The sequence below is a fragment of the Microtus pennsylvanicus genome, chromosome 21, assembly GCF_037038515.1.
Source record: "Microtus pennsylvanicus isolate mMicPen1 chromosome 21, mMicPen1.hap1, whole genome shotgun sequence".
Taxonomy (NCBI): Eukaryota; Metazoa; Chordata; class Mammalia; order Rodentia; family Cricetidae; genus Microtus; species Microtus pennsylvanicus.
The window spans coordinates 14,919,563-15,063,741 of record NC_134599.1 but is presented as its reverse complement, the minus strand read 5'-3'; the positions used below and the strand labels follow the sequence as shown (position 1 = coordinate 15,063,741).

The window sequence follows — 144,179 nt, the reverse complement described above, 5'->3', positions numbered from 1 at the left end:
GCAGCAGAAATATCACAAGAATGCTCATGTGTAATACCACAAATTTTATTTAAAATATGAAAAATCTTGATTATCTACTTGAACTATTGCAGAGTTTAAGAAGAATATGTTTTTTAGGGAAAAATTAGTTGTGGCTGAATCAGAATGACATCGCACAAACATCTGTCTGTCAAGCTCAGGAGTGGGAGACAATGGCCTCTTCTGACATTGTGGGCACCAGGAATTAACAGATACATACAAGCTGACACAATACTCATGAATATAAAAACAATAAATAAATCATTTTATGAAAAATGAGAAAAATTATCTCTTTTTAAAAATCTGATGGCACATAGACTGCATGTGTTTCAGCATATTGATTATTCTGTTATCAGAACTGATTTGTACCAAAGGAGTAATTGTGGGATAGACATTCATAACAATCTTCTGAACACCCAGGATGACTGGGTTGTACATCCATAACAGAACTGAAATGGATGAGATGATGAAATTTATCCAGTACATGACCACAAAAGAGACCACCAGCAGCAAGATGGTCTGGGTGGCCCTTTTCTCAGGAGATGCTCTCAGGTGGCTGAGGCTGTGAAGATGCTTATGTTGCCTCTGATGTCTGAGCAAGATAATCACCATGTATGCACTACTGGCCAGCATAACTCCTACAAGAAATACATCTCTGCAGGTTGCCACTGTTAAAATCAGTGCCCTGATGATGTAGTTCATGGAGAAGAGTGAGCAGAATTTAGAGACCTTCATCTGCTTGGTCTCACTCACGTTAGTAAAAGCACCACCATAGAAGATTTGGTTGCTACTGAATAACAAGTTGAAAGACCAAATAAATAAAAAAGCATAAATCATATGGTTTTGTAGTTTATATTTAAATTTTGCCAACAAAGGGGAACTGGGACTGATAGTGACAGCCTGGAACACACTCAGGAGGCAGGTGACACAGATGGAGAGGCCTCTCATCACCCTGCTTATGTAAAAATTTGTTTTACATTTGAAGTCATTCTCAATGTTCAGTGACTCAAATATGTCCCAAAGCCAAATATCTGCTCCAGTGAGGAGCAGCACTATGTGGATGAAGGTCAGTTGACAGGAGATCATGTCCATGGGCTTAGGTCTGTGACACAGAATTATGAAAGTATAGAAAACAAGGAGAAACATATTGGCCAGGACTCCAAGTCCAGCTTGGAAATTAAGGACAATCCTTAATGAGGACATATGTAGAAATTCTATTCATCTTAAAAATATGGAAAGAAAGAATGAAATTTATGCCCTGGCAATGCTGAAGCGTGCATGAACTGCCCGTATGTGGTTGTTCTGTTGGCCTTGTCCATCTTGGGTTTCACAGTCTAAGCTGATGAGGACAACTGACCAGGTATCTTCCTCCAGAGGGCACCGGATCCCAACACAGATGGTTGTGGAAATCTATTTCAAATATCTGAAAAAAATAATAGAGTATTCACCAACCTTTTGATTCATTGGTCAGTATGTCTATATCGTCATTCTATTTTGCCTATTTATTCTTGATTAGCCCATATCTTTAATTTTAGAAGTTTCACATTAAATATGGCCTATGTTTCTAAATAACCTCAATATTTCTCCTGGACATACAACATATTGAGCATGATAAATGCATTCTTAGCTATATCCTATACAGAATGCACACTTTATGTGCTTGTATTGCACCTAGACCTCATGCCTTAGAAATTCAATCATACTGATTTGACTTACATCGCCTCATTTTACAGTTAACACTGAAAACAGCAGTGATGAGAATACAGGAGCATAATCATATTTGTACAACAGAATAAAAATTATGTTGATCTGGAGAAAAAATCACAAAAGATATCCAAAAGAGTGAGGTGAGTCAGTTTTATATTTTATAATTTTAATAACCTTTAATTTAAACTATCCATGTTTTCATTCATAATTCTGATGGAATCAGAGTTGATAATTCATTATAATCCCACTATTTTAATCAGTGGGATTTCTATCTCTATTTATTTATTTTTATTTTCAATGAACTCACCACCCCAGGATCTGGGATTAAAATCAATGATACAGTTGGAGGCCATTAGTGCACTTTCCACACCCTATTAATTTTATACTCATTATTGTTATAAATGCTCCTAGATGTCTCCCAGTTTATTTCCTATACCTTTAAAACTTGTGTAAACTCTACTTATGGTTTAAAGAACAAACACCCAGCTATCAAGACAAATGTTATTTTTGTTTATTTTTCACAGCAGTACTGTGGTGGGGATAAATCATTAAAAGTATGATTCCTTTGGGGTTTTTCATCCATCCTTTGTTACTTTATCCACTGATGCCCATTTTCTGTATTTATGTACTCCTCTTTAACTAAAAAAACCCCATTTTCTCAATTTCCTTTTCAAATCTATATGTATAATCAATCATTTTATTGACAACATCTCTATAATTTATTAATAAGGCAATGTATTATAAATAAATAAAAAAGATTATAATAGAAGTTAAAGATGGTAATCAAAAAATTTCTTATATGAAAGCTACGGACTTCAACATCTCTACTTCACACCCTTTGCTGAGTAAATATTTCTTAGAAAATGATGCTTCTTCTCATTCTTTTTGTGGCATATTTCTCTGGGGTACACTAGAGGGGAGACTAGACCAGAAAAACCACAGCTACCATGGCTATAAACTGAGTTGTCAACATATCCATAAACTGAGAAAAGTCATTCGTTTTATTTAAAAAAATGCAGTGCTTGGGTGTTCACATTCGTCTAAGTTGTAGTACTTAGTTGTAAGGATTAAACTCAAAATATATTCATAACATTCATAATAGTAAAGATGTGATCACAATCAAAGGGATCCAGATTAAAAGACTGGGCAGGCAGCACGCAGCTGTCTGAACGTGCAAAGAAAGAAACAACGATCTATTTCCTCATAGCTTCACATTCTTCTGAGAAAAATCACTCTCCCCCTTCATTATCACAGTATTTGATTTTAGAACAGTCTTGTTTTATGAACTTATGGTAGTCTTTGCATTCTTCTCTGAGGAGATAATAATATAATGAACATGCAAAGATATTAGATCAAAAGTATCATTTTCATTTTAAGTCTTACCATATCTAGTGAGTAATGATCTAAATGCAGAGTGACTCCTCAGAGAGAACATGGAGTGATTGTGTGACTTTCAGGTGAAAAGACACATGGTGTTGGCTGATGTACTGTCCACTGTCAGCAACATTAATAAGTCTTCAGGATCTCAGGAAGATGAGGACCTTAGACACTCATATTAGGTCCATGAGCAGATTTTAATGAAACGATATGCCAGTAGGAAGAGAGTGGTTAGGTGATTAAGGTAATTATTCATAGCACTTGCCTCAACTCTTACAATTTTAAAGTATCAGTTACTCTGTAGAAATTGAGTTTAACTCACCTGTTAAAGCTCACAGAAGCTCACAGATGTTCACTAGAACCTTACAGTCTCACACTTTCGAGCCAGTTCGCCTGTGATGAAGCAGCAGCAGAAACAGTGTCACTGCAGAGCCTGTGGGGAAGCGGTCAGACCCAGAGCCCAATCACAGGTCACTGTGAGACCCTCACCCCTTATTCTCAAAGGGACGAGAATTTCCTAGCAGAATGTTTTAAAATTAGAAACACAGACTAGCTTCACAGAAAGATAATGCTTTCCTTCCCCCTCCCACCTGAGAAATTCCAAAGCACAAAGACACTCAGCCAGCCACCTGGTGATAAAGAAAAACAAAGAACAAGCTATGGGAAAGAAAAAAGACCTTGCACCTGTGCCAAAGTGGATCTGAAAAGCCTCCTTGTAGTTTCACCTTAAAAAAAACTAACCCCACAGAGGAACCTTTCACTTCTCTCTCTACCTTGCTACCTTGCAGTTTTGGGGTTTAGGAGAAGTTCCTGGCCACCCTGTACAATAAAGGAGTTAACCTTGCATTTTGCATTCCGGTCTGCTCTGGTTTTTGGTGGTCTCCCTCTGTCGGTCATGATCTGAGCACAATAGTCACATGGTGTAAGTCTAAGAAAGACATAAAAATGTTCACTAGAAGTGTGTGTGTGTTTGTGTCTGTGTATGTGTGTCTGCGTGTGTGTCTATGTGTGTGTATCTGTCTATCTCTCTCTTTCTGTGTGTGTGTGTGTGTGTGTGTGTGTGTGTGTGTGTGTGTGTGTGTGTGTGTGTGTGAAATAACTCCCTGGAGTAAGAATACATCAATAGCATACTGTGTACTTGGACATCTGTCATGAGTAAATAAAACAGCATCGAGTGAAAACAGAGTTATATCAAATACATTTCTAAGATAAATCTCTATTTCCTGGATAACTTGATAAAATCCACAAAGGTTCTGCCTAGTGCATCAGCATCAGTGTAGATTCTTAAAGAGAATTGTACAAAACACACTAAAAATTTTGTGATGCTTGCAACCAAATTCATGCTTCCATCATTTGGTTTTTTGTGGCGTGGAAGCTCTGTGTCTAGTGACATTTAGTGTCATCCTTTCATTCCATTTTAAAAACAATGCTTTTATAATGCTATATTATCTATTTACGAATATGATTTTCTTGTATTTGTGTGTGGGAAAGACGGAGACAGAGGGAGGGGCTCTGCAGCGCACCGCGCCCCCCTGTTTGCGCTCTGTGTGCTGGCACCCAATTCGCAAGCTTCGGGCATGGGGGCTGGAGGTTAAAATACACAGACACACACAGACAGAGAGCGACAGGGGTCATCCTTGATTTTTCCAAGAATGCCCCCTTTATTGTGTTCAGGGGCAGATTATATAGAGATAGCCACACCCCAGCCAAACCACCAAAAACCACTCTCCTGCCATCAGGAACTCCTGAAGGTCTGCTGCTCAAAGCAGCTGTAGGTACTCAAATCCGGGGATTAAAAGAACAAGAGCAAAGAAGTCGGGACCACGAGGGGTGCACCCACCCACTGAGACAGTGGGGCTGATCTATTGGGAGCTCACCAAGGCCAGCTGGACTGTGACTGAAAAAGCATGGGATAAAACTGGACTCTCTGAACATGGCGAACAATGAGAGCTGATGAGACGCCAAGGACAATGGCAAGGGGTTTTGATCCTACTTAATGTGCTGGCTTTGTGGGAGCCTAGCCAGTTTGGATGTTCACCTTCCTAGATATGGATGGAGGGGGGAGGACCTAGGACTTACCACAGGGCAGGGAACCCTGACTGCTCTTTGGACTGGAGAGGGAGGGGGAAAAGAGTGGGGGGAGGGGGAGAAGGGTAGGAGGAGGGGGAGAAGGGTGGGAGGAGGGTGAGGGAAATGGGAGGCTGGGAGGAGGTGGAAACTTGTTTTTTCTTTCTCATTTTCTCAATAAAAAAAAGATTTAAAAAAAAAAGAAATTCAGGATCTGGGGTCTCATTGCTCTCAACAGGGCTCAACCTATAGCTCATACTGGTTTCAATAAAAGTCAGGTATCTCCTGTCTTAGCCTTCAAAGTGCTGGGTCCATAGGTGTTGCCACCACACCTGACTTCACTTTCCTTTGAGTCTCCTGTATGCATCAGTAAATGATATTCCAGAAATATTAACATGGACTTAAATATTAACATAACTTAAATTTACTTGACATATTTTCTGTACGCATATTTTAATGAACAATTATATTTTGCAACTCTTAAAAACTTTGGGTATTTTGACTAAATAATTTGATACTATTTAAGAACTGAAAATATTTCTCACTGCTAATGAAAAGCTTACTCGATATTATATAAATAGCAGTGTAATAATGTTCAACTTAGAAAACTTAAATATTGAAAATTAATTCATTATAATTAAAACACTGAAACTTCTACTGAAAATTACTCACTTTAAATGTTTGTAAAGATAACATTGAAATAATTTATATACTTTGTTTTCTTTTGTAAAAAAATAAAATGCAAAGAGAAAAAAGTACTTAATGAATAAGTGAAGTAGGATTCTAGATACTGTTGAGATGACCATAAGGATCTACTTAATTAGAAATAATTACAGTAGAATAACAAAATCAATGAAAAAATGTAATCTTATTAATACAATATTAAGACTATCTTAGATTTTACTAAGTCATGAAGTGAAACTTTACTAAGAATTCCTAAGTATACACAAACTTAACAGTACAGAAAAATACTGATAAACACTAAATTAGCTAATATTTGTTGCATAGTCCTGATGAGGTTTCATATAAATCAATGCATAGGCTTGAGAAAAGCATAAAATGAGAAAATAAAAGATATAATTTATATATTAATATTATAAATGTGTTTTTGCAGACCAATGAATGTGTGTTCTTTGGTTTTCACCCTCTAAGCCGTTTCAGGTATTTTGTGAGAGGGTTGGAAATTTAACACAGCTGCCATTAGCTAGGAGGAACCATGTTTATAGAATTATAAGAGTACACCCTCAGGAGAATCCATAGGCAGATATGATCATTAAAATACTCTATTTGGGGTCACTTTTTACAGAGATATGAATGTACATTTACTGTAAAAAGAGATATGTATCATATTTTCATTCAATACATAATATCCATTGAAAACATTCACCCTGTTGGCCTTCCCTGTGTCTCTGTCCGCAATTCTGCTAGGCGCTGTCACCTTGCCAATAGGATCATGTTCTACATCACATCCATTACAATCAGAGGTCATAGCAAGTGAAATCTATGTTCTTCTACAAATCATCACACTGATATTTTTGTCTATAGGAATTTGTTGTGTTTGCTCTTGATGCAATAAGGCTCAAAAATGAATTCTAAACAGAGAATTCTCTAATAATTTTATTACAGAAAACTCTGCTTCCTTCTACCACTTAATGCTCTCACTATTACTGAAGAGAAAAAGAAACACTCACCTGGCCGGTCTTTGGATAAACATCCATTTGGAATCAGACCCTAAGAAGTAGTTATAAGGAAGAAATGTCGTCAGCTCGTCTCTCTCTAGACCCATAATTATCATGTCACCTGGAAAGAGGGAAGTTCTGAACTTGACGTTGTTAGGAAGTGGCACCATTAGCTGGAAAAGTGAACTTCTCTAATTCCAGGACAACACTAGAGTGGGAGCAGCTGAGCTCTGGCTTTCCCACGTGTGATCTCTTCTCCCCAGACCCTATCTGTCTGTGTGGATTAGTGGATCGCTGTCCTTCTGGACAAAGCTAAAGTAAAAATAACATCACATCCATAAGAAGTAAGAAAACATTTAATTCCTCAAGGAATCTTTCCTTCTTCCAAAATATTCCTTAATGGCCTCCACACTTACTTGACAGTGGCTTCATGACCTCACCAAGAAATTAAAATCACTTTTACTAAAAATTAAGAAAATGTACATAAATACACTTGGGAAAAGTAATCCTTCTTGCAGGAGCCACAGACATGAGAAGATATAATCATCGGATAGTGAGCTGTGGGCCTGGGAATGTAACTTAGTTGGTAGAGTGCATGTGTAGACATTGTTGTGAATGTGGGATATCATGGAGAAATCAAACCTTGAAATTCTATGCACAGACTTGGAAGAATCCCAAGTCAATGGCAAACACAAGACCTTCAAGGAGACCTTATAAAAAAAACTGTATCATGCAAAGGAAAGACTAACCCACACACCTAAAAGAAGCACACACAATACATTAAAGACAAGACCCAAAAATGATCACATATTTACAACACTGAGGAGACAGAGCAATAAAGATATATTAAAATTTGCAAGGGAAAAAGTGCAAATCACAAGTAAAGAACACTTTTCAAAGAACAACTGATTGCTCAAGGAAAGCTTTCAAAGCCAGAAGATACTGGAATAATACCACCCAAGTACTAAATGAGAGCCAACTTAAAATAATATGGCCAGCAAAATTACTTCCATGGTTGAAGGAAAAGGAACAATTTTACAAACATTTTCAGCCTAAAAATAATTTACATTCAAAAACCAAATCTAAGGTGATACAGGAAGCTTTATTTGGTGGTAAATAGAGGGATAAGAACAACATAGAGACTTTGGAAGGAACATGAGCCATAATTATTTAACCATAAAGACCAATGAAAACACAACAACAAAAATCAACAACCTGATGACCACAACTAGCACAGGCATTTCTATAACAATTTAAGCATGAATGGCCTCCATTCTCCTCTGAAAAGACAGAGAATGAGTGAATGGATCAAGAAATAAAACCTATCTATTTGTTGCCTAAGAGAAACAGATTTCAGTTATGAACACAGGTACCACCTTAGAGTAAAAGGATAGACAAAAGTATTCCAATCGAAAGGAATCACGCAGAAAGAAGGTGTCGCCATCAGAACACCTAAGATAATAGACTTGGAACAGAAACTAATGAACAATAATAAAGGGGGAAACTGCATTTGGATCCAGGGAGCACTTAACCAAGAAGACATTAGTACCCTAAACATATGTGCAACAAAATGAGAGACACAAAATTTTAAAAAAAATCTATCACTGTCTTAAAAGACACAGATTACACTAATCCATTAATAATAGAAGAATTCAATACTCAACTTTCTCCAATAGACAAGATATCTCACAAAAAATATATACAGAGAAACAACAGAAATAATTGACCTCATACATCAAAGGGATTTAAAAATGCCTACAGAACAGTCCACCCAAATACAAAAGAATACATATTTTACTCTGCATTGTAAAGAAACTTTTCTAAAGTAGACCATATACTGAAATGCAAAAAAATCATTACAAATGAAAAAGATTGAATAAATGTCCTTGTAGCATGATTGAGCATCCTTTGGGTATATGCCCAGGAGTGGTATTGATGGGTCCTGAGGTAAGTTGATCCCAGATTTTCTGAGAAACCGCCATACTGATTTCCAGAGTTGTACAAGTTTGCTTTGTCCCAGGAATGAATGAGTATTCTACTTATGCCACATTCGTTCCAAGATAAGCTATCATTGGTGTTTTTCATCTTAGCCATTCTGAGTGGTGTAATATGGTATCTCAGAGTCGTTTTGATTGGCATTTCCCTGATAGATGTTGTCTTTCGACCATTTGAGATTCTTCTGTTGAGAATTTTCTGTTTTGTTCTGTACCACATTTTTAAATTGGGTTATCTGTAATTTTAATGTCTAATTTCTTGTGTTACTTATATATTTTGAAGATCAGTCCTCAGTCTCATATGTGTGGTCTTGTTGTCTGAAATTTTCTTTTCTATTCTTGTCTTTTATGTGTTCTGTGTTTCTGTTTATTTGTGGGTATGTGTTAGCAGCAGTTTTCTTTTATGATCTTATTGAAGGTCTTATCTTTGCCATTGACTTGGGGTTCTTGTCTCTCTTATGCCTATAATTTGAAAGTTTTATATTTTCCTAGTACTCCACATATAAAATTCTTTCCACGTGTGCACTCGACCAACTGAGCTACTGTGGTGGTATTTTATTATCTTTTAATAAATATGGCTTTCCTGAAGATCAGAGAGTAAGATAGTCCCACTGGACAGCCTTACACACCAGGAAGTGGTGACATTCACCTTTGATCCCACTAGCCAAACTGTTTACTACAGAAACCAGGTGGTAGTGGTACATGTCTTTAATCCCAGACGTACGAGGAATATAAGGTGAAAGGAAACAGCCTCACAGACACAGTCTTTTTTTTCCTTTTTTCTTTTTTATTGCGAAAAGGAAAAAAAAGTTTCTGCCTCCTCCTAGCCTCCCATTTCCCTCCCCCTCCTCCCACCCTTCTCCCCCTCCCCCCACTCCTCTCTCCCTCCCTCTCCAGTCCAAAGAGCAGTCAGGGTTCCCTGCCCTGTGGAAAGTCCAAGGTCCTCCCACCTCCGTCCATGTCTAGGAAGGTGAACATCCAAACTGGCTAGGCTCCCAGAACATGAAGTAGGATCAAAACCCCATGCCATTGTCCTTGGCTTCTCATCAGCCCTCATTGCACGCCATGTTCAGAGAGTCCTGTTTTATCCCATGCTTTTTCAGCCATAGTCCAGCTGGCCTTGGTGAGCTCCCAATAGATGAGCCCAACTGTCTCAGTGGGTGGGTGCAGCCCTCATGGTCCTGACTTCCTTGCTCATGTTCTCCCTCCTTCTGCTCCTCATTGGGACCTTGGGAGCTCAGTCCAGTGCTCCAGTGTGGGTCTTTGTCTCTATCTCCATCTATCACCAGATGAAAGTTCTATGGTGATATGCAAGATATTCGTCAGTATTGCTATAGGATAGGGTCATTTCAGGTTCCCTATCCTCAGCTGACCAAGGAACTAACTGGGGACATTGCCTTGGGCTCCTGGGAGCTACTCTAGGTTCAAGTCTCTTGCCAACCCTAAGGTGACTCCCTTAACTAAGAATTGTGCTTCCGTGCTCCCCTATACAACCTTCCTTTATCCCAATCATCCTGTTTCCCCAAGTTTCCCCCATCCTCCCCTTCTCACTTTTCTCTCCCTATCTCCCCTTACCCCCATCCCACACCACCCCAAGATCCCAATTTTCTCCCCAACAATTTTGTCTACTTCCCATAGCCAAGAGGATAACTATATGTTTTTCCTTGGGTTCATCTTCTTATTTAGCTTGTTTAGGTTCACCAATTGTAGACTCCGTGACCCTTTCTAGATTCCTGAATGCAAAATCATTTCACACTGAGGTAGAGGTAAGAGTCAGACGCTTGCTGTTTTGCTTTTCTGACCTTCAGGTTGAACTCCAATACCTGTTTCTGGGTTTTTATTAATCTTTCTACATTTGGCACCCAATGTTTGGTTTACGAATTCATGAAAAAAAGTTATTTTCCTGTGGCATTTTAGCCACTGGCATAGGCCAGCACTAGACCCAAACCTAATTACTTGGATTTGGAAGAAAAACTAGCATAGCACTGGCTTACATTTTCTCAAGACCTGCCTGTCCACCCATGACGTCTGGTGGCACACATGGCTTGCTGTCATCCTGCACAGCATCCACACAGCTTCCTGCAATCGAAAGTGGCCCAGTCATTCCCAGTTACTGTGGAGGACCTGCCTCCCCAGGAAAATTAGTAAATCCAGTGCCTGCTGTAAAAAGAATCATACTACTCTGAATGATGAAGTAGCAATGAAGGATGAATCAAAACTTCAGGAGAAAATAGACTATATATACTTTGATAGGCTTCTATAAAGGTTCAAAAACCAAATCTGATAGTACAAATAAATAACATTATAATTAAAGGATTATTAACACAGGTGTAGATGTGACTATTATTACTCCAGAAACGTGGCATCCAAATTGGCCTCTTTGGAAGGCAGATGTTCAATTCCTAGGAATTGGAACCCTATATCAGGAATACAAATCAAAAGATGGCTTGAATTCATAAAACCAGAAGAACCACAAGAAAGGCTGAAGTCACCTGTGGCTAATATAACAGTGACTCTATGGGGTGGTCATCTGTTACAACAATGGAATACCCATATTAACATTGTTGAAGTTTCAGAAATGGATCGTATCAACTCAAGTTTCTGGAAAGGCTATTATAAGGCAGTATTTAAAAACCCACCAACCATTGAGTCCATACAAAAACAGAACAACAACTAGCCTACTCTCAGGGGTACCAATGGTCCTAACTTTAAAATTGTTAACTAAGAAACATATAGGAGTTAAGCAATTGTCTGTAATAAAAGAGAAACTGAAGGTTTTAGAACAGCTGGTACAGGAGCAACTAGATGCTCAGCATCTTGAAGAATCAACCATCCTTGTAATTCTCCTGTATTTGTTGTTAAAAAATAATCTGGAAAATGGAGAACGGAAAGAGATCTGAGAGCTGTTAATAAGGTGATTCAGCCAATGGGCTCTCTATAGTCTGGCATTCCTTTACCTTCCTTATTGCCTAAAGAATGGCATCTCATAATTATTGATTTAAAAGATTATTTCTTCACTATACCTTTACTAGAAAAAGATAGAGAAAAAATTGATTTCACAGTGCCTACTTATAATAATTCTAAGCCCTTTAAGGGATATGAATGTAAGGTTCTCCAAAAGGGAATGTTAAATAGCCCCAGCTTGTGCCAATATTTTGTAAATCAATCATTGGAAATAATATGCAAGAAATTTCCTGAATCTATAGTTTATCATTACATGGATGACATTTTACTATCTGATTCAAATATAGATATTTTAGAATGTTAGAAGAAGTAAAGAAAAAAATAAAAAAGAGAAGTAAAGAAAAATTTTCTTTGTTGGGTATTAAATTTTTCTCATGAAAAATACAAAGAGGAGATTCTAATAATTATTTAGGCTATATAATATATTTATAAAAATGGACATTAACAGGTGTAAATTAGGAGAGGTCGATTGCAGACTCTTAATGACTTCCAGAGATTGCTATGAGACATTTTCCAGCTTTGGCCCACTACTGGGATAGAACATGATGATCGTATTAATTTAAACTAACCCATAGATGGTGACAAGGACTATAATAGCTCCAGGAAATTTTCAACTGAAGCTAAGAGGGAATTGAATTTGATTGAAGTGAAATTACAAGAGTCACATATGGATCCTATGGATTTGAATCTTAACTGAATTTGTGTTATATTACCCTACAAATGTTTTCCTACTGGAAGTGTAAAGCAGAGGGAAGACATTATCTTAGAATAGCTTCTTTTACTACATAAACTGAGAAAAAATTAAATACTTTTGTGGAAAAAGTTTCTGAGTTGAATATAAAAGAAACATTGAGACTTTGTCAATTAGGAGGAATAGACCCAGAAGAAATTCTGGTACAAATCACTAATGCTGAAATTAACAAATATGGGAAGAAATTCAATCCTGGCAAAGAGCTTGTAGTAATTTTTAGGAGAGATTAATAACAACTATCCCAAAAGTGAGAAAATCTGAGTTATAATGAGAACTAATTGGATCCTTCCTTGCATTGTATGGAACTCACCAATAGCTGGAGCCCCTACATTCTATGCTGATACAAATAATTCAGAAAGGGCAGGTTACAAATCTGAAACTTTTAAATAAAGTGGAACAAAGCCCTTATGATTCCATTCAAAAGACAAAATCATATGTTATTTTCATGGTACTAAGGGATTTTAAAGAACGTCTCAAATGTAGTTAACCTGTAGGTCAACTATGGATACCCCAACATTGCAGAGGAACTTAGGGTAACTGTCCAGGCAGCTAGCTGTTTCTGTCATTTCTCACAGTTTTGGGAATTGCTTGTTCACATTTCCTGCTCACTCGGTTAATATTATTTTCTTCTTGGTTTTAAAAAAGTTAAAAACTGGATAGTTTTAGTTATAGCTTTCACTGTTTACCTGAGGCAGAAATCACATTATGATAGAAAGTAAATTAGGTATAGAACATTGGATAGATATGGAGTATAGTCTCTGAGTTTGTCAAATGGACTAGACATTGTTGATGTATTTATTGCCTGCATATATTGTATATAGTCATTGTACTTAATTTATATAGTGTTTTATATATGTTATAGCCTTATATTTTATTTTAGACAAAAAAAGGAAAATATAGTGCTATTTCATTTGTATTTAATAAACAAGACTTGCTTGAAGATCAGAGAATAAAACAGCCCCACTGATCAGCCTTAAAGAACTGGAAGTGGTGATATTCACCTTTAATCCCACTAGCTAAACTGTTTGCAATAGAAACCAGGTGGCAGTTGTACATGCCCTTAATCCCAGCCCTTAAGAGGAATATAAGATGGGAAAAAACAGCTCTCAGACACAGACTTATTTTGAGATTCCTGGAGGCAGGATCATCATTTCAGACTGAGGTAGAGGTAAGAGCCAGTGTGTTCACAGAGATTTCTGTCCCACCCAGTCCCGCATTAATTCAGTTCCAATGAAACACACAAAGGCCTACATTAATTACAAACTGTTTGGCCTATTAGCTCAGGTTTCTTATTAATTAACTCTTACATCTTACAATAAGTCATGATTCTTGTCTGTGTTAGACATGTGACTTGGTACCTTGTGTTAGTGAGGCATTCTCATCTTATTTCTCTATGTCTGAGTGATGACTGCAGACTGACTTTTCTCTTCCCAGAATTCTCCTAGTCTTGTCATCTCACCTATACTTCCTGCCTGACTACTGGCCAATCAGCATTTTATTAAACCAATACAAGTGAAAATCTTTACAGGGTACACCAGTGGCTGGCTGTTTTGCTTTTCTGACCTTCAAGTTGAACACCAATATGTGTCTGAGTTTTTATTAATCATGCTACAAGCTGCATTACCAGTCCCCCCCCCCAAGCCTATCTGCTGACGATACAGCTACACCACCTCACATCTGTACGTTCTGTAAAATAGTCTCTAGTTCACCCTCACCCAAGCACATCTGACAGACAGAACAGGCTATAGATCAAAGGTTACATGGCTGGTTGAACATTTTGTTAATTTTAGCAAAAGTGTTGTTAATTTCTAAATGAGGTTCTGAAGGCACTGTCAAGTAAGTCTGAAGGCTACCAGGAATGTTTTGGAAGCAGGGAGGTTACCTTGGGGAAGTGAAATTGCTTTTCTACTTTTTTTTCTTCATTTTTTTGTTTATTTTTTTTAGTTGTTGAAAAAAAAATTCTGCCTCCTCCCCATTTCCCATTTCCCTCTCCCTCCTCCCACACATTGCCCCTCCCCTGACTCCCCTCCCCCTCTACCCCCCCCCCCCCCCGCACTACATTCCCTCTCCCTCTCAAGAATGAAGACCACTCCAGATTCCCTGCCTTGCGGGAAGTCCAAGGTCCTCCCACTTCTATCCAGGTCCAGGAAGGTGAGCATCCAAACAGGCTAGGCTCCCACAAAGCCAGTTAATGTACTAGGATCGAAACCCAGTGCCATTGTCCTTGGCTTATCATCAACTTCATTGTCCGCCATGTTCAGAAAGTTTGGTTTCATCCCATGCTTATTCAGTCCCAGTCCCGCTGGCCTTGGTGAGCTCTCAATAGATCAGTTCCACTGTCACAGTGGCTTTTCTACTTTTTTAAATGGCATATTTTTATATTACTTTTGTCTTCTTAACAAGGACTGGGATCAGCTAATGCACACAGACATGTAGGGCCTAGGGAGAACAACTCACACACGGGAAACCCAGAGCTCAGCTGTTCCTACTATACTGTTTTCCTGAAATTAGGAAAGTTCACTTTCCCATTTAGCGGTTGCACTTCCTAACAACTTCAGTGTCAAAACTTCCCCCTACTGATGACATGAAAATTATTTTTCTAGAGGGAGATAAGCTGATGACATTTCTTCCTTATAACTGCCCCTTAGAGCCTCATTCTACATGGTGTTTATCAAAGGCCCAGCCAGGTGAGTGAGTTTGTTTTTCTGTTTTTTAATAGTGAAAGTTGTAAGCGGCTGACGAGTGAATCCACATTTTCTGTAATAAAATGGTTAGAGAATGCTCTGCTTAAAATTTTACTTTTGAGCCACACTGTGTCATAGGTAAGCACAAGAGATCTTATCATCAGTGTGATGATTTGTAAAAGAACATAGATTGCACTTACTATGACCTCTGACTATAATATGTGTGACAGTAGAAGGTGGGGCTACTGGAGAGGACAGAGCCTAACAGAAGTGTGGAGAGAGAGACAGGAAAGACTAACAGAGTGAGGACAATCAATGGATGTTATATATTGAATGAAAATGTCATGAAATCCTTCAGTTTTACAATGAATGTACACTAGAACATATGTAAAAAGTGACCCCGAGTGGAAAATTTTAGTGATATCTGACTATCTATTTTCCTGCATGTTCTCTAATAATTCTGAGAACATGGTTCCAGCTAGTAATGCCCACTGTATTAGTTTTCCATTCTTGTCACAAAACACCTGAAATAACTTAGAAAGTGAAAATCAGAGAACACACATTTATTAGTTTGCAGGTGTACATTAATAATAATAAATTTCCTTTAAATTATACTTTGTTTCTGTCATTTTACTACTTTTCTCAAGCTAACTGACCATGCATTTATGTATATGAAACTTAAGACAGAAATAAAAAACAAACATTAACTAATTTACTGTTTATCAGTAAGTTTTTGTTAAGTTTTCATATACTTAGGTATTATGAGGAAAGTTTCAGCTTATGTCCTACTAAACCATAAAATGGTCTTCAACATTGTTTAAAGTTGGAAAAAATCAGTTGCATAGTGAGTGTTTTATGTAAAATAAGTTAAGTTTAATATATCAAGTCTTCTAAATTGAACTTTGTAACATTGAGACTGATACAATATTGAATAATATTTTCATTAGCAGTGAGAAAGTAATTTCAGTTAATGAATAGTATAAAATTACTTAAAGTCAAATCTCCAAGTTCATTAGAAAATACAATTGTTCATTAAAATACATGTTCATTAAAAATGCCAAGTAAATTTAAGTTTAACTGCTGAATGTCTCGAGTCCAGTTTTATATTGCTGCAAAATCACTACTAATGTATATGAGAGAATACATGGAAAGTGAAGGCAGGCACGGTGGCACACGGCTCTGATCTCAGCACTTTGAAGTCTAATTCACAAGCACTGTGCGTTTAATAAAGTCAGTCTGAACTACAGGTCGAGACAGCAACCCACAGACCCACACAAATACAACAATATTACAGTGGAAATCAGAAAATATACAATTATGAATTTGTTTAGTAAATGGAACAAGCTATGCAGGTAAATGTCATTTCATAACTGGACACAGATTATGAACAGCACAAAAACAGATGATGGAAGCACGAGTTTCTGTTTGCAAGCATTATAGAATTTTGATTTTTTTTTGCAGAATGCACATTAAAAGTCTGCACTGATGCACTAGACAGGACCCTCATTGATCTCATCAAGTCACACAGAAAACAAAGGACACCCTCTCCATTTTCCTTAAAGTTCATTATTTCACAAACATATTTGTGATAACACTCATTTTTTCACTCATGTACTGTACACACATTCATGAGATCAGCTCCAGCAAACAATATGCTATTGATCTATTCTTAGTCACATAGCCATTTCAAACACACACAGAGACACACACAAGCACACACAGACACACACACACAGAGAGAGAGAGAGAGAGAGAGAGAGAGAGAGAGAGAGAGAGAGAGAGAGAGAGAGAGAGAGACTCTTCCAGTGAACATTTTCATGTCTTTCCCAGACTTCCACCATGTGACCTGTGATCGAGCTCTGGGTCTGACTGCTTCCCCACAGGCTCTGCAGTGACACTGCTGCTGCTGCTTCATCGCAGGGGAACTGGCTCGAAAGTGGGAGACTGTAAAGTTCTAGTGAGCGTCTGTGTGCTTCCAGCTGCCAGTGAGCTAAATTTAATTTCATAAATGATAATTTATTCATTTTAATTATATAAGTGTATCAGGTAATAGCTATGAATAAATATATTCTTAAAAGGCAGTCACTATTTGTTCCTGCTGGCATTATGTATTTCATAAAGATCTGCTCATGGAACTCATTTGGGTGGCTAAGACCCTCATCTTCCTGAGATTCCTGAAGACTTATTAATATTGCTGACAGTGGACAAATACATCAGCCAACACCGTGTATCTTGTCATCTAAAAGTCACACAGTTGCTCTATGATCTCTCTGAGTAGTCACACTGCTTTTAGGTCATTACTCACTAAATATGGTAAAACTTAAAATGAAAATGATACATTTGATCCAGTATGTTTTATGTTCATTATGGTATTTATTCTCCACCAAGAAGAATACATAGATCACCATAAGTCTTAAAACAAGACTGTTCTAAAATCAAGTACTCTGATAATGAAGGGGTGAAGTGATTTTCTTGTAAGAATGCAGAGCTATATATCCACGCAGCAGCCCTAGGTTTTTATTGTTGCACATCTCTTCAGACAGCTGCCTGCAGACTGCTTGGTCTCTAGGTCTGGGACAATTTAATAGTGATGGCTTCTGCATATTGTGAATACTTATGGCCATACTTCGTGTTTTCTACTGATAAGTAAATGATGTAACTGAAACTGACCCGAAGCCCCCAGCACTGCAATTTATTTTTCAAGTAAAACAAATATCCTTTCTCATTGCATTTATATGGTAATAGTTCAGTTTGTATCAATAGTAGATATGGGTTTTTTTCTGGTTAAGTCTCAGCCAGAATGAGCTCCATAGAAAAATGACACATGATGATTTAGGAGATGCTTGATTTTATATAAGTCACAGATATTTACAAATCAATGCATATGAAATATACAGATTGTAGAACATATCTTTGTGCTAAGGAAAAAATTTTAAATTATTACCTTTTACTTAATATTATCATCTTTTGTATTACATATAATACATGCGCTATATTGCTATAATTATAGATATACAATTAATGAAAGTTATTTTACATAAAATGGTTTGTACAGTTGCAATTTGAAAAACAGAATTGAACTACCATTCTTTATTTTGGAGGTGAAGATTTGAATTAAATACTATCCTGGAGCTTTTATTTATGTATTTAATATTTATTTTTATGATTTATTTCTTTTATTTTGCATATATGAGTTTTGTCTGCATATTTGTCTATGTGCCTGAGTCAGAGAGGGGAATGGAACCTGCAGAAATGCAGTTAAAGATGGTTATGAGCCACCAAGTTATTGCTGAAAATCAAATCCAGGTACTTTGCAAGAGTAAAATATGCTTTCAACCACTGAACCATCTTCCAGGTTGTTTTCTGGAACTTTAAAAAAAAAAACAGAACACCACTGTGAAGCTACTGTATATGTACACTGGTGGGAGAATCACACACATTAACTTCTGCATTATGTCCACATATACATACGTGCATCCATCTATATGTGTGGAATACAAGTGATCTTGACAATTTAATTGAGCATTCTTTTGTCTCAGGAATCTGAGTAAATGTAGTGGTTTTCTATTTCTTTATCACAACGCTGTTTGAAAGTACTGAATTACAGTAATTTGACAAATTAAGGATATGGGTAACTGGGACAAATAACTAACATAAGAACCAAAGGTAAGACTGTTTATCAAAATTATAATTATAAGACTGTTGATTATGTGAGTTAACACTGGGACCCTTGATTTCCACTGCATGGGAAGGAATCGCTTTTAAAACAGAAATTGCAAACCAGGATCACTAGATGGTCATCTGTGGCAAGTTTATGTTTGTCACAATGTGTTGAAAATAGTGTTTGTCTTAGTGAGGCATGTTCGCTCTTCTTGGATGCTCCTAGCTCCACATTTAAGATGTGAGTGTATAGCCTGTAGTAACTTCAGAGACCAGAGCAAACCAGAACTATGGCCAGGACTGGGGTGGTGTGTGGAGCCTTAGAAAGGAGCCCAGCAGGGTACAAGTGATCTCAGGAGGGAAATGGAAAAGAAAAGATCCTTAGGCAGGGGGAGGACAGAAGTTAAATATAGCAGAAGGTGGGAGGAAGATGTAGGGGAGTAGCAGAGTACAACTGAGCTGATAGGGAAAATTTAATGGGAGTTCTTAGGTAGGGTGGAGGGAGATAAATATAATAGGAGGTAGGTAAAATAACAATATGGATGGCTGAAAAAGTCATAAAGCAAAAAGAGAAAATTTATAAGCCATCCTACTATGAATGATTTACTCACCCTCTCAAAAAAGAAAAACCAGTGCTTGTCTTGATAGCTCTGAGGTAGTTCTTTTTATTTTTAGTTAATGGGGAAACTTCTTTATTTGTTTTTAAATGTATCTCTATGGACATTCCTAGTAAATTTTCACAGAAACTGCAACACATAAGTCTTATGTCCAAATGTATTTTTTCTGGCCTCATTTAAACACATAGTATTTAAAGTAGTTAATATTATGTATCTTGCATGCTTACTCACATCTTATTTACCACCAAGAAAATAGTAAACAGGAAAAACTAAAGATTTAAAAATGTCAAAATACAACCACATACTTGAAACATTATAATTTCCTTGCATAGACAGTAGAGAGCAGTACAAAGCTGGTCCTGTGCAGACAAATTATATCTTCTTAGGTTTTTTTATTTTTTATTTTTTTTTATTTCTGCCTCCTCCCAGCCTCCCATTTCCCTCCCACTCCTCCCACTCCTCTCCCCCTCCCTCTCCAGTCTGAAGAGCAGTCAGGGTTCCCTGCCCTGTGGAAAGTCCAAAGTCCTCCCCCCTCCATCCTGGTCTAGAAAGTGAACATCCAAACTGGCTAGGCTCCCAAAAAGCCAGAACCTGAAGTAGGATCAAAACCCAGTGCCATTGTTCTTGTGAGGTAGTTCTTTAAACCTGAAGATGAGTGTTCCAAAAGCTGATGAAATAGGAATAATTTGAAGACATTAATGATCATTTATTATCATAATTAATTGCAATGCAATAAATAAGGTGTGGAAACTGCAATAATGGTCTCCAACTGTATGTATTTCTTTAATTCCAGATTGAGGTGATGTAAGATTTCATAGAAAAAGGGACAGTCAATAAAGAAAAATATGAACTAAGATAGACAGTTTGCTGATTAAAATGCAGAATTATCATGAATTATTTCTATGATTCTATTAGAATTAAGAGTTGAAAAGGTTGTAAAATAGAGCACATTAAAATTATGCAACATGAGACTGACTTACTTCATGCTTTTGGATTTCTTTCGTGAATATTTTCCAGATCAATGTAAGTTGTACTCAGTTGTAAAAATGTGAATAATATTCTATGTTTATCCCTACTGTTTAATGTATTAACTCTAAAACAAGGCAATGTAAATCAATAGGACTGGATTTCTAAGGCATGACCTATAAGTGAATAGCGGGCCCACAAACTGTGCATTCTGTGTAGGATGTGACTGTGAATGCCTTTATCATCTCTAGTATGCTACATACACAGGTAGATACATGGAGAAGTATATAGAAATGTGGGCTATGATATCCATTAAAGAACATCAAAAGTTAAAGAAACAAGTTAATCAAGAATAAGTAGGTAAAATAAAATGATGATATAGAAACACTGACCAGTGAATCACAAGTCTGATGTATACTCTATTATTTTTCAGATGTATGAAATATGCTTCTACTACAAGCTTAAGGTGAGTACACTTTCCACGTATGTCCTCATTAAAGATTGTGCTTAATTTCCAAGCTGGGCTTGGAGTCCTGGCCAATATGTTTCTCCTTGTTTTCTATACTTTCGTAGTCCTAAGCCACAGACCTAAGCCCACGGACATGATCTCCTGTCAACTGGCCTTTATCCACATAGTGCTAGTACTCACTAAAGGGGATATTTGGCTTAAAGAGATAGTTGAGTCACTGAACATTGACAATGACTTCAAATGTAAGACAACTTTTTACATAAGCAGGGTGATGAGAGGCCTCTCCATCTGCATCACCTGCCTCCTGAGTGTGTTCCAGGCTGTCACTATCAGTCCCAGTACCTCTTTGTTGAATAAATTTAAACATAAGCTAAAAAAATACATGATTTGTGCTTTCTTATTTATCTGGTTTTTCAACTTGACATTCAGTAGCAACCAGATTTTCTCTGCTGGTGCTTTTACCAATGTGAGTGAGGCCAAACAGATAAAGGTCAGTAAATCCTGTTCACTCTTCCTTTTGAACTACAACGCTGGGGCACTGATTTTAGCAGTGACAATCTCTATAGATGTGTTTCTTCTAGGAGTTATGCTGGGCGCTAGTGCATACATGGTGATTATCTTGTTCAGACATCAGAGACAACACAAGCATCTTCACAGCCTCAACCACCCTAAAGCATCTCCTGAGAAAAGGGCTACCCAGACCATCTTGCTGCTGGTGGTTTTCTTTGTGGTGATGTACTCGGTGGACTTCATCATCTCATCCACTGCAGTCCTGTTATGGATGTACGACCCAGTCATCCTGAGTGTTCAGAAGTTTGTGATGAATGTCTATCCCACAATTACTCCTTTGGTACAAATCAGTTCTGATAGCAGAATAATTGATATACTGAAAAGCTTGGAGTCAAAGTGCCACCAGATTTTTTGAAAAGGATAATTTTTCTCATTTTTAATAAAATGATTTATTTATTTTTATTTATGGGTATTGCATCAACATGTGTGTATGTGTGGATTCCTGATACCCACAGAGGTCAGAAGAAGCTATTGGCCCCACTTGACCTGGACATAGAGATGGTTGTAAGACATAATTCTGGTTCAGTTACAATTATATTTTTCCAAAATACGGATTTTTTTCTTAAACTTTTAAATAGTTAAAGTAACAAATCAAGATTTTTTATATATTTAAATAAAATTTGTGATATTACACAAGTACGTTATTGTGAGATTTCTGTTGCCAAATACTGTATAGTCCTTTAAGTTCACTGTACACCATAAGTTGAAATTTCCACAGGAAATCTTTTACTCTCTCCTTTTTACTTTATATCGTAAATGTTCCTTTAACACTGAAGTTATTTAAAGGAAGCTCCTAGCTGATATTGACATTTTACATTTTTTGTTTGAAGGGACTTTAATCTACTTCCAGTCGTTAAGAATAGTGTAAATATCCTATTGTAGCTTTAACTCTCTATCCTAAGTATAGTTTCTCTGCAGCACAAAAACAATGTGGATTGAATTTTCCATTTTTAATCAAGGTTAATTAATGAGTCTTAGTCGAAAAATTCATTTCTCTGTGTATTTGAACTTGATTTCATTCACACTTTTTGAAACATTGCTGGTAACTAAAAATTGTTATATACACATATATGATGTTCTGTGTGTTTTTTGTGAAGGTGTGTATGCATGTGCTTGTGCTCATATAAAGGATTTGTGTGCATGTGCACATGGAGGTCAGGAGAAAACAACCTTGCCTTTAATTCTTCCTGTGCCATTTACTTTCTATTTTGAGCATCTCTTACTGTAACACAAGATGGTAGCTCCAGTTATTCTCTTGTCTCTGTCACCCCCAGCTCTACCTTTAGATGTGTTCACCACCATAGCCCACCACTGAAATTTTGTGTTTCTCTTTTATGAAAAAAAATGATTTATTTCATATAATATATTATGGTTAGAGTTTCCTGTTCCCCTGATTCTCTTAGTTCCTCCTCTCCCTCATCGAGATACACCTTTCTGTCTCTCCTTAGAAAACAAGCAAGCATCTAAGCCCAATAATGAAATAAATATCAAGGTAAAACAAAATAAACAAATCAGAAAAAAAGAAAGCAAACAAGAAAAAATGAGATAATGAAAAAGAACAAAAAACACATACAGATAAAGAAAGGCAAGTTCATATCTAGGGATCTCATAAAAAACAGAACCCTGCCCCCATTCTATATGTTTTTCTTACCACCTGTATGAATGTCATCATTGTGGATGAGTTGTCAATTCTCCTTTCCAAGAGGTTTCTCCTCTTCAAATCGAAACTTTATTAATTTTGATGGTATCCACAATTTTTCTTCTCCTGTGGAAACAAGAGCAAAACCCCTTCCTCAACATAGCACATCTCCTGGCTTCCATTGAGAGGTCAGCACATCTTTGAAATAAATCGGTTGATTTAGTTCAGCAGACTTTTCCATTATCCAATGTCTTTCTGCTGCTGTCGTTCCTTTCTCATTAGCGTTTAGAAAATTCAAGGTTAATAAAGCATTATATAATCTATTTCTGGAGGTATTTTTGGTCCCTTTCTGTTTGTTCAGCATATCCTTTATAGTACGATTTGATCTTTCTATAACTGCCTAACCTGTAGGATTATTTGGTATACCTGTAATGTGTCTTATATTATAATAATCAAAAAAGTGTTTCATTTTCTTAGATACATATGCTGGACCATTATCTGTCTTTATTTGTGCAGGTATACCCATGATGGTCATAATTTCCAATAAATGTGTGTTTACTGAATCAGCCTTTTCTGAGCTCAGGGCAGTAGCCCATTGAAAACCTGAATACGTGTCTATGGTGTGGTGTACATATTTCAATTTACCAAATTCCATAAAGTGGAACACATCCATCTGCCAGATTTCATTTCTCTTAGTACCCTTTGGGTTACTCCCTGCAGGCAACGGTGTTTGATTATAGAAAGAACAAGTAGGACATCTCTTTATAATGTCCTTAGCTTGTTGCCATGTAATGGAAAATTCTTTCTTTAGGCCTTTACTATTGACATGATGCTTCTTATGAAATTCTGAGGCCTGCAACATACTTCCAATCAATAATTGATCAATCTCAAGGTTGCCTTGTGCTAGAGGACCAGGCAGACCTGTATGGGACCAGATGTGTGTTATGTACATCAGACAAAGCCTGTTCCTGATTATGTCTTGTACCTGGATAAACAATGAAGTCAACTCTGTGTAATCTGGTATAAATTCAGCACTTTCAATATGCAAGATAACTCTTTCTGCATATTGTGAATCTGTAACTATATTAAGAGGTTCTTTAAAATCCCTTAGCACCATAAGAATGGCATATAATTCTGCCTTCTGGACAGAATTATAAGGGCTTTGTTCCACCTTACTCAATTCATCTGACTTGTAACCTGCTTTCCCTGATTTGTTTGCATCAGTATAGAACGTACGGGCTCCAGTTATTGGAGCATCACGTACAATTCTAGGAAGAATCCGAGAAGTTCTCTTTATGAGGTTAAGTCTATCACTTTTGGGATAGTTGCTATTAATTTCTCCCAAAAAATTAGCACAAGCTCTTTGCCATGGTTCATTGTCTTCCCATAACCTTTTTATTTCTTCAGTAGTAAAAGGCACTATAATTTCTGCTGGGTCTATACCTGCTAGTTGACGAAGTCTCAGCTTACCTTTTATAATTAATTCAGAGACTTTATCCACATAAGTTTTTAATTTTTTACTTGGTTTATTAGGTATAAATATCCACTCTAAAATAATATCTTCACTCTGCATTAGAATCCCTGTAGGAGAAATTCTGGAAGGCAATGTGACTAGGATGCAGCTAAGATTTGGGTTCACCCTATCCACATGTGCCTCCTGTAATTTTTCCTCAATCATTGTCAGTTCCTTTTCTGCTTTGGCTGTCAGTTTTCTTGGACTATTCAAATCTTTATCATCATGTAAGGTTCTGTTTAAATGAACTATTAGATCAGGTGTTATCCCAACAGCTGGTCGTAGACTGGAAATGTCTCCTAACAATCTTTGGAAGTCATTAAGTGTCTTTAACCAGTCTCTCCTAATTTGTGCCTTTTGCGTTTTAATTTTCTCTAACCCTATTCTGTAACCTAGGTAATTAATAGAGTTTCCTCTTTGAATCTTTTCAGGGGCAATTTGTAATCCCCACCTAGGCAAGACTTTCTTTACTTCTTCAAACATCCTTTCTAAAGTATCTTTATTTGAATCAGATAACAAGATGTCATCCATGTAATGATAAATTATGGACTTGGGGAATTGTTTACAAATTATTTCCAATGGCTTACTTAACAAAATATTGGCACAATGTAGGACTATTGAGCATACCCTGTGGGAGGATAGTCCATTGATAGCTTCTATTAGGCTGAGAATTATTATAAGTAGGCACTGTGAAGGCAATTTTTTCTCTATTTTTCTTGTAACAGTATAGTGAAAAAACAGTCTTTCAAATCAACAACTATAAGAGGCCATCCTTTTGGTAATAGAGAAGGCAAAGGAATTCCAGATTGTAGTGGGCCCATAGGTTGAATTACATTGATGACAGCTCTTAAATCTGTCACCATTGTCCATTTACCAGATTTCTTTTTTACAACAAACACAGGAAAATTCCAAGGGCTGGTTGATTCTTCAATATGGTGAGCATCTAGTTGCTCTTGCACCAGCTGTTCCAATGCCTGTAATTTATCTTCAGCTAGAGGCCACTGTTTGATCCATATTGGCTTCTCAGTTAGCCATTTTAAAGGTAGGGCTGTTGGTACCTCTAAAGGTTTGGTATTTGCTGTACGTTCTTGTACAGCCTGAATGGCTGGTGACCTTTTTCCATAATACCTCATCATATCTTTCCCAGAATTATGAGTTCCTGGAACTACAGGAATGTTGATCTGGGTATTCCATTGCTGTAGCAAGTCATGGCCCCATAAATTTATTGCAATATTGGCTATATATGGCCTTAGTCTTCCTATTTGCCCTTTGAGCCCTATGCATTCAACCCATTTTGTGCTTTCTTTTACACGAGATTGGGTTCCAATTCCTAGGAACTGAACATCTACCTCTTGAAGAGGCCAATTCGGATGCCAAGATTCTGGAGTAATGATACTTATATCCGCACCTGTGTCTAATAAGCCTTCAATAAAAGTGCCATTTATACAGACTCTTAGCTTTTGTCTTTGATCATTAATAGAAGTCTGCCAAAATATACGTTTACTCTGTCCTACTGGGTTTTTTGACTCATCCTCCATGCGTAATTCATCATTTAGACCAGTATTACTTTTTACAGCAGAAATTGGAGCTTTTAATTTTCTTGGTGAGGCACGTTCTCCACTGTGACTGGGAATGACTGGGCCACTGTTGGCTTAGGGGCCTGCGAGAGGCCCCTCAAGGAGTTTCCCAATGATATCGGGTTGCCCTGTCTGTCTGTTGTTGACCTGCATTCGTTGGACCAATGCCGGCCTTTACCGCATCTCCTACATATACCTGAAGGCCAAGGTCTCCTATTTTTGTCATTCCCAGAAGAGATATTATTCCTAGAAATTCTTTACCTGCAATCCCTTTGCAAATGTCCACATTTACCACAATTAAAACACCTGGCAGTTTGATGTCTCCTCATTGCTTTGGAAATCACTTCTCCTACCCAAGATTCATCATTATAGCTAAACATCTCAACATTCATCGTATGCTGAATCCATTCATCCATAGGTGATGATCTAGACTTTAAAGGCCCAATTATCTTTTTGCATTCTATGTTTGCATTCTCAAAAGCTAGAGATTCAAGAAGTATTCGTCTAGCTTCTGGGTCTGTTACCCCTATGTCCAGAGCCTTAATTAATCTTTACAAAAAGTCAATAAAGGGTTCTCTCTGTCCCTGCCTAATCCTGGTATATGATTCAACTCTTTTTGCTGGATCTTGTATCCTATTCCAAGCATTTAAAGCTGCTTGGTGACATAGACACAGTACTTCTTCATAAAGAGCTTGGACCTGTGGATCAGCATATTCTCCTCCACCAAGAATTTGATCTTGGGAAACCTCAACACCTTTTGCTCTCCCTTGCTGTTCCATATGTTTGGATTCTTCTCTGAAATAGATTCCAAACATCAAGCAAGATCCATTATCTAAAACTGCAACACTAACTGATGGAAATCATGGGGGTAGCTCTAGCATTAGAAGCCCAAGTCCTTATCATTTCCTTAACATATGCAGAGTGCAAGCCAAAATTAACAACAGGTTACTTAATTTCTTTCAGATCATTCATTGCTATTGCTGTCCATCTAGCTTCTTTGACTCCTTTTGAGCCTTTAGAAGTTGATGCTTTGTCAGAATTAAGTATAGGGTATGTCGCTAAAACCCTGAGTAAGCCAGTTCTAATAGCTGGTGGCAGCATTGTATCCTGTCCTTGTGCCTTCTTACTCTGTTCACCAGCTCCAATAATTTCTTCAATCTTTTCAAATCTTTTTATCATTGTCTCTCTTAAATCCTGAATCTCCTGACCTGTATATGTTTCCAGTGATTTCACTGAGGTATCAATTTTTTGGTCCCCATTCTGCACCTGTGATTCCAAAGCTTTAATTTTTTCCTTCAAAGATAACATGTCCTCCTTAAACTTTTCTTGTATATTATGTAGATTTCCATCTTGGAGGTACATTCTGTCTGTTACCTTATCAAAACTTTGTGATAAAGTCTGAACGTCAAATTCAACAGCCTGAACCCTTTCAGGTAACTTTCTAGTACCCTTGGATATGGAGTCAATTTTGTCTATCATAGTATCCACTTGTTCAGATAACCTCTGATTTTCAATAATTTTAATCCTATCAATTAGTTGTTCATTATTAGTTTGTAAAGATTCTATCGTTCTTAGGAGTGCCATATTCTTCTGTTCATTATTACTTTGTAAAGATTCTATTGTTCTTATGAGTGCCATATTCTTCTTTAATGATAGAATATGGAAAAGAAAACCGAAACCTAGTAACAAGCAAATTAAGGTATCCCCATAATCATATAAACCTTGTATGATGTAATCCATTGTATTTACTAATCCATTGTATTAGTAAAAACAAAGCAGTAAAATTTGCGTTAGAAAGGAAAACTGCCATATTACCTATTATCCAGCAGGTGGCACTGTTGCCGAGTCACGACAAAAATGGGGTCCTGTTTCAGTGTCTGCCTTAGTAGATGTTAAAAACTGGAAAATGCGAGTTTCTCAAAAAAGTAAATGTAATTAAATCAATTCCATAGACGGAACCAGAAACCCAGAATCCAGGGGTAGAGAAGAGCAACCTGGAAGCCACTTATGCCTCCACGTGACAGAGTCGCCCCTAGGGGTTGCAGCTTTTAGCAACTGCTTGTGCTCTGGTTCATACCACTCAAGCGCTGCGCTTGCAAGGGAGATTTAAAAACAACTCAGAAAAGAGCAAACCACGTGAGCAGAGACTACAGCACAAGGCACAGGCCATGGCTGAGGGAGGGAGGGCTCGCGCCAAGCAGAACTGGCGGCAGGCAGCTGAGCGGGGGGAGGGAGGGGTCCTAAAACCAAACATTGGGCGCCAGATGAAGGCGAAGGTCTAAGTCACAACAATCCCACACCAGTTTGGAATTATGATTAATAGAATGGTTATTTATTTAAAGGGGAAAAAACTTACAGATCACCGTCCCAGACAACAGCCCTCTGCACAATCAGAAAGGGAGTCTAGTCACCGGAAGTGGAGCAGGAAGTAAGAGAGAGAGGAGAAGGAAGTAGCTGCTTTTTTAAAGGGAGAGAGACCACGTCCCAATGGGCTGGTATCTCAGCGGCTATTGGCTGGAGGAGCAGAAGGACCTCCCGCAACACCTAGCCATAAATAAAGGACATTGAGCCTATAATTCGGGATCCTAGAGAAGCTAAATAAGAAGGTGAACCCAAAGAAAAACATAGTTATCCTCCTGGATATTGGAAGTAGACAAGATTACCAGGCAAAAATTGGGAACTTGGCGGGGGTTGGCAGTAAGAGGAAATGGGGAGAGAAAAGTGAGAAGGGGAGGATGGGGAGAGTTTGGGGGAATGGGAAGTTGAGGATAAAGGAAGGGTGAATATGGGAGCAGGGAAGTATATATCTTAATTAAGGGAGCCATTTTAGGGTTGGCAAGAAACTTGACTCTAGAGGGGTTCCCAGGTGTCCAGGGAGATGTCCCCAGCTAGTTCCTTGGGCAGCTAAGGAGAGGGTGCCTGACATGGCCCGATCCTATAACCATACTGATGAATATCTTGCATATCACCATAGAACCTTCATCTGGTGATGGATGGAGATAGAGACAGAGACCCACACTGGAGCACTGGACTGAGCTCCCAAGGTCCAAATGAAGAGCAGAAGGAGGGAGAAGATGAGCAAGGAAGTCAGGACCAAGAGGGGTGCACCCACCCACTGAGACAGAGGGGCTGATCTATCGGGAGCTCACCAAGGCCAGCGGGACTGGGACTGATAAAGCATGGGATAAAACTGGACTCTCTGAACATGGCATACAATGAGAGCTGCTGAGAAGCCAAGGACAGTGACACTGGGTTTTGATCCTACTGCATGTACTGGCTTTTTGGGAGCCTAGGCTGTTTGGATGCTCACCTTCCTAGACCTGGATGGAGGGGGGAGGACTTTGGACTTCCCACAGGGCAGGGAATGCTGACTGCCCTTAGGGCTGGAGAGGGAGAGGGAGAGGAGTGATGGGATGGGGAAGAGAAATGGGAGGCAGGGAGGAGGCAGAAATTGTTAATAAAAAATAAATAAATAAATGACCAAAAAAAGAAATCTGTCTTGCTTTGAGTAAGTTATAGCTGTTTCACTTCAATAAAAATTAGTATTATTAACATGAAAAAAAAGAGAATGGATAGGAAAACAGGATCCAACACTCTGCTATTTACAAGAAACACACCTCAACCTCAAAGACACACACTATCTCAGAGTAAAGTGTTAAGGAAAGGTTTTCTAACCAAATGAACCTAAGAAACAAGCAGGTGTGGCTATCCTAATAACTAACAAAAATGATTTCAAACTAAAATAAATCAGAAGAGATGGAGAAGGACTCTTTATACTCATAGCAGAAGCAATTCATCAGGATGAAGTCTTAATCCTGAATATCTAATATAAAAGCACCCACATATGTAAAAGAAACATTACTAGAACTCAAAGCACACATCAAACCCCACACACTAATAGTAGGAGATTTCAACACTCCTCTCTCACCAATGGACAGGTCAACCAGACAGAAACTTAATAGAGAAATAAGAGAACCAACAGATGTAATGAAACAAATGGTCTTAACAGACATATATGGAGCATTCCACCCAAACAGTAAAAAATATACCTTCTTTTCAGCATCTCATCGAACCTTCTTGAAAACTGAACACATACTCAGCAACAAATCAAGCATCCACAGATATAAAAATTTGTAGTAACTACCTGTGTCTTATTGGATCATCATGGAATAAAGTTAAAATTTAACAACAATTCTACTCCAGAAAGACTACAAACTCATGGAAACTGAACAGTCAACTATTGAACAACCCCTGGGTCAAGGAAGAAAGAAAGAAAGAAAGAAAGAAAGAAAGAAAGAAAGAAAGAAAGAAAGAAAGAAAGAAAGAGAAAGAGAGAAAGAAAGAAAGAGAAAGAGAGAAAGAAAGAAAGAAAGAAAGAAAGAAAGAAAGAAAGAGAAAGAGAGAAAGAAAGAAAGAAAGAAAGAAAGAAAGAAAGAAAGAAAGGTCTTCCTTTAATTCAATGAAAATAAAGACACAACATACCCAAACCAATAAGACACTATGAAAGCAGTGCTAAGAGAAAAGTTCATAGCACTAAGTGCCCACTTAAAGAAAACGGAGAAAGCACACATTGGAGACTTAACATCACACCTGAAAACTCTAGAAAAAAAGAAGCAGACTCAACCAGGAGGAGTAGAAGACTGGAAATAATCAAATTGAGGCCTGAAATCAACAAAATAGAAACACAGAAAGCAATCCAAAGAATCAATGAAACAAAAAGCTGGTTGCTGGAGAAAATCAACAAGATTGACAAACCCCTATCCAAACTAATCAAAAGGCTGAGAAAGAACATGCAAATTAACAAGATCAGAAATTAAAAGGGGCCATAACAACATACACTGAGGAAATTCAGAGAATCATTAGGTCTCAGTACAAAAGCCACCAAATTTGGAAGTGAAAAATAAATAGACAATTTTTAAAGATAAGTACCATATACCAAATTAAATCAAGACCTGGAGAACAATTTAAATAGACCCATAAGTCATGAGAAATAGACACTATTATCAAAAATCTCCCAACCAAAAAAGCTCTGAACCAGATGATTTAATATACAGTATTCAACCATAACTTTCAGAAAGAGCTAATATTTATACTCCTTAATGTGTTTCATGTACTAGAAACAGAAGAGTCATTGCCAAACTCTTTTTATGAAGCTACTGTTACCCTAATGCCAAAACCACACAAAGACTCAACAAGGAAAGAGAATTACAGGCCAATCTCACTCATGAACATCAACGCAAAAATCCTCAACAAAATACTGGCAATCTGAATCCAAGAACACATCAAAAAAATTATCCATTATGACCAAGTAGGTTTCACCCAACAGATGCAAGGCGGGTTCAACATATGAAAATCTATCAATGTAATCCATCATATAAATAAACTGAAAGAAAAAAACCATATGATCGTTTCATTAGATGCTGAAAAGCATTAGACAAAATTCAACACCCCTTTATGATAAAGGTCTTGGAGAGGTTAGGGATACAAGGATCATATCTAAATATAATAAAAGCAATATACAGCAAACCAGCAGCTAACATAAAATTAAATGGAGAGAAACTCAAATCCATTCCACTAAAATTAGGAACAAGACAAGACTGTCCATTCTCTTCATATCTCTTCAATATAGTGCTTTAAGTGCAATCCCCATCAAAATAGCAAAAGAATCATACACAGACATTGATAGAACAATACTCAACTCCATATAGAAAATTAGAAAACACGGGATAGCCGGACAGTAATGGCACACACCTTTAATCCCAGCTCATGGGAGGCAGAGGCAGGTGGATCTCTGTGAGTTCAAGGCCAGCAGCCTGGTCAATAAGAGTTAGTTCCAGGACAGGCTCCAAAGCTACAGAGAAACCCTGTCTCAAAAAACAAAAAAAAAAAAACACAGGATAGCTAAAACAATCCTGTATTTCAGAAAGAAATTCTGAAGACATCACCATTCCTGACTTCAAGCTCTACTATAGAGCCATAGTCATAAAAAAAAAAACTTGGTATTGGCATAAAGAAAGACACATGAACCAATGGAATCAAATTGAAGACCCTGACATTAAAGCATACACCTGAACATTATGAACACCTGACTTTTGACAAAGAAGCTAAAACTGCACAATGGAAAAATGAAAGCATCTTCAACAAATGATGCTTACATAACTGGATGTCATCAAATAAAAGAATGAAAATAGACCCACATCTATCACCATGTGCAAAACTCAAGTCCAAGTGGATCAAAGACCTCAACATAAATCCAGGTACACTGAACCTGATAGAATAGCAAGTGAAGGAAGCCTTGAACACATTGATATAGGAGACCATTTCCTAAATACCAGCAGCATAGACACTAGGAGCAACAATCAATAAATGGGACCATCTGAAATTAAAAAGCTCCTGTAAGGCAAAGGACACCATAAATAAGACAAAATGACAACCTACAGAATGGAAGAAGATCTTCACCAACCCCAAATCTGTCAGAGGGCTGGTCTCCAAAATATGTAAAGAAATCAATGAACTAGACGTCAAAATACAAAATAATCCAATGAAAAGTGGGGTACAGTGCTAAGGACCAGCTCAGTTGGAGCACTGGGACCGACAGGACAGGGTCTCAGTAATAGGTGGGTAAGGAGATGGTGAATGACAAACAGACACAAGACTCAAAAGGAAATTGCATCTAAATGCAACTTTACTTGGCATGAGGTTCATTCTTTATAGAGAAAAGATTGCTTAACAGCATGTATTATTTTTTCATGTGGTACAGATTATTCTTAGAATCATTATATCAGATACATGAGAATAGAATTTCATCGGACAGATGTCCCCAGTGCAAGCCTGCGGCTGGTCATGCTAGATATGGCTTGGCATTAGTTTAGATATAAATCTTTCTCTAGGCTATGAGTTCATGGCAATTTGAGCTAAGGGCAAGCAGTTGTGGTTAACAGTCACACAGTCTACAGTCTTTTTATATTTCTGCAATCTGTGCAGAACTTCTTGTTCCTTCCCCTAACTCCTTTTCAAACCTTCTCCAAAACCAATCTTAAGAAGTTAGGGCATGTATCTCTCTCATCTACCCTTATCCCATTTTTGCTGCACCTGTCTTAATTGTTTAATTAAGTTTGCCTTTTGTTCTTCATTCAATAAGCACCAGACTAAACCTGGAAACCTTTTTCGCTTGAATGTTAACCCATCTTCCTCCATTAGCATCATATACTCCTGTATATGGTAATGGCTCATCAGTAGAAACTGAAAACTTAAACATACTATCTTCCCTTCCAGAAGAAACCAGACCTGATTCCTTAGAACATAAGCAGGTAATGCCAAAAGTGCAAGGGCTCCTATTCAGGAAGCACAGCACACACACACCTTCTCTGAAGGCACTCTTCCTTGGAGCTTGTGCCATTGTGAAAGATCACACAGACTCCGCAGGGGGTAGCATGACAGTGCAGATCTCAACAGAGAATTCTCAACAACAAAGTCTCAAAAAAAATGAAAGACATTTAAGAAATTGGTCAATCATCAGGGAAAGCAAATCAAAATGACTCTGAGCTACCATCTTGCACCAGAATAGTTAGAATGGCTAGGATCAAAAACACATCACACTTCTCTCACTTGGGCTGGTTCCACTCCCTGTTAGCAGCTTTCCTCAGCAGGTATCACATGGCTCTGGCATCTCCAACAGCCTGGGGTCTCTGAGGCAATCCCGGTTTGACTTTCACAGATACACACAATGGCCTCTCTAAGCCTCCAAGCAGTGACACCCCTGTGCCTGGCCTCAGCCAGCAGCTTTCCTCCGTCACAAAAAGAGATTCCATAGCCTCTTTCTTCTAACCTTCATCTTAAGTCAGAACCATGTGGCCGAAGAGGCCAAGATCTGCTGCTTTCTGGGGCTGTGATATAGCCCCTCATTCAATGACATCTTCACCAGCTCTCTGTTTACTATGGTTTCCTTCACTGCCTAAGCTCAGCTTTCCTGGAACTAAGTACAGGGAGGAGAAACTCTACTCAGAATATACTCTGTAAAACAGAACTATTATCAGTTCAGTAAAAGAAAAAAATTTAAGTGGAGTGTGGTGTTGCATATTTGGAATCCCAGGGTTGGAGAGGCAGACACAGGAAAATACCTGGGATATCATTTTGTCCTATTTGGCAATCCCCAGGTCACTGAGAGACATTATCAAAACCAAGGTGAGTGGATTGTGAAGAAAAATAGAAAATGTTGCCTCCTGGCCTGATGTACACATGCACACACATCCTTCATCTGTGCACACACACATGCAAGCATACACACATACACAAAAAACACACTGTATATCATGTATATATATATATATAATCAATTTTTATTTTATGACTAATACATCAGTAAGAATTGATGAAGAACAAATACACAAGCACATGGAATTTTCAAATAAAGCTCATTAAATAACTGTGGTAAAAAGAGAAATTTAAATTCACAAAATTTTCTGGATCCAGAGAAACTATACTTAAGAAAAAGAATTAAAGTTTAAATAGGATATTTAAACTAATTTTTGATGACTGAGAGTAGATTAAAATCCCTTCGAAAGAAAAATGTAAAAAGTCAGCATCAGCAAGAAGCTTCCTTTGAGTAACCTCAGCATCAAGGGAACATTTACGATATAAAGTAAAAAGGAAAGATAAGAGAATTCCTGTGGAAATTTCAACTTACCATATACAGTGAACTTAAAGGGCTCTAGAGCACTTGGCAGCAGAAACATCACAAGAATGTGCATGTGTAATAACACAAAATTTATTTAAATGTATGAAGAATCTGAATTTGCTACTTGAACTATTAAACAGTTTAAGAATATGTATTTTGAAAAAATATAATTGGAACTGCACCAATATGATACCTTACAACCATTTGTATGTCCAGTTCAGGGAGGGGGAATGACCTTTTCTCTGTGGATATCAGGAATTCACACATACATACATGTTGACAAAATACTCATAAATATAAATAAAAATAAATAAATTATTTTGTTAACAAATAAATTATCCTTTTCTAAAAATATGGTGGTACACAGACTGAGTGTTTTTGAGCATATTAGTTATTCTGTTATCAGAACTGATTTGTATCAGAGGAGTAATTGTGGGATAGACATTCATCACAAACTTCTGGACACTCGGGATGACTAGGTCATACATCCATAACAGGACTACAGTGGATGAGATGATAAAGTCCACCCAGTACATGATCACGAAGGAAACCACCAGCAGCAAGATGGTCTGGGTGGCCCTTTTCTCAGGAGATGCTCTCGGGTAGCTGAGGCTGTGAAGGTGTTGGCATTGCCTCTGATGTCTGACCAAGATAATCACCGTATATGCACTCGTGGTCAGCATAACTCCTATGAGAAATACATCCCTGGAGGTTGCCACTGTTAAAATGAATCCCTTGATGATGTAGTTCATGGGGAAGAGGGAGCAGGATTTAGTGATCTTCATCTGGCTGGTCTCACTCACATTGGTAAAAGCACCGATATAGAAGATATGATGGCTACTGAATAACAAGTTGAAAGACCAGATAAATAAGAAAGCATAGATCATGTATTTTTTTAGTTTATATTTAAATTTTGCCAACAAAGAGGAACTGGGACTGATAGTGACAGCCTGGAACACACTCAGGAGGCAGGTGATGCAGATGGAGAGGCTTCTCATCACTCTGTTTATGTAAAAATTTGTCTTACATTTGAAGTCATTCTCAAAATTCAGTGACTCAGATATGTCCCAAAGCCAAATATTGGTTCCAGTGAGGAGCAGCACTATGTGAATGAAGGTCAGTTGACAGGAGATCATGTCCGTGGGCTTAGGTCTGTGACCTAGAATTATGAAAGTGTAGAAAAAAAGGAGAAAAATGTTGGCTAGGACTCCAAGTGAAGCTTGGAAATTAAGGACATTCTTTAACGAGGACATACGTGGAAAGTATACTCATCTTAACACCATAGTAGAAGCATATTTTATATACCTGGGAAAAATAATAGAGGATACATCAGACTTGTGATTCACTGGTCAGTGTGTCTACGTCACTATTCAATTGTTCCTACTTATATTTGATTAACCTGTCTTTAACTTCTGATGTTCCAGTCTGGATATCACAGCCCACATTTCTATATACTTCTCCATGTATCTACCTGTGTATATAGCATAACAGAGATGGTAAAGACTTTTACAGTCATATACTATACAGAATGCACACTTTGTGGGCCTGCTACTCACCTAGGGGTCATGCCTTAGACATCCAATCCTATTGATTTACATTGCCTCGTTTTAGAGTTAACAACTAAAACAGTAGTGATGAACACAGAATATTAGTCACATGTTTACAACCGAGTAAAACTTACATTGACATGGAAAGTATTCACAAAAGAAATCCAAAACTGTGAGGTGAGTCAGTCTCATGTTACATTATTTTAATATGCTATATTTTGCAACTATCCATGTTTTGACCCATAATCCTAATAGAATCACAGTGATATTTCATGATAACCCCACTATTTTAATCAGTAAAAATGTCTATCTCAATTTATCTTTTTTCATGGAATCTTACTTCCTCGGAATCTGGTATTAAAGACAACAACAATACAAACTGAGGTCATTATTGCACTTTTCACACCCTATTAATTGAAAAACCATTAATTATGATTGTAAATGGTACTAAATGTCTCTAGGTTTAGTTCCTACTCCATCACTTTTATGAGACTGCATTTTAGGTTTAAAGAACTAACTCCCAGCTATGAAAACAAATGTTATTTTTCTTTTCTGTTTTGAAGAAAGATGTAAATAGTTAAAAGTATGATTACTTATGACTTTTCCAGTCACCTGCACTGCTATCTCACCTACCTCCCTCTTTCTTCTGTATTTACCTTCCACTTACTGAGCTTCACTTTCCCCACTTCCCTGATGCGACCATTGGTACCCTGCTAGTCTCCTCTATTGCTCCCCACCACCCCTACCCTGGCAATGACTGTTTCACTTTCCTCTCTTCTGCATTCAGAACCAAAGATGTGAAGCTAGGAGCCCTCAATGAGGGAGAACACGTGACACTAAGACAAACACTATTTTCAACACAGTGTGACAAGCATGAACTTGTAGAAAATGACCATATAGTGATCTTTCTGAAATTTCTGTATTTAAAAGAGATTCCGTCCCATGCAGTGGAAATCAAGGTCCCCAGTGTCAACATGGTCATCAGCACCCAGACAATTTTTATTATTTCACTCAACAGTCTGACCTTTAGGGCCTATGTTAGTTATTTGCTCTGATGACCAGGGTCATTATTTTATCAAATTAATCTAATTCGGTACTTTAAAATTGGCCTTGTGATAGAGAAATAGAAAACACTGACTCAGAAAAGAGTTCCTTTGTATTTTCAGGTTCACTAATATAAGTAAGTCCACATATACAAATGCATAGAAGCATGTATGTCTAGAAATTATGCAGAAGTTAGTGGCTGAGAGCTCTCTAAAATGGCACTATGAATGAGACCCATAAACCAAGCTTTATGTTTGTGTGAGTTCGGCTCTTAAATTGCTTGATCTAGTAAAGGAATAGAACCACCCTAATTGCCGGAGTCTGATTGCCTCACCAACATACATCCACAGTAGTGATGTTCTGGGATATTTTTTTTAAGCTCCAGGATCAAGGTAGAGATACTGTTCATTCAGTGTTAATGAGTACATCTTGCTCTTGAAAATACCTGGGTATGATTCCCAACAAATCCATGGTTGTTCATGGCCATCTGTAACTCTAGTTCAAGGGAATTCATTGCCCTCCTGTCCAGGCAAGAAAGTGGTGCACATAAATACATGTAGGCAAAACATATGTATATGCAAAATAAAATAAATCTTAAATAAATAAATATATAAAAGCTCCACAGTAATACCAATTCAAGGCTTGGTCTCCAAATTCTAAGAACTGTAGCCCAAATGATTTTTAAAATTGCAAATGGACAAACTATATGCATGTAACAATTTGTTATTAATTATACATCCATAATTATTAATATATAATATCCATAATAATATAAGGTTAAAAAGTAATCTGAGATGCTCATTTATTATCCCAAAGGTATGCACTTTAACCTCTCTACTTCATATCCATTGCTTTGTAAGTGTTTATTACATACAAAAATGACACATCTTTTGATTTATCAAGTGGCATTTTTCTCTGGAGCTCACTGTAGTTGAGACTTGGACAAAATGACCATAGCTACCATAGATACAAAATGAGTTGCTAACATATATATGAACTGAGAAAAAAATCATTTGTTTTATTTGAAAAGAAATTTCACTGTTGGAGGCTTTTACATTAGTTTAAGTTGTAATATTTAGTGTAAGTATTAAAATACAAAGTATGCCCAAAAACATTTATAATAGTAGAGAAGCAATGGCTGTTAAATTGACTAGATCCAAAGACTAAGTCATCTGCAGGTTTCTGTCTGGAAACTTATAGGATATTAAGAATGTCTTATGTTTCACTAGGCCGTAAGTTGAAACTTTCCTAAGAAAGTATACGCAAATTGAAGAGAACATATAAACACTGACTTAGTTCATATTTGTTGTGTATTTCTAACTTATATATGAATGCATAATCAGTTGACTTGAGAAAAGTAGTAAAATGAGAAAATATAAAATACAATTTAAATGTATCTTATAATTTAAATGTAACTTAATATTATAAATGTACTTCTGCAAACAAATAAATGTGTGTCCTTTGTTTTCACCCTCGAAGTCATTTCGGGAGTTTTATGACAGGGATGGAAAACTAACACGCTGTTAACTAACACATAATCTTTATGGAACCATGTTCTTAAAATTATTAAAGCACACACTCAGGAAAATCTATAGTCAGATACACTTGCTAAAATATTCCATTTGGGGCTACTTTTTACATATGTACTAGTGTACAATCATTGTAAAAAGGGATGAGTTTCATGACATTTATTTTCAATATATAATATTTATTGAATATCTTCACTCTACTAGCCTTTCCTGTTCTTGATTTCTGAACTTCTGCTAAACCCTGTCCTCTTTCCAGCAGCCCCACCTTCTACTGTCACATACTTTACAATCAGAGATCATAGTAAGCGGAATCTATGTTCTTTTACAAATCATTACACTGATATTTTATGTCTATAAGATTCTGTTGTGTTTGCTCTTGATACAGTAAGGCTCAAAAGTAAAAATTTAAGCAGAGAATTCTCTAGTATTTTATTACAGAAAATCTTAATTCATTCACCACCTACTTATAGCTTTCACTATTAATGAATAGAAAAACAAACCCCTCACCTGGCCGGGCCTTTGATAAGCATCCATGTAGAATGAGGCCCTACGAAGTAGTTATAAAGAAGAAAGTCGTCAGCTCATCTCCCTCTAGACCCATGATTATCATGTCATCTGTAAAGGGCAATCCTGTCCTTGAGGTTGTCAGAAAGTGCAACCATCAGATGGGAAAGTGAACTTCCCTAATTCTAGGAAAACATGCAGTAGGAACAGCTGAGCTCTGGGATTCCTGTGTGTGAGCTATTCTCCCCAGGCCCTACATGTCTGTGTGCATTAGCTGATCCCAGTCCTTGAGAACAAAACACAAGTAAAAATAATAATATACTATTTATAAAAGTAGGAAAAAAAACATTTCGATTCTCCAAGGTATCCTTTCTGCTTCCAAAATATTCCTGATAGCATCCATTCCTACTTGACAGTGGCTTTGGGACATCACCTAGAAATTAACAACACTTTGCTAAAATTAAGAAAATGTCACCACCTCCAAACACTCTTTAAGAAAACTAATCTTTCTTACAGAAGCACAGACTTGAGGTGATGTAATCAGCAGATAATGAGTTGTGGAGCTGTACATGCCTAGATAATATTGTTTATGTGGGACACCATGGAGAAATAAAACCTTCAAATTCTATGTGAAGGTGAGGGAGAAGAATCCCAAGTCAATGGCAAATGCAGGACCTTCAAGGAGATCATAGAGAGAACTGTCCCAAACTAAGAAAAGACTCATTCATACAATTACAAAAAGCACACAGAACACAGTAAAGACAAAACAGAGAAAAAAATAAGTGGTATCTCATAGTTAAAACACAAAGTAGACAGGACAGTAAAGGTGTAGTGCAAGTTTCAAGAGAAAAACTGCAATCCACAAATAAAGAAAACCCATCAAAATAATAGTTGATTTTTTAAGGAAAACTTTCAAACCCAGAAGGTGCATGCAAACTTCCAAAGGAGGCAAGCAACAGTCCCACCTACCAATGACACCTATGACCCACATCAACGACCAGCATGGAACTCTAACCTTACAGGTTCAGGAGTACTGATGCACATATCTTGGAGGCAAACAATGGCTCTCTGATTGTACTTCAGATCTGTTCAACAAGAGTCATAGCATGCCTGATACTAGAAACCTAGCTAACAACTCAGTGCTAGGGCAGTCATGGCTATTAGAGGAGAATCTACTACCACTAATTTGCTAGAAACAAAATAATCCCAACAATAGTCTATAAGAATTTGTCCTTATACCTGCAGACACGTGTAGTCTCTACCCCACATCAAGGAAACTTCTCTTTGCAACCAACCTCTACAAAACACCACAATCAATCAAAATGGAGAGATGTGAAGACCATCGGATACTCATGCAAAACATTCCTATACCTAAGGCTCTGGGGACATTGCAGAAGAGGGAATGGAAAGATAGTAAAAACCAAAGGACCCAAAAGTTTGTTGTGAGATTGTGTAGCCTACTAACATCAGAAGCTGTGCCCATAACGTTTCACCAACATTACCACCCAAATGTGGCCTGAACAAGGATGACGCCAATGAACTTGCCAAATGGGAGTGGAGAAAGCCAATGAGGCCTCAACTCTACACAGCTTTACCGAGTGAACCCTGAGAAGATTCTGCAGGAGAGAGACCTTGGAAGGTGAGGATCCATGCTATAGGTGAGAGACAGACGTGTCAGAAAGACAGAGCTTATGGTAGAAGTTTTATTAGAGAAAGGGAAGGGAAAAGGGGGTGAGAGAAGGAAAGAGACTTGCCTCTGAAGACTTGCCTCTGGAAGAGGAGAGAGAGAGAGAGAGAGAGAGAGAAGAAAGAAAAGGTAGAAGCAGATAGAGTATCACCTTTTAAAGTGACAGGATACTGTCTGCCCTGCACTCAGATATGACACAGGGGCAATGCACTCTCTCAGGTTCTCAAGGGGAGGGGCCAGGTGTACCAAGTTGCTCACAGTGGAGTTCAAGACAGAAGACATAAAGGCCAAGGAATTGGAGCCCAAAAGACTGGTAGGTCCGAGGAACGAAGGTGTGGGGCAAGGGCTCTGGGTCCAAAGGACTAGGCTGGCCAGGGTACATCCTGTCAGGTGACAGGCCAGTATAATGCCTGAATTCTAACAAACACTATACAACAATCGAGTAAACCTGTGGGTGGGAGGGTTAGTCCTCCCCAGAGAAGAGCACACCTTCAAATAGTCAACCTTGAAAACATATGTACAAGTAACTTTAAATGGACTCCGCAAGCTATATTTAGGAATATATATGTATAAGCAAATACATATATGTATGCAATAGCAATGAAGAAGAGACGATAAATTTAAATGATAATGGGAAGGGTATACTGAAAGGTTTGGTGGGAGAAAAGGGAAGAAAGAAATATAATTAAATTAAAATCTCAAAAACAAAATTTCTTTTAAAATGGATGAATTCCTAGACAAAATTAAACTCAATGAAGATAAACAGTTTAAACATATCTGTAATAAACAACCAGATGGAAGTAGAACTTTTAAAAATCTCTTAACTAATTTAAGCCCTGGCCCAGACAGATTTACTACTGAATTCTATCCAACTTTTAAATTTTACCAGACTTTCCAAAAAGAAGTATAATACCATTGAAAGAATTTGGGGAAAACTCTAGAAGAATTAATATCAATTATTTTTTATTTCTCTAGAGTGATTAAGAATACCAATAGGAGAGAAAAGGATACCAGAATATAAGTAAGGACAAAGAGTTAATATAATACACTCAACATATAATATATACATGTTAAAATATTGGGAAAAAACTAAAAAATTCTTTTAAAGAACATGGCTATACAGAAATTATAATGAGCATAGAAAACCTCAAAGCCCACCCCCACAGTGGCACACTTCCTCCAAGAAGGCCATACCCACTCCAACAAAGCCACACCTCCTAAAAGTGCCAGACCCTATAACATTATGAAGGCCAATTTTATTCAAACTACCATAAGATCTGTATTAGTCGGGGTTTTTTAGAGTCACAGAACTTATAAAATGAATATAGATTGCTCAGCAGTTAAGAAAACTGCCTACTCTTCCAAAAGTCCTGAGTTCAACTCCCAGCAACCACATTGTGGCTCACAATCATCTGTAATGAAATCTGGTGCCCTCTTGAGGAAGATACCTAGTCAGTCGTCCTCATCAACTTAGATCATGAAACTCAATATGGACAAGTGCAAAAGATTGCCATATATGGGCTGCCCATGCATGCTTCAACATTGCCAAGGCGTAAATAAAATAATAATAATAATAAATAATATATGTATATATGAATTTATTGAAATGACTTACAGTCTGCAGTCCAACAATGGTTAGCTGTGAATAAGAAGTCCAAGAATCTTGGACAAATTCTGTCAGTTGTAGCACATGTCACTGACAGAGGATGTTTAAGATACGCATGGCATTCATCAAGGTAGTTTGGAATTTCTTGTACCCTTTACTCAAACATGCTCATAGAATTTTACATAAGTTATGCTTATATTTCCTCAAAAAGCATTACATGACATCAGAGAAATATGGTCACAAACTGATGTGAGATTCCACTCTGTATGCTGTGAATATGTTTTATTACCATTGGTTAATAAAGAAGCTATTTCAGCCAATGGCTTAGTAGAGTAAAGCCAGGCAGAAAATCTGAATAGAGATATAGACAAAGAGTAGGCAGAATCAAAGAGATACCATGTAGTTGTCCAAGGAGACAGATGCCAGATGGAACCTTACTGGTAGGCCACAGCCTCATGGCAATACAAAATAATAGAAATGGGTTAAGATAAAAGAGGTAGCTAGCTAGGAATTTGTCTAAGCTGTCGGCCAAGAAGTGCTGTAATTAATATAGTTTCTGTGTGATTATTCAGGTCTGGGCCGCCAGAAGTGAAAGAGCAGTCTCCACCTACACAAGACAAATGTGGAAAGGGTATTATGGTGATTTGAAAGAGGTTGCTCCCATATATTTGCATATATTTGAATACTTGGTCCCTGGTTGGGGGAATTGTTTTGGAGGGATTAGGACATGGGGCCTGTTGGAAGAGGTGTGTCTCAAGGGGTGAGCTTTGAGGTATCAAAAGACTCATGTGATTCTGTGTGCTCTCTTGTTCTGCCTCTGGTTGTAGAGTAAGATGTGAGCTCTCAGCTGTTCCTTCACCTGCCATCAAGAACACTAATACCCTGAAACTGCAAACCAGATTAAATGCTTTCTTTAATAAATTGCCTTGGTTTCAGCCTTTTATCATAGTGATATAAAAGTAAGTAAAGCAGGCATCTGTGCAGTCAATGTTTAATTACAGACATGAATGATGTGGAATAATACTTCTGTATGCTGCATGAATATATGTCACTATGATTGGTTTAATAATCAAGCTGACTGGCCAATAGCTGAACAGGATAAAGTTGGGCAGGATAGTCAAACAGAATGATGGGATGAAGAAGGGCTGAGTAAGAGAAGTCTTCAGCAGATGCAGAGGGAGCCATGCTAATAAATGTTGACAGAAGTTTCTGTCCCACCCAGTTCTACAGTTGTTCAGTCCCAAAGAAACACTCAGAGGCCTACATTGATTATAAAATGGTTGGCCTACAAGCTCAGGCTTTCTTATTAACTAACTCTTACATTTCACATTAACCATTCTTGTCTGTGTTAACCACATAGCTTGGTACCTTCTATCAGTGGGGCATTCTCATCTTTCTTCCTCTGTGGCTGGGTAATGACTGCAGACTGAGCCTTTTCTCTTCCCAGAATTCTCCTATTCTGGCAGCCCCACTTATACTTCTTGCCTGGCTACTGATCAAACAGCATTTTATTAAACGTATACAAGTGACAAATCTTTACAGGGTACAAGACCATTGCCCCACAGCATTTCCCTTTTTTTTCCAAAACAAAAGCTCTAAATCTAATCTCCATTGTTTAGATTTCTTCCTGACCATTATCCATAACAACTTGTAACTAACACTCTAAACAAAGACAAACATCCACAACCCATTTTTGGGGAATGTGGGTATAGTTTTCAAGGCTACTTCCTGCTATTTGGAGGTGCTGATAATCTTATGGGAACCTAAAGAAAATTTAGGATTATGGTCAAGTCCTAACTGGAATATCACCTCAGCCAGCAGTCTTGAGGCTGTTCTGGATGTAGAACTCGGAGACTTCAACAGAGGTTCTCTGAAGCATTGGATCATATGGGCCATCTACTCCTAGCAGAGATTTTTCAGGGGTCTTTCCATGATCAAACCTGATTTTTCTTAACCCAGAATAAATTCAGAGCCTCTCATTTCCTGTAGAAACAAAAGCAAAACCTCTTCTCCAAAGTAACATATCTTTTGACCTAAATTTTGAAGCCAAGGCATTTTCAAATATATATGTGTGTGTGTGTGTGTGTGTGTGTGTGTGTGTGTGTGTGTGTTGGATTGATTCAGCAGCATTTAAAATCAAATGTCTTTTAGAGCTGTTACTCCTTCCTCAGCCATCAAACAATTCGAAGACAACACAATAACATACTGTATCCAGATTCTCTATATATTTTCCATCTTTAAAATACCACCACAAGGCACAGTGTAAATAAGGAATATGGGTTAAGTTAAAATGTAAGAGCTAGTTAGTAATAAGCCTGAATTATTGGCTGAGCATTTTGTAATTAATATAAGCTTCTGTGTGCTTATTTGGGACCAGGCAGTCAGGATAAAAAGTACCATTTACACAGGAGTTTTCATTAGATGTCAGGTCCTGAACCACCTTTCGGGATTATCTTTCTATGTATTTCCGTTTATGAATATTTTGCAGTGGCCCCAGGGATGGGACAGAGATGAACACATGACACAGAGAAAATGTAATCCTTAGCTTTAACTATGATGAGATTCAAGCCACCTCAAGATAGGGTTAAAGAAGATCAGATGATGCCATAAGAAAACATGCCACTTGTACTGGCTTTGTGGGAGCCTAGTCTGTTTGGATGCTCACCTTCCTAGACCTGGATGGAGGGGGGAGGACCTTGGACTTCCCACAGGGCAGGGAGCCCTGACTGCTCTTAGGACTGGAGAGGGATGGGAAGGGGAAGTGGGGGGATGGAGGAGGGAAATGGGAGGAGGGGAGGAGGTGGAAATTTTTAATAATAATAATAATAATAATAAAAAGAAAATTACAAAAGTGGGTACCTGTTTTTTTGAGTCATAATTTATTTGTATTATTCCTTTATATTGGAAATATTTAGTAAATCATTGAATAATAGGATACATAGAACTTGTATCCAAGTACATTTTAATTTCTTGGAAATATTCCAAAATGTTTCTAAATAAGAATAAAATTGTCGGGAGGGGGAGGGAAATGGGAGGCGGTGGCGGGGAAGAGACAGAAATCTTTAATAAATAAATAAATAAATAAAAATTTAAAAAAAAATAAAATTGTCATCATATAGCTTTACAACCTGTCATTTCTTTTACCATAAAATATGTTTATGCTAAATTTGTTTATAACTTATTTTTATACTAATATATTTACATAATATAAACATATAACTTATGGCTATAACATGTTGTATTTATAATAAATTTCTTTATAAAACTCAAAAAAAAACATGCCACTTTGGTACAATAATTATTTTGATGTGAAAGATACTGAGAGCTGGTCAAGTAGGAAAAGCCCTTTAATTTCCCTTAAATTCTGTAGTTATTCGAGTGAGAGTGATCCCCCTAGGCTCAGATGTTTGAACATGTGGTTCCCAGTTAGTGATGCTGGTTGGGGAGGTTTCGGGGATGCATCTTCATCGGAGGAAGCATGTCTCTGGAAGCGTGCTTTGAGAGTCTGGAGTCTCTGCACCACTTGTGGTGGCAACTCCTTTTGCTTCGAGCTTGGAATTGAGATGTGCGCTGTCAGCTTTCTCCTCCGGCAGCCACCTGCTGCCAGCTGCTGTCAGCACTGCTATGGACTCTAGTCCTCTGGAACCATATGCCAACTCTTTCTTCTTTAAGCTGCTTTGGTCACGCTGTGTTTTATCACAGCGACAGAAGAGCAATCAATACAAATTCTTTACAATTTTAAGCAATCTTTGTGCAGAAGAAATGTGTATGTGAAATATATACATTTGGAAATTTTCATTAGTGCATGTATCAGGATAAAAGCTATCCCAAACATAACTGCGAACTCAGGGCTTGATTTGCACCCTATCACTTAGGTCAGACCCATAGCCCCCTGGAAACTTTTTCATCTGCAGAAGGCAACCTTTAGTCACCGTGCACTTCCACCTCACTCTACAATTGTCAAATATAATACATATGTCTTTCATTATCCCAGGATGGTATATGTTAGCCTCAATCTTTTGGCTATTTGGAGATGTTTGTTGTTTGTTAGAGCCAGGGCCATGGTCCATGGCCATAGTTAGCTGGCCACTGTATTGGCAGCAATCATCCTGCCTTCATATGCTAGGTGCATATATTAGAAGCATGATGCGCCATAACCAGCTTGAGTCTCATAATTCTGTAGTACTGCCATTTGTACAATACATAAATTGTTTTACTCTGGTTAATATGTCTTATGTCGATTTGCTTTTAGACCAGCTGATAAACCCTAGAGGAAAAAAAAAAGAATTCTTTCTCCTCCACAGTTATTAATTCTTGACTTCCTTAGGTTGCACACATCAGGAGACAGCCTGGTCAAACAGCAGCAGCAATCTCAACAGAATTGGACCGACTAGCCTGAAAAATTTCTCTTGCACTCCCATAATACCCATTCCGAGAGAAGCAGAGGAAACGATATCAACCCCTTTAAAAACACTTGGCAAGTGAGAACAACTGCAAGTCTGGGCTGCCACACTGCTGGGTAGGATGGGACTGAGAAGGGAAAATTGTAGCACACAGAATACCGCAAAAACCTAACCCTGGCCTTCCAACCCAGGAAGCCAAGTAGCGCAAGCCGAAACGGCGCCGCAGAGGCTGCTGGGCGTTGTAGTCCGTGTTGGCAGAGTCCGGGCACAGTTTTTGAGTGGGCACTGGTTGAAGTCTCTTTCACTGGCGCAGGGCTCGCCTGTATTTCTTGGACGGTCTTACTGTGTATCAGAGGAACAACCTAGCGGCCGGAGCGCTGGGATTCTGGACTATATATACGTTACTTGTTTCAAAGCCGTGAATTACAGAGGTTTCCTTCCGGGTCTTCACCGGCGCAGCACTGGCGTCAGGGTCAGGGGAAGTCCCGCCCCTGAGGTAGGGGCGGGGTTCCGGGGACGGGGAACGTTGTCCCCGCCCCGCTGCCCCGCCCCACGCCTCTCCTGGGCGGGGCTTCCTCAGTCTCCACCGCGCGGGGCGGAGCTCCGGGTTGGTGTGCGGCGTGGTGCCGCGCCCCTGGGCTGGGAGCCGCCGGTCTTCGGGCTGTCGCGCCGGGCGCACGCGGGCCTGCCCATGGACCGCGCGGCCGTGGCGCGGGTGGGCGCGGTGGCGAGCGCCAGTGTGTGCGCGGTGGTGGCGGGCGTGGTGCTGGCCCAGTACATATTCACCTTGAAGAGAAAGACGGGCCGCAAGACCAAGATCATCGAGATGGTGAGTGCGGGTGCAGCGAGCGGCAAGCACGCGGGCAACCGCAGCGGCGTGGGCCGAGGGCGGCCCTGCGAGGGCGGGCTGCACGCGTGCTGATGCTTGACGGTGGCTGTCTGAGAGAATAGGACGCATAGATGCTCCGCGATAACAGCCTCTAGCCGCAAAACCCGTTTCTCCGGAGCTAGTCTTTAATCGGCCCCCGCCTCCAAGAGGTGCAGCTAATCCGATTCAGACTCCTGTCCAGGAGTCGTTTCTTCTTTCCTTCCTTTCCTTTCCTTTCCTTTTCTTTCCTTTCCTTTCCTTTCCTTTCCTTTTTTTAAATCTTTGCATCCGGGCTGCCTTTGAGTTATGTTGTGAATACAGCATCTTCGGTGTTTTTAGAAATGCCAGCCAACCAGTGAGATACTGGAATAGCTCGAGTATTTGGATGTTCTTCCTTGTCCAATGCTCCAAGAAGTGTTCTTGTATCCGTCCTCCAAAGCTCCTGCGTGACTCCTTTAAAATGTTCTTTCAAAAATTATTTACAGCTTCGTAAAAAAAAATGGTCTCAAGAATTCCATTTGAGGTACATTAAAAAGTGGTTTGTTGTTCTTAAGTTGGATATGTTTCGTTTGGGGTTTTTGGTTTGATGGTACTTGTTGACTTTAGCGTGATGAGTGTGATTTCTTTATTGGAGGACAAGTGAACATCCGGAACCAGAATATAAAGTTGACAATCTATTACTATTCTAAACAGTATTTTAGGCTACTCGTGTGTTATGAAAGCTTATTTTCTTTGTATATCGCTGGTTGCAAACATTTTGTGTCACAAGTTTTACTGCCTGCATAAAGAACTTAAATGGCTTTATTTTGCTCCGTTCTCAAAATTGATAATTTAAAATTTATAAGCGGATGTCCCAATCTTTCTGTATGTACTTAACCTATGGACTGGTTCTTCACAACTGTTGAGGAGTCCCTTCGGCTCCTTCAGCCAATAGCCGCTGAGATACCACAAGGAAGGGTTTGCAGTCATTGTGAAAATAATGAAGGCCCATCAAAAATGCCAACTTAGCTTATTTGTACTGTACAGATCGGTACATCTTTGCGTGTACATAGAGTGCATCGATTTAAATTAGCTGTAATGTGTGCCATTCTAGTAATATGCTGTAATAAGCCAAGCGAGTAGCATTTCAGTAGGAAATGTGAGAAGAAATTATTTTGCTTTTGCAAACTTAGGTGGGTATTTGAATGACCTGAAATATGGATTCCAGCTCTGGTTCTTTTTATAATAGCCATGGTTTAGGGGTCTGGTGTGCCTACCTCTATACCCTTCCTTCGTAGAATTTGTAGAAACTCAGGGATATCCATTGAATATCATTGTTCTGGTCACAGATAATATATAACTACCTAACCAAGATAGGCTAGGGGGGAAAAAATGACACCTGTTGTTATCTTCTGCACTCATGGTGATCCTCTTGCCTGAGCCTCCTGAGTACAGGATTACATACATGCATGAGCCACCCTGCTGGCCAGGGCATTTTTAATTGAAAGACATTAGGGAGTTGCTGGTGAGCTATGCATGCCGTGGTGGAAATGTCCAGTAACATAGCAACCTAGATATCTAGAGAAAACCAATTCGAAGGCACACTGGAAGTACTCAGAGATATAAGACAGCCATTTAGCAATGTTGGCTACTACTTTACAAATTTAATTATCCTTGTGTGTGCTCCCTGCATCTATATTAACATCTACCCCTACTCATTAATGGAGATTTCAACATATGTACACTCTATACAGGGTAGAAACTGCAGGGCTTTCCACCTGCTCAACAAGCATACCTACTTCGTTAGTACACCCCAAGCCCTCATCCGGGCTGCATCCTTCTGAGACAGGGTCTTTCTAAGTTGTTTAGCCTTGCCTTGAATTTGCAGTCCTGCCTCGGGTAGGATCACAGGTATGCACCACCGTGACCAGCTCCAGATTTCTCTTTTTCACACCTACAGTCTCTTAAGATTACTGATTAATTTGTCATTAGCAAACACTTCTCTGTGCATTTTATTTTAGAACAATATAGATTTACAATAGTATTCTCATTTACAAGTGCCCTCCTTTATCACATACCAGTTCTCCCCTGTTATTAATGGCTAGTATGATTCATTTAATACAGTTAGTGAACAAATATTGACACATTATTAAGTGCCCATGGTTGGTTTTTGTTTCGTTTTCTCAGATTTTCTTCACTTTTACTATAATGCCCTTTGTTCCAGGAGTCCCTCTTGAGTACCACAGCGCACTTAGTCATCGTGGCTCCTTATCTTACCCCCTCTGGTCCTGAGATTAAACTCAGGGCCTCTGCACACACACACCCCCAGCTACACCCTGAGTTCCTTATCTTTCTTGACTGGGGCACTTTCTCAGGCTTTACTTGTTTTTGTCCTGCACGGTTTCAGGTTGTTGTGGTTAGAAATTTTGTAGACCATTCTTAGTTAGATTTTATCAGGGGGTTTTCTCATGACTAGGGTTGTAAGTTTCTCAGTGGGTGACCTATGAAGTGTTACTGTTACCACGCAGCAAGGTTGCCTGCTGTCAGCCTAACTTGTAACTTGAAGCTGTCTCTGGTTGAGGTGTGCTTGTCAGTTTTCTCCACGGTCAGTTATTTTCCATCTCCTCCTGATGATGTGCCCTTGGGAAAGACATTAGTCTGAGAAGTGTGTGTTTGGAGTACAGAGTTACAGTTCCCATTCTTGGGAGTAAAATATCTGTGTTGATCCTGGGATGATTCCATACCAGAAATTCGTCTGTCCTCACTTATGTGTGCATCACACAGGCTCATAGGTAGCTATCTTATATTTGGAGTTAAAATTCAGTGCTGCTTTACTTGCTGCTGATATTCTTCCCGGTTGACCACTGAGAGCTCTGTGGGTCTTCTGTCTTTGTCACATTCCCGTCAAATCATAAGTGTTTTCCAGCTGAAAATGAAATAGTGGCTGTCCAGGGTCTTGCTATGTGGCTTAGACATGCCTGGAACACAGAATAGCCCTGCCTCAGCCTTCCAAGTGTGACACAGAGGCCATTTTTAAATTTATAATACTCATAATTACTATGCCCCAAACACTCTGATAAGATCAAGGAACCTGGAAGACTCGAAACAAGCAGATTGAGTGCTGGTCTTGGAGTTATGTTGTCATGGAGCCATGGGACTGCAGAAATTGACAATATGCATACTTTAGATTCAACACCTTTCTGCTCGAGATGTTGGCTAAAGCATCTAACAGACTGTGCCTAATGGGAGTAAATCTTTTATTTATTTTTTATTGTTGTATGTGTAGGTATGTCCATGCACACATGCCACAGCCCATGTGTGGAGGTCAGAGGACACCTCTGTAGAATCAGTTCCCTCCTAGCTTTACCTGGGACCCAGGAATGGAACTCAGGCAGCCAGGCTTCACGACACTAGCAATGTCATCAGTCCCCAACAGTAAGCCTTTCTTTCCAATTCAGACATCTTCCCAGAGCAGGGGCCTGTGTCTCCAGCTCTGGACGGCCATTCCTTGGTCAATGCTGCTCAGAATCAGCCGACAGAGAGACTGCTCCGGCAGAGAGAAGACCGAGTATGGTTGGCCAAAAGCATCCTGCTACCACATACACATTTGCTTGGTCTCCTGCGTTAGTTTTAATATTTGCTCAGAGTTACCAGACTGTGTTTGTCTCTATAGTTTTTAAGACTGAAAGAAAGAGAGAGAGAGAAAGAAAGAAAAAAGAAATAAAGATAGATTAGGAGCAAGGTGGTTTTGTAAGTGGGTATACAGTACCTTTTCCCTTGCTTGGGCACTACCCTGGATACCCTTGTGGAGCCCAGGAGCCTGGGAACATTGGTCCAACAGCTCAGGACTTTGTAAGTGGTGTGCCCTTACACAGGTTGCCTGTCCTCTCTACACCTGAGCAAACTGTAACTCGGAAAGTTCTCTCTCTAAGCTTGGGGTTGATTTCCACGTCAGGGAAAGAAGGGTACTGTTACAGGCTGAGGGGTCCCTTGTGGCTTTAGGATGGAAATCCAGTCAGACTAATGTTCTGTGTCTGAAGCAAAAGCAAGGTGACCAACTAGAGGAAGATACAAAGAGGCTGTTCTGTAGGCAAAGGAGGCCCAATAGAGGCAGATGCACCCGTCCTTCTGGGAGACTGTGACTAGCCATGCCTTTTCCAGACCTTCAGCTTCATCTGCACCAGTGTATACGTGCTTGGCTCAGGATGTGCCTGACCTGGGTTCCAGCCTCCTCTGCAGTTCCCCATGGACAGTTCTAGGTCAGACTTGTCATTTTCATGGTCCTTGATGGAACCTGCCAATCAGTGGCTCATTTTATCTGCCGGGAAAGACAACCAACTAAAATGCAGGAAAAGACTGAAATGTTGCCAAGAGAGCGAAAGAAAAAGCTTTATTGAGGCAGGCTACAGTTTCCTCAGGCTGCGAGTCTGCTGGCTAGCGGTGAGGTGGGAGAGGCCCCTAGGAGCTCCCAGTTCCTTATCGTCTTGCCCAAAGGTTTGTTTCTGAGCAGCCCTTCCTCACAGTTTTTCCCACAGAAAGGAAGTAGCCTCCTAGGAAGCCCACTTACTCTCTGTGTATACCCTTTTGACCTTCTCTCAGTATATCCTTTTGTAAATTGAATTATAAAGACATTAGCCTATTTTTCCCGATGAGTTTTTTGTTTATTTTATGCTTTTTTTCATGTTGAAGTGGTGTGTGTGTCTGTGTGTGTGTGTCTGTGTGGCTGTGTGGCTGTGTGTCTGTTCTCAGCACCGGTGATTTACTATGCTAGGAAAACATTCTACTTCTGAGCTGCACCCCCAGCCGAGTGTTGGCTGCCCTTAGAACAAAACCCTCACTTCATCTTTCCTCCACATTTATTTAGGAAGCTAGCCTTGTTTTTCTGTAATGAAATCCTGCATAGAAGGATTTCATTGGTTTGTTTGGTTTTGGTTTGGGGATTTAGGTGCTATTTTGTTTGGTACAGAGGATTGAGCCCAAGATCTTACACATGTCTAGGTACATACTCTGCTCCGAACTGTGTACCCCAACCTGGAAACCGACTCTTCTTCCCCATGTCTTCTGTGTGCATGACACACTTCCTTTGATACCTCACTTGCTCTTAGTCCTTAAGTTTTAATTGTTGTTTTTATGTGTGTGTGTGTGTGTGTGTGTGTGTGTGTTATTGATGCTGTTCTCAGCACTGGGGATTTAATATTTGAGGAAAGCATTCTATTTCTCAGCTGCACCCCAGGCCTAGTGTTGACCACCCTTAGAACAAAACCCTCCCCCCATTCCTCCACATTTAGGAAGTTCCCCTTCTCTGTGATACAAATGAAAGTTGTATAAAGTTGGCATTTTCTGACAGTTATCTACCTGTTAGTTTATTCGTATATGACTGCCCAGCAAATCTATTATTTATAGAGACATGCCTGACCTCTAGTCCCTTGTGGTGTCTGTAAGGCCTTGATTTGGTTTTATCTTGGAAAATAAACTGAGATCTAATAGTTCAGCAGAAGTAGGAATAGTGAGAAGGATCAAGTATTGTCCTAGTAATAACAGAGGTTTAGAGATCAGCGTTTTAAATAGATGTGTCTTCCAGGTAGATTGGCACATGATGAAAATTAAGAAGGATGTTTGTAACTGGATATACCAAACGTTGCCACCACGATCTCCTTTGCTTTCAGGTCCTTAGTTTTCCAAGCTACTTATGAAGCAAGAACTAAGAAAGGAAGGGCAAGAACCCCATTAGTAAGACAAGAGCCCAGATGGGCTACCAGAGTCACAAGGGACTACCAGGACCCCAGGGAAGCCTGAGGGACCACCAGGTAGGTGGCTTGCCATACAGTAGGGTAAAGACCCAGTCAGGAGTAGGAGGACTGAGTGGAAGAAGTCCATGCCAACTTGGTGGTTTGAATGAGCATGGCTCCCATAGGCTCATATCTTTGAATGTTTGGTCCCATTGGTGGAACTATTTGGGAAGAATTAGGAATGGCCATGTTGGAGAAAGTGTGTCACTTGGGATGGGCTTAGGAGTTTCAAAATCTGACATCATTTCCTGTCAGCTCTTTTTGTGCTTGTGGATCAGATGTAAGCTCGCAGTTATTGCTCCAGCCACACCTGCCTGCCTGCTCTTCTCTTGTGTTCCTTGGTGATGGCCATGGACTCTAACCCTTTCGAACCATGGCCTTTAAGTTAAATGCTTTCCTTCTGTAAGTTGCCTTGGTCATGGTGTTTTGTCACACCAGTGGGAAAGGTGACTAAGACAGCCTACTTCTCAGGTACCAGGATTTTACAGTTTATGTGTGTTTACTATGATTCATTTCAATCAGGTGGAGTGACTCAAGTGGTATTCATGTGAAGGCAGGTCCTACACCACAGAAAACAACTTCGGCGTGGATCAGCAGAAACTAGGAGTTGGGTTCCTTAAGAAAAAGGTATATGCTTTAGACTTCAGTAGGAGTAAAGGGAGGAGGGGAAAGAGAAAGAAACTGAGAGAGGTTTAAGTGTTTTAACGGTAGTGCTGTGTGTGTGTGTCTTATAATTTTGCTTTTCAGAGAATACAACCTCGAACCAAGTTTGAAGATGAAACACAGTTTGAAAATGAAGTAAGAACTTAAGAACCTTGTTTCCAATTGAAAATAAAGGTGGTTTATGAGGTACATTGTTCAAGTTTGAGAAGAGGGAAGTACTGATAAAATTAAACCCAAAGGTCACGGACTTTAAAAAGAATAAACAAATCTAATTTGTGAGAAATCATGTCTTCAAGGAAGTAGGAGATGACACTGAGGGCAGTATTTGAGGAGTAAAAGTCAGTTCATCAAATTTGAAGAAAACTTATTTCAAGATAAGAGATGTAAGTGCGCTCAACTCTTGACATTGACCTTATCTTTGTAGCCAACTCTCTTTTTCTCGAATTGTCTGAGCATAGGCAAGTACTCTACCACCCATCCATCTCCCTAGCCCCTGAGATAATCTTGAATTCCCAAATTAGCAACTCTTCCAGAAGTGTTTATGGCAGGCCACGTGACTGTCTTCTGAGTCACGCGTGACGTGTCGTGCTTCCTCCTCTTATCTTCATGTCAGTTGTCAACCCTCATGACGAGTCTGAAAGCCGAGCTAGTGAGCTTAGAGTTACTTCCTGAAACAGTTAGTGTTTTTTTCTTATTTCTTCTATTATGTGTTCATCTGTGTGACAGATGGACCAGTTTCGAACAAATGCCTCACATTTTTAGTCTGTTAAAACACTCTACTTCTGTCTACTTTCCGTATTTGAATTAGCAGCATAAGCATTGACTGGGGATTGAGAGGTAGACATGTTTTTCCTTAACAGAGCAGTGTGAGCCAAGGCTCCCCAAAGCAACCAGAGACTATAGAGCATTATTTTTAAACCCAGTTCTTCCACTTGCTAGTGATGTAAGGAAAGTAAATTATGTAGCCCTACCTCATATACACAGTCTGAACCAGAAATCTGCAGATAAGGACCAGCAATCTGAGGTTTTTGTTTGACTTTTGTTTGATTGTTTTGTAGAAAAGATTTTTTTTTTGGTTTTTTGAGACAGGGTTTCTCTGTGAAACAGTTCTATCGTGAAACTCACTCTGTAGACCAGGCTGGCCTCGAACTCACAGAGATCCGCCTTCCTCTGCCTCCCAAGTGCTGGGATTAAAGATGTGCACCACCATCACCACCTGGCCTTTTTTGAAAGGAATCTTATGACTGTTACCTAAATTGGGCTCAACTGATCCTCCTGCCTTCATCTCTCTTGGGTTCAAGACAGCTGTGCACTCAGGTCTAGCCAGCTCTCTGCTTAAACAGGGTGTTCTAAAATTGTACAGGACTTTTAAGTTCATTCTTTAGATTTATTATAAGATACTTTAAAAATATCTCATTTTTAATTCTGTGTGTGTGTGTGTGTGTGTGTGTGTGTGTGTGTGTGTGTGTGTGTGTGTGCAGGTACTTTCAGAGGCCAGAAAATGGTGTCAGATGCCGTGGAGCTGGAGTTCCAGGCAGTTGTTCCCAGGTCCTCTGGAAGAGCAACCAGTGCTCTTAACTGCTGAACCATCTCTTCAGCCGCCAGTATTTTACTTTTTGATACAATGTGAATGGGATTGCTTTCCTGGCTTCTCTCTTAGCATGTTTGTTATTGGTATGTAGAAAGCCTACAGATGTTTTGTGTTAATTTTGTATACCCGTATCTTACTAAAAGTGTTTATCAGTGCTAAGAGTCTTCTGATGAGGCACAGTCATGGTAGTCTTTTTCCATAGAGTCATAGCATCTTCAAGTAAGGGTACTTTGGCTTCCTTTCTTATTTGTGTCCCATTTATTTCCTTCTTTTGTCCAAGCTAAGACTTAAAGTGCTATATTTAGTGAGGGGAGAAAATGGACACCCTTGCCTTATTCCTAACTTCAGTGGAAATACTTTGAGTTTTCCTTCCTTTTGTATGAGGTTGGCTATAGATGTGTTGTATTTAGCCTCTATTACGCTGAGATGTTTGTTCTACTCCTAGTCTCTTCAGTGGAATAGGGTGATAAACATTTTGAGTTCCTTCTCGGGGGTTTCATCTCATTTATTCTTGTTAGAGGATGTTAATATGTGAGTAGTAATTTTTAAGAGTTCTGCTCCCTTAATGTATTTCATGCTTCATATGTTTTTGTATTGGGACTTAAACATCTGGGGTTCAGGCATTCGTTGGATTATTTTTTTTTAAAATATTTATTTATTTATTTATTATGTATACAATATTCTGTCTGTATGCCTGAAGGCCAGAAGAGGGCGCCAGACCTCTTTACAGATGGTTGTGAGCCACCATGTGGTTGCTGGGAATTGAACTCAGGACCTTTGGAAAAGCAGGCAATGCTCTTAACCACTGAGCCATCTCTCCAGCCCCGTCGTTGGATTATTTTTTAACCACCCGTATTCTTCACTGGAAGTATTTACAGTGTCCAAAAGGGACTAGGCCGTAATGGGGTTGAAGTGTTTGTTTGTTTGTTTGTTTGTTTGTTTAACTCTTCATAGTCTTTTCCACAGTGCTGGGCCAGGCTGCATTTCCAACAGAGGACGCAGCCTCGCTCGCATTTCTCATTTCCTAGTGACTGCCATTCTGACTGGGGTCAGGGGGCATCTCAGGGTAGTTTGATGTTGCATTTCTCTGATGCTGTTGGTAAGTGTCAGTGGCTAATTTGCTGAAGGTTCTTTGTGTGGTTTTAAAAAGCAGATAATGAGTAAAATCCAGAATGACTTTTGCATGGTTAAACTGATGTTTTTCTCTGAGCATACACTAAAATTGACCTTACTGCAATCTAAAACTAGAGAGAAGACATTAAAACAAGTTTGGTGGGGTCTGGCCCTGTAGCTCAGTTGGAGAGCTTTTGCCTGGTATGCAGGGAGGTCTGGAGTCAATCCCATCATCCCATAAACCGTGGGCACACGCCTGTCATCCCATTAGCACTCAAGAGTTTGAGGCAGTAGGATCAGAGGTTCAACACCATCACCAGGAGGGGGGGGGGAGAGAGGGGGGAGGGGGGAGAGGGAGAGAAAGAGTTGAGATGTTCCATCTATGATTCTATACAGAATCCTCATTTGCCTTGTCGTGCTTGAAGATAATGTAAGCATTGCAGTCATCTGGAGATAATTAGGGTACATTAAGAACATGTATTTAAATTGTGCTTCTGCTGGGGATGGAACTCAGGGCCTGACACATGCTCAGCAAGTACCCTACCATTGGGCATTTGTCCCCACAATTATCTGATTTTCATCCTTATTTGTGGATTGGTTATCTTATGTTGAGACAAGGTCTTGCTATATAACCACATACGACCTCAAATGCATGATCCTCTTGCCTTAGCCTCCTGGAGACTGGTCTCGTTGCCAGTTATGCAACTTTGAGGAACCCCTCAGAGCCTAAAGGGCCCCTGCTCATGCCCCAGCAGCCTCAGAAGTAGCTGTGATTTTTGGGGTGGAGAAACTTTTTTTTTAAACATAGGGTCTTGCTATGTACCCCCAACTGTTCTAGAAATCACTGTGTAGGCAGGGCTGGCCTCACACTTACAATCCTAGTAAACTTTCAAGTACTGGGACTGATTTGGGGCCTTCAGAGCTAGTTAGTCAGCAGCTAAATTTAGATTGGGTGTGTGTGTGTACTGTTCTAGTTATTTTTTTTAATTCAAAGAATTCTGTCCTTAAAACGGAGACTTAATGGGTACATTGTGCGAGCTTTCGGATAGATAAGGGACATTTATCAAGGCCAGGTTGGTGACTTATGCTTATAATCCTTCTTGGGAGACTGGAGCAGGGTGATTTCTACATTCCAGGTTACTCTGGGCTATCCCAGGCTAGCATCAGCTACTGCATGAGATCCCATCCTAATGTAAAAAAAAAAAAAGGGAGGAAGAAGGGAGGAGGAGGAGGAAGCAGCAGCAGAACCAAAGCAGTAAAACCAAAACCACCAGGAATGAAAGAGACCCTTCCCTGCGCATGGGTGACAGGGAGTTAACTGTGGTTCATTAGTCATTTAACAGTTTGTGGTGCTCCTTCAGCAGGGCACGTAGTTCGTTATGTTGAAGATCATGGGTGTCGGCCAAACCAGAACCAGAAGAATGAGGTGGCCCTTTCTCGTTTCTTGTGTCGTCTAGCTTCTAACTGCATATTGTGCCTCGGGCCGATAGGCGTGTGCCACAACATTGGCATTTTCACCTCTGATTTAAATGTAGTGTGAACACCTTACCGGAGAGGTTGTTCTGCTCCCTTCAAGTATCATTCTTGACTGGGCAGGTGGCGCTCAGGAGGCAGAAACAAATGGAGCCTGTGAGTTCCAGGCCAGCCAGGGGTGTATAGTGAGACTCTATCCCTAAAATAAATAATTGTTTAATTAAGCAAACAGCTATCCAAAAACAACAAGCAACACACACACAATCCCAGAAGTCAGAAACATCGCCACGGTGCAGGTTTCTGTCAGCAGGTGGCAGTCTTGTCCTGCAGTAGATGCTGCTCTCCCACGTAGCTGTACTCCGTGTGTACTCCTGGAGATTGAACCAGACACTTGCTAGTGAGGCAAGAGCTGCGAGCTGAGCTACCTCTCTGACCCTGTGTTTGTACTTCAGGCTTTCTCTTAGTATATATCCATTGTCTTTAGGTCATGTACTCCTTTTTTTAAGTCAGGATTTCATGGACTTCACTATGTAACCTGGCCTTGTACTCACAGAGATCTGCCTGCTTCTGCCTCCTGGGTACCCGGACTGAAGGTGTCAGCCCTCAGAGTTACTTTAACCACTGAGCTGTGACGACAGTTAGGACAGACTTCGTTGTCTCTCTGTCATTTTGTGTACTTGCTGCCTGCCTCTCTCCCTGTTTAATCTACTAGAATAAGAAGGTACAAATTGTCTTACAGTTGATGAGAGGTTGCTTAATCTGTTTGGTAAGTTCCTTCTTCAAGAAGGAAGGAGATAGTGTGGCCTGAAAAGCTCCCTGTACTCCTGTCTGTCTCCTCTGCCACATCACACACCACAGTGCCTCATTTATATTGCCCTCCATGCCCTTCTGCTTGGGGATTTATGTTGGAGACAGCATGAAAAAGAATCCCACAGTCAAAGCCAGCTGTGGTATACCCACCTGTAGTTAAGGCTGCTTGAGAGTCAAAGACACAGGATCTCGTGAACTAGTGCATTTGAGAAAACAATAAATGCCAAAATAATAATAAAATCACATTTTTAAAGATTATGTGTATGAGTATTTTTTTTATGCATATGAGTGTTTTGCCTGCAAAACACTGTGTGTGCCTGTTGCCTAGGGAGGTCAGAAGAGAGTGTCAGATCCTTTGAAACTGGAGATCTAGATGATTCTAAGCTGCTGTGTGGGCGCTGGGAACAGAACCCAGGTCCTCTGCTACAGCAGCCAGTACTCTTCAGCACTGAGCCATTGCTCCAGCCTTCAAATCACTATATTCTTATATGCAGCTTCCCCGGGAGCAGCGATCTGTTAGTACATCTGCCAAGTCTGTCTTGTCAGACTGTTAGAATGCTAAAAGAACAAATGAGTCACTAGATGGGTTCTTGGAGAAGCAGGTAGGAGCCAGCTGAGAACTTCTAAGCCTTGTAGCAGGCTGAAATGTAAAACTGAAACTTCCTGACATTAGTTAGCGATAGGGAGAAAAAAAGAAAAGACTAGAGTCATGAATGGTATAGGGCACACCACAACCCCAGCACGTGGGAGGCTAAGGGAGGAGGGGGTAAATTCAAGGCTGTGGCTACGTAGTGAAACCCTGTCTTTAAAAAGAAAACAAAGGAAGAAAGTGAAAAGAAGCTAGAAAGTCAAGGGAGCCTACGGTGCACTGGAACTGGAGAACTCTACAAGGAGAAGCTAGATTTCTTTGGATTCATAGCCTGCACTCGGGACCAAGTACTGCTGCATTAGCCGCCTAGCTCATAAACATCTAGCTCTAATTAGTAGCACAGCTGTCTTTAGCTAAAGCTGAGTCTGGCTGCCTGAAACTTAGGTAATTGATGTTTCCAGGTAATTAGCGACATAGTCACTACAGAAAATAATGAAAGAAAATCACCTGTGATCCTGTCCTTCATCTCTGATCACTTACTGTTACTTGATTTGCTTGTATCGGCTATTACAGCATTCAATTTAGTTCATAATTAGTGTGTTTAAGACTTTAGAATCTAAAAGTGCAGTTAATCATGTTTTATCTTCTTGTGCTTTTTGAATTTTTAATTTATTTTTCTTGTGAGTCTCACTGTGTAGCCCAAGCTAGCCTGTAAATTCAATGATCCTTCTGTCTCGGCCTCCCATTGCAGGCTTGAATTGTCTTTGTGTGAGGAGCCTTCCCAGGCCGCCTACATACTAACTAAAGCATGTGTTTTTCCACTGAGCAGTGTCCATAACCAGTTAGCCGTGCTTGCTATGTGCTGTTGGTATTGTGAGCTGTGAAAACCTTGCTGTGTGGCGAGTTGTCTTTCTGTGTATTCTCCGTTTAGGTGTATCAGATAGGACATGCTGCAGTGTGTTTCTCGTGAGGACCACCAGCCCACAAATAACGACTTGGAGACTTATTAATTATGTAAGCTTGGCTCTTATAACTTTAATTAGCCTATATTTTTATTAATCTACATTCTACCATATGGTTTTTACCTCTCTCCCATTCTGTGTTTCTAGCTCGCTCTTCTTATCCATTGTCCTGTGTGCCTGTGTTATCTTCTTCTCTCTGCCTGGATGTTCTGCCTGTCTCTCCTGCCTAGCTATTGGCCACGCAGCTTTTGATTATACCAACCACAGCAATGCCTCTTCACAGTGTACAAATATCTCACAACAATGCACCAATAGGAAAAGCTTACCTTCCCATTTTTGCTAATATGCCCTATACAAAGTAGCAATCAGTACAGTAGTGTTCCTTTTCAGCAGAGTACAAACTGTATGGTGGAAAGTCCAAGACAGAAACGTTTTCACCTTGTTCTGTTTCCAGCACAGAGATTCAGCTGCAATAAGATGGAGACTATAGTTTGAAAGATGCAGATCTTGAGATACCAGGACATGGTGCATTTAGCAGGAAGCATAGAATGCCTTTTAACTAAGAGAAAGATGTAGCCAGTTAAAGACCATGTTTGAGTTTCTCAAAGCAAGTTTGAAAACTCAAGCCTCTTGGTTGAGGTTTGGGGGAAGGTTTTAATATCTCTTGAGATGGAGCCAGACTCTCCTCAGCATGCAGGCCTTAACCCACCAACTAGTTTACCAAGTAGGTGAGGTTACCTGGCCACCAGGTCCCCGAACTTACAGGTATGGGTCACCACACCCAGCTTTTTGACAAGGGAGTTCTAGAGACTGAACTCAGGTCGTTGTATTTTCAGGGCTGACCAAGCCCTAAGAAACTTCGTAGTGGCAAACTATGAAATAATTTTAATTCAGTTAAATAATGGACAGACTAAAAAGCTCTGGGTCGCTACTCGAACACACAAATGTATTTCACTTTCTCCTTTGATAAAGATTGCCATTCTTGCTAATCGATTACAGTCTCAGAATGGAGAAAACCTGGCAGATAGTAAACCCTGTTCTGCGTGGAAACCTCTGCCCTTTGGCATCTGAATTCCTCATCTAGTGCTTGCCCTTAGGAGGGGTATGGCTGGTTTCGGCCAGGCCAGTCCCAGTGCAGAGATGAAAGTCCACTCCACTGCACAAGAGCAATCTCTGTGACTTCCAGTTTCTCTCTAGCCTTTCTCAGAAAACAATGGGAAAACTGTGGGAGACAAAATCGGGTTGGTGTTGCTTGTTTTGTGATTCTGAGGCTCAAACATGGGGCTTCATGAATGCTAGGCTGATGTATTACATCCGCAGCCCCCCCAAAATGTTTGTTTTTAATTAAAATTTACAATAATACATTTTAATCACTTCTCTCTACCAACTCCTCTCAAATCCTCTCTACTTTCCAACCACTCCACTCTGTTCTTATTCGTTCTTATTCATAGTTCCTCTGTCTCTCTTTCCCTATCTCTAAACAAAAAAAAAAAAAGACAACCAAAAAAAAGAAAACCACAAAAATTGAACAAGCAAAAGACCAGTAAGATCAAAAAGGCCAATATGAAACAAAAAGTTCACAAAAATACCGTTGGATTTGTTGTGTGCTGGCCTGCATCCTGCCCTAAAGTGTCATGATACACCCAGTGGTGTGCCATTGGAGACCAGTGGTTTTCCCTTTGCTGAAGGGTGTCAGGTCATATGCGTGCCAGTCCCATTCGGAGTGTCTTGAAGTTGGAGTCATTGATTCAGTACTTTCTGTGGCATACTGTTCTGACTCTGTGATGTGTGTGTGTGTGTGTGTGTGCACACTGCCATGGTGTGGAGTTTAGAGGACAGCTTTTTATTGAGTTGGTGGTTTTTATTGAGTTGATGGAACTTAGGTGTCTCCCGTCTTGTCTGCTGAGCCATCCTACAAGCAGAAACATTGTTATTTCTCAAGCACTCCCATGTGAGTGTTTGCACATGATTGCCTCCAGTGGCACAAGCGTGTGCACATCATTACCTGCAGTAGCACCACGTGACTTAAAGGGAAAAACCTTGAAGCTTTTGTACATAACTAACGTAAAGGTAATAAGTATCTTAGCTTCTCCAGGTTCCATATTGCTTTACCTTGAGGAAGGAAGTTGTGTGGAGTTCTCTCATGCTAGCCTGACTGGGTTAGGGTGTTGGTCAAGGGCGTTGGCGTGCTTCAGGACTGCCAGTACAAACCCTAAGCAAATATTACTCGGACTTTAATAATCAAAGTCCCTCAAGGGGGAGTTCTTATTTCTATGATTTAGACAAGGCTTTGCTATGTAGCCTTTGTGACTGGAGCTGGTGACTCTTCTGCCTCTGCTTTGCAGACCAGGGTGTGCTATGAGGACCTGGCTCCCAATTAAGGTCTTGGTTTGTTGTCTGTCAGGGTGTTCTTCACCTTTTCTAATTAAGGACAAGATTAATACTATTTGCTGCTGACTCTCACATTTAAACACACCATTTATTTCCCAAGGAAATCATTTCTATTCTAAAACTCAGGCTATGAAAGTGGGCGGTTGGTGCTGCCGCGGGTCCTATCATGTGTCCTGTTTTGGACTTCCTCTGCTTCCTTGACTGACTCTACTGCTGCTGCTTAGCAGCTGCACGCTTCTACTCGCTTAGAGAACGGAAGAATAGTGACGTGTGATCTGCAGGGTGGTAGGGACAGACAATGAGGAATGTCCACATACTTAGAATGGAGTGAAATTATTTATTTATTCATGTCATTTAATTACTTAACTTTTTCACTGTTTGGAATCAAACCAGGGCCTCAGGTATTGTATGTGATCATGCTGTGTACTGAGCCACACCCACACAGGAGCTAGGAAATTTTAGGTACTTATAATATTTTCTTTTATTGTTTCTAAGATGGGGTCTTACTATTGGGCATCAAATGGCCTAGAACAATGACCCTCCTGCTCCTTCCTCCCAAGTACTGGGATTATAGGCCTGAAGCACCGCGTCCAGCAATGATCATTTATAAGAGCTTTATACGTCTGCCTCATGTGTGTGCCAGAGTGTGTTCACCTCTTTTATTGTGTTTGTGGCACTGGGCTAGAGCCTGGGTCTCTACACGTGCTAAATAGACCTGACCACCTAGCCGCACCCTACCTGTCTTGTGTTTTGGAGTTATATGTTTTGTTACTGTTCCATGTTTTGTTTTGGTTTTGAGACAGTATCTCGTGTAGCCTAGGCTGGCCTCCGACTCTTTAGAGGAAGATGATATTGAATTCCTAAACCCCCTGCCTCTACCTCCCAAGGGCTAGATTCCAGGCATTTGTTACTATGTCCATCTCTCTCCTGTGTTAAGAATCAACTAGGTGTTGTCATTATGGCCACTTGCAGTTTCTTAGTATTACAAACAAATCTAGTCTATATCTTTGCAACTATATCTTTGTTTACAACCATATTTCTTTAGGATAAGTTACTCTACCCTAAGTGGTATGTGGAAGGAATATTTATATCTACAGCTTTCAGTAATATTTCTAAATATTCTCTCAGAAGGTATGGAAGCGTATCTCCCGAACTCCTTTGTGTTAAAGGAGGTAATCTTTAGGTGAGAGTAGTTAGCAGGTTTTTGTTTGCTGTCCTTGAAGTCTCATCACTAATTAGATATAATAGGTCTTCCTCTTAGAGAAATGTTTTGTTACTGAACCTTATTAAATCTTATAGCAGTGCCTGGGGCTGGAGAAATGGCTCAGTGGGTAAAGCACTTGTCACAGAAGACTGCAGTTAGGATTCCCAGCACCCATGTAAGTACCAAGCAGGTAGTGTCTGTAATCCCTGTACCAAGGAGGCAGATAACAGGGATGCTCAAGTCACGCTGACTAGCTTACCTAACTGAATGATCAGGCTCTGGGCTTAAATGAGAGACTCTGTCTCAATATTAAGGAGGAAGACACCTGAAGATGACCTCTGACCTGCACAAGCCCCACCACCACCACCACCCCTACACATGTGAATATGCACACCCATCCAGGACAGGGTGGTGGTGGTGGTGCTTCTCTGAGTTTGAGGCCAAGCATTGGGTGCGCCCACAAGTACTGTACAGACAATGTGCAGCTGTGGTAATGTGGACTTACAGTGGGCAGTTCCTGCAGCTCAGGAGGTTAGGAAGCATGAAGATCGCTTGGGGAGCCCAGCCTGAGCAGCAACATATTAAGATCCTTTCTCTACAAAAAAAAAAAAAACTTGCTATTTTGCTATTTCAGAAAAAATATTTACATGTGTACAGCTTAACCATGCGCCTGACGATAAAGCTTCCCAGAGCCCATGTTGTACCTTATCTAGCAGGCCCTGGTACAGTATTAGCATATTGCCATCCTGCTGCTCAATTTAAAAACTAGACTAGTTTTGTTTCTAAAATAAAAACATGTCTCTCTTTAGCTCCCTTTTTAATAACAACAACAGAACCCCTCATACTGTATTACCCAGGCTGACCCACATAGACCTAATGATTTCCCTGCCTTGGGTCCTTAGTAGCTGAGACTCCCAGTGGACGCTGCTGTACCTGTATTCTCCAGTTTTATAATTAGTTTTCATAGTTTTGACATGGTTTTTTTATTAAAAATTTACGAAAAAAAACTTATTGAAATATATAAAGAAAATATCAAAGCCACTGGAATAAATGTTAAATCCCACTGGAGTAAAATATGTATAATACAAGAGATACCATTTAAGTCAAGTTTAAGCATACAGTTTGGTGACACTGAATACATGTGTGTTGCTGTGCACTGTCACCACTACACACCACCCTTAGAACTGTTTTCATTTAAAACTGAACTCTGCCAGATTGAGCAACAGCCTCCTATCCCCTTCTCCGGCTGCAGCAACCAATTTCATCTTTTGACTTTGTCTCGAAGCGGAGTGTCCCCCAGAGGAGCGCACGCGTTACAAGTGTTGTGCAATCAGAAACAGGAAAGGGGCGGCTTAAGAGGTTCACTAACAGTTCCTGCTCAGGTCGCAGAGCAGTTGCTCCTGTGCTGAGCTACCTACCAGCCCTTAGCCATCATGTTCTCCCAGCTAGTTAGGTTCTGTAACCTGAATGGTATCGAGCTGCGAGCCAGCAGGGTTGCCTCCCAGAGCGTAGTGAAGTACTTTTCGCTTGCGTCACAAGACTGTTTGCATAAGCTTAGTCAAGGCTTTGGGAGCCGCCCTCCGCTGCACCTTGTGCTCTATTAGTGCGTCTCAGACAGGAAGAATTTTCTTTTGCTGGTGCTGCCGTAGCGTGTCCGGTTACCTTCAAAGTAAGTGCTCGCTCTTCCTGAAGACCTGGGTTTCTTGTATTTAACTTGCCGTGGCTCTAGTTTGGTTCTTTATCTTAATGAAACTTTGGTCTGTACATGTACAGAGTAGGAAGTAAAAGTAGACCAATTTAATGGAGAGAAATGTAAAACTCTTTGTAGTTTGCACAGGTATGTGTGTAGAACTTTCTGATGTCTTAAGGCTCAGTACCTAAAGTTTACATACTCTGATTCTAAGCATTCTTATTCTTATGTGGCTGTTAGGCAAAGGCGAAGTGCTCTCAGAAGTGGAGAGCAACATGTTCAGCTGCTATTTGACTTAATTGTGCACAGAGCCACGTGACTTTATAATGGCTGGTGATAAAATTAATTTTTATGCATGTGAACCTTACCCAGGCTGTTGTAGGCTGAAGTGATACTGGTATATTTTATGAATTGGTAAAAGCTATATTTATAAAGTAACAACTTGCATATTGAAAATTAAAATTCATACATCTAAGGACTGGGGGTGTAGCTCAGTGATCGACCATTTGCCTAACATGGACAAGTCTTAGATTGGACACCCCGAACCTCCAAAAGCACATCCTCAAAACACAGAGCATACGTATTACAGTGAAATCTAGAATGCTGTGGCTATGTCCGGTTTCTTTGAAGATGGGGTCTTTAATATAGCCCGTGCTGGCCTCTAACCTCCTAGTGCTTCCTGCAGGGAGGTGCCACCAGGCCTGGCCCTGCATCAGTTTAAATAATTGAGTTTTTCAAGTTTCATGTAGCTTCTTCTTAAAAATCTGACCGTGCTCCAGACTGTTACACGAACAGCTTGCTCAGTTTTACAGGCTGCTGTCATGACCTGTGCTGCTGTTCCTGGAGAAAGTATACAGCGGGAAGAAGTCAGAGTCTGTTCAGGGTCCGCAGCATAATTTCTCCATCCGTGCCTTGGTTTATTCTCTTGAAACACCATTGGGTGTGAGAACCGACACGGGCGGTAGGCTGGAGGACTAGTTCTGAGCTTACACACTTCACAGTTATCCGTAAAATCCTGACTGTTGTTTGCCTGTCTAAGGAAACTGGCATAAATTGCTGAAATAGACAGTCTGATGTTTTTTTTTTTTTCTGATTCCTCCTACACCTTCAGCTGCTCAGTTTCAGTTTTGTTTACTGCCTGTATCAAGAGTGTTTCACTTTCCAGTCTGTGGATGTTTATTTCCATCTAGGGAGAATTGTTTAAATGAAACAAGGAAATTATTACAGTCATCAATTAAAATGAATTTATAGTTTATATTTCCATATGATAATCACCCTATAAAATTTGACATCTTAATACACCGAACTTAAGACAGATAGTCTTGGTTAGTTGAGAGAGGTGCAATAAAAAATAATGACTTTGCCAGGCACAGTTAATACTGTTGCCAGAGCCCTTTCCCTATTGTAGTGAGGTGTTCCTTTTCTCATGTAAGAGACAGAACACAGTACACTGTAAAATTTCATTACCTTATCAGTGTAATTTTCTTGTTTCTGCAAGTATCAAAACTAAAGCAGAGTCGCCACTTAAAAGCTATGTTAATCAGTTTATTTTTTTCTACTTTCCAGTGAGCCACAGTGAAACAAGCTTTTAAAGATACTCAGTTTACACTCAGAATCTTTAAAGTCTGTTCTAAAGCAAGTAAATTGCTAACGTAGACAGGTTACCCATCTTAGTGATTAAAAAAAAAAAAACTGTAGCCTCCGAATGACAGGCAGTAACAAATTCTTACATAACAAATTTAAGTCCTTACCTCTTGCTTCGTTCTTCAGCCTTGTTCTACACAGCCTTGCGTTACCACGCTTAGAAACCTGAAGCTCCTACTGAGAGTACACAGAGGAATTGTTTTCTAGTTTGCAGTGTTTTCTAGTTCAGAGATCAGGATTCCAAATGTTAAGCTTCCTTCGAAGAGAGTTCATAGTTCAAGGGGAGCGCGTTCTATTTTTGACTGTGTCTTCTGTGCTCTCTGTTTTTCCAGCAGCTCTCCTCCTGAAGCATCTGCCACAGTTGGCAGAACAAGCTGGCCCTTTATCTGCACCAGGTGTAGGCTTACAAGACCGCTGGTTAAAAATACTCAGCCCCGATGGTCGGTATCTTCTTTCAGAGAGTCCCAGAAGGCGGGCACCTTTGTCTTTCTGTGTGTGTTTACCCTTTCACCACAACACAGACCTGAAAGTGAGGTTTGGACATGGCGCTGTCACACTCACACAGGTTTACTTCCGTGAGCTGAGGTTAAATCCGGCCACACTGGTGAGAACTCGGCAGAAGGAAAGCTGGGTTGACATTGGCAGAGCATATGTGAATTAGTAAAAGCCAGCAGCTGCCAAGTGTGACGGTTGTCTACCTGTAACCCCAGTAACTGCAGCAATAAGGCAGGAGGATTGCCACTAGTTTGGAGGCAACCATTACTGTCAGTTGTGAAGGGCCTGATGTGGGTGCTGGAAACAGAACTTAATCCTCTGCCAGAGCAGTGTGGCTTCAGCTCCCACTAATTTATTTCTGTTTTTATGTCATGCTGAAGATCAAGTCCAGGACTATATCCTAGGCAAGTCCTCTACCGCTGAGCTACATCACCAGCCCTTCCTAGCTATTTCAAAACAGGGTTTTGATCATTATATTTTTACTTACCTGGAGTCAAGTAAAAATAAAGTCAATATGGGAAAAATTAGTAATTGTCTCTAAGATTTATACTATAGGACAAAACCAGAATAGTGAAAAGGTATATTTTCCTTTGGTTTAATGGATATAAAGTTTACCCAGCAGCCTCCAAAAAAAAAAAATGCTCATTTTATTTGACAAACACCTTGCGTACCGGCTTTGTCCCAAACACTTTCCTAAGTGCAAACACAACACAGATTTTTACACACAGAAAGTTTTTAACTTAAGTAAATTTAGCCTGGAGGGGAAAGGGCTCTCTCAAAGTCCTCTAACTGAGGAGCTATTTACAATTGGTGGCTGCTGGACAAGATCACTTTTCTCTAGACATTTAACCACGGGTGGGTCCCCACTCCAGTAGATGACGTCATGCACATACACATGCGGGCACACTAATAGACACAGTAGGGAGAATAGATAAATGAACAGTTTTTGGAAAACTTGAAGGGAAAATACTTTTGTATATTATGTTTCTTCTTTTATTTTAATTCCTTTATAGATTTGGCACTAGGAACACACTTTTCTCATAGGCTTCACCCTTTGTGTAGAAAAAGTGTTGATAATATATACTTGCAAAGCCAAGCATAGTGGTTCACACCATTAATTCCACAACAGAAGGAGATTGAAGCAGGAGGTTACGCAGGAGTTCAAGGCAAACCTAGACTACAGAATGAGACGTGTGTGTGTGTGTGTGTGTGTGTGTGTGTGTGTGTGTGTGTATGTAGATAGATAGATAGATAGATAGATAGATAGATAGATAGATAGATAATAGATAGATAGATGTCACAAATCTTGCAGTAGAGTCTATGATTGCAAATATGTAGTCCATTTTACCTCTGTATTCAAACTTATCAGTACTATTTTAGTTCTTAGAAGAGAGTTTCCAACTCTTGACATAATACTTTCATTCTAAAATTTTACTAAATAGAGGAAACCCTTTGCTGAACGAGCAGCCTGCAATTTCTTGGTATTTAAATCATACTAACATACTGTCTTCGTAGTCATTAGCATATAGTAAGAGCCACAAATGCCAGTGTGTCACGTGTGCCTTTTTTCCCTCTCTCTTGCTGTGACATCACCTGGGGAAATGCAGAAGATTGAATAACCAAGAAATGACTAATCAGGAATCTGCTGACCTTTTGAAAATGGTGGGTATGCAAGTACTTCCGGCTCCACCTGTAAACGGTGTATTGTCTCCATTTTTCCCTCTTTAACTATGCAATTGTGGGGCTGGAATTTTATATAGGACTTTCTTCATGATGCTGGGCACACAAATGATAAAATCTCAAGTACCTACTGAACTGACTTTGAAATGATTTTGCTTGAAATATAATACATTTTATAGTTCTTCTTAACATAAAATGATGGCTATGTTTTGGTGAATTTGTTGTTGCTGTTGTTTTGTTTTTATTCCTCTTTTGAACGTGGAGTCTACCTGTGTATGTCAGGAATGTGAGATCCTCCTGTGTCAGCCCTGAGAAGGGTAATGTTGTGATTACTGGCATGCACCACCATGCCTACATTACATCCGTCTTACTCCCTTTCTGTCTGTGTGCATGTATAGTTTGGGTTTTGTTCTTTGAGGCTGGGTCTCTGTGACTCAGGCTGGTTAAAGTCACTTTGTAGCCAACGATGACCTTGGTTCTGCTTCTGTCTCCTGAGGCAGAGATTACAGGCTTACCCTACCACAGCCTGATTCCCATTCTTTTCTGTATTCTTTGGCACTTTCGTGTGTAAGCTATTCATTCAGAATGAAATATTTTAAGCGTAGTTTAAAGTGATGGGCATTCAGGGCCAGCGAGAAAGCTCAGTGGGTGAGGGGTTTTGCCATCAAGCATGACACTTGAGTTTAATCTCCAGGATCCTTGTGGTGTAAGGAAAGAACTGACTCCTAAAGGTTGTCCTCTAACCTCCACCCACGCAAGCACGCTCACACGTGGATGGATGGACAGACGGACAGATGAGGAGTCAGGCAAGGCAGGCAAGCAAACGTTAAAAAAAATTAAGAAAAGGAAAGGGTGCGAAATGGCTGGGGCTGTCGGTCAGTTGGTAAAGGATTTATATAGCATGCAGGAAGCTCTCAGTTCAGTCCCCAACACCACAAAAAAACCCAAATGCGGTGGTCCGCACTTGTAATCCCGTTGCTGGGGAGGTGAAAACAGGTTGCTCAGGAATTCAAGGTCATTCTTGTTGGCTACATAACTAGTTTGAAGCCAGCTGGGCTAGTGAGAGTGTTATATAAATAATGGTGTGAACCACCAACTTTGCCTATGACAGAAGGTGTGTGGAGTTCCTGGAAAGGCCCAGGAAGCAGCTGTCTTCTGTATATGGTGGTACTGAGGCCATGGAAGGAGCGTGTCCTGGTACACTAGGGAAATACCAGCAGCTTTCCACATTCCCCATGATAAAATTCCTTGGAGTCAGACTTGGTAGCACGTACCTGTAATCCCAGTTTTCTCCAGGCTGACACAGGAGGGTTGCCACAAATTCAAGGCCAGCTTAAGCCACGCAGGGTATGCTAGGCCAGTCAGGGCTACACAGTAAAACCTTGTCTTCAAAAGAATAATAAAATAAAATAGTAAGTAAATAAATACTCTTTTGTTTACTATTTAGCTAGTACATAAAACCATAGAAAAGTACTCTTTTTTTGGTTTTTTGAGACAGGGTTTCTTTGTAGCTTTGGAGCCTATCCTGAACCTAGCTCTTATAGACCAGGCTGGTCTTGAACTCACAGAGATCCACCTGTCTCTGCCTTCCAAGTGCTGGGATTAAAGGTGTGTGCCACCACGACCCGGCAGAAATGTACATTTTAATAAACCCTGTAATGTTTGATTCAGTGAATATCAGCTTAAACTGTGTGTTTCAGCCAAGGAGTGTGGTGTGTCTATTTGTATCTGTCTCTCTGTGTTTTTTCCTTTCTTCTTTGGCTGGGATTGAATGCAGGGTTTTATAGATGTTAGGTTAAGACTCGACCTGTGAGCCATAGTCACTGCCCTGTATTTCTTAACACCTGCATCACCCACCCTTCAGTTGGAAAGGTGTAAATCAAATGCCAGGCATTTCCTTGTTGTGACCCGTCTGCTCCTCCAGAGCCCTCGGGTGCTCACTAAGTATCTGCTTGGAATGGATGCTCATGTATTCTCAGAGTCTCAGCCACGGATGGTGCCCCAGCCATTGGTCTTCTTTGATGTATAATAATTAAGAAAAAAATGATCTTATAATAGCCTGCGAAAGTTCTGAAGCAGTTTGAGTTTTAAATTTGCTTGTTACTAAAAATAAATAGGAGGGTAGCAATTATCATAATTGATAATTTTTAAAAAAGGAAAAATGTTCTATAATATACCAAATGTAAAATGTAGGTGAAGACCTGATTAGAAGCAGGGTGGTTGATGGGCGCCACCAAGTGGTCTTAGTTAATATTTTTTTGTTTGATTTTTTTTTTGAAACAAAAGTTTCTCCAGGTAGCCCTGACTGTCCTGGAACTTCATCTGTAGACCATGTTAGCCTTGAACTCATAGATCCAACTGCCTCTGCCTCCCGAGTGCAGTAGGATTAAAGGTATGAAGCACTGGACCCAGGTGTTCTTGTTAGATGAACCTTGCTTCATTTTCTTGGTGAAAATGTTGTGGCAACATAATCCTTTGTTTAACTCTCGCTCTAATGAGTTATTTAAGATTTTTAAAAATTAATTATATGTATGTAGGAGGAGTACTTGCATGTAAATGCAGGAACAGGGGTTTAAAATCCTCTGAAGGAGGAGTTACAGTTAAAAGCCATCCCACATGGCTGCTGGAAACACAGATCCTCTGCAAAAACAGCAAACATTCCTAACCGCTGAGCCATTTCACCAGCTCCGATAGGTTTAGTTACTGAATCAAGTATATACTCTTCTCAGCTGAGCTTTTTGTAAGGGAGCTGCAGAAGGGGGTCCTCCAAGACGGCAGTGGTCCTTAAATTAGGTCCTTAACTCGGTCCATATCATGCACTCTCTAGCAGGAGTGTTTGACAAAGTAGGCACACCGTACTTATTATGTCCATTGAGGCTTGGTGGGTGTGGTCTTTGCCTGTACATACATGTGGAGGCCAGAGATCAACATTGGGTAATTTTATATGGTGACTTTCTTTTTTTAAAAGCAATGCCTCAGCATTTTTATACTTACTAATACAAGTTTCTTGGTGGTGACTGAATTGGGGAAAGTGAGGTAAAGGCGCTCATTTCTGTTCACTTTTAGATGCCGGAATTTCAGAAAAGCTCAGTGCGCATCAAGAATCCTACAAGAGTAGAAGAAATCATCTGTGGTCTCATTAAAGGAGGAGCTGCCAAACTGCAGGTGATCCAGCTTTTTAAAACACTGGTGCAGATTTGCAGTGACAGCCGCTGGGAGAGGGGAGGCCGCGCCTCTGGGCACCCCACCCAGGAGCAGCTGGTCACAGGAAACAAACTCCACATTCGGTGGGGTTTGGTATTTTCGTTTCTTTAGGTTCTTTGTATTGATTTTTGGTTTGCTTATTGAGAGAGAGCACACAAAAGCATGGAGGTGGGAAGGGTCTAGAGTTGAGGAGGGGATATGATCAAAGTATATTGTATAGAGAGTTGAGGAGGGGAGTATGATCAAAGTGTATGGTGTGGAGAGTTGGAGCAGACTCACCTGTCTGTCTGCGGCTAGTGCTGCGGGGCATGGATAAACTGCAGGGGGAAGCCAAATTTATTACTCTCTTTTGACAAAACTTAGTAATGGATTTTTTTTTTTTGCCTATACTTTTGGAGTGTAAAATCTAAAATCTGCCACCTAGAGTTGGTCTAAATACATGAAATACTCTACTTGAAAACAAAGAACCAAGTAATAGCGTTGAGACCGAGACAGCACATGCGCCGTGATGGAGCAGGCTGGAGGGTAAACTCTAGACCTTGCTGTGCTATCACTAATTCTCCCACTGGGTTCTGCCAGGGCTGTCACTTGGGCCTTTGTTAGTATTAAGTTCTAAGGTAACTGATACTATACACATATATTAAGCCATTTCAGGAGTCATACTTAAAAGAGTACAGTTTCAAGTTATTCTATATTTTAACTAACTGAGTCACGTCAGATTAACATGCAACTTTATGAAGGCATAGTTGAGTTTTACATGTTCTCTCTCACTATTGGCCCGGGATTTTTATGGTTTGTTGTTGTCTTCTAGATTTTTTGTTTACTTCCTACTCCCAAGATCATGGGCATGTATTATCCCAGGAAGTAGAGAATCACAGACTGAATGTGAAGGAGCTGAAACAGTTGTTTAGTCCAGCTTCATTAGAAGAATCCCTTTGCTGTTGAACTGCCCAGATGTTAATTTATTATCTCTTTAAGTGGTATTCAGAACAGGGCTGCAGAAACAAGGAAGACCCTACCAGAACAAGATGGAAGACGAGAACCGACTCCTGGAAGTTGTCCTCTACACACACACACACACACACATTTTTAATTGAAAAACTAATTGCTCAAATCAGTGTGTTGCAGGGTTAGGTGAGGAACTTCCCAGGCAGCTCAGGGGCAAGCCTCCAGATGTGCGCAGCTCAGGGGCAAGCCTCCAGATGTGCGCAGCTCAGGGGCAAGCCTCCAGATGTGCGTTTGGTTGGCACGGCGAGCCTGTGATTGTGATGCACTCATTTACATTTTGCCTTCTCCTTTTTCTCACAGATAATAACAGACTTTGATATGACACTAAGTCGGTTCTCCTACAATGGGAGAAGATGCCCGTCATGTCATAGTAAGTGGGATGCTCTTAAGTAAATGAACGTAATTGGAAATACTTATTTGAAATGAAATGACTCTTGTTTTTCTGTTCTCCTTTCGATATTAAAAGTAAAGAAACTTTGCTTTTTTTGTTATGTTTTGAGAAATTGTTTTTACTCCTCTTAGGTACATGGCTATTTTTATGTGTGCCTTTAGAAGCAAAGGGAATTGAAGAAGACTTCAGAATATTTCTCACTGTGTATAGTCTATTTATTACCCAAGAAACACTTGAAAGGCTTTAATTTTGCAATAACCTTAAAAAGTAACATTTATCAAATGTTGTTTATTAGTTAGGTTTCTCTTGCTAAACACTCTGACCAAAAGCAACTTGGGGAGAAAAAGGGTTATTTTGCTACAGTTGTGGTCTAGTATATCGGAAGCCAAGACAGGAGCTCAAGCGGGAACCAGAGGCAGGAGCTCAGCCAGAGACTGGAGGAATATTGTTTACTAGCTTGCTCTCCTAATGCTTGCTCAGCCTACTTTCCTATTCTACCCAAGACCCTTGTTGGGTGGGCTGGGCCTTTTCACATCGGTTATTGATCAAGCAAAATGCCCCACGGACATGGCACAGGCCAGTGTGTTGGATGCAGTTCCTCAATTGGTGTTGCCTCTTGCTATTCCCAGGTGACTATAGTTTGTGTCGTGTTAACAAGAACTAACCAGTACACCCTCTCTCAAAACAGAACAGGAAAATGATGTATATTGAGATGTATCTATTGCTTCTGTTTATTAAAAAGGAAGATGAGAATGGCAGCCGCTGAACTGTTAGCACCGTGCTGAGGTGGAGGAGGACAATTTAGACCTCAGATCTGAGGCCATCCTCCTGTCGCGGTGCCATTTGAAATACAGCACTGCGACCAAAAATGCACTAACCACAGTAATTGACTTGGCGTTTAAAAATAAGAAGCAAGTTATCTTTATTAGTGATAGCATCAACCAGAATATTTTCATTAATGCCTATGCCATGCACTCACTCTCTCTCTTTCTCTCTCTCTCTCTAGATATCATTGACAACTGTAAACTTGTTACAGACGAATGTCGAGAAAAGGTAAATATTTCAACTGTATAGTTAATCCTTCATTGCCTCAGCTGATTAATTCTTCAGACAGGAATGAATGTCAAAAGCTAGGCATGATGGATCCGCGTGTACTCCCAGACTAGAGTACTGAAGGGAGATGATTACAAGTTTAGGGCCAGCCTTAGCAAAATGGTGAGCCCTAATCCTCCACCCATCTCCATCCCCCAAAAGAAATGAAATGAATGCTGAGTGCTTTTAAGTTATATCTGGCACATTAAGTATTCAATAAATATCAAATTTATTGTACGAATTCCATCTTGGCTTCTTTTTTTTTCCTTCAAGACAGGGGTGTCTCATTTAGCTTTTAACTCACTGGCTAGCTGAGGAAAACATTCTGTTCCCCTTTCCTTGACCTCCCAAGTGCTGGGATTACAGGGTGTGCAACCAGTGCCCGCCCAACCAGCGTCAGAGGTTGTTATTACAGCCCTCTGGGTCCTTACGTTAACTGGGAAGGCAAAGGTGCTTGAGTCCCCTGCTAATTTGCCCCCTTAAACTGATCAGGGCATGCCTGCGGTGCCTGCCTCTATCTTAAGGGCGGCTCAGGGTGCCTATCAGAGCTCATTACTTAGATTTCAGGACTAAACTTGTTGTCAGGTCTGGTGGTTCGGGCCTGTAATCCTACTAATTAGGCTGAAGCAGAAGGATTTGAAGGTTCAAAGCCACCTGGGTAACAGAACCGGGCCCAAAATAGAAAGTCTAACTAGGGCTGGGCCTGTAGCTCAGTGGCAGGTCAGAGAGATCCCTTGCCTAACATGCGCAGTGCCTTCCAGAGCAGAGCTGAGAGTAAAGCTCCCAGTGTTTCTCCTGACATTCTCAATTGCTGACTTGGAAGTAAGGTGACTTCTGCAGTTGTCTCTAATTATATGTAAACCAAGATCAAACCATCTCCAACTTTATTCTTTACTGGAAAGTAGCTTAAAGGCCTCCTTGTTTTGTATTTTTTGCATTGTTTTCTGTGATAATCAGGCAAGTGACCAAACTGTAATCCTCACCACTAGTTACCCTGTCCTTGCAGCTGCTGCAGCTGAAGAAGAAGTATTACGCCATTGAGGTTGCTCCCGACCTCACTGTGGAAGAGAAGTTCCCTTACATGGTAGAGTGGTGAGTGTCTGGAGCCCTGGGAGCGCCGAGGGGCTGACGTGTGCAGATAGGATAAATACAGAGACTCCAGTGAGTTAACAGTTTGTGACTGGTCTCCAGATGACATGCAGTGAGGGGAAATAAAAAGTCCGGCACATAAGTCTTAAAGCCAGACCTTTATTTTAAAGCTTCTTAGACAAGACACGATCTAAGAACAAAGAAAAAGAAGTAGGGTCCACACCACACCCGCCCCAGCGTGCAGCCCTGGCCTCTGGTGTTGTTCCTCAAACTGCAGCATTCAAGGGGACCATGGTGAAGCTTTGTGTGGAGCTCCTGGACAGAACAGACCTTGGCAAATGTAGAGGTGCAGAAGAGTCCCCCAGTTCCTTTGAAAAGCAACCCCTAAAGTGGAAAGTGTTTTGGTTTGAGTGGCAGCCATCGGCTTTTAACTAGAGGCCAGGAGTATTCCCAGTGGCTGTCGGGAGTGCGGACAGCTCACCTGTGTGTGGTAGTAAACGTGGAACAGAGGCTTTCTCTGCCCACCTGCAGAATCAAAACTGGAGCTAGTTTGGGAAAACTTACCAAGACTGATTTCTGTGTGGACAAGAGGACTGTTTGCAGTTAGGTTTATCTGGGAGTGGAATAAGCTCTTCCCTGATAATAAAGATAATAGTTTTAAGATTTTTACTGGTATCTCTCCCCTCCTCTGGCCATAAATTCCAGGTATACTAAATCACATGGTTTGCTTGTTGAACAAGGCATACCAAAAGCCAAACTTAAAGAGATTGTGGCAGATTCTGATGTCATGCTCAAGTAAGTCTCCTGGGTTTTGTTGTTTTTATTGTTTACATAATTAACTATTGTTGTATATATTCAATTACATGTTTTAATCAAAATAAGCTATGACATTATTCCATAAAACAGTTAAAATATATCAGTGTTACAAAATGAATAGTGTTGAGATGAGAAAAACATTCTGGGTTAGAGCTGTTAGGGTTTGGGGTGTAGCTCAGTTATCAGAGCGCCTGTTAGCACGCCACAGCTCTTTGTTTGATCTGAGCACTGAGTGAAACTGACACGGTAAGGGGATGGAGAGGTAGCTCAGCTGATAAGAGCACTTGCTGCTCTTCCAGAGGACCAGGGTTCAATTCCCAGCGCTCACATGGCAGCTCACAGCCATCTATAACCCTGTTCCAGGGGACGCAACACCCTTTTCTGGCCTCCATGGGCCCAAGAATAATGCACATGATATACAGACATACATGTAGGCAAAACACCCATACACATAAAATAGAATTTTAAAACCCAGGCATGGTGGCACTAGTCCCTGCACTTGGGGAATAGAGGCAGGAGGATCCTGAATAAAATAGCAAGTCTGAGGCCAGCTTGAGGTACTTGAAACTCTGTCTTAAAAAAAAAAAAAAAAGAAGAAGAAGAAGAAGAAGTTTTTCATTTAGATTTGACAGAGCATTGAAAGATTTAAGTGATGATTTGTATTTCCTTTCTCCAAAAGGTAAAAAAAAAAAAATTAAGACTAATGTATAGACTTAAGTAACCATTATCATTTTCAAGTTCTTTAGGAAACCGGTTTTGAAAGATCTGAAATTTAAAGGAAATATTATAAGCTAGAAAGGTTTCAACTAAGAAGTGTTTCTGAATCTACCTTTGGAATTCTTATGCTTTGAAAACTTTACAGGGAAGGGAAACATTTTAGTTTATAGGTAAAATATTCGGAAGGCTTGGCTTAGTGTTGAAACCTGTGATTACAGTGTTTAGGAGGCAGAGGTCGGGGAATCACAGCCCGCTGAAGGCCAACTTGGTCTACTTAGTGATTACTGCACGGCACGCACATGCGCGCACACACATGTGTGTGTGCACTATTTATAGTGTTTGGGTTATAATTTTGTGAAAATCATCAAACTTACTTTCAGTACTTTGCACCAACCTTCAGTTTTTTCAACTTGTTGGTAATATGGTGGTAGAGCAGCAGGGCCTCAGGCAGGTGGCCTTCAGCTTTTTGCAGTATGATTTGACCCCTTGCTTTTAAATGGTGTAAATTGTAGGTTTTTATCCATGCTTGCTGTAAGTCTAAAACATCTAACTGGAACTGTGAGAACTAATGGCCAGGCAAAGAGTCACCTGCTGGCTCAGTCACTGTTTTAGAATGAGAATATGATTTGCAGAAATAGGTAGAAATATTTTTGTTTTATACTTTCTAAGAGAGAGAGAGAGAGAGAGAGAGAGAGAGAGAGAGAGAGAAATCGATCTTGCTAATGACCACTCTTGTCTCCACTTGCAGGGAAGGATATGAGAATTTCTTTGGTAAACTTCATCAGCACGATATCCCTGTGTTCATATTTTCGGCTGGTATCGGTGATGTGCTTGAAGAAGTTATACGTCAAGCTGGAGTTTATCATTCAAATGTCAAAGTTGTATCCAACTTCATGGATTTTGATGAAAATGTAAGGATATGAATTCATTCCTTAAGGCTAATATCCAACCTGAACTATTTAATCATGTAAATTCACATGTTCTTTATTAATATCAGGTAGATGTTTGTTAAATTAGATGATGCTGGTAGGCTGTTAATGAGATTTGCTTTCTCAGTATTGTATGTATATTTTATGCCCTCCTTAAAGTTTTATTAACAAGTTAATAAGCGAATATTAAAATTCACAAAACTTACATGACAGTAATTTAACATTGACTACATCTTAAGTGAAAAAAAAAGATATGAATAATACTAGCATTTTTTTTTCAATGAGTATACTGTAAAGTGTTCTGGGCATATTGGAGAATGATGTAATCCAAGCATTCAGAAAGCTGAGGTTAGTAGGGTCATGAGCTCAATGCCTGGGCCACACAGTCTCAAGCAAAATAAAGTAACAGCAAAAAACATAAAATAAAATTCTTTGGCTAGGAACAAAATGAAAAGTAAAAGTTGAATTACTGATTAGCTGAGTTTTGCCATTTAAAGAAGAGAATATGCTTTTTTTGAGCCCTCCTGCCTGTCTTGGGCTTCTGTGTTTGAAATCAAGTCAAAGACAAATTTAAAGATATGGCAAATCGTGGCATCTATTTAGAATCGTAAAATGTAAAAGCTCTAACAAGTAGAGTTTGTAAAACCTATTATTTCAAGCCAGAGAATGGCTCAGGACTTAAAAGGTGCTCCTCACCAAGCCTGACAACAGATTTTAATCCCCAGGTGCGCACGGTAGAAGGAGGGGGCCAGCTCCTGCAAGTCGTCCCCTTACCCTTCAAATATTCACTGCCACATGCGCCTGTATACATACACATGCCATGAACAAATATAATAAAGTGTTTCTTACGCAGTTCTTTAAATATCTCATAGGGAGTGCTGAAAGGATTCAAAGGAGAACTAATTCATGTATTCAACAAACACGATGGTGCCTTGAGGAACACAGACTATTTCAACCAACTGAAAGACAACAGCAACATTATTCTGCTAGGGGACTCCCAGGGAGACTTGAGGATGGCAGACGGCGTAGCCAACGTTGAACACATTCTGAAAATTGGGTATCTGAATGACAGAGTGAGTGTGCGGGGCTGTAGTTTAATATTCTCTTGAAAAATGTACGATGAAACCTTGTAACCAGTTGCCAAAGGCAGGTGAGAAAGGTATTTTACTGTCCTGCTTTGGAGTGACAGAGGAGATAGGAAGCACAGACCTGTGTGAGCTTTGGAGGGCACAGCCCCCAAGTGGCAGCAGGCAGCACTTCCTAGTCATGAGGATCAAAGCTGTCTTCATGCATTGCCAAACGTTCCTTGTACAGAGTTGCCCAAAGTCAGAGCCCCCGGAGTGGAAAGAAACTATTTAGGGAGAAAAGTACCCATGTGGAAACTTCCTGTCCCTGAGTCTAAGGCAAAGAATAAGCTAGCCGCGGTGATGCAGGCCTGTCTTCGCAGCCATCGGGAGGCGGAGGCAGGAGGACTCAGCCTGAAGGCCAGGGTAAGCTTAGACAGCAATACCGTGTCTCAGAAAGTTAAAACCTCAATCAGAAACAAAATTATTTCCTTTAAAAAGAATTTGAGAATGTTTTATTTTACAACTTTTATAAAATTAGATTTTGCTGGGCGGTGGTGGCGCGCACCTTTAATCCCAGCACTTGGGAGGCAGAGGCAGGCGGATCTCTGTGAGTTCAAGGCCAGTATGGTCTATAGTGTGAGTTCTAGGACAGACTCCAAAGCTATACAGAGAAACCCTGTCTCAAAAAGAAAAAAAAATATATATATATATATATATATATACACATATATAAATATATATATGAATATATATTTATATTTTTATATTTTATTTATATATTTATAAATATATATACCACAGATCTAATATTATAAGGTTAAAGTGGAAATTATTTGCCTTTCTCTGGATGTTAATTTTATTTTTATTCTTCTGTTAATTAGGTAGACGACCTTTTAGAACAATACATGGACTCTTACGATATTGTTTTAGTAAAAGAAGAATCATTGGAGGTTGTCAACTCGATTTTACAAAAGACATTATAATCAAACCATTTAAACCATTTGTGAGAAGACGTCTCCCACAGGTGCAGCTGAAACCAGCACCAGCCATCTTGAGGAAAGACTCTTATTTATAAGACATTCTTGCTCTTGGCATTTTCCCCTTTCCCTTCAGGTGGGAGTCCTCTGATCTTCAGATGTACTTAACCTATAAACTACAGCCCCTTCTTCCCGCCTCCATCACAACACTCACCAGATTTTTTAAGCAATTAAAAACGATCTTAAGGCCAAAATTAGAAAAAGAACTCCCTTTTCCAAAGTGAATTTTGTCATTTGGTTTTCTGCAGTTTCTGGGTACTGTGTGGAGGCTCAGAGTGATAGTGTCGTGGGTGATAATGTCTCTGATTTTAACCACTGCCAGCTTTGTAATTTGGGTGGAGTGTGATAACACCATCTCCTGAAATAGTGTTTTGTTTGGTTATTTTGTCTGAAAAAAAAAAATTTGCCAGAAGTCCAGCACTTTGTATCTGAAAAACCATTGGTGTCCATATCACGAACGTTACAAATCTGTGTGAAACACTGAAAATAAACCTGAAACGGAAAGGTTTTTTTTTAATTCTGCTATTGAGATCCTATTCAGCCTGTCAAAGCGGATTATGCCTGTAATCCTAGCACATGGAAAACAGAGGCAGGAGAATTAAGAATTTAAGGTCAGTTTCAAGTCAACCAGCCTCGACTACATGAGACAGAGGAACAAAAAAAATCTATTCAGCAAATATTTGTATTTATTAAGGGCTGCTGTGTTCTTTTTCTTCTTAGTTTCCTTCTTCATTCTGTGATATATAAATCCTAATCTCCGTCATAGTGGATAGTTACATTAATCCTACTTTCAAAATATATGTCTAAGTATAAAAAAATAGTGCTAGAAAAAATGAATCTGTCCTTTAAAAATACTGAGGTCCATGAAAAGTCTTTTCTTTCATTGAACACAAGAAAAGAGTTCCTTGTAAACGTTTCAGAAACAAAGTCTAGCTGAATATATTAGTTACTTTCTATTGCTGTGATGAAACACCACAGCCATGTCCACTTAGAGAAGAGAGCGCGTGTTTGGGCATTTCTAGTCCAGGGGAGTTAGGCTTCAGGGTGGTGAAGCAGGAACTACAATCACTAAGCCAAGAGAATAAACTAGCAATGAGGGAGTCTCTTCTCTCAAAACTAGATGCCAGACTTCCTCCAGGCCACACCTAAGCTTCCCCAAACAGCAGGACCATCTAGAGACCAGGTATTCAAATGCCCAAGACATCTCATCAGGCCATCACACTGGGTCCCTGGGAGACTAAGTAGTGCAAAGTCAGGGCCTTGCCCAGGCCCGGGTCCAGAGGGTTTAGTCCCTTTGTGATATATTTGATCCTGACTGTAACATTTGTACCTCAGATCCTGAGGGCAACTAAGCGGTTTGCTTACAGTCACCAAGTGTGATCTGATTGGTCTGGCCATTGGGAAGAGCAGTCTTTAGTCCAACCACATGAGGCAGAAAGGCAAGGTTAAATGATAGAAAATCTCTTATCCTTATCCACCATTGGTGTTTTTAATTTTTTATTAAACAATATATAAAAGAGAAAAAGTATTTAATATGAAATATTTCCAAATAAACTCAAAAGTAAATGGTAAGCCTGACATGTGGCAGACATGGACAGTCCCAGCAGCATGAAAGGCTGAGCCCATCCAAGTTCAAGACTAACCTCAGCGACATAGCAAAATCCCATCTCAAATGAAAAATTTTTTTTTAATTTTTTTATTGAGGAAAAAAAAGTTTCCACCTCCTCCCAGCCTCCCATTTCCCTCCCCCTCCTCCCGCCCCTCTCCCCCTCCCTCTCCAGTCCAAAAAGCATCAAATGAAAATTTTTAAAATGGTTTGAAGTATTGTTCAGTTTTAACATTTACAAGGCCCTTAAAGACCGAAGAACAGACACACAGACGAAAAACTGACTCAAGTGGGCTGAACTCACTCTGCTGGAGCGGCACCTACTATTAGGCAACAACTCAGAGCTGTTTATATGTACAGCACAGGAAGAACTAGCTAGTCCTAGTAGGAGGTATCTGTAGGGGAGCAGTTGATGCTATAAACTGTCAGTCGCAGTCCAACCAGAGAAGATTGTGCCAGTTCCCATGGGACAGGGGCATTGGGGTCCTTGTCAATACCACACATTCACTCAGGACTTCATCCACTCCTTCCACAGCCATTTGAAGTTTCCTCCGCTCCCCACAGCTTCTCATACTGGCTATTTACAAAGGGCTTTATAATATGCCTCATAAATAGCATATATTGCATGTAAAGAATACTGAAGTTAATGGGGCAGACAATGGATATACACAATGTGTACTCAGACACTGAGGGAGGAGGAACACGAGCTGTAGATCAGCTTAGTCTACACAATAACTGTCTCACAAAAAATAATGAGGATAAGATCCGCATTCTTTTTTCTTAAGTGCTAGGGATCAAACCCAAGGCTTTTGCACAGGATAGGATCTGCATTCTAAGCAGCGTGCAGCCCCCACTTAGTCAGGTTCTGGCAGCTGTGTCATGACCATCCTGAGAACTGGTTTTCTCCAGTCTTGCACACACGTGCTGCTACAGGCTTGTAACCCATCAAATCTCACTGCTACCCAATTACACCTGAAGGTCAGGGTGTTTCCATTCAGGTTTGGTTTTCAGATTTTAATTTCTTCATGAAGCCATCAAGAACTGAGTTATGGGGGTTGAGGAGGTAGCTCAGCAGGTAAAGATGCTTGTCACCAAGTCCAACAGCCTGAGTTCAGTCCCGAAACCCACAGGGTAGTAGTGGAGACCCAGCTCCCACAGGTTGTTCTCTGTCTTCCACATACAGGCTATGTGCCCATGCATAACGCAGCCCTCTGTCTCTCACACACATACAATGCATATGTGTACATATCACGTATGTCACAATAATGTGAATCTGCGCTTCTTTGAGGTGGTTGTAATGGTTTAAATGCTGCAGGTCCCCAGTGGCGGCAGTGGGCCATGAGACCACGCCGCAGGTCCTGAGACCACAAAGGCAGCCAGGTCCCAGGCAGGAAGCCGCATGGCTGGTGAGAGACCGAGACGGACAGGCACGCCATGCAGAGTGAAGTTGGATATTTATTTAGTGGGTTATGGAAGAGAAACGGGGGAAGGGGAGAAGTGGGAAGAACAGAGAGAGAGAAACGGGGACAGGGAGAAGGGAAAGACAGAAGAAACAGAAGCTGCCTAAGAGAGACAGACACGGACAGGAAAGGAAGAGAGCTCAGGCCAGAAGTGGGGGGGGGGGCTCTCTTAAAGGGACAGCACAGACCATTACAGTGGTACTGAAGCTTCCCTATAGGACAGCAGATGCCAGCTGTGAGCATTAAGGGAGAAGGAATCCCTCCTAGGCAAGAGCTGAGCATGCAGAGATGTTCCAGGAGAAGGTTTAGTGGTCAAAGGACTGAACACACAACAGTCTGAGGTTTGAAGGAAAGAATGGCATCGGATGCTAGGTAAAACTGCAGGGCTTTATAAATCAGAAGTTGGGGCTGGGTACAGTGGTATATGCCTACAACCCGAGTACTCAGAATGAGACATGAGAATAGTGAGTTCAGAGCCACACAGCTACAAAGCGAGACCCTATCGCAAAAAAGAAGCAAATGGGCTTTTCTTCTGCAAAAGTGAGGGGCAAAGCTCTGTCAAGCACCCCATAATTAAAAATCAATTAGAAGCCAATTTTAATTGATTTTAATAATAAAAACCTGGAGTTAGATATTAGGGGAAGCAGAGCAGCCAGCTACTAGTTCTTACCTCTATGAAATCCTTAGACCAAACAGGATATTCTCTCTCTACAGGTTCTCAGACTGAATATCCCAAGATCCTGTCCTCCCACACACACTCCACCACCCTAGTACTGGGATTAAGGGTTCTCTTTAAGACTGATTCTATCTCCTGTAGCCCAGGGTGGCCTTGAACTCCTGATCTTTCTGTTTTGTCCTCTCAAGCACTGGGATTAAAGGTGTGTGCCACCACTGCCTGGCCTCTTTGACTAACTAGTGACTAGCTCCACCCTCTCATCTCCAGGCAAGCCTTATTCGTCAGAAACAAACAAAATGTCACCACGGTGGATTGGTAGTACAAATTAACCTGAGAAACACTTTTGGCTGCAGGATCTAAAACAAATTATGGTAAATTGTGCAGTTAGGGCCATGGAGATGAAAAGCAAATGGTTCACAGAAATTTAATGTGCTGGATGAAACAGCTGTTCCAAGTTGTCCTAAGATCTGAGAAGATTACTTGTGTAGTCTTCAGAACTTCTGAACACTCTATCTAGGTTGCCCAAGCTCTCAGCAGCTTGCCAATGACCTTTATCTTCACCACCCCACCCCCAGGCCTCTCTCACTCCCTTTGGGACTTAACCAGATCCCAGCCCATTTCCCACCAGCAACTCTCCGAGCCACCAAGTGTTGTCTTGAGGCCCAGTCTCCTCCTGCCCTTTAGATTCAGCAGAACCCTGCCCACCATATGACTGGGACCCTCCAGTTGTCCTGTCCAGGCCTGAGACTCATGATCAGGCCACACTACCAGGGAAAGCTTGTTTGACCCTCGTTGGCCTAACCACTGCAGGCACTTGACTAGGTGACCAGCAGAAGACCCGGGACCTAGATAGAGACTAGCCCTGAATACCAAATAGGAAATCACAAGTCTAACCATGCTACTAAAGGCTGAATACACACACCTGTTGAAAGTAAGTGACTTGAACAAAAAAAGGAAAAAGTCAACCACCAAACTTAGCTTCAAATACACAAATCTCAATGAAGAAATAAAAACAACACACACATCCATAAAATACACATACCTCCAAAAATACAAGTCCCTTAATAATGGCCCCTAATGAAAATGACCTGGAACTCCCAGACAGAATCAAAAGAATGATGATAGCTATGTTCAAACAACTCAGAGAAGACAAACAAATACAACAGGATTCATTATGAAATGAAGTTCAGATTGCTGGAGAAATAGGCAGGGTGAAAAAACAGAAGACCCTGACATCTGCAAATGGGCACAAGGAACACACAGTGGAAGAGGATCACAGAAGCATTGGAAACTGGAAATGTACCTTAAACTTTCCATGTAGCCTCCGAGTTACATGAGGTACCAAACAGGTCAGCTCAGAGTAGACTTTGAAACTAAATTTGGCTGTTGATTACATTATATAGTCAGCTTTGCCGTCGACATAGAAAAGATAATTAAGGAAGAGGAACGTTCATTTGAGCTCGAATTTTTTTCTTCCTTTGAGGCCAGTGAAAAGGTAAACCATACCCTGCCCCTTACTGGACTCTGCAGCAGGAGAGCTGGCCCCTAGACCTCTCAAGAAACGGCCCATCCCTCACTATAAGTATAAGAGGTGGCCATGAGCTTAGGAGGACTGGCTCTGCCCCTTGACAGAGGGGGGTGGTCCCAGTGAACCCCAACTGACGAGCTCAGCTACCCCCGTACCCACATCTTGGGTTGGCCACCCCAACATCTACCCCACCTATGACCTGCTGGAGTGCATGAAGGCACTGGTCCTGAAGAACCATGGCCGCAGGACCTCCATGACTCGGCAACAGCAGGATGTCCAGGAGTTTCAGTGAGGGTCCAGTGAAGACGGTACACCAGAGGCCTTGAACCAGGTAAATGACGTACTGCAATGAACATTGTGTGGGTAGGGCTGATTGGACAAAAGGATATACACTTTGTGACACACCAAAGCACCCAATGCCACTAGGATGAATGAAGAGGTGTTGGAGACAGAAGAGGACCAAGGTGGGTTTTGTTGTTGTTGTTTTATTTTTAATTGATTGGGGGGACAAGGGGGGACATGGGGGGACTGGGAGGTGAGCAGGATTGGGTTGCATGATGTGAAAATCCCAAAAAAATCAGTAAGGAATTATGTTATTAAATTTTTTTTAATGAAAAGAAAAGGTAGGTAGGTCATAGAATCCAAAATACATAACAGCAAAACTTATACCTTGTGGCCCGGAAATAAAAGAAGACCACACTACCATTCCAGTTGCCTATATGCTTCCCACCAAACCAGCCATGATGGCACACATCTGTAATCCAGCACTTGGGGAGCTGATGACAGACTCTGGGTTCAGTATGCAGCATTGCGTAAACTGCGAGTGCGACACACACCTGTAACCCCAGCCCGCTGCTGCAGGAGGTGTTGAAGACCAGCCTAGGCTAGAGACTCAGATTTAAATAAACTCCAAGCTAAACCACGTGTGCTGGAGGGTGTCTGTTGTCCCAGCTACTCTAGAAGCTGGGGTAGAAGGATCACTTGAGGACTAGAGTTTGATAATAGACAAGAGACATAAGACCCCAGTCTCAAAAACATAAATAAATAAATAAATAATCCAGACTTCCCTGGTATTTTAAATATCCAATGTAAGCTAAAAATTATTCCATGACTGAGCGGTCCTAAGTAATTGGTAGCACTCTCCTTATTGAATAAATGGACTCGCGTTCCTTCGGAAAGCCAAGAGGGAAGGACTTTAAAGTCCTGTTCCTAGAAGCCTAGGATAGTAAGGTAGTGGACGGCCCAAGCGCCAGTGAGTGCTTAGTGTTCCAGTCCTTCTGACAGGCCAATAAGATCACCCCCTTCTCTCTGGATGCGTTAGAGGGGGTCTTGCTATGTGACCTTTACTGGCCTGGTATTACCCACTCTGTAACCCAGGACGGCTTTGAACTCCAGATGCTTCTGCTTCACCCCTCAACGGTGCGCACTTACCACCACGTCCAGCTTTTTGATGAGGGTCCTGGGAACCAAACTTGGGTTCTTATGCTTGCATGGCAACAACTTCCTCAACTGAGTCATCGCCCCAAACTTCACTCTTCACAAATCGCCTACTCCATGAGACCAACGTTTGAGAAACCCAGTCCCTGAGGCCCTTTCCTTCTGGCTTAGGTAGGGGTTCACCTAGTGGGAGCTGGCAGCAGACACTAGACAGGACGGTGAGAGAGATGGTTTCTCGTTCTTCACTTGGCAGCAGTGCCGTCCAGGCTCGGGAAGGAGCTAGATGCCACACATAAGTTCAGGCCGCTCTGCTCCAGCTGATTCACCTTAACCTCCAGGCCCAAGAATGGCAAACTGCCTCCAGCTGTTGCTAAGCAACCCTATCTCCACAGTATCTCACCAATTTCTGCGCCCCTAAGCCCTGCCCACTCCTGTAAGTAGTCCTTTTAAGTAGCTTATCTAGTGCGTCTCTTGCCATCCCCCCCCCCCAGCTGTCCCAGTCCTGTCGAGTTTTCATCAAGGGGGTTGGCTGCATACTGTATTCTATAAGATCCTCTCCATTTTCAAACAAAACACCACAAAGCCAGATAATATGATTCACCATTTTATATCAGGAAAAAAAAATCAGTTTTCCAACATAAATTCCATTGAACAAGTGCACAGCATTTGCATGAACTCAGGGCAACATCAGTACAAAACAGTTTCAATTTGTAAAAAAAAAAAAAGCCATTTCAAAAGGAAACCCTTGATTACTTCAAGGTAAATGCCAAAACTGCTTGGGAACAGGACATAAGGCAGGAATATGGCTGCCACATGGCATGGGAATGAGCTGGCCTGAATGTTATTGCTTTTCTACAGCAGGAGACCCCAAATTGCCCTCCAAAACACAAATAAGTGGGAAAAAAATGTCACCTTCATTTGTTGGGATAACACAACTAACTTAGTCACAGTAAGATTTTCTGTTGGCTGACCGGCGAGAACCAGCAATCAGCCCTACATGTATCTACCTAACCGAAGGAACACAGAGTGGAGAGAGCCCTTCAGGACAGTGTCGGGAAGATAGGATGTACCAAGCACATAATCTATAGAGCAAGTATCGGCCAAATCCTCTCCTCATGGGCTAAGACAGCTCCCATTTGATCTGTGGTTTTTCCTGTCCGGGAAGCTCCTGTTAATCTTCAAGTTACACCACTACTACCAATTGGAGGGCAGCCAGTGTAGTGAACTGGAAAAGCAGGAGATGGGGATTTGTAGGAAAGGTGACGGAGGGGGAGGTCACAGGGCCTGCTATCAACAGAGCAGGGCATTAAGAAGAGCACTGGCTGCTGTCTGGGAATCTTGCTGGCGCATTCATGCTCTCTATCTTTCTGCCCATGTAGTGGACATTTTTTAAAGATACCAGCAAGATTTAAAAAAAAAAAAAAAAAAGAATCAATCTCTAGGTAGACACCTGGTACTTCTGTTTCCTCCATGACAGCTATGTCTTCTGTGAAATAATGTTCCTTTAGTAACACAACTTCCCAGAAGACTCATAAATACAGTTTGGCAGTGCAGACCTTCCCATGCCAAGGCCCTCTGCAGACTCTAATACTATCGCTGGAAATCCACCCAACTGCTCACTCACCACGGACATCAACCCACCCCAATGTTTGCTCCAGGTACTACATGGCCCACCTACTATTTGCTAATGTCACACCCTCCTAGAAACCTTCACACTGACAGCATGCTCGGCCACAAAAGGTCACTTGGTGTCATGCACTCCTTGGCCCAAACTGGTTGTGTCTGGCTTACAGTTCATCATGTTTGGTTTCCTGGTCCTTGAGTTTAAATTCCTCGGCCGTGACCTTCCCATCTCCATTCCGGTCCTGGTTGGTGAACATGTTCTTCACGATCATTTCAGCATTGAAACCGGGAGCCAGCTTCCCCTTGCCTGTTGCCACCTGGGCATGAATGTACTCTGAGAACTGGGGAGGGGACAGGACAAAAGTGAGAAATGGCAGAGCCAAGCCTGAAGTATTGTGACGTTAAAGTGAGGAGACTGTAAAGTAAGAGGCTGTGCTTCCAAACCAAGTTGTCCTCAAGATCTACCGGCCCTGGGATTCTCTCCTGAGATGCAGGTGCAAGTCCCTAGACTCGGGACTGGAGTGAAGGCTCAGCAGTTAAGAGCACTTAGTTCCCAGCACTCATGTTGGGTCGCTCACAATCACCTCAAACTCCAGCCCCAGGGGATCTGATACTCTGTTAGATACATGCATATATTCCCCCACACACTCATACACAGAACCTTAAAAATAAAAATAATATTCAAGTGTTCTTAAATTCCTTGACTAAAGGACCTCAAGTCCTTAGGACCCGGATATCCAATAAGCTTCAGCCACCAGAACACTTTTAGCTTCCTACCTGGGGCTAACCAGTCCAAAATCAATGTTGCTTCCACATATTCCTTCATTCACACTAAAAACCTACCAGCATCTACCATGTGCCAAGCATTCTAAATCATGGGCTACACCATAAACAAAATTGCCCTTGTGATAATTGATATTCAACATGAATATAAGTAAATTACATTTTAAGTTACAAAATGGAATGTTCCACCAAAGAGAGAGTGGGGAGAGCAAGGTACAGTTAAATAGGGAGAGTGAAATTTGGGGGACAGAAAAGAACCTCTGAGGTTAGGGAGACTTGTACAAAGGCTTGAAGGAAGTCAGGGAATGGGCCAAACAGTTGTCAGTTGAATCTGTTCCAAGCATAGAGAGAAGTTAGTTGGTTCAGATGCCCAGGTAGAAAGCCTGCCTGGGAGGTCTTCAGAACATGTACTGAACCATACAAAGAAACACCTGGTGAAGAGGTGGCAGCCAGCCGACAGAGAGGGCCCTGACAGCCCCAGAAAGGCCCTGGAGATGGGCCTCTGCAGGTTTGAGAAGGAAGAAGCTGTGACTGACTATCTGGAGAAGCTCAGGTTGAGGCTGGCTTAGGGTGGAGTTAGGATCAAGGTTCAATAAATGAAGAAGTAAAGCAAGTGGTTGGATATATGGATGCAATGCGGGGAGATAAGCTGGGGCTAACGGTCCCAATCTGGGATACTGGCAGACATTAACCCAAGGGGCGTGGTAACACTGAGACAGGAGGAAGGCAGAGAGAATAAGGAACACGGTCCAGGGTCCAGCCTGACACCCTCCCACAGGAAGACAGCAGAGAGGGGTCTGAGAAGAAATTTCCAACAAGCAGGCATGATAGGAGCAAAAGGGGGTCCTGCAGGAGTGCACAGAAACAGTTCCAAAGAGACAGGACCAGAGGCAGTGGCACTGAGGTACAAAGGCTTGACAAGAGTGGCTTTAAAAAAGAATGGACGGGGCAGGAAAGATGGCTCAGTGCTTAAGAGTGCTGCCTACTCCTTCTGAGGACCTGGGTTTGTGAGGACCCACGTGGTGGCTCACGACCATCTGTAACACCAATCCCAAGGCAACTGATACCCTCTCTGGCCTGCATGCATGTGGTACAGGCACACATGCAGGCAAAAAAAAAATTCATACACATAAAATGAAAATAGAGAATGAAAAGCTGCTCACAATGGGAAGCTAAAGTCCCAGCTACTTGGAAGGAAGATGCTTTGAACTTAGAAGGGCTAGCCTGGGCAAGAGAGGAAGAACCCATCTCATAAAAACAAAATAAAGCCAGGCACAATGGTGCATATCTGTATTTCCAGCTCTCAGAATAATGAGGAAGGAAGACCATGAGTTCAAGGCCAGCCTCAGAAAAACCTCCTCTCAAAACAAAAGAACAAATAAAAAATGCATATAATAAAAGAACAAACAAACAACAACAACCAAAAAAAAAAAAATCACGGAGCAAAAGATAAAAGGGAAGTAGACAAGACAAGTCTTTTGCTGTAAAAGGATCAAAGAAATGAAAACTCTGGAAAAACATAACACAACATATAAAATAATCGTGCTGGGCATGATGGTGCATGCTTATCACCCCAACACAACACAAGACCACACGTTCAAGAGCAGCCTTGGCGACCCAGGGACACCATGTAGCAAACACAAAGGAGAATGGACAGAAGAAAACCAAAACCATGTGTGATAGTAAAAGGAACATTCCAGGCCCAGGAAAAGCTGATGGTGCAGGAAGACAGAGTTAAGACTGGAGCATGTGCTTGACGGAGCAAGTCATGAGCTCTAACTCCAGGCGCTGTGACAGCACAAAAGACTGCTGAGCTCCCCTAAGAAGCCACAGCCCTGGTCACACACTGGGTAGCTGAGACCTTCCATGGGCCACCACTTTCTCTGCAGGGTCTTCTAAAACAGTGGTTCTCAACTTTCCTAGTGCTGTGGCCTTTTAATACAGTTCATCATGCTGTGGTGACCCCCCAACCATGAAATTATTTTGTTGAGACTTCATAACTATAATTTTGCTACTGCTATGAATCACGATGTAAATGCCTGTTGTGCAGGATCTGACATGTGCCCCCATAGGGATCGCGACCTACAGGTTGAGAACCATTGTTCTGAAACATAAGCAGACCTCTCACTGGGCTACTGTGAGGGCAGCAGCTGGAGAACATGTGTTCAGGAAGACCTGCCGCGAGCACCCAGTGACCGGGAACCAAATCCAGATCTGTGCATTTGAGATATCCCTACACCTCTCAGGAGCTCTGTTCCTGCACGTGTGTGAAAGCCCTCAGTGCACACATGAGCTAGTTACCACCATCTGCAAGCCCAGCCCTGTCCTCGGCACACTGAATGAACCCCTGAACAACCGCTGAGCCTCCTCTTACAAAGGCCATTTACCTCCTCCAGGAGGACCTCCCCATTGCCATCCTTGTCGATCTCTTCAAAGAGGTTGGGAGACACTTCACCATTCCATATGAACATGTACCCCTCCGGCAGGCCAGAGACAAGCTCCAACAGCTCAATGTCAAACACCAGCACGGCACTGCCAGGCACCTCTCCATCTGTGCAATGAAACAGAGCACGGTGTTAAACCACAGGCTGACCCGGTTGGGACCATCCACCCATGCTGCCCTCCGCGGTATCCAGCTGCCATACCCAAGGAGGCCACTTGGGTGGCCTAATTCCCAGCTGTAGCTAGTGACCCCTCGCAGAGGCATGAGGCCAGCTTAAAGGAGGATGACCAGCAATTTTTTTAACGGAATAAGATAAGCCAGATCCCTGAATATCCCATCCAGGAAGGATGTATGTCTTTTCATGAAACCTGAGTCTCAATTTATACACAAACTAAATGTAGAGGCTGGGGAGAGAGCCTGAGTTTAGTTCCCATTACCCTTGTCAGGCATGGGCAGGCAAAACGGCTCACCAAACCTGAGTAAGATTCCCAGGACCAACATGGTAGGAGAAAACTTACGCCACAATCTGTCCTCTGACCTCCACACACATGTACACACACACACACACACACTAAATGAATAAACGAATGAATGAATGAATGAATGTTCAATAAAACATTTAGCCCGGCACGGCGGCACACACTCATAACCCAGCGCTAGGGAAGCTGGGAAGAGGTAGAGACAGACAGGATGCCTGAGCCCAGCCAGTCCGGCTTATTTAAGTCCCAGGCTAGTGCGAGACCCTGTCTCAAAGAACAAGGTGGATGGCACCTAAGGAAAGACACTCAGCATTGCCTTCTAGCTCCACACACGCAGACACATGCACTCACAAACACACGTGACCCACACAAACATGCACACGCGTAAATGAAACAATTCTATGTTTATGCGGAACACAAAATGAAATACAGGATAAAATCCTTGGGTCACGTGTGTTGGCCATGCCTGTAATCCTGGCACTTAGGAGGCTGGGGTAAAAAGACTGAAAGTTTGAGGCCAGCCTGGGCTACACAGGAAAACGTTGCTTCTGAAAACCAAAAAAGTAACAACCATAGGAAAAGTGTTTCTTGCTTTATTCTTTGGTAAAAACAAAACATTTGAAAGCCACTGGTAGGGATAACAGTTGTGGAACCTTTTCTTCCTTTTGAGGTGCCAGAGACCAAGCCACGGCCTCCATATGTTCAGCCAGCACTCTGTCGCTGACATGTACTCCCAACCCCAACTAGAGAATTTTAGGATAAATTTAAACTGCAGAACTTTAAGGACAACAACAATGCCTGAAAATTATATACAAGTCAAGGTTAATATATACAGTAAGACTCAAAAGAAGTACTATATGTATTAAAAATAAATACTATAATTTTAAAAATTATAGATTAGTTTTGAAATTTGCTTTTTAGTTTTGGTGCTGGAGATTAAGCCCAGGGCCTCATGCATGTCAAGCACAAGCTTCTCCACTAAATTATATTCTATGTTACATACAGTGCATAATATAATTATATGTCCTAAGAAAAGTCATAAAGGACACACAGCTTTTGAAGCATTTCTTCTGGGATAAGTGAAAGGAGCAGGCAGTAACTGATCTATTTTGAAATTTCTTTTAGTTTGGGCTTTTGGTTTTATTTCTTTGTTTGTTTGTTTTTGTTTGGTGAGACAGGGTTTCTCTGTATAACAGCCCTGTCTGTCCTGAAATTCCCTCTGTAGACCAGTCTGGCCTCGAACTCACAGAGATCCACCTGCCTCAACCTCCCAAGTGCTGTAATTAAAGGTGTGAGCCACCACTGCCCGGCATGGTTTTTTTGGTTTGGGTTTTCTTTAAGAAAAAGAAGATCACTCCAGTATGCCACACACTTTTACAAACTGGCACCCTTCAGTACCGCTGTCTGCAGTGTACACACCATAAAGGAATGCTCTGGAACCATGAAGTAATAAAGTAAAATGTACCCCTGTAAGGATGCAGCAGCCGGCTTTTCCAGAGCACAAAAGCAGTCTCTAGCGTACAGCATCTTCCCTGACTTACAGGCAGCAGAGCAGTGAACAGCAATGGCCTTTAGCACTCTACCTGGTGCAGGAAATAGTTCCGAAGAAGCAGGCAGCCTGACTCCAAATCACCCAGACCCCTCCTCTGAGGCCTGGCAGATGAACCTGCAGACCACTGGTGTGTTTTCCTGAAGCCTGACCTTTCTAAAGCAGTCAGGGGCAGTGACACTCACCGGGTCTTTAAAGAAAAATGCTCAAAATGTAAGACAGGAAAAAAAAAAAAGACCACAAACCCCACCTACTCTGCAGTTTTAACATAGAAGCGACATCTATGGCTCTAATTATGGCACCAAAAGCCCAAAGTTTAGATAGGGAATTTCCCAGCAGTCCTGAACACCGTCGCTTACCCACACCGGCCTCTCCATAGCCCAGATGGGGCGGAATGATCACCGTTCGTTTCTCTCCCACACACATCTCTCTGAGACCCATGTCCATGCCCAGCACGACCTGTCCAGATCCCAGCACAATGTTGTAAGTTTTGCCCAAGTTCCACCTGAAAAAGAGAAGAAATGAATGAGGGCCCTCAATGGTGATGGAGGCTGTTCTACTCAACACACACAGGTCTGAGGAAATGTCAGACAGACCCATGGCAGCTCACGCTGCAAAACGACCAGCCCACCCATTTCTAAACGGTCAAAGACATGAAAACCAAGACAAAACGGCCATTCCACAGTACAGGAGCACACTGGTTTGGGAACTTACTGCTCTGAGGGATCCCACAGGAATTCTGGTAAAAAGGAAGTAGAAGCAATGAGCGACATGGATATATTCCTGGTGACAGCTGGCTCTCCAGCGGCTCCAGGAAGTAAGTTCTTTGTATCTAGGTAGGCATTTATGAGAGTGTAGACTATATAATGTAGCTAGGAGCCTGGATTTGATTTTATTTATTGCTGATTTATTTAGAAACAGTGGGTAGCCCAGGATAGCCTTGAAATCACCATGTAGTCCAGGATGACCTCAAACTCCTGATCCTGTTGCCTCAGACTTCCAAGTGCTAGCACTGCAGGCAAGAACCAGGCTGAAGCCGGGCGGTGGTGGCACACACCTCTTCACAGCATTTGGGAGGCAGAGGCAGGCAGATCTCTGTGAGTTCGGGGCCAGCCTGGTCTACAGAGCTAGTTCCAGGACAGGCCCCAAAGCTACAGAGAAACCCAGTCTAGAAAAAAAAAAGGGGGGGGGCTGAGGAAATGGCTTTTAGGTTCAAAGCCTAAAGTAGAACCCTGGTGTTCAGCTAGGAGGTAGCCCAGTCATTAAGACCACTTAAGAATCCTGGCTCTGCCATTTTATTTACCCTGGGAAATGTAATCTTGGTTTCTTCGTCTACCATGTAGAGATAATAATTGTCGATAATAAATATGCTTAACATAGTAGAAAGCAAAGAAAAGGGTGTAAGACACTGCGATCTATACAGTCTCCAACTCCCAAGATCCCAATGAGAGTTTCACTGACCACAAAGTTCAGGGATCCGGGGGACCCCGCTGAGAAGTTGGCCCCATAGCCTCAGCCATGACTGAAAATCAATCACTGCTTCAAAAGCTACAGCACTCCTGCTACTTCGCAAAGGCTAACGACGGCTGTCACATTCTTCATTCCCTTGGTGCCCGTCACCAGGTGGTGACAAGGAGCAGATGTCTCCTGAGGGTTACAGCCTCCCAGCCTCCACAGGCCAGGACTGCCACTTCCTTCCCTCCTTCCCAAAGCCGGCTGATGTTCAGAATCCAGCAAACCCAAGGTGACCCCCTGTGCTTACCCTACCTAGGAAGAAAATGACCCAAAGGCAGCACTGGCACGGGACATTCTCAGGAGAGGCCTGCCGAGGAGCCAGCACCTCTGACCTACTGGCTGTCAAGCCTTTCTCCAGGCTGCCTCTCTCTGGTCCCAGCTGGAAGCAATACAGGTCTCTGAGGCTTAGAGAATATCCAAGACCTTGCTGACCCCATAACAAACACCCCATTGAAACACAGAGACAGTAAGAAAACCCTCTAAGCAAACAACTCCACTATTTCTTTTCTTTGGGGTCTATTTCTGTTTACTTACTTATTTTGTGGGATTGTCAAAAGCCACCCTCATTCCTCTTTGTTCTCCCACCCCTGCCCCCCAGGCTTCCTGCTTCCTGTCCTGAGTCCCCTCAGCGCTCTGGCTTCTTGCCCAGTCTCACACTGAAATCTGCAAGTCTTCTGGAAGTAGCATTGTGCTAAAGTCATCTGAGAGAAAGGAACCTCAGTTGAGAAAATGCCTCCATGAGATCTGGCTGCAGACGAGCCTATATATACGACATTCTGCATTCTCTTAATTCGTGAAAGATGGGAGAGGACCCAGGCCATTGTGGGGGATGCCATCCCTGGGATGGCGGTTTTGCGTTCTCTGAGAAAGCAGGCTGAGCGAGCCATGGGGAAGCAAGCCTGTAACACACACACACACACACACACACCATGGCTGTTGGGAACATGAAGATCCTGGCGCCTACTGATTTCCAGGGAACCCAGGAACGTTAAGAACCCAGGGTTGTTCATTCAAAGCGAAGGATGTTTTTCCAGAAAGCCAGGAACTGGAAGTGATTAACAGCCTGGTGATCTGCATTATCTGTTGGGCCATACAAAGCTCCTACAACCGGGACAGGAAGATGGCCAGCAATCTAAATGACTCTTATAGTCAGGGGCTCCCCAAGCTCCCACAACCAGGACTGGAGATACCTAATAGTCTAAGTGACCCTTACACTATCTGTATAGCCAGAGGTTCCCTCAAGCTCCCACAAACAGGACCAGAGGTGGCTAATAGCCCAAATGACCTCTACACTATCTGTATGACCAAGACCAGGCCTCCTTAGGCCTTTAAGCTAGTACATGTATCTCTAGAACCCATATTCTTGAAAAATATGGCATGTACCCTGAATCGGGTTTCTATGTAACAATGCTTCTTTGTGTACCAGAAATTGTATTACACTAGGAAACCTTTTTTCCCAGATTATACTGTGTCTAAATTAGTTGGGAATAAACTGCCTAATATCAGACTCCCTGAAGTCTCCATTCAGGGTGACAATGTCAATCTTAACTGACGTTTTCATTCTCATCTATCCGTAAGTTCACTTCCCTGCTGGAATACCTGCAGGGTTCCCCTCAAATGGCCTCTGCATCGTCTCCTGCCTCCAGGTCCTTGCCCAGTTTGAGTTCCCATCCTGACCTCCTTCAATGATGAAGCCAAATAAGCCCTTTCCTCCCCCACGTTGCTTCTATCATGGTGACATGCTTCATCACCACAGTGGAAACCCTAGTCTATTGTACCCACGTAGGGTCTGAGGTGATACGAGGAAGGCAGGTGCCTGCCGCCTTCCCATAATTCCTTTATCTGTAACTTCACACACTAAAGAGACCAGGAAGGATGTGTGGCCATCCACATATTGCTCTGCCTGTGGATTTCCCCGGGACACAGATGACGCCCGAGGCACAAAGTGAAGACTCGCTGCATCCTATGGCTCCCACTCATTAAGAATACGGTGATTCCACCAAACACAACGGAGAGCAGGAACTATCGCTCACCCTCGCCTCCCTTTCTTGGTGTGCACAGCAGAGCAGGGACGGTAGCAGAGACTTCCACTGTGCTAACCTTCGAGTGTGAGCTAGCTAATCATTCCCACTAACTCTGAATACTTCCATAACCAGTGGCTGGCCTGTGATAAGCCATATCTCCGTGAATCTGGGCCACCAAAGTTAAGGATATATTTCATTAATTAATTCTAAAATGTGGACTTTCCCCCTGACACACACACACATCTTAACATCTCTGTGATTATGACAGCTAGAGCATCATTACTTCCTGGAAAAATACTTTTGTGTTCTTAGAGATACATAAAATAGTATGTCATTCCAACAATGAATGAGCTTTTGATTTGATGAAATAACTCTGGATATACCCGCATGCAGGACCTTGTCAGGTTCTCAGAGCTAGAAGGCTGAGGGACAGGTAAAAGAGAGGCACCTCCATGCCCAGAACAAACTGCAACCCTTACTTATATGAAGGAAACTCTTTCTGCTCCCAAACTCTGGGCTCAGGGATCTGAATTAGGCTCAACACAAAAGTGGATGTTCCCATACAGAAATATAAAGTCTGAAGAGGATCCTTTCCCAGACAGAAGACAGGCTTCACTTCCAGACTCACTGAGACTTGGGGTCACAGGGTTACTTTATTTTATGATTTCCAGGTTTGCTTCTATCACCTAACATTTATAAAATGATCCTTTGTGTTTCAGATACTGAACAAAAGAAAAAAATCACTAAGCAAACCAGGTGCCCCTAAAGTATTCGGATCATAACAGACACAAAAATAAGTTAAAGCCAGGAGATGAAAACAGAGTATGTAAGGAGACAGACAAAGGAGGAGCAGTGATTCCTACCACGAATTCAGGGATGTTTTTGAAATCAGGAAGGACATGTAAATAGGGACAAATGTTCACCAGCAGAGAGGCCAAGCAGTCTGCAGCCTGTGCCACTGTGCAGGGTGGGACCCCAGTGAGGACATAGTTTCTGTAGCAGACTAAGACAAAAAAAAGTCCCGTGTACCTCACTCTAACACTCGCTCTTACTTGTTGTTGGAATATTTGATCTTTCTGTGAAACTCCAAGACTGTGTTAACAAAATTAATCTTGGATTAGGGGCCTTGGCCAGTAACTAATTGATAAGAATTAGCCATAGAGAAGACGGAGGACCCAGGAGGATAGAGAGATGCATAAGAAGGAGTAAGGAGGGACTCAGAATGTTATGAGCCTTTTTGGTTTGGGGCGGGAGGAGAGATGCTCTCTTGCTGAGTGTCCAGCTAAAAAGGAAGGTCAGCTGGTTGCTTCGCAGCTTCTCTGATCTAGCAGGTTTTCACCCCAACATCTGACTCCCGGGTCTTTATTGGTAAATAAAACATCTTAGATAAAAACAACACACTTAAGGGTCTCACAATGTATCTGTATTTGACTTTAACTTTCTATCTTCTATTGCAGCTTTCCAAGCAACAGAATTACACCTCATCTGGCTCTAAGGGTTTAGTTATTAAAAATATATCTGACTTTGAGAAAGGGAGTTCCACCAGGTAAGAAACAGTCTAGAGCCAGGAAGATCTTCAGTAGGGAACTCTCAGAATGATACACTGAACACTAAGAAGTCTTACACTACACACCAGGGAGGGTTGGACCAAGAAACCCCTACCCAGTATCTGATGAAGAGAGGAAGTTAGCGAGAACTACTATCCAAAGCTCCCTCCACATCTGGTTCCCAGGTACCCTTACGTGGAGTCCAGCAGAGTCCCATCCAGGAGCGAGGCATTGTAGTGGTATTTCAGGTAATCCCCTTTCTTACTCAGCACAGAGCAATCAGGAGGCTTGTAATGGGACGTGATGCTGATGGAATCTGAAGGGTTGTGGAAGTCAATCACATGGATGTCAAACACCAGCACAGCTGAGCCAGGAATATTCCCTAAAGGGGAGACACAGGGAATCAATGAACAAGTCCACCAAGCTATAGCACACTTGCCTCCCCAGTACTGGCAGGTGCAAGGAACCCAGGGGCCCAGGCATGAAATTGAAGGGGCACTAGAAAAAAGAAGCCAAAAGGAATGTCAGACGTAATCTAATCTTCATTTTGCACTTGAAAAAAAAAAACTGAGGCACAGTTGATAGGAGTCATGAAACTAATATGAGTACAACTTGAATTCAGCCCACTGCCCTAATTACTAAGCAAGAAAAGAGGCATGGCTCAGTGAAACATAGGTCAGAAAACTCAAGTCTATGCCAATGAAGGCTCGCCCCGTCCCACCAGAAGAGGCAGCATAGGAAATGAACTGTAGGATATCGTAGGTCAGTGTCCAACCTACTACTCAAGAAAAGCAAAACTGTCATAAGCTTCATAAAAGAAACACAGACTGTACCATGCATATCCCTTAGGTTAGCATACCAGAATCAAAAAGTATCTAAAATGCATCCAGCTTGTTCCACACAGGGTGGACATAATCAGGACTGGCACAAATAAAGCAATTAGATGAGTGCCTGGTATTTAATAAGCACCTACTGCTTATATATATTTGTGAATACTTGACATAATCTTCTATTTTCAATATACAAATGGGAAAACACGGGCACAATTTGAGGTTTGCCCAAAGTTAAGAGTTATGGAGAAATTTGTGTCTTTACCCTAAGACACAGCTGTGGCTGTCGCTGCTGCGTTTGTGGAATTTTGTGGTTTTATAACAAGTCTTGTCAAAGCATCTGCACCCGCAGTGTGACTCCACTAAGAACCATGAAGTGGTAAGCTTCACTGAAGCTGAGCAGGGCTGGAGAGACAGCTTTGCAGTTAAGAGCACATGTTGCTTTTGAAGAGGACCTGGGTTCCATTCCCAGCACCACATAGTGGCTCACATCCATCTATAACTCTGGTTCCAAGGAAACCAATGCCCTTTTCTGGCCTTCTCAGGCATTTCACACATACGGCACACATACATGCATGCAAGCAGGCACTCACTGATATAAAATAAATAAATCTTTTTAAAACAGAATAAAACTGAAGTCAATAACTGAGGTCAGATCTCCAGCCAGTTCCCTATTGAACTTCAACTCAGACCTTGTTTGCCAAAGTAGTTGGGCGAAGTAGTTTCTTTTATTATCAATCATGAGTTTGGTTACTGGCCAGACGGCCTCTGGGCAGTTACAGCGTAAAGAGTAATAATGACCTTTGCTCTTGAGATCGGGTATCTCTTGGCTTAGTGATGAGACTCCAGTTAGGATCAGGATCTCTATGTGTTCATTTGTCCCCAAACCTCCACCTGTGCGGGAGTCTATGATCATCTCCTGTGCAAAGGATCCCTGAATCAAAGGTGGCTCTTCAGGACAGCTACTGATAAAGTTATAATAAAAAACATTGATGATAAATAAACCGTCTTTTGGAAGAAGCTGTAGGCAAGACAGTTGTAAGTTAGTGATGGCAGGGCCGCATCTTGACCAGAACTGCTCAGTTACAGGTACCTCTCTCCCTCTACTTAAACCTCAGCCTCATGCCACTAAAGATGGAGATAGGGGAAGCGGGTTTTCAGGCCACTTCATCTGTCCAGGGTGACCACTCAAGTCAATCCCATTGTTTCTCATCAATTATTATCGCTTTCCTTGGTTTATTGGGGATGAGGCTGAACCTAACTTCCAAGGGCTTCCGGAGCTTTAACCTGAATGACTTCAGTAACACTGTGGATATACTTAAAATGCGAATATACTTAATTTCTCTGTAGGCTTAAAAATGGTTAAAATGACTGTCAGTGTGTGGGTTTTTCCCTTCTCACTCATAAGTGGCTTTTAGACATAAAGTTAAAAAAAAAATCATAACCCCAGAGAACCTAGATAACAAAGAGGATCCTAAGAAAGACATCTATGGATCTAATCGACAAGGGAAGTAGAAAAAGACAAGATCTCCTGAGTAAATTGAGAGCATGAAGATCATGGGAGAGAGTAGAAGGAGAGGAGGAAGGGAGGGAAGCAGAGAAAAATATATAGCTCAATAAAAATGATTTAAAAAGAGGAAGTTATGGAACTACTATATATCTTGACTATGGTAGACAATGATTCTCCACATATGATAAAATTAGTAAACCTAGAGAAATGTGAATAAGATCAGTGGATTTGATAAATATATATATATATATATCCTTGTATGAGATACTTATACTATGATTTTATTAACATGACCACTAAGGAGACTAAGTAAAGGAGGATACCTATTATTCTATAATGAATCAACAATTATCTTAACAAAAATCCAATCAAACAAAAAATGGTTAAAATGGGAAAGGCACACACCACTATTTCTTTACTCCCAGCACTCGGGAGACAAAAGCAAGCAGACAAGCCAGTTTAAGGCCAGCTTGATCTATATAGAAAATCCCAAACCAGACAGTGTCAAAAAAAAAAAATCAAATAATGTAATTTTCCACCTCTGAATACAAAAAAAAAATTTAAGGTATATCTAAAAAAAATCACATCAGAACCTTAAAAATGTCAGCAGCAGTAGGGAGGCAGAGGCAGGAAAATTTTGAGACACAGAGTGTCTCAAAAAGAAAAATTAAAATGTGAGTGCCTGGGCCTGATTCTGGGGTGTTAACAGTGGTCACAATCTTTTCTGAATTGAGAAGAAGGTAAACACAGAGGCTTGGCCCACTGCCACTCAATCCCCTAGAAATTACAGGTGATTCTCACTGCACCAACATTTGAGGACCTGTGGGCCTGTGGGCCAGAAAAGGGCCAGGGATTTCTTTTCCTAGGTGACTGTGTTTAAGAAAAACTATGGTTGGGCATGGTGGTGCATGCCTTTAACCACAGAACTCAGGAGACAGAGGCAGGCAGATCTCTGTGAATTCCAGGTCAGCCTGGTCTACATAGCACCAGGCCAGTCAGATCTACATAGCAAGTTCCAGGCCACACGGATACACAGTGAGATACTGTTTAAAAAAAAAACACAAGAAAAAAGACTATATTGATGGCATGTGATTGACTAACCTTTCTCAGACCTAGTCTTAAGTATGCAGACACCAAACTTAACTAATGGAAATAAAATGCCCCCTGCATAATGCACTGGAAAACAGAGCCTTCTACAGAAGAAAACGAAGTAAGTTTGAAATCTGTGCATTCCCGGGATCTGCTCCTCGCTTGCCAAACACTCTGCTGATGACTAAGGCAACTTCTTTGGCACAGACATCTTGGTCAGTTGAGCGACAGACACACACCCACTCAGTGAGCACTGTATCAGCACTAGGCTTGCTTGTCAGGCTCTAGGAAGTTAATGTGGGTCAGTCTCCCAGGTGCCCAGTTAGCTCAGAGACACAAACATCCTAGTGAGGGCATCAATGAGGATCTAGGCTCTGTGTGGGCAGGGAGTTATTGTTGCTCTTATTCTCTGATGGGTTCCTAACACCCAAGCAGAACATGGGCGTGGAATGACTTTAATGCATCTTCGACAGACCAGAAAATGGGAGTTCCCTCACCTGTAAAACCAGAGGACAGACCTTGAACCCTAAGGATTAGTCTTGAGCCCACAAAGAGCCAGTTAAGGCTGACGACAAAGGCTGCCAGTAGGCTGTCTGTCTGTCCCAGCAGAAAGCTCTACTTCCTGGCAGTTACTAATTCCCTTTGAGATCTCTAGAACTTCTGGTTTGAATTCTCAGTTCACTACATATGGAAAGCAACAAGCCGCTGCCCAATGGGGACACAGACACATTAGAAAGTTCTAGGCCTGATTGTGGCTCCATTCTGTGGCATTAAGCAAAAAGCTCAACTTTTACGGGTCTTACTATTTTATCTACACAGCGATTATGGTAACACTTTCTGTTGTGTATGGTCATGTGTGTGTAAGTACACAGACACACATATGCAGGCCAGAGGGCAAATTCTGGTGTTGTGCCATGAACACTGTTGATTTTTCTGTGGGTTTTGTTTGTTTTATTCTTTTAAGACATGGTCTCCTACTGTTCTTGAACTTAGCGCGTCATCTAGACTCACTCAGGGAGCCCCAGAGATCCACGTGTCTCTGCCTCCTTGGTGCACACACCAATACCGCCATATCTGGCTGTCCTATGTGGGTATTATGGAACAAACATCTGGTCTTCAAGTTTATATGACAAGCCTTATTATAGTAACACTGCCCACAGCTGTTTCCAGTTTTCAGTGAGCTTTTGTGCAAGCAGTCCCAGAGGGCTAGGGGAGAAGGCTCAGTCAGCAAAGCGCCTGCCACGCAAGCATGACAAGTTGAATTCAGATCTCCAGAACACGTAAAACTCTGGGCACAGACTGCATGCCTGTAATCGTAGCCTGAAGCTCATTTAGCCTGAACTGAATGGATGAGCTGTGGGTTCAGAGAAACTCGGTCTGAAAAAAATAAAGGGAAGGGCAATCAAGAAAAGACACCTGACATCAACCTCAGGCCTCCACCCAATGTGCACACACACATATACAACAACAACAACACACACACACACACACACACACACACACAACCCCAGATACAAGCGAGCAAAACAGCAACTATTTTGCTCACTCTCTTTTTCCCTAAAAAGTGCTTAAAAGATAGTAAACCAGCAAACCAGATAGAAGCTTCCTTCTCTAACAAGAAAGCTGTACTTCGGAGCTGCAAACTTCAAAGTGTCCTCAATCCAGAGCTGTCCTTGAGGAACACAGCAAAACAGAAAAGACCAGAATGACTCCAGAAGTCCCACTCTGCTTTGCTAACCCTACAGGTGACACGCTATAACAGAACAAAATGTTGGTAGATGCTGTGAGCTCCATCAGGTGCTCATTGCTGACAATCTTACTGAGACCTCATTAGTGCCCGGCACTCCCATGTGCTAAGAGGAATTGACAAGCTAGGCAGAGCTGCACCCTATGTGTTTCTGGACCAGTGCTCCAGGGATCAGCATGTAACCATCCCCAAAAGTCACTGAGCGCTAAGCCAGAGCAATGATGCAGTACCTCCCCCCATTCCCACCCTCACCTCCCACACAAGAGAGATGTGGGGTGTCCTTCTGGTCTGGGTGGCCGGGAAACAAAAGCACAGTCTCCGTTTACACAACACCTACGGTTTACACTTCAACATGGGATTCAGGATGGAGCAGCCTCTTGCTCATAACATTTATGATTCTTTGGAAGTTTCCCAAAGCCTCATTTAATTCTGTGCAGACCTCGGTCTCATACTTGATGGAGAGCCAAAAGGAAAAAATAGTTTAAGCAAATGGTTTTCATCTGTGTGTTCTTTTTTTTTAAGACAGGAAGGATCATTCCTCAAGTCATAATGAAATAAGAACACTCAGAAACTACCTGCTTCTGTGTATGGTTGACCAGAACTAAAACCTGGCACAGTGTAAAACAGTATCAAAACACTAAACGGGACAGGAAGCAAGGCCCATTTTACCTATTAATTTATTTATTTATTCATTTATTCATTCATTTAGTTCATTGCAGAGGACTGAACCCAGGGCCTCATGTATACTAAGCAAGCATTTTTTCCACTGTATACTCCCCCATCTTTTTTCTCTCTCCTTCTGTCTCTGTCTCTCTCTATCTCTTTCTCACTCTCTCCCTCTCTCTCTCTCTATCTCTATCTCTCTATCTCTATCTCTCTCTAGAACAGGGTCTCATGTAGCACAGATTGGCCTCAAAGTCACTATCAGCTTAGTGGTTTGAATGAGAATGGCCCCATAGGCTCATATATTTGAATGCTTGGTCCCAGGTGGGTTTTGAAACCGTTTGAGAAGGATCAGAAGACACAACCTTGTTGGAGGATGTGAGTCACTAGGGGTAGGCTTTAAGGTTTCAAAAGCCCATGCCATTCCTAGTCGATTCTTTTTGCCTCCTACATATAGACCTAAGCTCTTAGCTATTCATGCCACCATGCTTTCTATGCTCCTGCTCTGCCCTCATGGACTCCAACCCTCTGAAACTGTAAGCCTAAAATAAATGCTTCTCCGAGTTGCCTTGGTCACGGGGTCTTATCTCAACAACAGAAAGTAACTAAGACACTGAGCATGCCCTCTGACTCATAAGTCTCCTGGGTGCTGAGGTGACAGAATGCATTGCCACATCTGGCTCCAGCTCATATTTCTTTAGGTATGATCCTTTACGGCCCAGAAAATCAAAAGTTTGGGTCAGAGAGGAAAAAATTGCTGCTTCTCAACTGTACCCTCTAGTTTCTAATCAGCTTGATGCATCTTGGATACTCTGTGAGGAAATCTCCAGAGAAAATTTTCAAGATCCATATTATATGTGAATAGAAGTCAGAAGAGGGTTAACAAAGTGAATATATTCCGCCAATGAGATCAGCCTGAATTCCAGCAGTAAAAGGAATATAAGCCCATGCTAAAAAAAAAAAAAGAAAAAGAAAAGAAAAAAAAACTGCATCAACTATCCCTAAGGAAGTCAAGCAACTCAGCAAAAACTAATGCAAGAGATAGAAATGCAATAACAAAAACAAAAAGAAACATGATTTCAAGTATACTATATAGCTATTAAAAGTATCTGTTGACAGGGTGAAGAGATGGCTTGGCAATATTAAAGGTTAATAATAAACACATGTTGACATATAAAACTGTCAACAACAAACTGGAAGAGGGGGATTTCAACACAGTATGATGGGAAGATAATGTCTTTCGGGATATATGAGTGTGGGCAGACATCTCCTTATTCTTCCTCTCTATCTTTGATAAAGGGCCTACCTAGGTAGGCCAGGCTGGACTTGAATTCTCCTGCTTCCCGAAAGCCATGAATACAGATATGTAGTCTTATACTTAGTACATACATTTCTTTTAACTTACAGACATATAAAGATACATCCAAAGTACAGAAATACCTACTACTGGGATAACAAATTACATCAAATTTGGGGAGCTGAAATTACAAACACTGAGCTGGTGGGGGTGGGGGGAAAAGCACTTGCCTAGGATGCACAGGGTCCTAGATTCCATGACCAGCACTGTAGGAGAGATAGGGAAGGGAAGGGGAAGATAGAGGAGGAAGGACAAGCAAACAGACGCAGTTCTGGAAGTCAGAGGCACCGGCAGGGGCGGGTGCGCTCCTTCTGGAGGCCTCAGAAGAAAGAGTTTCCTTGTCCTGTACATTGTGCCCTGTCTGCCCCCCACCCCAACCAAACGCAACCCACATCAGTGACCACAACCACATCCCCAGTCTCAGCCAAGCTTGGTTAGCTTCTCATCCAGCTCACATCCTGCCTCCCGCAAAGACACTCAAAGCATTCATTACAGGGCCATCTGGATAACCCAGAACACCATCCCTGCTTCAAGGTCCTTAATCACACCAGAATATACCCTTTGAATAAAGAAATATTCAGAGGTTCATGGACACTTTTTAATGTAATATGCCTACCACAGTAGCATTAACTGTGATTTAGGGAGGTTGGAGGTCTTAATCTTCTCTAATCCTAAAAATAAAATACATTTTGGCATCTATTTTTGTCTGTTTTTTTGTTGTGATTTGTTTTTTTGTTTATTTGTTTTTGAAACAAGGTCCCATTTAGCTCAGGCTAAATTTCTTACATAGCCAGAATAGCTACGAATTCCTGACTCTCCTGCTTCCACCTCCAAAGTGTTGGGATTGCAGGCACATGCCACATGCTTAGCTATGTCTATGAAGCGTTGGGATTGCAGGCACATGCCACCACGCTGAGCTATTTCTACGAAGTGTTGGGAGTGCAGGCACATGCGACATGCTGAGCTATTTCTACAACTTTTTAAAGGAAGCTTGCTCCTAAGGTGACAAAATGTCCCTGGAATTAAGGAAGGTTCTAGCTACACGACTCACTAAATTTGCTAATGTTGCCAAATTGTACAGTTATATAGGGGGATTTCTTAGTGTGCAAAATAAAAACCAAAAGGGGGGGGGGGGAATAAAGTTACACTTACTTTCAAACCACTTTATTGAAAATAAATAAATAAATATAAAGGCAGTTAAAATAGAGTAAAATGTTGGGACTGCAGAGATGACCCATCAGTTAAGAACACTGGCTACTCTTCAAAAAGACCCAGTTCAGCTCCTAGCATCAACACGGCAGCTCATAACTGTCTTTAACTCTAGTTGCAGGGGATCCAGTATCCTCTCCTGGCCTCTTCAGACAATGCATACATAGTACACTTACATACGTGCAGGTGAAATACTCATACAGGTAAAATAAAAATAAATAAATATATTGTATATAACATATAAGCACACATAGATAGATAGAGTAAAATATTAATAATTTGTCAAACAAAGTAAAATTCACTGTAAATAAATAATATATATTATATAAATTTATATATTTATATATATTGTTTATATTTATATAAATAAATATATTGTATATAACATATAAGCATACATAGATAGAATCATAGATAAAGGAGTAAAATATTAATAATTGGTCAAACAAAGTAGAATTCACTGTGCAACCCTTTCAACACTGGTGTAGATTTTAAATTTTTCAGAAAGGAAAATGGGTAGGGCACACAGTTGCCACCAAACAGCTCTAGAATGACAGGCATCAGTGGGACGGAGTCTTAACACTGCATCTGGCTTCCTTGTTTTGTCTCTGACCTGAGCAATGTGGAAGCAGCCAGTTAGTGAGGAGGGCAGGTAATACACACCTCTTCCTTCTTCTCCATAGCCTAGGTGGGGAGGGACCACAATCCTTCGCCTCTCTCCAATGCAAACACCAAGTAAGCCTTCATCCATCCCAGGAATCACATAGCCCTGCCCAATGTACGTGTCAAAGGTGTGGTTCCGTGAGTAGCTAAGAAAGAAGAAGGAAAGGGTGAGGTCATTCATAAGGGACACCACAGCAGCTGTGGAGATTACTCACAGGCCAAGAACGTGTTCCCCTGGAATGGGGAGCATGTGGGCACCTGCAGAAACAACATGCTATACTGACGATGTGTATGACCACATTATAAAAGGCATGGGAGTGAGAGAAGCAGTCACATAAAGCAGAGCTGATGGGAGTTGCCTATCTCCTTCCCGGTTCCCTTTCGTCCCGGTACTAACAGTTCTCTCCTCCATCTTTCTTTTGAAATCAACTCAATACTATGAGTCTTCCTCTGCTTTTTCCTTCCCACTCATACCCACAGCAGAGCCTAAGAAGTACTAGCAGTGTTTCCTAACTCCTAAAGTAAGTATTGTCTAAACAATGACGGCGTTTCATTGATCACGTCATTTCACAGTGGGCCTTCCCTTTGACAGCAATTGTTTTGGGAGACAGTACTCTTCTCCCTAGTAGTACTGGACTGAGCCTGGTGCCCTTTGCACAATTCTAGCAGACAAAAGTGACACCTCGAGTTATGGGTGCCCTCTTGAGCACTGCGGACACTTCCACTGAAAAACTAAGGATGAGAGTGAAAAGAACAAAAACAAACAAAACCTAAGCCCAGATGCACAGGTCCCAGTGTTAAAACATAAGGACTGTGTAAAACAAATACAGCCTGACTCCATCAAGAATTGCCAACTCCACAGGATGGCCCCACGTAGACAATGAATCCGATGAAATCCCAGGCAAAGAATGCAAAAGAATAATTAATTATAAGTATATTCAAGGAAATCAAACAGAATACAAACTCATGAATTAATAGAGAACAGAAATAAATAAGTGAAATAAGAAAGTCACATAAAAGTGAAATTTAATAAAGAGAAATATTGAGGAGCCAAAGAGATGGCTCAATGGTTAAGAGAGAAGACCCCAATTCAGTTTGCAACATCCAGAGCAGCGGCCTAAACCTTCAGGTACCTCCAGCTCCACGGGAATGTGGCCTCTGAAGATACCTACACGTACGTGTACATAATGTGCACACCAACACACACACACATACATACATACATACATACATACATACATGCATACATGTGATTTTTAACAATACTGAAAAAATCAAAACTGAAATACTGGAAATGACAATTTCAGGATGTTCTGTAAGTTGGGGAGACTCACCAGCAGAGTAGCTCAACAGGAGGACAGAGTGGCCGAGCTTAAAGACAAGGAGGAATTGTAATATTCAGACAACAATAAAGACAGACTATGCAGTAGAATATGAATAGAATAGTCAAGATCTATGGAATATAATTTAAAACCCAAATCTAGGCACAGAAAAAGGAGAAGAATTTCATGTTCAAGGCGCAAAAAAAAAAAAATTTCAATAAAATCATAGCAGAAATTTTCCCAACTCTAGGGGGAAAGGTCCCCAGAATAGGTTGCACTTAGAATGCCAATTAGGCAAGACCAGAGAACTTTCCCAAGCCATACTTACAATCAAAACACTAAATATACAGAACAATAAAAATGCAAACAGAGGAAAATGCTTTCAACCCATAAAAGGGTTAACTTCTTCAAATCAATAAGGACAAATTAAATGCCAGCAATATAAAAATAGGCAAAAATAATAATAATAAAGGATATCTAAATAAATATTTGGAAACAGTAACCAAAGAACTTCAGGTTAAAATCATAGGTATGATTTTTCTCTTGAAATTTACCAAAGTTTAACTTGCTTTGTTTTGTGTTTTGAGATCAGGCTAGGATCAAAACTTGAGAAAAATCCTCCTGCCTTCCAAGTGCTAGGGTTGAAAACATAAGCAATCAAACCTGGTTCTTACTTCTAAATGATACCCAGAGAATGTATATCAAAACCTATAAAAATATACGTAAGAGAATAGACAGGAAATTCGAAACTGACATGATTCTATTTCAATTAAGAATACATTAAAATTAAACACACACACACTTACATATAAGCTTTGACCCAAGTATGTTTGGAAACATACTTGAAGACTTAGGTGCAAAAATAATTAAAACTCTTAAATGGAGTTAAAAGGAGGGAGAAGATGAGCAAGGAAGTCAGGACCACGAGGGGTGCACCCATCCACTGAGACAGTGGAGCTGATCTATTGGGAGCTCACCAAGAACAGCTGGACTGTGACTGAAAAAGCATGGGATAAAACCGGACTCTCTGAACATGGCGAACAATGAGGGCTGATGAGAAGCCAAGGACAATGGCACAGGGTTTTGATCCTACTTCATGTTCTGGCTTTGTGGGAGCCTAGCCAGTTTGGATGTTCACCTTACTAGACCTGGATGAAGAGGGGAGGACCTTGGACTTTCCACAGGGCAGGGAACCCTGACTGCTCTTGGACTGGAGAGGTGGGGGGAGAGAAGTAGGGGGAGGGGGAGAAGGGTAGGAGGAGGGGGAGGGAAATGGGAGGCTAGGAGGAGGCGGAAACTTTTTTTTCCTTTTCTTAATAAAAAAAAAAAGGCTTGGGTTTTTACTCAGTGTGAGGTGAGGGGGTTCAATCCAAAATTATAAACTTTCAAAAGAATGAAGAGCAAGAGAAGGGAGGAGAGAAGTGGAAGAGGGGGGAGAAGAAAGATGATAAGGGAAAGAAAAGAAAGAGTAAGAGAAACACTTATAAAATGGTTACATTGGGGCTAGACAGATGGCTCATAGTTAAGAGTACCGGTTCCTCTTGCAGAGGACATGTTCAGTTCCCAGCACCCACATGGTAGCTCACAACCATCCCTAACCCTAGTTCCAAGAGGTCTAATGACTTCTGACCTCTGTGGACACCAGGCACACATGAAATACACATACATAAATGCAGGCAAAACACTCACATACATAAAATAAATAGATCTTAATTAATTAATTAAAATTGTTAATGTTAAAGACTAGAACAAATGATGTAAGCAGACAGCTACATTGATTATCTTAATTTATTACTTCATTTTACTTTGAACCATGTGACTATTTTTCATTTGAAAAATTTAATAAAAAAATGTAGACGAGATCTTAAGACTAAGAAGGATGAGTTATCCCAATAAAAGTAATACCATAAAAAAAGTCCCCCTTTGATGCTTCGGATATATAAACAAATGAGAAGTCTATTACGTCAGAGACAGGAGGTTCTGTCACCACTTGTTTATAGGAAGCTAAAGGAGTGGTTTCAAAACTGGCCTGCCACCTGAATGAACAAGACATGCCGCAGCTTGCCAAGAGCACTTTGCACTGACGCCATCTGCGCTGTTGATGGGGCAGTGCAATTACCCTCTGCAGCATCCACTCGGAAGGGAGCTGAAGGCGCCCAGCAGCTCCTCCAGCTGGTTGTACCATCTGAACCATCTCAGACCATGTAGAAATAAGGGATAAACTGAAGCTGATGTTCGGAGAGCTCCAACATCAGCCAGTGTGGGGAAGCTAGGGCACCACAGAGAGCTGGTTCTTTGTCCACTGTATCTCTGTGACCTCGCTTCTGACCACGCCACATCTGTGAGTCTACAGTGGGGTTCAGAGTCGGAAGGAATATAACGGGTGTCTAGGGTAAGCCCCTCCTGTTGCCTTTCAAGACATGTAAATCAGGAAACCCTTGTAAACCACCTAGGAACAAATTCAGAATCTGAAAAGAGAGACCTGTACTCAGGTTAAAATATGAGTCAGCACTGGTGGAATTATTAACCCATGGTCAACGGTGCCAGCTGCACTTCACTGAGCTGTTCTGTTGAGGGGAAAGTAGTTTCCTTACCTGGAATCAAAGAGGGTGCCATCCAGAAGAGTGCCATTGTAATGATACCTGAGGAAGTCCCCACTCTGACTTCTGCGCTCACAGTTCTCGGGGACTACCTTGTTCTCGACAGAAATACTGTCCTTGGGGTTATGGAGGTCCAACAACGCAACATCAAAGACTAGGGACGCCTGCCCAGGAATGTCTTTCCCTGGAAAGAAATGGAAGAACGACTCATTCCAGACACAGAATGTGGGAGGTGCTTTAGCCACTACTCATGCCCTCTATGTGGGTATTCCTCATTCCTTAAAGCTTCCCAGCCGAGGAAAACCTGGGTTGTTGTCTAACAATGGGCTAGTAGGTATAGCACACTGCCTGACCGCACACTACACCACCACACGCATGCTTCAGATGCTCGCACTGCAATGATCTCTGTAGGCAGCATGCACCCACACGGAAACCCAAATCCATACCTCCTGTGGGTTCTGTCTGCACAAATGCATTGTAAACATTCAAATGTGCAAATTCCAAACCTGTGACTTTGCTCTGGAAAACACTATACATACAGTCTTGTTCTTTCAAACCAAGAGCCACTGTTTAAATAAGTTCTTTATCCAAAACAAAACATAAACAGAAGTTCGATGACAAACAAAAAGTGATACACACGATCTAAAAATAGCTTTTACATCTTTTCTATCTCATTTCTGCACGGTACTGCTACTCCTGGATGTTTCTAAGACAGGATGTGCTGGACACAGCCTACCCTCTGTATTCACGGGTTTCAAATCCATGGGTTCAGTCAACCTCAGAGCACAGATATTGAAGACAAAAAGCTATGCCTGTAAAACAAGACATGGTGGAACACAAGTGCAATCCCAGCACTGGGGACCGGAGGATGATGAGAATTCAAGGTTATCCGCAGCTACATAATGAATTCAAGGCCAGCCTGCACTAAATTAGACCTTTGTCGGAAAATTAAAAAATTCTATCTGTACTAAAAACATATACTTCTATTTTTTCCATTACTCTCTAAACTATACCAAATGACAATTATTTATGTATGAAGTACATACATAGCCGTTGTATGTATAGCAGGTTCCCCCAGAACTGAAATATTCCCGCCAGGAGTGGGAAGACTCGGGAGGTAAACAAACCACATATTTTATGCTTTTGGATAGAGAATAAAAGGACGTTTCTTTGGCATCTTCTAGACACTACAGGACTGATGCATATATGAATGAACTCAGACTGTGACAGTATGCACAAGACCTATACAAGTTCTAACCAGATACAATCCCAGCCCTGATCAGAGGAAGCGAATACCAAGTCCACCCCTAACCAAGAAGCTATTTGTAATCAATACCTACAGAGAAAAGAAAAACCAGTTTTCTCAAATGAAGTCTCAGTGAAATTATCAACCATATTCCAGGGCAGGCCCTATGCCTAGAGTGATTGGCCAACACAAAACGGAGTACATGCTTTTGTCCACTGCTTGTTCTGTTTGGGGTGGGTTTGTTTGTTTGTTTGTTTGTGGGCTTTTGTCTCATTGGCTTTCTTTATTTTAGTTTGTTTTTTTTCTTTTTTGAGAGAGAGAGAGTGCATGAAGTTGGAGGAGTAGGAAGGTGGGCAGGACGTGAGAGAAGTTGGGAAACAGAAAGGCTATGATCAAAATATGTTGTATAAAAAAATGTTTTTCACCAATGATAGCTTATGCTGAAGAGGGTGTGAGAGGGGTAAGAACACTCCTCCATTGCTGGTGGGAATGCAAACTTGTACAACCACTCTGGAAATCAGTATGGCGGTTTCTCAGAAAATTGGGAATCAACCTACCTCAGGACCCAGCAATAGCACTTTTAGGAATACCCAAAGGATACCCAATCAAACTACAAGGACATTTGTTCAACTATGTTCATAGAAGCATTATTAGTAAGAAATAGCCAGAACCTGGCAACAACCTAGATGCCCCTCAACTGAGGAAAAGATAAAGAAAATATGACACATTTACACATTAGAGTATTACTCAGTAGCAAAAAAAAAAATGGCATCTTAAATTTTGCATGCAAATGGATGGAACTAGAAAAATTCATCCTGAGTGAGGTAACCCAGACCCAGAAAGGTGAACATGGTATGTGCTCACTCATAAGTGGATACTAGCTGTAAAGCAAAGGATAATGAGCCTAGAGTCCATGACTCTAGAGAAGCTAAGTAACTCCCCGCAATGGTTTATCCCTCCAACTATGGGGGATCTGCAGCCCCTTCTGGCCTCTGAGGCGGTACACGCATGTGGTACACATACAGAGAAGCAGGAACACACACATATGCATAAACAAAAACTAAACATGCTAAAACGAACGAGCAGAGCTATGAGAAAGAGGACTTACCATCTCCCTCTTCGCCATAGGCCAGGAAAGGAGGGATGGTGATGATGCGCTTCTCCCCAACACACATGCCCAGCAGCCCTTTGTCCATCCCAGGAATCAGCCATCCAATTCCAACGTATGTGTCATAGGTTTTCATGCGATTGTGGCTGGAAGGAAGGAAGAGAGAGAGGGAGGGAGGGAGGGAGGGAGGGAGGGAGGGAGGGAGGGAGGGAGGGAAGAAGGAAAGAAAGAAGGAAAGAAGGAAGGAAGAGGAAGGAAACAAGTTCTATATCATTTCTAATTCATGGGATTTTTGTTTCTCAAATCTCAGATAACCAAGAGCCCACACTCATCCCTAGTGACAGGCATAGGTCCCATATTTGCTCCCTGATATAAGAAGCAAAAAGCTCATATTTAGACCAGAGTCAACAGTTATCCCATTCATTGAACATTGTGTATTACAGGAAGCCTCAGAGAGTTCCCTGGTTTTTATCCTAGCCTCAAAGGTCTCCGCAGTTTCATTGTCCCCTCCCCTACCTGTTTAAAGATGTATTTATGTATTATGCATGCAATGTTCTGCCTGCACATATCCCTGCAGGCCAGAAGAGGGCACCAGATCTCACCATGTGGTTGCTGGGAATTGAACTCAGGACCTATGGAAGACCAGTTAATGCTCTTAATCTCTCAGCCATCTCTCCAACCCTCCTCTTCTTTCCATGGGCAAACTATATAAATGAGTCAAACACCCATGAGATTCCTGAGAAATGTGGCTCTTAAGATGCCCTTCAACGGAAGAATGGATGAAGAAAGTATGGAATATATACATATTAGAGTATTACTCAGCAGTAAAAAACAAGGACTTCTTGAATTTTGCATACAAATGGATGGAAATAGAAAACACTATCCTGAGTGAGGTAAGCCAGACCCAAAAAGAGGAACATGGGATGTACTCACTCATATTTGGTTTCTAGCCATAAATAAAGGACATTGAGCTTATAATTCATGTTCCTAGAGAAGCTAAATAAGAAGGTGAATTCAAATGTGTTTTAAATGAAATCAAGATTGTTTTTATATTTCTTCTAAGGTGTTCTATTTTGACTCTGGCACCACGGAGTATCAAACACTAACCAAAACTCTATGGGGTAGGATTTGGTACTAGGTATGAGTGCCTCTGGCTGAGTGCTTTTTCTGGTTCCCAAATGAGCACAGGAAGGAGGCAGGACAGAAGGAACCACACACTGCAACGAACCGTGGAACTTACCTGGAGTCAAACAGCGTCCCATCCAAGAATGTTCCGTTGTAATGGTACCTCACAAAATCGGACACCTGGATAGTCCGAGGACAGCTGGGAGGCTTGAAATACGTCTGAATCTGAACCTGGTCTTCAGAATTCCAAATATCCATCAGGAGTACATCAAAATGAAGTACCGAGTTTGGAGGGATCACACCAGCTGGAAATTAAAGCGAGCTCACACTGAGAGTCTGCCCCCTCCTGGCGAGACAGAGATCCCCAGGAAGCTGCTGTCGAAAAGCTATTTTCTTCACGGTGAATCACTCCCTCCAGGAGGGAGAAAGCTGGTACAGCAGACTGGGGAAGTAAAGAAAAGCTACAAGATTTCCTAGGTTTCTCCCTAAAGCTGTAAGGTGTAAACAGTGGCTACGGAGAGGACTGTGCCCTGAAGAGCACAGGGAGCTCTGGAGACGCAGCTTTTATGTGGGGTCCCCCATGCAGGCTACAGTGGGCTTCTGACCGACCCAGCTGCTGCAGTCACTCACACTCCCTGAAGTGACCTCTTAGCCAGGCTTCTGTAAGTTACCTCTGTAAACTCACTCATTCACCAGGCTGGATTTCAGTGGGATCTTTGGTCCGCTATCAATGGCCTAAGTGGGTTAAATAAACATTTCTTCACATTCCACAGGGAAAAGCCAATTGACCATTATGATTAATGTAACAGAAGTCCAAAGAATTCAAACCCATCGCTGAGGTACAATTCCAAAAGGTCCATTCTTTCTACATCCTTCCCCCAAATAAAATGAGAGAGAGAAAGACTCCTCTCATCAGGACCTCATTAGATCTCCTGTGTTGGCACTTTCTTCTGCATCTAAGAAATAAACCTACAAGGGAAATGCTAGTTCGGCCTTTTTCTCTCCCCCCTCCCCCCATTAAAGATCCCAAATTCTCCAGTCAGGCTGGCTTCAACGCCTGCAAAAGTGTCTGTAAGTCGAGTGAAAACTTACACACTCCTTCACTTCCATAGGCAAGGTCTGGGGGAATCGTCACGAAGCGCCTCTCGTTCACGCACATCCCCACCAAAGCCTGGTCCATCCCTGCGATCAGCTGGCCTTTTCCCACAAAGACATTGAAGGTAGAGTCTCTGTCGTAGCTAAAGATCCAGAAGGTAGGGGGAGAGAGATAAAAGCATAGTTATCCCCACAGAGAATGCAGCTTCATGAAGGTCACAGCCAACGGAAAGACCTACCAAGAGTTCCTGGCCCAGGAAATGTCCTCGCTGGGCATTTGAGGAGTTGGTTTTTATATTAACTTGAAGACTGCCAACAAATCGACTTAGAAATGATTGACATACAAGCCTGACAACATGAGCTTGATCCCCTGAACCCACAGTGGAAGCAAAGACCCCAGTCCTGAAAGCTTCCCTCTGATGCCCTAAGCACAGGAAGCGCGTGCTGCAGGGAGGGGATGCACACTAGAACGTGCTGACAAGTCAGACAATAAATAACAAATCATGGCTGGGACGTACACCCTTGCTTTGTAACGTTAAATTCAGCAACACTTTTACCTTCCAGGAGAGGATAATACGTGCTTTGAGAGATAATAAAGTTCAAGACAAGGACTTTGTCTATACGTATTTTATAAACTGGCAGAGACTCATAGTTTCAAACATTGTATTTAAAAAACGACTGCACATCTGGGCTTCACAGCTCCTATGGAGTATGAGGTACAAGGGAGGCTGAGGGGAAAGGATCACAAGTTCAAGGCCAATCGGGCAACCTGGTGAGACTGCCTCCAGATTTAAAGGGAAAGAGGTCTGCGGGTTTACTCGGTGGTGGAGTGGCTACCTAGCACTGCAAAGCCCTGGGTTTCATCTCCAGTTATGCAGAACAAAGAAGAGAGACAGAGTGCTGTGGGAAATGAGTGCAAAATAGAGAAAAATAAGCAAAAGAAAACTTGCTGTGGATCTTGGTTTACAATAATTAACAGTGGAGATAACTCAAGGGTAGGATCCTGGTTGCATCTTACTCAGATGTACCATGAAATGGGCTGCGGCCATCTTTTGGCTTCCTATTCACTCACACAAGAACGACAGTCACAGTAAGTGAGGTGCAGGCCCAAGGGGATGATTCAGCTGGCAAAGGTACCTGCTGCCAAGCCTGACAAAACCTGGGCCCCCAGGATTTACATGGTAGATGGAAGGAAAGAACCAGTTGCTACCAGACATCCTCTGACCTGTGCGTGTGTGCTATGATAAGCAAGCACACACAGAGACACACACACACACACACACACACACTGTAGGAAACAGAGCTACAGTGTAAAATGATACCATTTTCCATTTACTCATATATAGATAATACGGGAAAATCTATTTCTTAAAAATCAAGAAAAAACAACTAATTAGTAACAGCATTTAATTCACGAGGCTGTGCCAAGCCTCCTTTTGAAACTCCTGCCTTTTGCTCACTTTCCCCTAATAAACGGTTTAGTCAAGCAGTGGGGCCGGCTTCCTCGGACCTGCCCCCTTCACCCCCTCCTCCTAGTCTTACACCCCATTTTCACTGCCTTCCTTTTCTGAGGGTCAATGAACAGAAAGCAGGATTTCCCGCGGAGACCACACTAAGGCACAGAGGAGCGCGTGAGGCTTCTACACGCGTCTGCCTTGAACCGCCACGCTGGCACGTGTGTCACCGCCTGGAATGCCAGCTCTTGGCTTTTGCTTGAGCCCGGCCATAATCACTGAGCCACCTTCAGGGCCGTCTTCAATGTCATGCTACCGAATCCGACAGACAGCAAAGCTTCCAAGCCTCCCTAGGCAGAGCATCTGTGGGAGCAGCGAGAATGCAAAGGCAGGGAGTGGCTGCGGAAATGCGTTCCTCCTCTGTAGAATGGGAATAGTTCCCGAGCTTAATGCAATTTTTAAGTGCACGCATTCTGTTTTAATTCTAGTTCGTTCTCTAAGAAGTTTACACATCTAGCATTGAATCCTATTTAAAAGTCCGTTAGACTAAAATAAAATATTCAAAGAATCGTTTTGGTGAGAGAAGAATATTGTAGGCACAGCGAGCAGGTCACAAATCATTACACTGAAAATTACACTGTGTATAAAGGAACTACAAACTAAACCAAGAGTGGTTTGGGGCTTTGTTTTATTTACAAGTCTTTATTTGGTTTTAAAAGCTTAATTTACTTTGTGTGTATGAGTTCTTTGCCCGCATGTATGTCTGTGCACCACATGCATGACTGGTCCTACCTGAGATCCCCTAGAACTGGAGTTGTTGATAGCTGTAAGCCACCACAGGGGTCCTGGGATTCAAGCCTGGGTCCTTCCAAAGAGCAGCCAATGTTCCCTACCTCAGATGCCCTGGAAATGCAGTTGTGGATAGCTGTAAGCCACCACAGGGGTCCTGGGATTCAAACCTGGGTCCTTCCAAAGAGCAGCCAATGTTCTTAACCCAGAGCCTTCTCTCCGGAGAACTTCATACATGAGCACTATATCTATTTCTTTCCCACCCCTTCCCTTCCTCTCACACCCCTCCCGTCCCCTGCTTCCCTTATTTAATTATCATTGTTCTATGTATATACATATTGAAGGACGGCTGGGGACTGAACCTGATGAGGAAATCAGGTGTGGGACCCTCTAAGAGGGCCTGCTTCTTGCTCCAGAGAAGGAAGTCCACTCAAGTGAGGACTCAAGCCACTCAGGGAGGAGAGGGGGTGCAGAAGGGAGAACACTAAGAAACTTATAAAAAGGGCGACCCAGAATCCCTGAGTGACCTCTCACCTATGGGACCCCTTTAGCCCCCTTGGTGTGAGTTGTTGGTTCTAATAAAGTTGGTACTTTGTCCTTTCTCTCTCTGTGTGTTCACAATTCTTTCTCTGCACCTGCAGTGCCTAGCTCTCCACCTACCACGCTTACTATCCAGGCTCAAGCCAAGTTCTCCACTCCGGCGGCCTTCTAACTCCCAAGCGTTATTTTCCAGGCATCTGCCAAGTGGTTTCTCCTTTTCATGATTCAGTCTTCTACCTTTCCCAGAATTCCAATGCTCTGGCTGTCCCAAGGAAGAGAGCTTGCAGATGGCCTAGATGGCCAGATGACTGTGCCTCACCCCAATACTCGTGTGTGCGTGTATACATACATATATAATATATATACATATATATGCGTGTTTATACGTCTAGCATTTCTTATATAAACATAGGCTATCCAATCCGAAGGCTGATCACTTGGGATTGGACATCTATGCAGGAGTTCACCTATGGAAGAAACTGATTCTCTTAGCAATGACCACTCTTCATCTACGGGTGAAACCATGTGGAATTTTCCCCATCCATACTGGCGTGTCAGCTGATAGTGGCATTATAGATTTGTTCAGGCAACCACACCGTGGCTACTTCATGGGTGTGTTCTCCCTGTCATACCTAAGGGACATTATTTAATGGCCTCTGACTTTTATAATCCTTCTTCATGCCTTCCCCTGAGCTTTGAGCAGATGTAGCTGTTAGGGCACCCCACAGTCACTTGGGTCAGCTGTGCTTTCTATAACAGTCTCCATCTGTTGTAGAAAGAAGCTTCTTGGATGAGGCGCGAGAGGTACCGTTATCTGCGGCTGTAAGGATAACCATTTAAAAGGCAGTCAGAAAATGGCAGTAGCGGGCTCCTCTCTCAGGTCATGACTAGGTTTACAGTACCAAGCATGAATCTCTCCTGCTAACAGGCCATACGTCCAACCAGACGACTCTTGGTTGGTAATGCCCAAGATAAAAGTGCCACTATTGCACTGCTGGAGATCTTGCCAGGCTGGCGAGCACTGTTGTAGCCTTTACAGCTGGCCAGAACTACTGACTGCGTCCCTTCCTTGAGCTTGCGCAGCATCTCCACTAGGTCAGTTCCAGCTCTATTCCTCCATGCCCTGTGTCTGAAGTATGTGCTAGGTGCATCTTCAGCAACAGGGTCTTACCTTCAAATTCTAGAAGGAAATCAAGGAAAATGGCAATAAACCATATTGTTTTAGGAGTCTCTTGTGTTGCTCTGACCTACATCTTGTTGGAGGTTTCCCATCCTGGCGCTGGGATTTGTGTTCAAAGCATGGCTCTTGAGGGTAGCATGCACATACATACATACATACATACATACATGCACACGTACATATATTTTTAACTAAACTTATATAGTAACACATTGCCCTTTTTCAAAAAAAAAACCCTTAGCATTATTTACCCCTGCTTCTTCACTCTCCCCCTGCATCCAGAGTTAAATTCCCTGGGCACGTTTTTTCCCATTGCCGCTTTATAGCCCTCCTTTCTAGACACGTTTTCTCCTTCTCCATCCCGCCGTAGTCCCTTTCTTGTGAGTTCTTCAGATACTTCAGATTGCATACTCGAATCTAAAGATTCCGAGCTAGTGTCCATGAAGAAGAGAGAGCGTGTGGTGCTTCTCTTCCCACATCTGGCTGGCCTCGCCCAGCACACCTTGCTGCACATCTTCAAAAGTAACTACTATTTACAGAGCGTTTCTCATATGCTAGGTCCAGCCACAAAGCAAGCTCTTCACAAAGAACGTGAACCCTCCGAATCCTTGAATCCTCATAATCTTTACACCACACAGGTAGGGACTCAGACATGCAGCCTCCCTGAGGGTTAAAATTTTTTCCAAGCTCAAAATTTAGCCAAGTGGGAAAAAAACAAAGACATAAGAATCCAGGACGGTCTAACTCTCAGCTCCTGGCTGGCACAGGTCTCTGGAGGCTCCAAGGCCTCGCAGTACTGTTAATCGCTCTGATGATCAGCCTGGCAGTATTAATTCCATCCTTTGATGGTCACATAGCACTGTGAGCAATGATGCAAAAATGTATCACACACACACACACCCAGACACATAAGGCTCTAACCATGCAAAACCAATGCTATCTATTGCTTAAAAGGCTGGCCATCTGGAAAAACTGAAGCTGTTCTAGATTTATGCTGATCAGTGCAACTGGCACAAACTCATGTGACGCCTCAAGCCCAGAACTGGTCATGAAAATCATTTCTGCAATGTGAGGATAAGCGCTTACACAGCCTGTCCCACCGGCCAGCTCGTTCACACCTTTTATAGATGTCCCAATCAGGGAGCGACAGGAAACAGATGGCTCACCCAACCAGGCAGCTCCAGGGGGACTTAATGAAGGTGCTGTGCACAGCTGACATTGTCATCAGCGGTGGAAAGACCGGGTGCTCACTCCGTGCTCATAAATAAAAGAACGGTGCCTGCTTTCCCAGGTCTAGTCAACAAAGTCCTGGAAAAACTGGCGAGAGCAACTCAGCAAGAAAGTGAAGTAGATGGCATGTATACTGGAGAGAAGCAAGGCAAGGATTACTGTGCTCACACATGAAACTGTCCGTAGAAAACTCTAAAGAGCTCTCTCTCTCTCAGTCTTCCCCTCTTCCCCGAGCCTCCTCTGAACTATTAACTGATTTCTGCAATGTGCAATACAGAAGTCAATAAGCAAAAATGAGTTGTGTCCATACCACCAGTAAATAATCACAAGTCAATAAAAAATTCTATCTACAATAGCAAAAGAATAAAATAAAACAAACAAGGGCCCGAAAGAACTATGCACTGAAAAACAGAAAAATACTGCTGAAAGAAATTAAAGGTGGTTTATCCTATAAGGACACTTGTCACCAAGCCTGAGAACCTGAGTTTGATCCTCAGAACCCACATGGTAGAGGGAGAGAACCAACTCCCGCAGACTGTTCTCGACCTCCAGACATGCATATATGCACTAGACACTGCCGCGCACACATGCACATGATAAATAAATGTTACAACTTTTTGAGCAAAAACAAATTAAAGAGAACAAAATTAAAGACACTCTACCCTGTGTTCGTGGATTGAGAGACATGATCTCATTAACACACGTGCACCATCAAAGAGACCTACAGAGCCAAGGCAATTCCTATCACATTCCCAGCAGTAGAAAAATATCCTAAAATTCATCTGGAAATGTCTAAAGACTCAAATTAGCCACAATAACCCTAGGAAGAACAGCAAATACAGTATCCCCTAGTTCCTGACCTTTAACTGTAGAAGACTACAATCATGAAAGCAGTGCACCTCAGACTTAAATTACAGAAAGCAACGAAACTGAACAGAGAGCCCAGAAAGGAACCGTTTCACACATGATCAAGGGGTCGTTGATAAGACCACGTGGTGATGAAATGCGAGGGCTCCAGCAAATGGTGCCAGAAAATCTATCTGGATGTCTACAGGCAAAAGAACAAAGTTGGGGCTTTGCCTTATGCCATCAAAGGCAAAGCATGTTAAAGACAAAAACTTGAGATCCAAAGCTACAAAAATCCTAGAAGAAAGCAGGCATGATAGTTCATAGGCATCATGGCAGCAATGGGGAGGTCGAGGCCAGCTTCATTCTTAAAGTCCACAGGGGAAAGCCTCTCCTAGCATTAGATTTTACATCGGCGTCTCGAACAGCAGCAAAAGCAAAGGATGCTGAGGCAACAGCAGACAAGTAGGATTTTGTCGAACTTAAAAACTCCTCAGAGTGAAGGAAATCATCAGTAGATTGGAAGGACCTACGGAACAGCAGTGGGTACACACGAACCACCGTGAGGTCTGAATCTGAAACATTGCCCACAGGGTCTCAAGAAGCTTGGGTTCCAGGTTCTGCTGTGATCTACACAGATAGACCCACCCTAGAATGTAAAGACTGTCTCCACTGCCCTAAAGAGATCAAGACCCGCTGGCCCTTCTCAGTAGCCTAGGTTTGGGGCAGGAGGAAAATTCCATGCACAGCACTGGAAAGCCAAAGCAGAGTCAGGGTATAAGCCATTCCCTGCCAAGGGGCTGAACACAGTCAGGGCATGAAGCCACGGTAGCCCAATCTCTGCTTTCCCAGCAGGCTCCAAAGCAGGAACTTACCTAGGGACTGGGGCAGATACCAAACCATCTGGAAGCCAGGCCAGAGGACTTCAAATGCTACCTTCATCGGCAGCCTCTCCTGCCTCTTGGACTATGCGGGCACCACTATCCTCCTCCCCTAAACTCCAGCTTTGCCTTCTCTGCAGCTTTCCTTAACAACTGCCATATCCACTCCCTCCACTGCTGTCTCCGTCCTCAGTCTTGAATCCTAGGTTGACCTCAGGGGGCTCTGCAGCCGACAAACCCAGGCTTGAATTCCAGCTCTGACTTCAAGTCAGTCAATGCATTTCTCCAGGCCTCCCCAGTTTCCTCATCTATAAACAGAATTCAGGGGGGTGGAGGTTTACCATTAAGGATGCTTGCTGCTCTCCTAGGAGACCAGGGTTGGGTTCCCAGCACCCACATTGGGCAGCTCACAGCTACCTATATAATTCCTGTCCCACAAGATCCAGCACCCACTTCTAGCCTCCGTGAGCACCCACACATACACACTCATGCAGACAGACACACAGAGATACATACTTTAAACAATAAATTTAATAATTAAAAACAATGATAGTAATTGTTACCCCAGGTCAGGCAGGGAGGCCACTAAAAAACACAGGAAAGAACCGGCACAGATGACCACGCGGGGAAACTCAAACCTTGTGCACTGTGGGTGGGAAGGTAAAACGGTGCAACTACTCCAAAAAAAGGAATTCCACGGGAAAAGGAATTTCATCAAAAATTTAACTCAGAAGTAAAAGAAGACCCAGGAATCCTATTTATCCAACAGAATTAAAAACAGAAACTTGCAGAGAATGTTTGCGCAAACATCCTCTCTACAGCATGACCCACAACAGCCAAAAAAATGCAAGCAAACTAAATGTCCAACAGTTGACAAATGGGGGGAAAGAAAATAAAGTGAAGGAAATAAATGAAGGAAACCCTATGATATGCTAATGTATCTAGAGGGTGACTCGTTAAGTGAAGTAAACGAGTCAAGAAAGATTAAATATTGCAGGTATGGTTCCACAAAGTACACGAGCCAGATATGAGCACAGTGACTTTATAATCTCAGTGCCTGATCAGCTAAGGCAGGGAGACACCATGTTTGAAGCCAGCCTGGGCTCTGTAGGGAACCCCAGAGCTGCCTGAGCTATGGTATGAAACTCTGTCTCAAAAATAAAACATAGAAAAAAAGTTAAAGTCATAGAAACAAAAGTAAAATGTGGTTACCAGGAAAGGGAGGCACAGTAAAAATGGGGAGGGATTGTCAGTGCTTCTAAAGTTAAGAGTTTTTAAGAAAAAAAAAAAATCAGTCCTAAAGAGCCACTACATATCAACATGAATGCAGTTCACACTGCTACTCTATACTTTTACACGGTGACAATGGTAAACTTTATTGACTTATTAGCAAGGGGCTATGTGCACGGGTATGGGGGGGGGACGACAGACGACCCGGGGAGTTTTCGTAGCTAAGTGACACATACCTAGGGCCCAGACCGTTGGTTTAGAGACACAAACCTTGGCGACCCTACAGGTTTGTAGGGCCTAAAGATTACCACCTCACTTCTTCTGAGGGCCCCTCCTTCTGTCTTCTGGCTAAAATCAGGCAAAGCTAGAGGACAGGCGGGTCATTAATGTACGCGCTGAACAGCGGAGCCTTGTAGAACCAATCGCCAGCGAAGCTGCTGAGAAATGGGCCTAGAAAGGCCAGGAAAACAGCACATCTAACACCCTGCCTTCCTGGTCCTCCTCATTCACTGACAGTTGCTGTCCTGGCCCTGGACACTACTACCTGGCCTCCAGAGGTGACGGGATCTGTAGGACCTCCAAGTGACAGTCTATAAGATATCTAGCTAGGACAAGACCTGTGCAAGCCTAAATCAAACCAAACCCCCGCATGGAGAGTAAGGCAGTTTCGCCTCCACCTGAGGGGCTACTTGCAATCCTTAGCTGCAGGAGGAGAAGGGTCGGTTTCTTCTAAGAGTATAGCCCCTGGTATAGCTATCATCCCTGCTGGAAGGCCACATATCCAAGAACCTGTGGGTATCACAAATTTGTCTTGATAAAGAAAAAGAAAGACACAAAGCTGTGAGGGGAGAGGAGAGGGGCAAATCTGGGAAGGGTTGTGAGGGCGAATATGATCAAAAACCCTGATTGCTCTTTGGGCTTTCGAGGGAGGGGAACTTGATTGGGGGAGGGGGAGGGAAATGGGAGGCGATGGCGAGAAAGAGACAGAAATCTTTAATAAATAAATAAATGAAAAATAAATAAATAAATAAATTCTTCTGTAGTTTTAAAGCCACTGTTCAGTATTTTGGGCAAGATTTAGATTTCTGTCCTTTGTAAGACCCAAAATTTTGACACTTAGAAAAGAGAAGCATATGAAGATACTGAGTTATACTTCAAAAGACATCATACATAAAAATAATTTTAGGTGCTATAGGTGAAGTTTCATGGCACTGTTTCTCATTCGTACAAAAAAAAACAAAAACAAAAACAAAAAAAACACCAAATGGTTCTAGAAAGTTATCTCTGACTCCAGGAGATTTGAGGTATTTTCTATGAATGACTGATACTGCAAAATGAAGTTATCATTTAAGAAAGTGGGGGGGGGGGATCTAGCTAGGGTTGGGGATGTAATTCATCAGTAGAGAACTTGTGCAGCACACACAAAGCCCTGGTCTCCATCCCCAACACTACAATCTCTTGACAGCTCACATCTGTATCCTAGCACTCAGGGAGTGGAGGCCGAGGATCAGAAGTCAAGGTCAGCAAGTTGGAGACCCTGTCTCAAAAAAGAAAATCGGAAAAACAACAAAAACCGGTAGCTCCAGCCACGACACTATCGCTGGAGATCAGTAAAATCCGTCATACTCAACTCAGGAAGCTGTCTACACAGGAGCGCACATTACTTCGCAACATATCACTTACATAAATAAGGACTTGGTGGCTCTATTCCTATAGCGTAAATAACAGGCTGTGCCTCTGAATACAGGCTTCCTACAGCAAGAAAGAACAGATGAAGGAACAAATGGCAAGCTGGGTGGGCTGGTGCGTGCCTGTAATCCAAGCACTGCAAACACTGAGGTGGGCAGATTAAAGCCAGACTGGACCATAAGCAAGACCCTATCTCAAAAAAAAGAAAAAAAAGTCAATTTAAAAAAAGAGAGAGAGGAAGGAGAGATGGCTCCGTGGTTAAGAGGTCATCCTGCTGTTGCAGAGGGCCCATGGGTGGCTTACAACCAGCTCTAATTCCAGTTCCAGGGGATCTGATACCTGGCCTCTGCCGGTACTTACAAGTTCATGCCCATACCCAAGCAAATACATGTCATCTAAAATGAAACAAATAAATCTTCTTTAAAAAAAAAAAAAACAAGGGGGAGAAAGCTCAGTGGTTAAGAGTACTGGCTGTTCTTCCACAGGTCGTGAGTTCAATTCCCAGCAACAATATGGTGGCTCACAACCATCTGTAATGAGATCTGGTGCCTTCTTCTGGTGTGTCAGCATATATGGAGGCAGAATGTTGTATACATAATAAATAAATCTTTAAAAAAAAAAAGAACAAATAGTAAAATGAATCCATAAAGCCTCCTATGCCTTCCTCTCCAAAAAGGATTAAAGGAACAGTAAAAATGGACAAAATAGGCCAGGGAAGGCAATAAAACTTTGGAAAATTGGAAGCAAATAGAAGAACTGAGTGGATCTAAATGAGAAGACACAGACCTAAGAGTGTGTAACACAAGATATGGCCAAAGGTCCATCCAGTGGGTCTTCTAGAACGTGGGAAGGCTAGCACAGGGCAGAAGGAAGAGAAGGCTAGTGCAAGGCAGTCTACAGGGCAACAAGGGACCACACCTGCCGAGGAGTCCCTTCTCAATTCTTAGCAGCTGGGCAATTAGAATTTTAAGTTCTAAAAATTGTTGTAGGAGGAGGCCACTAGTTAGTTCCCAGCCGAACTATCCCAGCTGAAATAATCACACAGAAACTGTATTAATTAAATCACTGCTTGGCCCATTAGCTCTAACTTCTTACTGGCTAACTCTTACATCTTAATTTAACCCATTTCTAGTAATCTGTGTATCACCACGTGGCTGTGGCTTACCGGCAAGATTCCAACCTGCGCCTGTCTCTGGCAGGGCTACATGGCTTCTCTCTGACTCCACCCTTCTTTCTCCCAGCATTGAGTTTAGTTTTCCCTGTCTACCTCTATTCTTTTGCCCTATCAGGCCAAGCCAGTTTTCTTTATTAATTAACCATTCGTATTCACAGCACACAAAGGGGAATCCCATATCATAAAATTTCCTAATAATTCCTGCATATTTGTGACTACTTGTTGTACTTGGAATTGAATTCGTGGCCTCACATACTTTTAATTTTTTTAAAGGTGTGAATGTTTTGCCATTATGTATAGGTGTGTACCACCTGTATATATGGTGCCTATGAATGCCAGAAGAGAACATCAGATCCCCTGGAACTGGGATTACAAAAGGTTGTGAGGCACCATGTGGGTTCCCGAAAAAGAACCCCGGTCCTCTGGAAGAGCATCAGTGCTCTTAACCATTGAGCCATTTCCTCAGCCCCACAGCCTCACACTTCTGCCACTGAGCTATACCCACAGCCCTACACTACTTCCCATATTAGTGTTTTGATGGGGTTGGAAAGAAGAAGGCTCAATCATTAAGAGAATTTGCTATGCTTGCAGAGCAGAGGACTCGGGTTTGGTTCCCACCACCCACATAATGGCTCACAACTACCTTGTAACTCTAGATCCAGGGAACCCAACATCCTCTACTGACCTCCACAGGCTCCAACATGTATAAATAAACACTCAGGCACATGCACATAAAAATCAAAAATAAATATATTTTAAAACTAAAATTAAATGGCACATGCTTATACTATTCTTTGCTAAAATTACTCTTATCTCAGATCCAGAGACAAAAAAAAAAAAACATTTCAGAGGAAGCAGATCATTTTTCCCTCAGTTCTGTTACACACATCAGCTAGGAGGAGAAAAGTCAGCTTGCTTTAAGTTCTAGTTTAAGATCCCACGTGGACAATTCAAAACTGAAGATAATGTTTTCAAACACTACAAAGATTACCAGGGCTAGTATGGCGGCCCCAGCCTCTCCAATGGCTGAGGCAGAAAGATCCTCTGAACCCATGAATCTGAGCCAATCCTGGGCAACACTAGGAAAGCCTGTCTCAAAAATAAACAGGTCAAGCATGGTGGCAAACACTTCCAAACCCCATACCAAAGAGACTGAGGCAGGAAGATGTCAAGCTTGAGCCCAGCTGGGTGACACAGGGAATCCTCCAGATCTCAAAACAACACACACACACACACACACACACACACACACACACACAAAGAATACCCAAGACTGCCATGTGGAAAAAAGGAGCCCTGGGTATAGAAGCCACCTGGGGCACCTCCCAGATAGTTCAATTTCCCCCATGCCATTGGCTGGCTGTCTCACCTAGGATCTGCTTCACAGGACAACTGTGGTCCTGACATCTCAGCCCTTAGTGAAGGGTACTAAAACTCTCCTCCTTGTAGGGTGACTGGCTTCCTTCCCTGGTGACATTCCTCCACTAAGAAAGGACCCAGCTGCAGACTCAAAAAGGACAGGCAAGGTCTGACTTTCCTATCTCCCACTGCCACACACTCCCAAAGGTGGCTGGGCTTCCCAGATGCTAAGATTATTTCTCTCAAAGCAGCCACGTCTACCAGCAGCTGATGGGAGCTGGCAGGATAAAGGCACCAGTAAATGATCTGGCAAGCTACCTGTCTGCTGCCCAGATGGAAAAGTGAAAGGAGGTTGTGATGAAGGAAGAGAAGGGCGAAAAGAGAGAGTGAACAGGCGGGGGCTGGGATGATCTCCAGCACATTAAACTATTAAAAGAACATATTTCAAAGCAAAGTCAAGCTGTCATGTTCCTATTACAGAGTATTGCTCTTGGCAACTGCACAGATTAAAATGTTAGGTTCCTATAGGTAATTCTTAACAAGGGCACAGTCAGAAAAACACACCCAAATCAAACTATTCTTATGAATGTATAGTATGGATAGTAACTTGCAATGCCCCACAGGGAGAATCAAAAGTTCCCAGGGTGCCTTGTCGACCTGCCAATAGCCTCCAGGGACCCTAAGTCAGAAGGAATCCCGGGGCACACACGTCACCAGCAACACTCTAGATCCCTGCTCTTGCCACAGTACGTTCACACGCTAAATACTGCCAGCCTGTGAGTATGCCCGCATTAGCTACATACATCTCTCTCTCCCGGCCCACCCCAACACTACCCCGACACTACCCTGATACCGCTCAGCCCAGGGGCTCTTCTCTAACAGCCAGGTCTACTAAAGGGATGAGCCCCTTGAGGATCTGGAGAAAGTTATCTCAAATCACGATTCTGGAAGTTCTCACAGCACCAGAGATTCTTCCAGCAATGCCTTCTGCTCTCTGCTCTAGTCAGCTGGAAGAGGTTTGCTTACTTTTCTCAACCATAACAAGGGCATGGCTTTTGTCTGCTTTCATTCTGTTATATTCCAACATTGTTACAATCCATTCATTGTTATATCCCAACATTGAAAACTTAATTGAATAATTATGCTAAATAAATCTGCAACAAGGCTAAGAACTAGGGTTCTCTCCTCATACTCTTTCCACTGAAGACTTTCTGGATACTCTACACAAAGACCTCTACTAGCTGTCAGGGCTTTTATGGAATGGCTCCTCCACACCTGACCAGCTCTGGGTCTTCTGCCTCCTTCCAACTATCATTGATTTTTATTTTCTTTCTTCTTCTCTTTTCTTTTCTTTTTCTGTTCCTTGGATATGCACTGTGCATGCCCAGGTATTGCACGCACCCCTTTCTCTTCTAAAGACATTCGCTACAAGGAAGAAATAAAATCCCAACAATGCCTATCTCAAGCATCAGGTCTTCCCCCAAAGTCTTCCCCACCAGACAGAAATATCCTTCTCATTGAAACCAGCAGAGGCACGGATGTCTGCCACTCACAAGGCACTCTGACATACATGAGGCATAGAGAGTCTGCCACGGAGTCCAGAAATCAGTTATCAGTATGCCCAATGTCATCACGCCCTTCTGAGCCTAGCACTTCATCCCCCACCTCAAAACCTCCCACTGTTCTGTCTCTACCGCTCTTACCAGTGTCTATTTTGCTGTGTAACTTAGAGTATGTGCCCCTTCCACTACAAATGTGAGCTTCTCAAGGCTGGGATTCTGTTTTATGCACTGCTACATCTCCAGCCCCTGGAAGAGTAGGCTCTCAATAAGTATTTCTTTAATGAATCAATGAATGGGTGAATGAATAACAATGTGCCAAAATGAGATCCATCAAATCTACGGTTCTCTTAGAGCAAAGGTTCTCAAAGTCCGATCTTCAAGACAGCTAGATCAGTAGGGAACTTGTCACAAATGCAAATTCTTCTTGGACCCAAACCCCAGAGCTAGCAAATCAGAAACTGTAAAGATCTCTCCAGGTGATTTTGATGTATTTAGCTTGAAAGTTAGAGCAGCTAGCTTGACCTACCCACTGAAGACTCGGTGGGCACATGGTACCATCAGTCAAGTACCTTGTAGGTTTCCGGATAGCCCCGAACGCTGTGAATGAACCAGTGAGAGGCACTTTTTACCAGGACAACGGAAATGGAAGCATATTCAACTTTGGCCCTCAAAGGAAATGAGAGGCCCAGACATGTTGTTCTCCCATACTCTCATGCCTAGGAATGCGATGGAAATCCTGAGATGATACTGGGAAGGCTGACCAGCAGCTCCCCAGCATCAGCATGGGGGCTGCCACCTGCCTGCACCTGCATTCATGAGCTCTCAGAGCTAATCAAAGCCACATCCAAAGCAGCGGCCAAGGGCTGTAGGGTCATCTTAGTGGCCGAATGACCACACACAGAAAAGGACAACAGAGGCACAGAAAAAGAAAGAGAGAGAAAAAACTCGTGGCACAAGAAGCTCTTGGCGGTGTGTGACTCTACTCAGAATGCAAGTCATCATTTTCTTTTCTTCTTCTAACAGTTACTTATGGGGGGCATGAGTCACCGGGTGTGGCAGCAAGGCCTCTACCCACTGAGCCATCTCATCGGGCCGACAACTGCCACTTTCTTCTGGCAAAACCCCCAAGGCAGCCAAAGTCCAAACTCCTAGATTTCTCCTCTCTGTGCACACTTTGTCCATGACTACCAAAGTTACGGGCTAGAGATGGCTCAGTGGAAAACTTTAAGCAGACATGGGTCTGGTTCCCAGCACTCAGCATCAGGGAGCTCACAATTGCCTAACTCCAGCTCTGCAGGATCCAAAACCTCTGGCCCCTGAGAGTACCTGCATGTTCCCATATCCATACAGAGACACAGAATTCAAAATAATAAAAATCTTTCCTTTAAAAAATGATTATCAAACTCATATCCTAACGATCCACAAATTCTAAAGAAATAGCACCCTCAGAGGGAAACCGAAACAGCTCCTGGGCGTCTTGTCCCTCCCATTCAGCCTTCCATCAGCAACTGCTTGTGAACGGTAAATCAGATGCCTGAGCCCCAGGACTCAAAGTCTTTATGGACTTTGTACTGTCCGTAGATACAGTCCATATCCAGACAGCAAGATCCCACCAAAGCTGGTTGGCTCCTGGCTATTACGCTGTTTCCTATAAGTATGCATAATTCTATGTCAATGAAAAGGTTTAAAAGTCTTAACGTTTTTAAAAATCCTCACCTCTAGTTTCCTCTTACTTTCCCTCTTGTCTCCTCCCCACTCTTCCTTCAACTCTTTCTCAGAACTCACTTCTGCATTACCATGTACCCAGCGCCATACCCTACCACCAGCGAGATCTCCTTCCCAGCACCAAACCCTCCTCCTCAGCTCCTCCTTTATACATTTTAGTCTTCCTTAGGCCTTCCCCCTGCAGTCTACGAGCTCCATCCTGACCACACACCCCTTGCACACACACAACATATAGCCAAGCCTTCTGTATGAGTCCATTGCTTCTCTCTTTTCTCCCACCATTCTTATGGGCTGACTATGGAATGTAGATTATGATCATAAACTGCCTGCATTAAAATCGCCACATGAAAACCTAATTCTTAGGCGTCGAGAGCAAGTCATCTAGACATTCTTAGCCTCAGTTTCTTCATCTGTAATGAGATACCTTCCTCACTGTCTTGTGAGAGTAGATGGATTCTTCTGAAATAAAAAGAATTAAACTGTGTGAAGGCAGAGGGTAAACCTAGGTGTGGCCTTTCGTGAGTGAGTGCAGGCTCTGCTATTTTTACCACGCCTACCTCACCATTTTGCAATTACTTGATTATGCTACATGACAGCATCAGAGAGAAACAGAAGAGACCAGACTTCTTGAGGGCAGGCAGGGCATAAATGCTATGGCAGTCCCAAGGCGCTCTTTCCACTGTCGTATACTGCCTCACGGTGGCAGCCACCCCCAAAGAGGAGAACCTGTTCTAATGGGAATTATCAATTACCTTCAGTTCAAGAAAAAAAACTCATTCCCTATTATATAATGAGAGGAACAAATCAAAGAAGATACACAAATACCAAGGAGCACATGGAGAGATGCTCAACATCTCTAGGGAAATGAGGATCAAAACCTTGATGGTGGGTCAGCGATACAGCTCAGCCAGGAACAGAGACTGCCAGCAAGCCCGGCCCAGCAGCCTGAGTTCAACTTCTGCATCCCCAGGATGCGCACAGTGGAAGAAGAGAATCAACATGGGCAAGCTGTCCAGAATAGCAGCTTCCGGAGAGCTCAAATGGGAAGGAGGAGATGGGAGGTGGGAGATGCCCAGCATTTTTCTGGAGTGATGGAAACCCTCGAGAATTACAGAGTTGTGGTATTTATACAACACTCTATGACCATACTGAAACCCACCAAATTGTATAATCTATTTCTTTCAGGGTATTTTTTTTTTACACATTATTCATCTATGTGGGGTGTGCCATGAACATGATTGTGGAGGTCAGAGGGCTACTTGTGGGAGTCATTTCTCTCCTTCCACTATGGGAGTCCCAGGGATTGAATTTAGGTCATAAAACTTGGCCGCAAGGACCTTAACCATTGAGCCATCTCACCAGCCCTCTACATTCTAGAATTGCATGGCATGAGAATACTTCGAGAAAGCTGGTTGGTATGAAAGCTACTTCAGAAACAACTGTATTGGTAGGATCTGGGGATATAACTCAGGAACAGAGAACTTGCCTAGAATATACAAAGTCCTATGTTCAATCTCCTTGTGTGTGCCCTAAAATAATTAACAGTAAAGATGACCATATCTATGCACTTGCTCTGTGCCACATAGTACCAAGAAGCTAAACTGTGTTTACATCCTCAGTGTCTGCAATATCCAAGAAGATTGGGGTGGCTGCTTCTTTTGTTATAAGCCCACTCAGGCGGAAGAGGCTCAACCGTTACCTGCCTACTGGACTGGCTCACCATGAGGGCACAGCCCAAGGTTAGTAACAGCAGCCTGGGAGAGGAGCGAGGCTGAAGTGAGCCCTTCAGCCTTGAAGACAGGTTATGCGGACCAGACCACAGGGCTGCTCCAGGCCGTCTCTCCCGCAGTTTTTGTGAAGCCGGAAGGGGAAGGCACAGGCACAGGACGTTACACACAGGCACTGCTTTTGAATTTCCATAGCCTGAGTCCACCGTTTGCGCAGGCTTACCTCGTCGGTGAAGACAAGGTTCTTCTGGGAACGCCCAGAATATTTAAATGAGCTCATGCATATGCATATATACAAACAGACCGGTCGGCAGCGCCTGGGTTGAACTGAGGCTGCTATTATCAACCGCTGCCGCCGCCTCCTTCTAGTCCTCAAGGGATGAAATTCAGGGCCAATCGGGAAGGACCGTCAGGAAGGCAGCGGGCGGGCATCATCCACTCTTGGAATTGTCCTTAAGTGGCCATTTTACACGACTGTGTAAAAGCGTGTGCGGCAGAACCGGGCAGAAAGGGAGAGAGGGATGGTCCCGACCCCAATCTCAAAGTCCCACCTTCCGCTACGGTCGCGCGCTTGAGGATCAGCCCACCTCCAGGGGCTGGAGGAGGGCGGCGGAGGGAGAGGGCTGGTGGAGGTCCCTGGGGAATGAGGGGGCACGGGGTACCTGGAGTCGAACTTCTGGCCGTCGAGGAAAGTTCCCACGTAATGGTAGCGCACGAAGTCGCCGCTGCGCACCGTGCGCGGACACTCGTCCGGCACGAAACGCCGCTCGATCTGAAGCTCGGAGCTCACACCCAGGCCCGCCACGGGTGCCGCCTGCCCGGTCACCCAGAGTAGCAGCAAGAGCAGCGACCGGGGTCGCCAGCCCCGGGCCCCGAACGCCATCGCACGGCCTGGACTGGAGGGGCGAGAAGCAAGGCTGGGCGCGCCGCAGCGTTGCAAACGTGGAAAGGGCTCCCGGCTAGCCCCGGGCCTCAGCGCCCGCCCCCCGCCGCCCGCGTCCGCCCCCAGCCGGGCGGAGGGGAGGAGCCGCGCCCTAGCGGAGGGGCGCTGAGCTCCCAGGACTTCCTCCGCCTTCCCCGCGTCCAGAAGCCCGGGGAAGACCACAACCACTGCCAGGCCTAGCGCCTGATCCCTGCAGGTCCCAAGAGACGATTTGGAAAGTCCTACGTGGCAGCGGATCCAGTTTCCCCTTTGCTGATCTGGGATAGGAAGGAAACTTGAGTCTTTTTAAAACTTAGTTACTGGAGTATACTCAGTAAACAGGCTGGGACTATCCCTCGGGATGTCTTTGAGTTGCTGTGAACTAATGTGGTCCATGGACAGCGTGTGTGTAGGTTCCCACTTACTCCTCAGTAGTTAAATGCATCCTCGATTTATTAAAACTTTGAAATATTAGACGTCACTAGGGCTTTCTTAACTCGTTTTGAATGTTAACAAATAATCCAAGTCCCAAAACCTAGTAAAGACATCAACAAAAGAGGAAAAATAAACAAGGGAAACCAAACAAGTTTTTTGTTCAAAAAAAAAAAAAAAAGCAAAAACCCTAAACCTGAGTGAGCTGACAGTTTCAGAGTCACCTGCAAACTGGAGAGAAAATAGGATACTTACGGAAAGTATAGAGCTCATTATTAAGAGTCCAGCGACCTGAGAAACCACATGTGCCCCCCCCCAAAAAATAGGTGTTAGTTTTTCCAGTGTTTAAAATAAAAATCGGTGTGTCCTAAATTAAGTTAGAGGCTAAAGGACAGAGGAAAAAAGAAATCCTCACTAACTAAGCTCCATGCTAAATCAAATAAGAAAAAGAAATGCTCCGCATTCTTTCCCTGGACCCTGAAGATCACGACCACATCGAATTCTGCTTTTATAGTCAAGCAACCCGAGAATCAACCAATCCCCCTTTCTTTACTCCGGGCTACTTGAGATTCTGAGAAGGCCTTTCTTACCTAGGGTCCATTACCGAGCATTTGTAAAACAAGAGTTCAATCCCCAGCACGCGCGTATATTCACAGCCACCCGATTTTCAACAAAGACAGCAAGAACACACATTGGATGAAGGACCATTTCTTCTGTGAATGGTGCCGGGGAACTGAATATTCTTGCGTGCAGAAAGAACTAGAAGCCTATCTCTTGCTGTACACAAAGGTCAATTCAAAATGGTTCAAAGACTTGAATGTAAGTCATGAAACTACTGGGAGAAAGCATGGGGACAAGGAGCTGGAGAAAAGGCTCAATAGTTAAGAGCACCGGCTGCTTGCTCTTGCAGAGGAGCCGGGTTCAATGACCAGCATCTTACATTACTGGGCACTGCAAAGAGTTCACCATAAGGACCAGGTTGGCCTTGAACTCACAGAGATCCGCCGCCTCTGCCTCCGAGTGCTGGGATTACAGGCGTGTGCCACCACCGCCCGGCCTTCATTTCACATTCTTAATGAAAGTGTAAACCAGTATTGCTGTTTTGGAAAATCAGAGGTTACTGAAAATCTAGAATTGGTGGAGCTACCATCTGAGGTCGTGTGGGAAGCACTGTTCATAATCAAGTTCCTGAGAAGCCTCAGGCAGTAAGATTAAAGTTCAAGACCTGCTTGGGCTACAGAAGAATTGAAGTCTGGCCTAAGCCACTTAGCAGGATGCTGTCTCATGTCAAAAAGTAAGAAGGAGCATTGGGCTATGGCTCAATGGTAGAGCATTTAGTACAATCTCCAGTACTACAGGAAGGAGGATAGATATACTATGATCCAGACATTCCACACTGAGTGTATAAACAAAAGAACTGAAATCCCAGTTTTAACGAGACGTTTGCACCAGCATGTTTATTGCAACATGCTTTAAAAGAATGAAATGACGTCATTTGAAGAAACATGAATGGATCCACCAGAGCATTACATTAGGAAAGCAAATTGGAGAAGGATACATACCACATGCTCCTGAATGTCGAAAGTAAACGGCTCATCTCAAAGTTGGAAATATGGAGTGTGCATGTGTGTGTGTGTGTGTGTGTGTGTGTGTGTGTGTGTTAGTGCATGCCGCATGCCTAACCTGTCAAAGGCCTTGGGTCCAAGACCCAGCAGAAAGAAAGGGGAAAGGAGAAGAAAAAGAAAGAGGAAGAGGAGGAGAAGAGGAAAGGGAGGTCATCAGAACCCGGAAAGAACTGGAAAGAGGATGTTAATGGGCCAGAAATGGTTTGGAAGGACACATAATAAATTCAGAGATTTTATAATAGAGATTTTAAAACTTTTTCTACACAGGATCCCTTTTACTCTAATACATAAAATAGGTATATAAATCAAACCTTTGCTGATGTTAAAACACAAAGAATTTTATTTTAAAACAACTCTTTAATGTATATTTTTACCATTTATTAGAAATGAAACCAAGTTTATGAAACAATGAGATGTATATAATTGCTTATTTTTACACGAAGAATTAATCCTGACTGAATAGTTGATACTGCAGGACACAAAGCAACATCAACATTTTTCAGAGCTAAACTGACATTTTGATGTCTTCAATGCTAAGAACACCCTTTGGATAAACACATGCATTCTACAATATAGTAAAAACCTGCCTAGGGTCATTTTGGAAATTATGATCTAATCATAAACCAAAATTCTTTGAATAAATTTTTATATAAAACTCAAAAGTTATCAACAGCAATATATTGTTTTGTTGTTTTATTTTGTTGTATGACGTGGGGTCTTCTGATCTTCCTGTCTCCATCTTCCCAGTGCTGAGATTACAGACAAGCAGCACCATGCTTGACTCAAAAGTCATTTCTTAAAATCAAGCATTCTTTTTTAATTCTCTGACAATTTTACTATATGTTTATAATGGGCTTTGATTGGAGTATTGTGCACTCCACTGAATTTAATTAGGGTTGCTTCTGTGAGCATGGGAAACCTACCAGCGGCTCCACCACTGGCAATATGATTCCCCCTTCTCCAGTATACTGAGAACCTAGTAGAGTCATTGTATCTAGGATAAACATTGGAACAAAAGAGTTGTTTTTCATTATATCTAGAGTAAAAATTAGAATGAGATAGTTGTTTTTAGAAGTATTTAGACCTTGAAGAAATCATTGTAGAAATCAGAGATTGTTTTCTATGATTTATGGAGTGGTTTTTCTCAAGGAGTGTTCCATCCTTCGGATGACTTTGGTCACAAGACAATCCTTGAGCATCTTACATTACTGGGCACTGCAAAGAGTGTACCATAAGGACTGAAGTTGCAGGTTCATGGTTTGTTTTTTTTCCTTTAGAGAACATACAGATTAGATCAAAAGATTGGTTTGAGGAATTAGTTTAACCCATAATAAACAATCTTTGTGTAACAATCAATCAATGCTTCTGCGTGACTGTTCGAGGTTCAGTTGCTACAAACTGTTTCCCCTGCTGCCACAGAGCCTGAATCACACTCCGGAGTGAACGTCTTTCTCTGTCCCGTGCAATACAGAACACTGTTACTCCAGCAACCGTTAACTGCCTGTAGCTCCTTGAAGAAGTGGTGGAGCCTTAGGAGCCACTCCCTGACCCATGATAGGTTACTGATGACTCAGATTTGCTCAGGTAACACAGCTGCTGTAAGCTCAAGAATGCAAGAGCCACACGATCAAACATTATTACACATACTATCCAAAGACATACTAATTAATTATTACACGCTGAGAAAGTCTTTGCTTTCTACAACTAAACCATTATGTTTCTGTAAGAGTAAAAACCTTCATGTAGTTAAAAACACTGAAATTCATGTCAGACCATGATCTCTAGTCTGTTTCCTAAAGTATTTGTTTGCTGTTGCAAGGCAAAGAGCACACCGTGCAGGTTCTGAACCTCAGCTACACTGGCGTTAAGTGGAGAACACAGGTGCCTCCAGGAAGACCTCAGGTTCCCTATGTGTTAGATTTTAAGTTTATTTCTTGTTGTTCGTATTCACAAAACATATACTGTTACCAAATTTTACAAGGGCCCTGTGCTGGCTAGTTTATTCAACTTGACATAGGCTATGGTCATCTGAGTACAGGGAGAGTCAACTGAGAAGATGCCTCCGTAAGATCAAGGCATTTTCTTAATTAGTGATTGATGAGAGAAGGTCCAGCCTATTGTGGGTGGTGCCATCCCCAGGGCTGATGGTTCTGGGTTCTAAAAGAAAGCAGGCTGGGCAAGCCATAAGGATCAAGCAAGTAAGCAGCACCCCTCTATGGCCTCTGTATCAACTATTGTCTCCACGTTCCTGCCCTGACTTCCTTCAATAAGGAACAATGAAGTGGAAACATGAGCAAAATAAAACTTTCCTCCTAGTCTTAGCTAGGGTTCCTATTGCTATGATGAAACTCCATGACCAAAAGCAACTTGGGGAGGAAAGGGTTTATTTAGATTACACTTCCACATTATAGTATATCATCAAAGGAAGTTAGGACAAGAACTCAAACAGGAAAAAAAAAAAAAACCCTGGAAGCAGGAGTTGATTCAGAGACTGTGGGACTCTGCTTATTGACTTGCTCCCTATGGCAGCTCAGCCTATTTTTATATAGAATCCAGGACCAACTGCCCAGGGGTGGCCTCACCCACTGGGCTGGGCCCTCCCCCGTTAATCACTAATTAAGAAAAAAGCTTACAAGCCTGCCTATTGCCTGATCGTCTATAGGCAGTTTTTCAATTGAGATTCCCTCGTCTCATTTTTTTTTTTATGAGAAATCCCCTTCTCACTGAAACCGGCAGAGGCATGGATGTCTGCCACTCACAGGGCACTCTGACTTACCTGAGGCACAGAGAGTCTGCCACAGAGTCCAGAAATCAATTATTTCAGGATGCCCAATGTCATCACACCCTTCTGGGCCTAGCGCTTCATCTTCCACCTCAAAACTTCCCATTGCTCTTTCTGTCTCTATAACTCTCACCACCATCTATTTTGCTGTGTAATTTAGAGTATGTGTCCTTCCACTAGAAATGTGAGCTTTGTAAGGTCGGGATTCTCTATGACTATAGCATGTGTCAAGCTAGCATAAAACTATACAGGACAATGGACTCCTTTTCAACATGACACATAAGCATCACTGTTAAGCCACAACCGTTCTTTTCCTGTTCATCCCCAAGATCACACATTTATATCAACATCAAAATCTAAAACATGTTATAGGCTTTAAAAGTTCCAAATGTAGTCAGTTTTCTTTGGGCCACCAGATCACTTAAAATGACACAGAGACTAATTCTTAATTATAAAAGCTTGGCCTATAACTTAGACTACTTCCTAATTAGTTCTTTTAACTTAAATTAACCTATTTCCACTCATCTCCATGCTGCCACGGCACAGGTGTTACCTCTCCAACTGCATGTCTTGCTCGTTCTCCATCTCTGGTATCTCTCTAGTGCCTAGATTCCTCTCCTCTTCTTCTCTTGCTGCCTAGAAGTCCCATCTAATGTCTTCCCACTAGTTATTAGCCATTCAGCATTTATTAAACTAATCAGAAGGTGTCTTGGCAAAGACACATCTTCACAGTGTACAAAAAGATAATTCCACAACATTGCCCCCTTTTTGTCAAAATAAAAACGTTTTTAATTCTAACACAGTAAAACTATATACAATAAAAACCAACATCAAGTAAAAAAAAATGCATTCACAATGTCCAGTCCATTATCAGTATTTGGAAAATTCAGAGAAAATACTATAGTTTCTGTCTTATCTTGGTGAGTCTAAAGTTTTGTACCTAATTTATTTTTTATCACAACTGAGGAAAACTATAACTATAATTGTCTAATCTCCAACCCTATTAGAGACCCAAGAAGGATATACTATTACCTGAGTAAACAGGCAGTACAGAGCTAGCAACTTCCAAAACTATAAAAATGACAGAAATCGCTTGCTGCCTGAACAGGCACTCAGGGTTTCAAGAGTCATCCATCTTTGGCTTATAGGACTAAAATATTTGACAGACTTTCCTATGAAACAGGAATTTTGAGGGAATATCCTACCTTGTCTCAGTGAAGTTTGGCAGTTATCTTCTTCTGTGTCCTGATTGTGCAATTTGGACATCACATTGTCAGCAGTCAAGGCAAGGGCAGTTTCTTGCCCATTTGGTACAAAGAAAGCAAACTCTATATGGAGGTACTTTGATGACCATCATCCATTTGGAAGTAAATTGGTGCTGCCATGAACAAATTTATCTCATTGTCATGAAAAACTGTGTGTTATTAAAATATTTTAAGTGCCAAATCCTGTAGGTTTTTCAAGTGTTCGAAGATCACCTATATATCTAAAATACATATCTGAATGACCTTGAAATCATACCTACCATAACTATAAGTTTGCTTGTTATAGATGACTAACTATATTTCTTTATTATCTTAAATAGTTTGAAATAATAACTTCCAAAGACTAGAAACTTACATTACATTGTTAAATGAGCTGCAAAAGTGCAATACCTTAAACAAGAGTAGAAACATATGTACAGTATATTATAACGAAGACTCGAATATGTTTCAATATATAAAAATCCCATTATTTCTATACTATGACCACGACCTGTACCCAACTCCCTTAAATGATGACAAACATTCATAACTCTTCAAGCGACCAAAAACCACCCACACCACCTCTTAGGAATATAGGCATCATGTTCTTTAGTCTGCTTCCTGATGTCTGGGTGTGATGGCATCTTTGGAGGACCCTGAAAAAATTAGGATAATGGTCAAGTCCTAGACGAGCTAGTTGTAATATTTGTTGTTCAGTCTCTGTGCAGTAGGAAAGTGCAAAGTCTATCTGAAGTCCTGACAAGAATAGTCTGTGAGGCTGGACTATCTTAGCCCAAGAGCCTTGAAACTATTATGGATATAGAACCCTGAGGAAAACGTATCCGAGGCACTCTGTTCACAGAGAGGCTAAATCACTTGGGTCATTCATTTTCATTGGTATCTGGTTCCCTTGTTCTGAAAACATACAAACTTTCAAAGGTAACATACATATCTGCATTAATACATGATGGTCTATGTGTTGTACTCAAGCCAGTCAAAGATGGTTTTATGTTTGAGCATGTAAAACATACATCACTTGTCTCATAGTTTTTCTAGGTTCATATATTTGTATTTGTAGCCAGGATTTTAAGGGGGGAGGTCTCTCTTGATCAAACCTGATCTCTATCAACTTTGAATGATTCCATAGCCCTTAGTTTTCTCTGGAAACAAAATCATGACCCCTTCCCCAACTTCCATCTTGAGGTCAAGACATCCCTAAAGTGCATAAGCTGGTTTAATTCAGCAGATCCTTCTACAATCCAATAGCTCTTGGCAACTGTCATTCTCTGTTCATTAACATTCAAAAAATTAAAATTAACAAAGCACCATAAAAAAACTCCTTGTGTTATATTTTCCATCCTTATGTGGCATATTTTTTGATATTACATTACTTTCTTCTTAAATGCTTTATTATTTTTAAACTATTTTTCTATGAATGTCTATACTCATTTTTTTCTTTCCAATCACATTTTCATATCTAATCACATTTTTTAAATATACTGTACTTTTTAGAGGTTTCCTGTGTCTGGTCCTGGCTTTACTAAGCATCTGTAGCATTTTCTGACCACATGAGACAAATCTTAAACTCCCATGTCAGCCACTGTGTGGCTCAGCTTAGCACACAGGGCTGGCGTATGGCACTGATGGCTGGCTCCAGCCCTCAGGCAGCAGTCGGTAGCCACAGCTCTGTATGCCACCAAGCACCAGACAGCCTGAGAGACTGCAGGACTAGGAAGATAGATCTGGCTCTTGTCCAGAACTTTTCTTAGCTTTCTCGGGTCCTTTAGCTTACATTTCTACATTGTAGCTAATTATCAAAGGAAGGCAGACCTGAACTCAAACAGAGCAGGAATCTAGAGGCAGGAGCGGATGTAAAAGCCATAGAGGGGTGCTGCTTACTGGCTTGCTTCCTTGCTCCCCATGGCATGCTCATCCTACTTTCTTGTAGAACCTATGACCACCAGGCCAGGATGTAGGCAGATGTTTTTTGTACAGCAGGAATCATTCTCAAACA

General features: G+C 41.7%; 5 protein-coding genes and 1 long non-coding RNA gene across 10 annotated transcripts; 2 read left to right on the top strand and 4 right to left on the bottom strand.

The window, feature by feature from the left end:
* Positions 1-303: 303 nt before the first annotated feature.
* On the bottom strand, positions 304-1,221 carry LOC142839164 (putative vomeronasal receptor-like protein 4). Its single transcript, XM_075955091.1, has one exon. It carries the CDS (start codon positions 1,219-1,221, stop codon positions 304-306), a length of 918 nt encoding a protein of 305 aa, XP_075811206.1.
* A 19,748-nt stretch (positions 1,222-20,969) lies between these two features.
* LOC142839227 (vomeronasal type-1 receptor 90-like) lies at positions 20,970-21,878 on the top strand. Its single transcript, XM_075955205.1, has one exon. It carries the CDS (start codon positions 20,970-20,972, stop codon positions 21,876-21,878), a length of 909 nt encoding a protein of 302 aa, XP_075811320.1.
* A 13,386-nt stretch (positions 21,879-35,264) lies between these two features.
* LOC142839171 (vomeronasal type-1 receptor 90-like) lies at positions 35,265-36,182 on the bottom strand. The gene has a single exon (XM_075955101.1). The coding sequence runs from the start codon at positions 36,180-36,182 to the stop codon at positions 35,265-35,267; it is 918 nt and encodes a 305-aa protein (XP_075811216.1).
* Positions 36,183-47,845: 11,663 nt separating this feature from the next.
* Nt5c3a (5'-nucleotidase, cytosolic IIIA) lies at positions 47,846-82,057 on the top strand. Of its 5 annotated transcripts, none has more exons than XM_075955045.1 (11): positions 66,096-66,350; positions 68,351-68,455; positions 70,118-70,172; positions 73,257-73,355; positions 74,703-74,772; positions 75,800-75,846; positions 76,892-76,977; positions 77,680-77,769; positions 79,256-79,418; positions 80,309-80,509; positions 81,385-82,057. In XM_075955045.1, exons 3-11 carry the CDS (start codon positions 70,137-70,139, stop codon positions 81,484-81,486), a joined length of 894 nt encoding a protein of 297 aa, XP_075811160.1. In that variant the 5' UTR covers positions 66,096-66,350; positions 68,351-68,455; positions 70,118-70,136; the 3' UTR covers positions 81,487-82,057. The 5 variants fall into 5 exon arrangements, with proteins under 5 accessions (XP_075811155.1, XP_075811159.1, XP_075811160.1 ...); XM_075955043.1 differs by having other exon boundaries at positions 68,348-68,455; XM_075955044.1 differs by lacking the exons at positions 66,096-66,350; positions 68,351-68,455 and adding an exon at positions 47,940-48,078.
* Positions 58,358-68,555, bottom strand: LOC142839132 (uncharacterized). Its single transcript, XR_012908695.1, has 4 exons — positions 68,123-68,555; positions 65,187-65,276; positions 61,413-61,553; positions 58,358-59,096 (listed from the first exon to the last, which is right to left on the bottom strand). It is a non-coding gene; the product is annotated as an uncharacterized LOC142839132 (long non-coding RNA).
* A 6,781-nt stretch (positions 82,058-88,838) lies between the features above and the next one.
* On the bottom strand, positions 88,839-136,200 carry Fkbp9 (FKBP prolyl isomerase 9). The gene is made up of 10 exons (XM_075955272.1): positions 135,823-136,200; positions 117,772-117,917; positions 116,795-116,984; positions 115,555-115,700; positions 113,195-113,384; positions 109,279-109,424; positions 100,406-100,592; positions 95,484-95,629; positions 93,041-93,204; positions 88,839-90,211 (listed from the first exon to the last, which is right to left on the bottom strand). Exons 1-10 carry the CDS (start codon positions 136,041-136,043, stop codon positions 90,035-90,037), a joined length of 1,713 nt encoding a protein of 570 aa, XP_075811387.1. The 5' UTR covers positions 136,044-136,200; the 3' UTR covers positions 88,839-90,034.
* Between the last annotated feature and the right edge of the window lie 7,979 nt (positions 136,201-144,179).

Bases quoted from the DNA above. Each gene is read 5' to 3' on its own strand.
- LOC142839164 (XM_075955091.1), bottom strand. From the start codon at position 1,221: ATGTCCTCATTAAGGATTGTCCTTAATTTCCAAGCTGGACTTGGAGTC.
- LOC142839227 (XM_075955205.1), top strand. From the start codon at position 20,970: ATGTCCTCATTAAAGATTGTGCTTAATTTCCAAGCTGGGCTTGGAGTC.
- LOC142839171 (XM_075955101.1), bottom strand. From the start codon at position 36,182: ATGTCCTCGTTAAAGAATGTCCTTAATTTCCAAGCTTCACTTGGAGTC.
- Nt5c3a (XM_075955040.1), top strand. From the start codon at position 47,941: ATGGACCGCGCGGCCGTGGCGCGGGTGGGCGCGGTGGCGAGCGCCAGT. The intron at 73,356-74,702 runs GTGATCCAGCTT...TTTTTCTCACAG, and splicing joins GAGGAGCTGCCAAACTGCAG to ATAATAACAGACTTTGATAT. The intron at 77,770-79,255 runs GTAAGTCTCCTG...CTCCACTTGCAG, and splicing joins GATTCTGATGTCATGCTCAA to GGAAGGATATGAGAATTTCT.
- Fkbp9 (XM_075955272.1), bottom strand. From the start codon at position 136,043: ATGGCGTTCGGGGCCCGGGGCTGGCGACCCCGGTCGCTGCTCTTGCTG. The intron at 115,701-116,794 runs GTAAGTTCCACG...CCTTCCTTCCAG, and splicing joins GGGACGCTGTTTGACTCCAG to CCACAATCGCATGAAAACCT. The intron at 113,385-115,554 runs GTAAGTCCTCTT...ATTTCTTTCCAG, and splicing joins CTATGGCGAAGAGGGAGATG to GGAAAGACATTCCTGGGCAG.